The following is a 106,258-nucleotide window of genomic DNA, read 5'->3' on the forward strand; positions in this document are numbered from 1 at the left end:
TCTTGAATGTAAAACATCGTAAAACATATACAATTCAATTTTAACTTCAACAGTAATGGTTAAAGTTAGTTTTCTTCCATTCAAACTTTAAAATGTGAGAAAAGTTGTTTTGAAACTGCACTTTACTCCAAAAATGGTATTTTCCTTTGGACAATAAATTAGGACACCCTCACTTTTATTTTTAACCCAAAATTTCTAAAATCAAACGCAGGCAGAGCAAATCAGGCGCACATGATTAGACTACTGTTACTCAGCATTTCAAAGAAGGTTTGCCAAAACAATGTTTCCCAATTCCAGTCCTCGGGGCCCCTGCCTGCATGTTTTAGGTGTTTCCCTTCTGCCACACACCTGTATTGAATCTTTGGGTGATTAACAGGCTCCTGCAGCACTTGGTGGCTGCAGAAGATGTCATGCAATCATTTGAATCAGCTGTTCTGATGTAGAGGCACATCTAAAACATGCAGAGCAGGGGGCCTGAGGACTGGAATTGGGAAACACTGGCCTAAGACAAGCTCAGGCATTTATTTTGGTGAAATGCTGACAGTTGAAAAGTGATAGATTGAGAAAGCTGCCTGAAGGTTTCAGACGAAAGATAGTAGCAGATTACAGTTCTGATAAGAAGTCTTGCAATTTGAAATCAGTTATTCTACTGTCTGGAAAATAGTTTACAATGTACAACCTCCAACAAAACTACATAAACAAGCTCTCTGACAAGAGCAGACTGCAAGATGCCAAAAGAAGTCTTAAAAACATCTAAACCCAGGACCTGAATAAGATCGTTGCTATGAAAGTGCATGAATGTGAAATCAAACAGGCTACAGATGTTTGCCAGAGAAATTTATTACTGAATCCACCAGGAATCCCAATGTGTGTCACCAAGTGCTTGACAAAAATGTGAAACAATCTGTAAAAACAATATTCACAATCTCCGTTTCCAGATGAGATTACATTTGACATCAACTTGACCTGCCATGTTAGGATAAAGAAAAATGCTGAGTATAACTCAAAAAACTCTATCGTTAAAGTCAATGATGCTTTGAAGCTGCTTTTCCGTTAAAGACAACCAGACCTCAGTCTGTGGAGGGAACTGAAGCTTAATTTTCTGCTCAGAAGCCAATCTAAAGAAAAGCTTCTGCAAAGAAACAGAAAATTGATGTTCACAAATACTCTCCATTTGTTCTGAAGCCGTGAAATATATTGCAAAGAAAAATCAGTAAAATGTCCATTTCTAGATGTACAAATAGCAGTGACAAGGCCTCGAAATACTCTGATCTGTAACTGCAATGAAAGGTAGTTCTACAAAGCCTTGACGTTACAAGAAAGTCATTCAAGAGAAATTGACACAGGCTCTGTTATCTCAGACAAGTGGTTTCAGCTACGCTTTTACCTCAGAGGTCACAGATGTGATTTTCTTGCTCACCTTGGTGTCACTGTGGGGTGTCAGCGTTTCACTTTTGTGGAAGTGCCTGTGAGAGATGAACAGGGCGGGGAGAGGTGTCAAGGTGGAGGCTCTGTTGCACAGAAAACTTTACAGCTCACGCCTTCACAGCTTCACAACTGCCTTACTGGCCACATCCAACGTAGCAACAACATCTATATTCAACTCCATTGTCACATTTCATCGTTAAACTCTGACGTATTTTCACAAGTGTCCACTCCTTTGTTACATCACCGACTAAGACGAATAAACTGAACTGAACTTCCTCTGCCGACAGCTGCAGAGGCCTGAAAATGTAGTTTGTTTCAATTTTCTTTAAAATCATCTTTTTTTCACAAGCTATTAAAATATTCGCCTTATAATAAAAAGTCTGGGAGTGAAAATTATCCCTAATAGGCAGCTGCATGCTGTAGCTCAAACATCTAAATTATTTCCAGATTTCTCTGCAACATACAAGGGAGAGGGGAGTCAAAGGATGAGGGCATTAATTACAAATACATCATGGAATCAGGAAAAGGTGAAAAATTTGGGAAAATGATCTGAACTCATGAATGGTGCAGGGATCAGACTGGGAACAGCATGAGGTGAACGTGAGAAAACCTCACAGAGGGTGAGTTATGAAGGACGGGCTGCTTTACAACCGACCGCTCCTAAAAGCTGAACTGGTTGCTTATTTTTTAGGTAGGCGAGCTGCTAGGGAAGAGTTTGAATTGGGCTGTGGTAGTGTCAAACTGCACCGGGGGAAATCAGGCCTCAGAGATTTCCCCCTTACTCTGCTTCAGCTAAATGAAACACAAACAGGAGGTGGAGTAAAGAGCCACAGCTCAGACAACTGGATACTGAACTGAAAACCAGTTTTATTCTGTTGTTTGACGTATACACTGTCAGTGACAAGAGCTGCTGTCATGGATGTCAAAAATAGATGCAGTATTTTTTTATCGACAAGTCAAGTTTATATTGATACTAACTCCAGGAAATAGTCTTTTACTGAAACCTTACTGAGCAAAAGTGCTGATCTTGCACTTTCTGCTACTTTCTCTATTACTGATTTAGTCAGAAAGGAAAGTCTGTTTTAACCAATACAACTCTAATACCAGAACTCTAATAACTCATAAAGATTCTTGCCACTGATCCTGTTATTACATCTCGGAGGAGTGTTACACTCAGAGGGATCCACTGAGCGGCAGAAGGAACCTTGGCAATAATCACAGACTTCTCCAGCAGCTGACAGGCAGAGAAAGATGAACTGAAATTGCAGAGCTGCGGTACAGCGGATGGTACAAAGTGTGTGGCGATAAACTTTGAAAACGCAAAGGAATTAAATAACAGGTTAAAACATAGGAAGACAGAATTTTGTTATTTTAAAAGTTGCCGGTTTTCAATGTTTTGTTGAGGTTTGGACTAAAACTTTCTCACCACTAAAGAAACTACAATGTTTTTTTACAAGCCTATTTTGTCTGATTTATGGATGAAATAGTCTCTTACACATCTAAATTAAAAAACATAATTACATTGTGACTGCTGATAAAGCCAATATGCCTTGGTGGCCAGGGTGGCAAAGCTTGGGATGTGCCATAAGTAAATCCTCTCTAAATTGCAAATACAGATTTGTTTGTGTGTATTAATACATCCAGTTATGAAATTATTGCTACACACTGCAGCCGGCAAGTACGTATCTTATTTTCAGCTTTCAACATGGCAATAAATTAAAGGGCTAGTTTGCCATTTTTTATGTGAACCGGATACAATTTGATCATTTCAAGCTTAAAGTAAAAAAAAAAAGAAAAAAAAAGTGAAACTGAAAATGAATCTACATCAAACAGATATTCTATAAAAACAAAATTTAAGATTAATAAAATACCGTTTTATTCCAGAAAAACAAAAAGCAGCATCTCTATGTGTTTCTTGGCATTTAATTCTTTTGAATAACAATCTGTAGTGAAATTATTTCCACAGTAGAAAATTATGATCTTTTAAAGTAATTTGCTGTTTTCTTGAAATACATGTGACAATAAAGCATGGAGATATGAACAATTTGTCATTTTTTAAAAAAAGTAAAGGAACAAATAAAATTAAAAAACTCCCCATTTTTTATATGTCACAAGTGTAAAATGCCTAAAAATAATTTAGAATTTATACAAATAAACATAAGTTTTGTCTATCAGTGAAAATGCTGAAAGTACGGTAGTCCACATGATTCATTAATTGTGATGGCTCGATGAGGGTAAAAACAATGTGAGTTTGCGAGAATAAATAAAAATAAAACATGTGAAGATGAAGAATCTTAAAGTAAGGTCCTTGTACGACTGACATCAGAGGGCGGGAGGACTGCGATGCTTAAAGATGCAAGCGAATCCTCTTAGAGCATGCACACCCTTCTCCTGTTTTCTCTCTGCTGGCATGATGCAATGCAAGTTTGGCAGCAAATATTATTCTGCATTTTCAAAAAACTGCCAACTTGAAATGGAATCAGGCTGAAGCGTTAAGCTCACTGACTCTCTCATGGGAGCGGTGGAGGAAGAGCAGAGAGCCGTGTCTCACATCACTGTTTGTTTTCGGCTCCCAGTGATTTCAGGAAACCCTAAACACATCCTGCATCTGACAATGTCTTGTTTCATTTTATAAAAACTCCAGTCAAGGTGGTTAGACTTCAAACAGCATCCCCTTCTCCTCCTTCATTCCCTTTTCTACAGACAGACCCAACAGATCTGCCAAACTGAATTTGCCCGGTAAAGTGAATTACAGGGTGATAAACGATACTTTCTCATCCAGGCAGTAAACTGCTGAGAGAAGCTAAATACTAATGTGATTTGTCAAGGAGTTTATAAGCTGTAAGTGCTACGATGAAATGACTGGCCCCACTGGAGGAGATAAAGAAGAGAGTGAAAGCTTTTTGTTTGTAGCCAGCAGAGGTGAACTGGTTAACATTTTCAGAGCTTATACGAGAACAGCGACTCCAAGCAGCAAAAAAAAAAGAAAAGAAAAAAAAAAGCAGTATACTGTGCTGTTATGTGCTGTTCAGCACAGCTAGGACATCCTAAGATAGACGCTGCTGATGCCTGGGTTTCTCATGAATAAACATTTTCTGGTTCAACCTCACCATTTCCATGTGGGAGAGTTCTTTAAAATCATAGGAAACCAAGTCCTAAAAATATCTTCTTCAGCTTTCCTCAGCTCTCCCAGACCTACACGGACGGACACGCATAAATTCCCTATCACTGTGGCTCTGCTGTGTTATGCCGTGGGAGGCTGAAGTGGCCTTTTTGGGCTGAGCTGAATATCTCCGTCCACTCTGGCAGCGGCTCAGAGCGCCTCAGCCCCGGGCACAGGCTGCCTTCTGGCCCGCCGACCAGCTTCCCTGAACCCCTGCCAAGCTGCTGACGCCACCTTGGGTGGTCCTGCTTCACGCAGTTTTGGCAGAGTTCTGCTCAAATTGCCCCCACCTCCTCTTCTCTCTGCACCCCTCCCTGCACAAACAGCTTTTCTGTGTTGCTAATATGGAGCTTCATCAAAAGTCAGTGAATGCTACAGGATATATTTCCATCATGATTTTGAAACTTGTAAAAAGTCCAACTATCTCACTGGTTTTAACAACATCGTCTTTAATATCGAGTTTACTCCCCTTTCCAGCTACAGCACCTTCCGTTCTCCCAAATCTTGGTGTCTGTTTGGGCATTTCAACAAATTCATTCTGCATAATATTCAAATATATGCATACACTGTGTGGTAATATTATTCAGACAACCAGATTTTTGTTTTCCTCATCTTACATCCACAACGTTCAATATATTTAATTGGCATTTGGTGTGATCGACCAACAGTAAGTATTGCATAAGGCTGAAAAGAAAACAAAAATGCTTTGTTTTCAATTTATTTTACAAATACAGTTTGAAAAATGTGGCGGAGTGTTCAGGCCCCCTTTATACAGACACCCCAAAATAAAAATTAAATGCAGTCAGCTGTCTTCCAAAGTTACCCATTAATTAATTGCATTTAAATTCCCAGAGTCAATACACTCTAGAGCCAATTTTTGGTCACTTACAGCTGTAAGTCCTTTGGATTATGTCCATAGGCTGGAATTTCTTCCACTATTCTTCTTTTGCTTAATAATTCATGCTCAGTCAGATTGTATGTGGGGTAATTTTCAAGTCTGTATTCTGGCAGAATGCAAATATGGCATGAAGTCAGAATACCACCTTTGAAGTCCCTAAACTCTGCCTAAAACACAAATGTTTGCAAATGTAAATTTCATTATGTGGTGCTTGATTTTACACAACCCCATGGCAACATATCTGACAGAAATAATTGAATTAAACAGTTGTGGTTTCTTTATATTTTGCTGACAAACAGCCAAACTTTTCTCTATTGCCTCAAGGAAGGAGTTAATAAAGACAGTGGGTGGAGGGGGAACAGTAGTGGATTTTCCTCTCTGCTACCTCATTTTTGAAGTTCATTTTGTTTATTTTTCTACTCCCTTGACTGTATTTTGCACTTTTCCTGTCCTGCTTGGCAGCTGCCTCGTTTAAGACTGTGGTGAAGGAGCATATTTGCGATTTAATGACTGCAGCACAGAACTGGATCAGCAGCGGCAGTTGCTTAGGTCTGTTGAGGAGAAAAAAAAAGAGCCAAAAGCAAAGCTAAAGATTAACATTACAACTCTCACTGATAGCCATAAGATATAGATCATGACCAAAACAACAAATCCTGAACATATCTCTGCAGCCTTAGGTGGAAATCGGGCTTATGTTGAAAAGCTCAGTAATTGACATCCACAGCATTATAAAAGGGTGGTTTGGACATCTGGTCCGGATGTCACCTTTGAAGGTTTTCCTGGCACATCTTTCTCGGAGCAAACCCAAGAAAAGACCATTAATCCAGTGGAGCAACATTTTCTTTTTCTGGTCTGGGGTAACCTCTTGGGTTCCCCCTAAATGTGCTGGAAAATATCTCAACTTCCTGGTTCCTGGTTTCCTTCATGAACCTGTGACCTCTTTGATCTGAACTCATGAGTACAAAACAGTGAATGGACTGAAGGAGACAATTAAAGACTATTAGGACTCCATCACATTTATCTTTTGATGAAGGAAGGATGGAAAATCTTTTTAAACAGACTTGACTAAAACATGTGCCAAACAACTATGCATTATGTATGTAGCAACAGAAGGTTTTAGAGGTATGGAAAAAGTCAATCATTGCTCCAGTTGCAAATTCTATAAACCCTACATCATTTTAGTCTTTTCTTCAACATCTTCACTTATAAAATCCTTTAAAGGTAATCAGAAATGAGATTCTGCAGAAGATGCTGGTCACTTTTTAAATGTTCAGATGCATTTCTTAGCTGACAAGCTTCTTAATCAGTTCAAACTTCATTTTAATTTCATGGGATGGATTGTAAACTTTTTAACCTAAAGATCTCAATGTGTGAGAGTCAACAGCTTCTTTTCCAATCAGTTAAACTCTTCTAGTTTTCATTAAATGTGCAAATGAGTTGTTGATGGTAGATGAGTTTATTTCTTGGTGTGATTTGTCATTTTTGAAGGCAGTGCTGAAAACTAAGGAAATGATAATTCATTTACAGAAGCAATCCCTCTGTCCTCCAGCCTCAGAAGTAAATGGTGATGTCATCAAACTAGTGGATCATTACAAGTATTTGGGGATTGCTCTTGATAATGCTTTCTTCTTTGAGCCCCAGGGAAAAGGGCCCAACAATGACTGCACTTCTCAAGAAACTGAATTTTCACTGAAAAGTTTTACTGGAGTTCCTGCGGTGAAGACTGAGAGACAGATACAGATCTTCCTTTATGCTTAATAATATAAAATCACTAGTGTTGTTATTAAGTTTGTTGCTCATTGAACTTTGTCAATGCTGAATGATAAAACTAGTGCTGTTCATTTGCTCTGGTTTCTGTGTGATACAATGTATATGTTGTTTGATACATGAACATGCAGCAGGTTATTTTCCTATTGGGGACAATAAAATTTCAATTTACCACTAATGGATGAGTAAAGAAAGTGTCTAAGGATCTAATTTTAAAAAAAGTCCCTAAAAGCATCAAAGATATATTAATTAAGAGCACTGTAAAGTATTACCACAAACTATGGCTCCTTGATAGACAATATAAAGACGAAGGATAATTCAAGGCTGTTACACAGTAGATAGTGTTTGTAATGTTTGAGTTTGGGATGCAAAAATATCTGCTTTTGCATCTCCCCTTCTGCTCCAACTACGTTTTTCAATGAACCATTACCCAAAGTTAAATTCATCAAGAGCACAGACTAAAGTCATCCCGGACCAGTTACAGCACGCTGCCACTGTGATGAGTTGGAAACTGACTGTCAAATTACATGATGAGGACTTGAGGTTCTCCTGTTACACACACCAAACAGGCAGCCGACAGATCAGACCCGCTTAAGCCCGAACGCCGCTCTCGTTTCTCGTCTTCTGCTCCGGAGTTTGGAATCATGTTCCCCCAAAGCTCTGGAGGTAATTGTGCCGGGCTCCTTCTCTGCTCCGTGACCACCTTTCCGCCGCCAGCCGGCATCACCGCTGAAAGCCCACTCCCCTCATTTCTCTCTGTCTTGTCTTTCTGTCTCTGGTCCAGAGATTCAGACTCCTGGGCCTGATTGCAGATGATTAAAATCATTAGAGGTTGGGCCACTTACTGCTGCCGTGAAGGCTGCTAGGAAAATGTGGGGTAACAGGCGGTTTTTGTGGGAGCTTTTGGGGGTGGGTAAGGAGACAAGCATCACTCCACTTCTGACATAAATGAAAGCATTATGAGCTGCCAGGCCCTAAATATGGGCACAAATATCCATCTACCCCCACCTCCGACAGTCACAGCTACGCACCGAAACCACCCAAGTGGCCTCTGATACCATCAGTGAAAAGTCTCAGAAGAAAAGCGCCAATGTGTGTATTAGCAATGTGTGTAATCACGAGGCCTTTGGGGACACTAATGGATTAGTACACTAAGACACGGTCAAATCTGGGCCAAGCTGGGCCCACACTTACACACACGACAGCTAACATCGTCAAATGACACAATCACTGTGCTGAAAAAGTCTTAATTGCCCCTGTTAGGCATCAACAAAGGACTTCATAATACTCAAATGACTCATTTTTGAGCCCAATGTTTTGAGCATGTTGATTAGAAAAAGGCAACAGTACAAACAGTGTATTTACAGCGAGTGATCATCATCAACTTAACAGAAACGCGGCTGCTGTCAAGTGTGTGCGGCCGTCGACTTTTCAGCACAGATGCAACCCAGATGTGTTTATCACAGCGATAACTACAGTTGGTGGAGGCGGCCGTACATTAAATCAAACGTGGACGTTGCCGCTGGACAAATCCAATCTGTCTGTCAGCAAACAAAGTGGCTGGACAACTGGTGTAGCCGGTGCGTGATGTGAGTGGATTACAGGGCTGAAGACATGAATAATAGATGCTGTTTATGAGTGTATGTTTTCCAGCTGACCCCTGGGTCTGCAGTGAAAACTGCCTCTTAAGAGGCTGGAGGAGAAGCTGCAGAGTGAGAGTGAGACAGATGAAGCCCGCCCTACAAGGCGATGGGTCATTTACTACCTAGGGACCCACCATCAGCCATCAGTGACATGTTCAATCAGAGCTTATGTTGTTATACATACATCCTGCTAGTGACACACAACACTGGGTTCAGCTTTTACGCTCTGTTTAAATACGATATTCATACGGCTTAGATCAGAGTTTATCTTGATATTACTGTGCAAAATGTTTAAGTAATCCCTATTTGTTTATTGTTCAAGAGCCCAGTTTTCTTAAAAGCATCTTGATCAAAAATTCTTCAGGATTTCTGAAGGTTTTTAAAAAATAGATTATGATAGTAGTTACAGCAGCAAAGTGAAAAGGGTGTATGAGAATGTCAAATAGAGGACTGGGAGTATCAGACTGGAGTGGTATGGAGTGATCGTCCCAATTTGTAATAGTCTTCCAACTATTGATTTCACATGACAAACTCCAAAATAACCGTTTTTTGTTGGGCGTTGTACCAGAATCAAAGGAGGAATTCTGGAAACTTTGGATCATGTACACCAGATCTTTACCCTCAACAAACTTCTGAGGTGGTTGTGAGAGTTTTAGTGTCTGGCCCAGGTGTTTTACAGATCTGGAGATGGTTTACTACCTGCCACTTGGCACTTTCCCAAACAGATGCCCATGAGCAGATTATAATAAAAACTTGAAATTTGTAAAAGCTGATATGATGCATGTCCAGAGTACGAACTGACGCAAAGTTAGTATTAAGCATCCAAAGCCACATAACTCTTTTAAGCCCACAAAAATATTTTAACAAGTTATCAAAGCTAGGAAAATACAGTGTGCAACAAGGCAAATTACTTTTTTATTTTATCTTTTATTTAAGCCACTTAATTTTGAACCGTGAATCATTGAGGGCAAAAAAGGAAATTAAAAATAAGAAGCACCGAAACTATTTTCAGTTGGATCTTTAGGTACTTTTCTTACCAGCAGCCTGTGAAAAAAAAGCCACTTGTTATCACTTTCTGTGCAAATCAACAAAAATGCCTAAGCATTACTACAGACCATTCACACCTTTAACTGGAGCGTAACAGACCTCACCACAAAGGAACATGGCTTAGGAATAGTTTCAGGGCAACTTTAATAAGTTTAAGGTGTTGCCTTGGTCTCCAAAATCCCAAGATGTTAATCCAATTAAATATGGGATGTGCGAGACGAATATGAATGTCCTGCCTTTGCACCTGACAGGACCTGCTCCTAATATGCTAACGTTGCTCCAGATTCTTCAGGACAATGGAGTCCATGTCTCAATGGTTCACGGCAAGTCAGGCAGAAAAAAGGAGGACTAACACAGCATCAGACAGGAGGTCATAATCCTGTGACTGCTTAGTGTATTAAAACAGACAAATAAACCGGTTTAAAGCTTTTATAGAGGACTGCATGTTTTTGATAAATGTAAACAAACCAAATTATTAGTGGTTTTATTTAGCTGTTCTTGACTGGGTTGCCTTAAGTAAGTGCATTAGAAAAAAGCCCTCAGAGGCTGCTGTGGCCTCCTTATTAGAGGTCTGGACTCCGGTGCAGGTTATAATGGTCAGACGGCGTGTAATCACTGCATGCAATTAGCTCAAGCAGCGTAAAGGCTGCAAATGTCTCTGTAAAGACTGGCATGGAAGCCAAATATCTGCTTGTAAAAGTACACAGTACAGGGAATGAGAACTTATTGCATTTTCACACCCTTTGGCTGGGAGTATACGGGAGAAAATAAAGATATTACTGCAGCATTCACCACACAGGCAGAAAACGTCAGTCTGGATTTTATCTTCATCTATCCTGTGGCAGATCTGTCTTAGCTGTGCAATTCAGTAAGGAAGTTTGTGTAAGCAAGGCGCTTAGAAAGACCTGAGGCTGAGTTACCACTAGGTGGCATGGTCACTTTGGAGACACTCACACAAAGAAAACCTATGAAAAAAAAACAAAAAAACACCCACAGACAGAAGGCATAGCACTGTGACAAACTTTTAAAGCTTGAGGAGCAAGATGTTTGTAACGCACTGCGTCTGATTTGTAAGGAGATAACAGGCAATAAGTACGAGACGTTCAAAAACATCAGCACAGAAACTGAAGTTCTGGAGCAAGATCTGAGCAGCTGATCTGGGAGATACTTGCCAAATGGCACACAGATAAGCACCTTGGTATCTTCAGCTTTTGTACGAGTAACATGATGTTGTCATCAAAGGATGTTATGTCTCCAAACATGCTCACCGTGTGTTTGTAACCTGCAAAATCAGCAAACTCAACTTGTCAACAGTTCTTGGAAAACAGTGCAGGTGTTATAGAAGAAAAGCGTGGCAAATAATTAAAATAATAAAGCCTTCAAGTTGGAGATATATGTGTGTGCACCCAATTCAAGGGAGCTTGTTGGGGGTGGGCGTGTGTGTGTGTGTGTGTGTGTGTAAGGAATACACATCTGTGAGCATGTCTGTGTGTGTGATCACAGTTTTAGCTTGCTGAATAATTCAGTGTTCCCCCAGTGTGAACACCAACACTAACGGAGGGGAGCCATTAAACATCCATGAGGAGATCATTACAGGCTGCCTCCCGCCCTTTCCCCCTTCTTCATCTGCCCCCTTTTCCACTCCCCCAACCCGCCGGGGCAACTCCCTGCCCCAACAGCAGGGCCTAACCCTCCAACATGAGCACACTCTCCGGTCTGAAGCTGCTGCATGGGCTCAGGGGGTCAGAGGTTACCCAAGCAAAGGCGTGACCCTCTGCTCTAATGCACTTGTAACACTTTTAAAACACTTTAGTGAGAGTTAAACAGAACAAGCTCTCAAGGAGGACCACACAGAGGGTCCTACTTTTCCTCAGTTTTTTCCCCCTGTTTTTTCCACCCTCTCACACACACAGCTTGAGCTGCTCTTGCTTCTTTCTTTGGCTGCCATTCAGGCCAAAATTAGAGGGAAGTTAGATATGTAGTCACTCTCTTTCTTCCTTTTCCCTTTCCTGTCACATTTTGCAAAAATCTCTACTTTTTTTTTTTTTTTTTTTGATGCTTGGATGATTTTCTTCAGTCTGAGTATTTCACACGCCGATCCAAAAACAGATGAAAGCAGAACAAATATTAACTAATCTGTTTAGATCAATATAATCTTCATATGATTTCAACATGGCTTTCATGTTCTTGTGACAAACCTAAAAAGACAGTTGTTTCGCTGCAGGAAGCCCACTGAGCACCTCATAGATTGATCTGCCTGGTTTACATTATTTAATTTTCAGAGATGTCAAAGGATTTCTGGGTCCCCTTCAGAAAGTGAATATTAATTGCTGTTATCTTTCTGACCAAGGCCTTTTGTTCCTCAGCTTAGCTGGGTTTGAGGCTGTGGTTGTGGCTTTGTTGTCAAGCTAACACATGAAGCTGTCAGCCTCATATGTTAGAGCTCAGATAGAAGGAGACTTTTCAATTGCAGCGTGCCCAATAAATTAAATGAGGCACAACTTGACTCAAGTTGAGAGATCTAAATGAATATTTACTCAGCTGAGCAATCCTGGGAGAAAAAGAAGTCATATCAGACGTTTGTGTCCACCACAGGTGAATGTAAACCTCGATGGATGCTTAGCTCAGAGCTAACCTGAATGATTAGCATCACACTGGTTACACCCCGGCCTTACCCAGGAGACCCTCGGCTGTTATTATGTCATGTAACACCAAGATAGATGTGGCTGAAACACAGTTAACAATTAACTCACATGGGAAGTTCCCTGGGTGACAAGTCCAATTGGACAGAAATTATGACACAAAGTACTGGCCAGCACTTTTGCTGAATCTTGTTTACAAAACAAAATCTCTTATGGAAGACATGTTGGACTTATTTGCACCCCACTCTAAATCAATTGGCGCTGTCAATTTTTTTAGCACGTCTGAACCAGTTCTACACATACTGAAATGCACTCCCATTTATTTAACATAGCTCAACCTTAACTGAGCTGGATATGGGTGTCTAAGGTTATAAATTTCATCACAAATTCTGATTGGATATCATGTCAGGACTTTTGACAAGCAATATATCATGATGGTGTGCAAAGACCTGCCAACAGATTCTCCAACCTAATCTCTGCAGGAACATCAGGGTCATATAAGAAGAAAATTAGAAATAGACAGAGAAATTTTTTACATCAGCAAAAACAGTTGTATTTGTGTTTGTGCTGCAGGGTACAGTCAAGAGCCTAAGATCTGATAATTAGGTGTTCCAACATGAATGTCGTTAAAAATAAAACATACTGACAAGGTGAAAAATGATGTCTTTATTAGGGTAGTAATTAGATTTCACAATATAAATATTGCACAATGTTTTTTGTCAAATTAAAGACTGCACTATTCAGCTTCTGTCAGCAGATACAGTGGAATACAAGCAATCTATGCGATTCTTTATAGCATCTTTTGATATTTAGGTAAGCTTTTACTTTTTTAATGGAACATAAAATTACCATGTAGTGTTTGTTTTTCCCCATTGGGAGAAAAATGGACTGGCATAAAATCCTATAGAAACTAGGTCAGCCTGGACTAGTTCATTTTATACCGACAGATTCTGTACAGCACAGTTTTTAATTTGTAAAACTTAGCCTGACTCCACCAAGAGGATTTCTCACATATTTTTAATACCAGGATTGAACTTACAGTAACATACTGACTATAAAGGCGCTCGATTCAAAAGCATTTGAAACAAACAAAACTAACCATTCTATCCAGAGACCCCTTTAGAAGTTAGTAAAATGAAAAAGCACAATTTGCATTTGCATTTAGCAGATTAAGGTAACCCCATAAAAACATCCCCAGTCAGCCTTCATCTTCCTGAGTGCAGTTGTGGTTTCTGCTGCAAAATGCATCTTAAGCAGGTCAGGGTGGTGTCATTCTGTGCTGATGGTTCAGGGTCAGAGGGTCAGCCAGTGGCAGGTGTCATTTCACTGAGTCCTTTTCTACTAGTGTGTGTATTGAAGGCTGTGGAGTGTGTGGTTAGCTGGCAGGTCAGTGGTGGATGTAGAGTGGTCTGGATCCATCCACCATGGAGCTCTCAGGCAACAGTGGCAGCCCAGAGCACTGACAGATAGCGGGCATTATCATTTGTTAAGTGCCCCCTTAGCCTCTGGTCAGAATCACTTAACATTGCCTGTGGTCACTAAATGCTGCCGGACTGCCGGTTGCAAGGTAAAATATTCATTGTTGTGAAGTGGTGGTTTTCCTTTGTACCAACCCTAAAAGCCTAGCTTGGTTTTGTGTTTTTAACCAGAGCCCTAAAACCAGTAGCCTTTTACTGGACAGTGTAATGGACCTCAATAGGATCTACTGACTTTACCACAAAATCACAGGCAGTGAAGACATTCGGCCACAATGTGAATGCAGGATCTCTGCAACACGGGACCAAACAGAAAATCAGAAGGATCAGGGAGTATTGTTGAAATAAAACAGCACATTTTGTGGATTTGACATAAAAAAAAAAACCCCATTGAGTTTGAATGGTCTCTGGAGATCAAAAAACATGCGATGCTGTTTCTGTTTGGATGGAAAAAAAAGTACTTTCTAAGGGGAATTTTTTTAAAAACACCAGTAGTCCAATAAAAATATATATCTTTTCTAGGTCAGCACCATTTGGTTTTCCCGTTTACAATGAACAAGTGAATCACCACCTCTGCAGTGCTTGTGTTTGGAAGACTTTGCTGCTAGTAACTTCTATGAGAACAGTCACATCTCTGACAGAGGGGAACTTCCAAAAAGACCCTAGCAGCCTGTCCCCCCTCTAACCAAACCACATGGCATTTACAAGTGTGTCAAACAAGCTGAAGAACAAAAAGTAACCTTACTGCTGCTGCTATCTGCTGAGCTGTTGTTCTTTCATGAGCTCTGGTTGCTGCAAGCAGCATTGTTAGATGGGAAGTCACAGAGCAGTTGAACAGACCCTCTATTTTTTTTTTTTTTTTGCTTGCATTTAATGGGGTCAACAGTGGAGCTTCCACCTGTGGTGAGTCTGGCATTTAGCAGCTCATAAACTTCACCCCCTCTCCTCACTTTCATTTCACCTCCCCTCTCTGTTTCACTCTCTCTTAGCTCTGAGTGCACAAAAAGCCTCCTTCTAATCTCAGGTACTTGTTTCCATGTGATCCGTTTCTAGTTTTAACCCGCTGTAACCCTTGAAGGATCACCACAGAACCCTCAGCCACCTCAGGCCGGCTCCCTATTTTGGGTTTTGAGTTATGGGGTCCAGGCCCGTCGAGTGGGGTGGGGATCCCTTCCCTGACGGTGCTTGGTGGCATCCTTGGTCAACCTAAGAGCAGCTCACAAGAGGCCTGAGGCAAAGAAGAAGCCGGGCTGTGGCAGGTGTGGCTATGGGAGACAGCCACATGCGTCACCACACATCTCTTCTGAAATGCCTCGTGTGTATTGTAATTCAATCTGGTTGTGCATTAAAATAATTAATTTACAAAACAAATGGGATACGTTGGAGAAAAGGCCATTTATTGCCACACAGAATCACACATACATCAATCAGTTGAAACCAAAACTCTATTGCATTCTCAGATTTCAATGCGCTGCAGAAAATATTCTAGCTTTCACATCAACATTTTAACTAATAATGTTTTAAAAAACAAGTAAAGCTTGGCCTACCTCTTTTTTTTTTTTTTTACTTTAAATCATTAAGAACAATACACAAAACAAATTGCAAAATATAGTGTTTTCAGTTATGCAAAGGAAAGCAGAGAAATGAACATTTAAACATAAAATTTGTAGATTTTTACACATTTTGACACATTACAACCAAAAAGATCAGATTTTATGTAATAGGCCAAGAAAGTTCAGCATAATTGTTCAGTTTAAGAGAAATAATCCCAGATAATGAACTGAACACTTTTTTGTGAGATGTTCACCACTTTAGATCTTTTTATATCCTGATGCTGCTTTAAAGTTCACCACAACTTCTTCCAACCTGCCCGCTATGTTCGAAGAATTTCTTGACGATGTTTGCTTTCTAACAAACAAACTGATGTCTTCATAGAACAGCTGTATGTCTACTGTGATTAAATTATACACAAGTGAGCTTTATTTACTGACTAGATAACATATGTTTAACATAATAGTAATAAGTTAATTCCTGCTGAACTGCAAGAAAAGGCGGTTCAGACGATGGATGGATGGATGGATGAATAGTACATTTTGTAAAGTGCCTGTGGTACAGAGCATGTAAAGGCCTTGAATGCTTCAAGCCTATCACACTCGGCTTATGTATATTACAGCGTTCGTACAGTTCTCCTGACTTCCTGAAGTGATTTGAAAGTTTTGTTGGGAACTTAGTTCGGTTTTTGCTAGTTTTCTGTGCTAATATCTTACCTATTATAAGCACAAATTGTGCGTGGACGTAACATGCATAATCATGACAAAACATTGTGCAGTGTGTGCAGAAGATAAAAAAAAAAAAACTTTAAGAATGAATCACTGTCCTAATGTCATGACCTTTAGAAATATAGGGAACATAATGGAAAACATTTGACACAGGACTTCGAAAATGCCTGGTTTTTCAGCATTTCATTAACTTTATTCCACACTTTTAGCTAAGAATAGTTTGAGAATCATCTTGAGGTGATTTTTTTGTAAAACATTTCATGTGTTTTACATGGATTCCAAAAAAGGAATGAGAAAAACATCTTCCCTTGTGAGAAACTCCCTACAACATTGGTAGATCTGTTTTAAAATGGGTCAACACAGATTCTTCGGATGAGATTAGGGACCTTCCCAGAACAGATTGCATCAAAGATTAGAGTTGTCACTTTAACTAAAACATTTCTCTGAAAATGTAAAGTGCTGGATTGAAAATTGGCAAAAAGCAGCCAAAGGTCAAAGCTTCAAGACACTAACAGATAGCCTTGGGATATATTCATTAAGTTTTCTATCAGTCCATAACTGTGACTGTTTATTATGCTAAAATTCTTGTTCCAAGTATGCACTTAGAATTAAGCAGATTCAGAGTGCATACATGGATTCAAATCAGATACTTGGTGCATCAAATCACATTAGTTGGGAAAGTCTTTAAAAAAAAGGGAAAAAAAGCTAACTTCAAACAATATTTTTGTTCCACAAAAGCCTTTGTGCACATTATTATTGTTTGTATCTACACCACAATCTTGACCAGGAATCCCTTGACAAAGATGTTGCATCTCAATGTGGCTGTCTTGGTTAAAAAAAAAAAAAAAAGAGGCTATAAACTGTAGCAGACGACTTCTGTTGTGTCATGTATTTGGATGCAGAACCGTTCTTAAATTCACACGTTTGATGAATTGCCTAAGCGACGCACCATTTGATCAGAGATGTCTTCGCCGTCATCAGTCTGAAGTCTACGTTCCCACGCCGGCTGACCATTGGTCGAGCACCAGGGCAGAGTCACGGTTTTCTCATGAAACCACGCCAATGGCCATCAAAAAACCAATAACTTCCTCTGCATGTTGGCTCACTTCCGTCTTCCTCATGTGGGGACCTGCCGTTGTCATGGTTCCCGAGCTGGCTTTTGCGTGCGAGCAACTGAGACAGCCGTCTGTGGTTACACGCACACATAACAGGAAGACACTGGTCGTACTTCTCAACCGTTTCTCACTTCTGCCTTCTTGATTTAGGGAAGGACGGGGAGACGCTCAGACAAAACACGCAGCGACTTGAGCTGCCGATCTTCCCACAGTGACACTCTTCGTTTGAAAAAAAAAAAAAAAAAGTCTACGAAAATATGCTATTAAAGCTGATGCAGCAAGTAGCACACATAATCATGATGATTCATCCTCCTCTGCATTTCTGACAAAACTGAAAGTAACTGCAAAAATGTGCAGGAATTTCAAGTTTTGAAAGATTTCATTATTGTGAAATGTTCTGCTTTATATATATTTTCAGTATGTAGGCCATGTTTTTACTCTACTTTTTGTGCAAAGTACACAGCGTTGCAGGATCTCAGTTTTCAGCTTCACTTTGGTCATTTGCATATGAAAACCCTCCAACTAATAACTAAAACATTTAAATCAGACCACCACATTTGCCAGATATGATGCAACTGTAAACTTAGACCAAATATAATAAATTACTTAATGTACTTAATGTTTTACAACATTAAAAACATAACATCTCAATTGTTGTTTTCAACTATATGTTTGTGTTTGCTTGAATTTAAAATATAAGAAGGAATCTGCAGAACGGTTAGAAATATTTCTGTGTCAAAAGAAAATCAGAAATAAGTCTTAATTAAAAAAAAAAAGACTAAAAGGTTTTGCACTTATTTGAAGAGGAAGACAAAAATTTAGCCATTCCAAGTTCCTAATGTTAAGTAACCAAAAGAGTGACCTTAGCAGCTTAGCAGCTGTGGGAAACTGCATAGCATGTCTGTCGCATGGTTAAGTTGTTCTCTGAGCACTGAGTTGTCAAGCCACAGAGTGGCAAACTGTAGAGTAAACTCATACCAGAACCCGTCTGCAGAGTGATCTGCGCCAAGGCAGTTCTGCTCCATCCCAACCTGCCTCTGATGCCACTCAACGACAGCCGGCGCTCAGCACATAGCCATGTGGACACACAGAATCTTTTCAAAAATAATAAATTATAAATTTATATAAACCTTTCCTGTTTTTAGGTTATGGTTTGTAAAATTGTTTCTCTTTACTAGATGCCAGAATAAGGAGAGTGGTAACGTCTTCAGTTTCATAAGATTTTATAGAAGTGCTGAACTGCCTATTTAGCAGTACAATCTTCTAATCTTTGCCCACATATTTTCCAGGGGCTAAAAGCAAGGGGTTGGTTTGGTTTGCACCATAACCACCATAACCTTCTGTTGCTCACACAAAATCATAAAAATTAAAGGAGAATTGTTTGATGTTGTAAATGTGAACATAATTCCAAATCTTTCGCTGGTGAACGATGTAAATGAATGCAGTTATCTCAACCTGCTGAATCTAGGTGAGGCTTTACAAGGTGGATGCTCATTTGAGCTTCACTTACTTAGTTTGTCATGTAAAAAAACAACAACAACATTCTGTACAAAGTTCTCAAAAAGGTGTGTTCTAAGCATGAGCAAGACTGATTTTATGCAACAATGTATACCAATGCCTGGGAACGGCCATGTTCAAAACGAAAACAGATTATGTCTTTGTTTCTCAGATTAATCACAGAGATTAACCCGTTTTGGTGTGAACCCAAAACAAAAGAGGGTGATAATCCTGTACAGACATGGTCTGAAAAGCCTCTCACACAGGAAGATGTCAAAAAAAGCCACATTATAGTTTAAAAAAGGAACTTAGAGAAAAAGGCCTTAGTCTTTAGAAAGATTACCTGTGATCTGACTGAAAGAGTGTTAGCCCTTTGGAGGACAAAAAAGAGGTTTGCAAGTCTTAAGCTAGATTTATAGCTAGCACATTGAACTGGGCAGTTACCAAATGTGCCATCTCACCCCCTGCTTATTGGCCCCACTCACTGTCATGATGCCTCAACAAGCTACTCTAATGCTTTGTAACTTGACATGTATCGCATACACCACCTTTCCCTCAAACTGGACGATTTGGAAGGTATTTTTGTAGAGCAGGTCCACCTCCACTTCCATTTATATCAACCCTCTAAAATGTTTTGGGGGTTTTTTTCCCAGAGAATATCGCTCCAATGTAAGCATCAAATATGAACGCCAGACCGCTTGATCAGCTTGTGCACACTCAACAAAAATTTTCAAAAGCACAACTTTGCTCTGCGTTGTTCGGTGCTCAGTAAAACTGGGTTGTGGTGTTTTATGCCAATGAATATAAAGCGACGTAAATGAATTTGAAAACTGATGTGCAAGTTTTACTAATAAAATAATAAAAGCTACTATTATATTGGTTTATGTCATTTTGGGGTAAGAAATAAATGTTTCTGGTTTTTTAAGATCCTATGGTGGAATGTCACCTCAAGCCCAGAATCAGTAATATTTCATTTCAAGAGATTCTTTCTGCAAAAGCAGATTTAATCTCAGTTGAAACTGCACCTTGTGTTGAACAATGATGCAAGACAGCAAGTCATTCCTATACTCGAATACATGAGCAGAAAAAATTAACAGTGACTTTTGGCTGAAATATTTGTTATACAGAATTGGTTGACGTTACAATGGAAAAGTGTGTATGTATGTGTGTGGGTTTGCAAAAACCACTTTGTAGCATTCTTAGTAGATTCCAGGAGCAAATGTCAGTTGTGCTACACACTCACAGCATGTTTTTTTTTTCTCAAATGTGATGGTTGTGACCTAATTTAAAGTTACAAATCCACCAATCACTTTCTGACAGCAATAAGATAAACATGGATGCCAGTCTAGAGTAAGGATGGCTAAATCTGTGTGTTTAATATGTAAAATGTAAGAATTTAAGAGCTGCACTTCTGTGACTCAGATAGTAAGCAGCGGTTTGTGTGTGGGTGAAGCCTTTAACTGTGTTGAGATGACTCAACTTAGCAGAACCTAGCCAAGACTTCTGGGTAAGGAGGTTTGGCTAACCAACACCGTGAGAATGTGGCAACATATGTCCTGTTCTGTGGCAACATTAGCCTTGTTTCTGCTCTTGCTCTGAGAAGGTACCAAAAGTTTTCACAGCTTCAGAAACCGATCAAAAACAAAAGGAAAAAAATAAGCAATCATGGTTTTGCTGCAAGAGAAATATTACTTGCAAAAAAAGATTCAAGTACACAGATGTTGCAGTGCAGAACTTGTCACGACAAAGTGTAAAGGTACAACATAAACAGAGCTACTCATCCATCAGTCCTCATTAGTTGCTCATGCATTGTTTTTAATGAGGAAAAATAGTAAAAATGGCTCCAATCCATGTAAACAACATGGTGTTACAGCACCACCCTCGTGCATGGTTTACTAGGCTTGCTGCCATTCTGTACCCAGCATATGAGCCCACAGACTTGTGCTGCTGTTTTGCGCCTGTTTAGCCTCAGTCATATTCAGCCGAGTATCATGTGCCACCACAGGTCCCGAGCCAGGGCTGCGGGAATGGTATGGTGCATCTACTCCCACTCCAACCATTGTTTCTATTTGTAGTGAGCCCACAATAAGCTCTGCATGTGGGTTGCAATAGGGCCTTTGATACAGCCAATGCTACCATATCCTCTGATCTGTCACCTGCTGGTGTATTTCTGCAGCGCTAATGTATTTAGGAGACGGTAGACAATAATAGAGGACGGATGTTGCCAATTTCTGTCTGCAGCTCGCTCTGCTGCACAGCTAGAAAGAAAACTATGACATGGGTGTAAGTGCATGCACAACCAAGCAGACTGCATTGCGCACAATCGCATGCACTGATGTGACGCTATAGCGGAAACCATATCCACATAGACTTGTCACGAAACAGTCTGAACGATACAGAATAGAATCTATATTCATGTTATACTCTCTTAAACTCACACACACACACACCCACGCACGCACACACTGACAGACAGACACACACAGACACAAGAAGATAGATAAAGTAGACAGTTCCTTCTCGGTTGTCTGCACAGCAAGCAAGCCACCAACCACAACCACAAAGCCCCAGCATGTCAGCAAGCACCTGTCTATACACCCGCTCCCAGACAGCAGACAGACACACACACACAACCATATGCACTTATATGTATATACATATATACGTGCACCATTCCGTATACAAGTGCCTAAAGATGAAATTGTTGGGTTTTCTAAAAACGACGATGCATAAAGCACCTGTTTCTTTCAGAGCCCTTCTATATCTTGTAAATATAGGCAAAGCTTTGCAGGGATCACGCATGGAGTCACAAGTTTTGTGTGTAGGTGTGAGTTTGTTTACAGATGAACCCTGCAGGCCTCTTGAACTATTTCAAGTGACGAGCGTGGGAAATAACATCAGAAAGAGCATCTTCAGAGGTGACAGATTGCACTACAGATACTTTGTGTTGCAAATGCAGGGTGTGACTTTAATATGTTTTTATTGATCTGAGTGAAAATCTAATTTGACCTTCCTTTGTACGTTTGTAAGTCATTTCTGCATGTATTCAACCAGCGTTGCATCTAGTATATTTCCGCAAATAGGTCACTAATTTTCAAAGATGGCGGACACTGGCAGGCAACCACTGACAAGCTCAGTCAAATAGGTAAGATAGGAGGAGGAGGATGAGGTCTTCAATTGTCAAGACGGGGAGAACCGCACAGAGTACATTTGAAGTTATCTTGGAGAGGAAATGTATTTGTATAATGTACTTCCCAGCCCCTTTCACAAATCTTAACCAAGAGCTAACTGCCTAACCTCAGCCATTACCTAATCCAAACCTAAACCTCATTCTAACCTTAGATCTGCAACCAAGTCTTAGCCCACAAACATGCCTTTACACATTTGTGGGAAAATTGGGATAAAGCAAGACGTCTTCACTTTAAATATCATAAATCCGTCCAGTATTGTGGTTGGTTCGATAGCTTTAATACACTATTTTTGATTAAATTGGGCTAATTGAGCACAACTTCAACTGAGCACATAGTTGCAACATTATATGGGCAAATGGCTACTCCAGTCTTTTAGGTCAAGTTTTAGGTTATTCAAATGTTCTTACAAATGGAGAGCTGTTATACATCTGCACTGTCTTTTTGATTCTTCCTGTTTTTTTTTTTCTGGACACCATATTTAAAGTGCTGCAATAAAAAGATTGACATTGTTCTCACATTTGTGTCAAAGATTTTTAAACTAACGCTCTTAACCGATCCAAACCTCAAACCTTTAAGCTCTGAAATGTGTTATATTCAGGAAGTACATTCAACAAAATATGCAAATATCCTTAAATAAAATCCAATACAAACAACTAGATTTAGGGTTAATCAGTTTAACAGTATATAATTTAAAATTAGTATTATGTATTTCCAATTATGCACTGCTTTCGGCTTATCACATAAAATTCTACTAAAATAAATTTTATGTAGTGTAGTGTTTATTTATACTGTGTTTTAGTAGTGTTTACTGGTATTGTATTTCGTTTTCCTTTAAATGTCAATAATTGCACTGCTTTTTTAATATTAGTGTTTAATTTTAATTGGCTGCTGACCTCTTGGGCAGGTGACCCTTGTAAAAGACCTTGGTCATTTTTTTTTTATTTTTTAAACTTGTTAGATAAGGATTGATAAATAACTCAATAAAATACAAGAGTGTGGCTGTAATATGAAAATAAGTGAAAATTTTTCACTGAGATCTAATCTTTCATAAAAAACTGAACTTTACTTAAAACACGAAACCCTGAAAATAATTTAAAAACTCAACATAAATCATTTGAATTACTTCATGACAATCGATAACATTACATCAATGCAAATAAAACCCAAAGAGCAATTTTTGCTGCAAACTAAAATCTTCCAATAAATTACTTTTTAAGCCAACTTATTTTTCTTAGTTCTTGTAGTGATCTGCCAGTTTCCAAAAAGGGAGCGGTGGAGTAGATCCATTACAGAGACGCAAGTCAAACAATCATTCAAATGCATGTCTTTGGACTGTATGAAGGGAAAAAATTTTTAAAAAATCCATGGGGTTTCAGTGCAACCCAGTATTATTTCAGATATTTATAGCAAGTGATATCTTCAGTCTGTATTATTTTTTTTGGTCAACATTTCAAGCTAAATTGTCGTTCCAATAAAATCTGTGATGAAATATCCGTCTCATTCCCAAATGTCAACAGATGTTTAAAAAAACTCTCTTGGTTCAGAGGAAAAAGAGCAGCGACGCTTCCCGCTTTTACAGAGGGAAGTATGTGACATTCAAAGAGCATGGTAAGATTCTTGTTCACATAAACCCTAACCGCACCACAGTACTGGTTTCAGATGCAATAGGCACTCGGTGACTTGTTAGTGAGTGGTTCTATCTGCATTTCCTCCTGTGTAAGACATCAAAACAGCTCAGGGTGGTCTTAACATTTAAAAAAAAACATAGAGTTGGTGTTTGAAATTGAAAATCATTATTACTAATGGCATATTTTCATCAAAGTAGTTACACAGCATAAAAACTGCTTTTGAGAAATCCAGAAAAAATATTAATACTCTTTTAGCTTAACAATCTGCTCAATTGGGCTCGTATGTAAAACATTAGCATAATTTTGCACAATGTAATGCAGTGAAAGGACACTGGTACACAGTTTTTACAAATACAAGACTATGACGTGTCAAGTTTTTTGTATTCATTCCTGTTTACTCTGGTAGCCCTAAACATAATACAATTCAACTAACTGCCTTCAGAAGTCATATAATTACTATATAGAGTTCATCTGTGTAAATTTTAATTTAAACACAGCTGTCCTGTGAAGATCTGAGAGGTTTTTGGAGAACACTGATGAACAAAAAGATTTTACAAAACACACCAGACATGACAGGAATGAAGCGGTGGAGTCGTTTGAAGTGGACTTAGGTTACAAAACAATATAATACAGTGAGAAACTCACTAAGAACTGTTTGAACAATCATTTTAAAATGAAAATTGAACATTACAACTTCAAATCTTCAAAGAAAAACTAAATTGTCAGGAAAAGAAACACAGGTAATTGTTAGAGAAGCAATCAGTGGGCTGAAGATCCACAGTTCAAGTGGTGGAAAAGGTCAATGTGACAAAACGTGAAGAAGCATTGCCAGTTTTTATACTTTTGCAGGGCAACGAGCAATGTTTGTGTGCTAGCATCAGCCACAGTTTGAGGTCACAGGCCTTTATATTGTGAATAACTGCATCAGAGACGGTCATGAAGCCACAATATACTGGTAATGCACTGAACCAGGTTTGGCCATTGAACCTTTGTTGTACAGAGTTTACCTGCCATCCAGCCTGTCACTCGGTCCGGGGGGCCTGGAAAAAATTAGAGGCCAGGAGAGAGGACAAACTCCCCAGCCACAAGGGAAACCATGCGCTCCCCTCAGAATGAAAGCCAGCCCTGGATCATACATCAGACATGTGTTGGGGTGTAGGAAGGGGATTCAGCCAAACACACATACATAAAGAGACAGAGCAGGGATGGCTTGCAGCGAATGACAAAGAGCAATGAGCTCTGATATTAAAGAGCTCGAAGAATGGATGAGGAGGCAGAGGAAGGAAGGGAGACTTAAATGTGTGTGCATTTGGAGAGTTGAGACAGTGTTATGGGGCCATCAAGAGTGCCCTGTGTCACCGCCACCTCATATAGCATCCTAATGGACGTTGGTCCTATTTGTCAAAGAAGAAGACGAATGAAAGCGAGGCGGCTTGAGGGAAGAGGAGAAAGAGAAAGTGAGAATGACATTTTTCAGAAAAATGGTGTGCGCTATTATGTTACCGGCTTTCAAATTCCTATTAAAGGCTTATGCACATATGCGTATATTTACAGTTACAAAGACGTGTGCATATGCAAGAACACAGCCCTGGATTTCCTGAGCCCCCTTCCCTTGTTCTAGGTCAGTAAAAGCCACCGTGTTCACAAAATGAGTGGGCTGCAATGTGAAATGAGGTCACAGCAGCAAAGACCCACATACACAAATTCAGTGAGAGGTAAACAGTATGGTTTCAGTACTGTCCACTCCACTGAGTCACTCAGTTCTTGGTAAGCTAAACGTGATATTTTTGAAATCATAACATCTTCCACTTCACTGGAGAAAAATAATCAGAAATGTCATTTTTTGTTTCCTTTGATTCACAACTACATAAATATTACTGAATTAGCTTTACAGTCACTTAGGAGATCTGGGTCAGTTATGAGTTCATTTCTTTTTATGAGGACTTTAAATCTTGAGTCTTATTTTTAGCAAGTACATAGTAGTTTTGTTCAAAAATAAAAGTGCTAATCAACTCCTTGACAAAACATTTTCTTCCACATTCAAGTTGCAGACAGGTGGTGCAACTAACATATGAAAGTATTATTATTTTTTTTTTTGCCTGTGCATAAAAATTAGAAATAAGTTTTTGTACTTGGAGTTCAAATGTAATCAAAACTGTAAGATGGGTACTCAGTAATACAAGACATTGATTCAGAAGAAACCAGAAAAACCTAGCCTATAGGAAGTTCCTAAAGCCCCCCAAAAGATAAAAAAAAAACCCAGCTTACACGTGTATGTCAATATATATAGAAGTGTTTCTATGCTTCATTGGAGGAAATGAAACTCAGACACAAATGACAATACATCTACACTTCAAAAATATTATGTGATAAACGTGTTTCAGGATACAAAATCAGGGGGAAGACTGCTGACAGTTGTCCAGCAGACAGTCACTGACACCTACCACAAGGACGGTAAGCCACAGGTCATGCTAAATGAGCAACTGTTCACAGAGTGCTGTAAGCAAGCAAGCAACATGGATATGTGGATTGGAACTGGGTTTCAAGAGCCACCTCATCAGCTTATCTAGGACATGGGCTATGACTGCTTTCCTTGGGTTTGGCTACTCGTAAACCAAAGGCAAAGAAAGAAGTGTCTTAGCAGAGCGACTGAGAAAATCTACTGGACTGTGCCCTAGAGGTCCAAGTTCCTGTTTCAGATGAAGGTAAACTTTGCCTTTCATTTGGAAATCAAAGTCCCATCATCTGCAGGAAGAGGACAGATGCACAGAATTCCAGCTACTTGAGGTTGAAAATGAAGTTCCTACAATCAGTCAAGATCTGGGGTGTCTTGTTTTCTGCTGGTAATGGTCCACCATGTTTTATGAACTTGGCGCCTGCCCTCACTGCAGAAGCTACTTACTTACTTAGTGACCATGCTATCACTGTGTTTGACCCATCTTACCTAGACCTCATTGTGAATCTATAGGGTATTTGAAGATCATAAGTATTATACCCAACACAGCAGATAAGCTGATGGCAACAACCTATTGCTTCCTGATCACACAGAAGGGGTCGTCACAAGAACCACAAGCTGGTTGCTCCTCCAAGCCACACTATACCGGTAGAAACAGAATAGAAATGTCATGTAACTTTACAACTGCAGCATGTAAAGTGACAGCATACATGTTCATACAAAGATAACATTTAATAGCCAAGAAATAAGAAATAAAAGACTGTGCAGAAAGGGCAAAGTTAAATAAAGAGGAAATAACCCACAGAGGCTCTGATAAATGTGAAAATGAAGTTGAACAAAAATGTTCCAGCTGTGCTTCTATCTTTGTGCTATAAGTATCAAAGTTAATTAACAAAATTACCATAATTTATTTTCAAACATTCCACACATGAAGAATTTTTTAAAATTTATGAATTGTGACCCAGATAGAAACAAATAATTAAAAAAAAATATTGACTGACAAAATAAATGACCTTTTCAATGGCTTTCTAATCTTCTGAGATACACCAGGGCACTCAGACTTAAGAAAACAAATAACTTTGAATGGAGATGCATTTCTTTTTTTATTTTTCTACAACAGAAATATATAATCAATTTAAAAATTGCATCTCTAACTTATGTTGAAAATCTGAAAGGGTACATCGCCCACCTATAAATAATTGGCAGACTTTTGGCTAACACTTTATTTGGTTTATAACACTCAAAACCAAATTTTAAACAGATGTTTTATCCACCTTACTATTTGTGCATTATGTATGCATGAAATGTCAACAAATTAATAATTAAAGTCAAACTTTTTCGAGGTATATTAAAATTTCAGACGAATTTTCTATGCTTTTATTTTTATTATTGTTCATAATTTCCTAGTTTTAGAATTTGATCACTATATCTTTGAAGTTTTTGCATCAAGTAAAATGAGCACTGGCGCACTGGTTTTCGACTTTAGTTCAGAGTTAACCTATTTTCAGACAACTTTTGTTAAACAAGTTGCATGATTAACGTGAGTTTTTAGTGCAGCAGTGCAGACACATGCTCACACGCACACAGTCTCTGTGTAAACCACTGTGCATCTGCTCTAGAGGAACATCCTGCCTAACGCAGACTTGCATGTTTGCAAGCTCGTCTGTCACATCCAAACCCCATGTCTGAACCACAGGAAATACATATGCGCACAAACATAGACACAAACACATGCAAACTGAGCGCACACGCACAGGTAATAAAACACAAATGAGGAGCAATCTAGATGACTAGAACCAGCTATGTTCAGATAAAACCCGAAGCAATATGGAGAAGGTGCAAATTTAGAGTTACATCTCAATAAGAGCAACAGATTGGCCACATGAAAGCAAAAACTCTTATGAAACATCACAACTTTAAAGATCTTGATAATGCGTCGCACTTGTGGAGAAGCTGTCTCATTTATCCTGGACTGACATGTCTGAGCTGGTTGAGCGTTGGGGCGTTTGGGGTGCTTGGGGTAACTGAGGTCTTGGGTTTACGGGTGCTTTTATGTGAGGTTGCTGCACTTAACCTTCCAGCTGCTCTGTTGCAATGATGTGGTGCCTCTGTGCACCTCAAAGCAGAATGTAAATTTACCACTCTGGTGAAGTCAAGTGGTTCACAAAACACACAAGCACAACGTGATAAGCACTGAAAACCAAAACATAATAAAACTGGAATGTGATTAGCTCAATGTTTTGATTGCTTTGGGGATCCTCTTCCTTGTTTGATTTTCAAAGTAATGGCACTTGATGCACCTTGAAGATGTGTGACTGGAAACAAAACTGTTTCTAAAAACAAAAAGCCATCCTTTTGTTGCATTCTAGATTGTAAATGTATCCAAACAACTAGGTGAAATTTTACAATAATTCCCCTATCAAAACAAGCAATAAGCCATAAAATGTGAATCATATTAATATTGTCTTTCTTTTTGTTTATATTGTAAACACATACATCATTTGTTATTGTGGTGTAGTTTCTACTACATATATCTACATAGTTTCTAAACTACTTACTTGAGATATACAATGAAAAATTCAAAATTTGCTTTGTCACTGACAAAACCTTGAGTAAAACAAAATCTAGGAATAATTAAAATTTTACATTAGAAAGTTTCACAACAATTTTTTTTTCTTATTTTGGTATATAAAGTATATTCGTTATCTCAGAAACTTTTGACGGATACTAATATGCTTCCAAAATAAAATTTTGAATTAAAATAGAAACAACACAGAATACTGCCAGCACTTTTCTGGATTTTGTTGATACATTTCTGTAAGTGACTAATCTGTATGTACTGGGAAAGCACCCATACACTGGATAATTTGAAATAAAGTTACCATAAAGTTATCAGAAAATATCTTGTAAGTTCTGAAAAAAAATGTTATGTCATGAGAAAGATTTAAAAAAATAAATTGCAATGAACGTAACCTGTAAACTTAATGGAAGTAATGTGTTGGCTTCTGGGAAATATAGGATGAAAATGATCTGTAATTCTGGTACATATTTTAGAAAAAAAAAAGGATGAATGTATTTCATAAATTAACTCGTATGTTTGGGAAATTACTCAAGTATTTTGTAACTTCCTGGTACATTCTGCAGACTAACCTTTAACTTCTGGGTACCTTTTAAAAATATGTTGCAATTTCTGCACAGGGATTATATCAAAGCAATCTGTATGTGATATGAAGGTAGTATTTTGTCACTTTCCTAAAATAATGGTCCAAGTCATTTTCCCCTAAAACTTGGAAAGAAAGAGATGTTGATTTTTTATTTTTTTATTTTTTTTTTTTTTTGCCAAATTTACATTTGGAAACAAATTAATTAGACCATCAGGTGACGGGTTAGGGTTTTAAAAAATAACCTATTTAGAATACAAAAAACATCAAAATCTTTCTAATTAGTATGGATTCTGTACAGTAATTTGTAGGTTCCTGAAAGTTATCTTTATGTCCTGGGAAATAACTTGAAAATTCCTTCAAATTAATCTCTATGACTGTGTTAAATTTTGAAAGGTAGAATATATATTCCTGACACTAACTTGTAAATTCTGAAAAGTAACCTGAAAGCTCAAGGTTACCTCTCTATTTTGGATACAAGTCAGAAAAATAACTTCTAACATGCAAGTCCTGGGTGAGGATAGACTATAATATGTAATGTTTCCCACACTTAATTATTTTTAAAGACCTCAGCAATTAAACCTTAACCACACAGAGCTAACACAATGTGACAAAATATATTTATTTTGAACTGTGTTTTATTAAATAAACAGGAGGGAGAGTTTGACAGGCAGTAATGGCCCAATTAGTCTGCTCAGCTGATGCCAGAAGCTGTTTGAGGAGTTTATAATTAACCTGCTGTAAAAAAAAAGCTGGATGCTGCGTCTTTGTGTTGGCAAGGTTTCTGAATAACAGGAAGCGCTGGGGTGAAGGGGGTCGGATGGAGACTTTACTACCTGTAAACATTTCTCTCTGATGGAGACGAAGCAGGTGCCAAAACTACAAAACCACCTGAAATGAGCCAGTCATCCTTCAACCGCTGCTGTCATGGTGGTATGCACTCAGTCACAAGCTTCAATTTTGTCTGTCTGAGTGAATATTGCTGTGGACATTTACAAATTTCTGAAATTCCCACAATATCCACACATAACAGTGACAAAACTTCTCCTTTTTGTCCCGTTTCCATGTCACACCACTCAAGATCTCTGGGATTCTGCCTGCGTGTGTGTGGGTGTGTGTGTGTTTGTGTGTGGTAACGAGGGGCCCGCGCTCCCCTCCTTTCAGTGTGGTTACCACAGTCTCCATGTCTGCTGGAGCCAATAAATAAATAATGGGCCCGGTGATCACTTCCAACGGTGATACTGCATGCTAAAAACCACTGCATCTGGGAGTGTCTCACTGACAATAAAAACACAAACCAAAGCGCACATGTAGACACACAGATTGTTGCCGAGTTGGTAACAGTGAACACAGCTGCTGTTTACTTGCGATCTCTTTAGACTGTTTTAAAATAATTTTATTCACAGCCTGAAGGAGGATGTTTCCAAATTCTCCCGTGCAAAACTTCCCCTTAGCCATGAAGTCCTCAGGAATTTCCAGTAGAAAACTCTTATGACATCATATCACAGCAAATGATGAGTGTTTGAGAATCCGGTAATGGAAATGAACACAGTGAATTTACTCTGACTGAATTAGATGAATCCTCCCAGTATGAGGTGTGAATGAGGAGTCAGGACTGCACACAGTCTAAGGAAAAAGGCTCCCATGGCCGTATGCTGGAGGCAGGCAGGACCCTGGTGTTTGATGCAATGACGGCCACTTCATTATAAAAACCTCCTCAAGTCCCACGCTGCATTCCACGTTTATGGGGAACATATGGGGAAGCCTGCAATTTTTAGACCACAAAATAAGCCCCTTTGCAGCTGGACGCACGACCGCACTGGGTCCTTTTTGCTTCTCGAGCCACGCCCGAAAGGCGTAGGACCACTGACAGTGATTAAACCACCACAGTTTTCTCAGCAAAACAGGAGTTATATTAAGCTTAAATACAGGGGCTTGATAAACAAGGCCTGGGCAGGGGAAGAAAAAAAAAAGGATTTAGTGAAAAGACGGCCACAATGATCTTCAGACTATTTTTCCCTCACGGTCATGGGCAGTGCAAAGCAATGAGATACATTTCAAAACATGAAGCAGATGTTTACCTAGACAAAAGAGGGAAAACACACTGAGTAAAAGGCCTTGACTCCAGCTCTTTCTTCAAATATCAAGTTTGGACTAAACAGCAACATAGCCGATTCTTGCACAATATTGTGGGACAGTGCTATATTTATTTAGCTTTTCCACTATCCTTTGTTGAGAATCCAGATACGCCTTTGTTTCCACAGGGGAATAAATATATGAAAACTGACAATAAAACTAAAGATTCATGCCTTAGGAAACAGCTAAAAGAGAAAGATATTTACCACGTCTAGTGGCTCCACACTGCTCCAGGTTTTTTTCCGACTTAAAATTTTGACCACAACAAAATCATTTCCAAACTTTTCCTGTCTTTAATGTGACACAATTCCCTCATAAGTCAACTAAAAAAACAAATTTCAGTAACCAGATAGCTTTAATTTTCCAAATGGTTATTAAGCATCACTTTGAAAATGTATTATTTGCTAGAGGGGGACAAAAAAAATAACCAAAGTTTTATAAATGAACAATAATATGAGCATTAAATACATCATCAGTAGTTGAAGGGAAACTAAATGGAGCAAAAAAACAACAAAAACAAATCATCACTCCCACTGTGAAACACAGTGGTGGCACCATTAGGCTCAGTGGCCACTACAGTTTTTATCAAGATGGTTGAAAGCATGACCACCAAATTTCAGTCAGTTTTGACCCAAATCTTTCAGCACACGGATAGGAAGCTGAATGTGAAGAAGGATTTGCTTTTCAGCATTCAGAAATACTAGTAGGACAATTAAATAATGACTTCAGCTGAAGATGAGCAAAGTTTTGGGACGGCTTAAGAAAGAGACCGGACAGAAAATCTATGCAGATAATCCATCAAGGGGATGGTCAAAGACAAAAGATGTCATAGAAAACCAAAAGTTGACATTAAATCAAGATGTGCTTTAATCCTCCTGCAGTCTTAAGAGAAGAGATCATTTAGTGTGCAGTCTGCGTGCTTTTATGAGTTTTTTTGTGTGTGTTTTCGGAAATTGACGGTCTGACAACCCTCTGCATCTCCACTGTCCGACCATGACATTTTCTGCTCTCCTCCTGAGCTTCAAGCTAAGACCGCAGGAGAGCTAATGAAGTTTAATTTTAAGGATGTGGCTTTGTACATTTTTTAGATTCTTCTTTACATATTTTTAGGCCTGTTTTTCACCCTAATAATACAGGATGTGTCACAATGAAGGAAGAAACCTGGAATCTTCCCAGGACATTTTTGAGAGAACCTTTAGATGAAAACTAATACTAAATAGCCTGTCTTAGTTGTACAAATTCATAAAAACAAAAACATGCTGGCTTCTCCTGAGCATTTTCTCCATGTTTAGTATTTTTGGCCGTAAAACAAACTTGCAGATGGATTTAAAGACTGCCTGAGGTTAAAATCCCTGACTCTGGCCTCGCGAGGAGCTCCGTCTGCCCTCTGTTTCTTTGGGCTGTAATCTGTCCCCAGGCTGGCAGGCCATGGGACGAGGCCATGTCAAGAGGCAACGGAGGTGTTAGAAAAGGAAGCCTCGCTATGTGTGAGGTTAAGTCAGAGGCCCGTAGCGGCCTCGTGGACGGACTGATAAAAGCCCTGGGGCCGCGGCTGTGGCCTCAGCATTCGGCCACACTCGCTGACGCGCCGTGTCATTTAGCCCGCGTTGCCGCCTAACTCAACGGCAACTGCTCATTTACAGGGCAGTGCGGGCTACCAGGAAGAAGAGCGAGCTCTCGCCTCTTTCTCTCTCGTTCTCCAACACACACATGGATTTACACATGGCATACATATACACACAAACAAAGCTTCTGTCCAACAATTAGCAGAGTGCAACGCGGACCCACTTCCATACACAATGGCTGGGGAAACAGAACCGAAAAACCTATGTATCTGCACACATACAGGTTTCTAGGGAAAGCACTGGGTCACATGAGTGACCAGACGGTGGTTTGGGTCTGTTGTCCCACAGCCAGACGTGGTCACTGTGTCACTAAGAGACAGGAGAAAGGAGAAGGGAAGTGTGGAGACCACAGGTCTGCAAATGCCAGTGATTTGAGAGCTCTCACACAAACAGGCATGAACCCAGACACGCACACACGTACATATGTGTAGTTGAGGAGGACAGTCGGCTTCACACAGCAAAATGAAAGTAACTCTGGCAGCATGTTTGTCGCCCCGCACACCCATAATTTCTGTGTAAATGTTGAGCAATCGGAGTGTTACCAAATAATTCGTGAGGAAATCCTGAAGTAAATGTTTTTTTTTTCTTTAATGGCTTAATATTGGAATACTGCAAGTCAAATCTTTAGAAGAGTTTTCATTTTACTACTGATATTTTTAAGGAAATATAGTGTTTGCAAGTTAACGTTGATTTTTTTTTGTACCTTGCAAAACAAAGCAAAGTGAAGAAGCTGTAAAAGGATTTAAAATGCTTATAGTACATTGCAAAATTAATCACTCCCCGTCGAGCCTCTTTTTATTTCACTAACTTCAATGTTTTTGATTAAGAGTTTATGTGATGCAACTACCCCTCTTCCACACAGTAAGGCCTACACACTAAGCTACCTTTAGTCTGATACCCCTAAATAAAATCCACACAAACTGCATTCAGACATCAAGCACCAAAGATCCACAGCTCAGGAGGAAAAGTCTGTCAGTAGGACAATAATTAGCCTCACTCTCCACAAATCTAGACTTTATTGTAAATCGCAAGCAAAACAAAATTGTTGTAAGAAAAAAATGCAATAAATAACATAATTTAAAGTTTTATAGAGCGTTTAGGAATGGCAAACCTCTGGTAATAGACGCTCTGGTCAGATAAGACTTCAAGCATTTTGCTCTACATGGAATTTGCTATGAGAGTCAAAACCCTAAACTGAGATGCTTTTTTTCAGCGGGTGCAAATAATGAATCCAGTCAGGGTGAATGCAAAGAGATATTTGAGGCAAATATAAGACATTTTCCTTAGACTGTAAGCAAAAGTCGGTTCTACTTAATATAAACACATAACATATCTCAAATTCTTTGTAGTAAAACGTGGCAAAAAACAAAAGAGTACACTATGTTCTTTCTGTCATAGTTATGTACTTATTTCTGTTTATTTATCACAGAAATGTCCAATAAAATATATATAGTTGAAGGAAAAAAGCCTAATTTTTCAGAAGGTATCATTCTCATAGTGGTGCCTGTTTGGTTGGATTGTTCCATCTCTTTCCATTAGATTAGGAGTTTATTTTTCTAATTTACACTTAAGTTACCTTCTTGCTAAATTAGTGAAGCTGCAACTGAATGGGGGAACCAATGATAATTGCCACATGAACTCAGACAAAATGTGTTCAGGGAGAAATTCTGCATGAAGCTGCAAAACGAAACTTCCCCAATCTCTGTCTAGGGTGAGCCCCCTGCTCACCACAATATTTTAATTGCGCTTTTAAACTATTAACAGAGGAGCCGTCTGCTCCCAACCATCCCCAGTCTCTACACCCTGAAATGCATCTCACTTAATTTGGTTGACTTAAGCTGACTTTTCTCAGTGCATCTTGGGAAACTTTGGTTGTCACTGGCATGAGAATAATAATAATTGTAAAAGAAGTAATGATGTTTGTATCTCAGCTGCAGACAGGCTGGCAGTCCAAGTCCTCAGTGAAGCACTTTTCCATTCTTAAATTCTATTTGGAAAATGAAAAAGTGTGAAAACCACAATCAGGTTAGCTCATGTTACAGTGAGCTAACCTGTAAAGTGAGACACTACAGTGGGCTGCAAATGCTTCAGTACTTGCAAAAGGAAGTCTAGAAAAAAGGCATTGAGGAAAGGCAAACCTTTGTTTTTCTTAAACAAAAATCCAAGTGAGTCTTGCATTAGCTGGGTTCATGCTGTCATATAAGAGTCAATCAAGGCAAAATAGCTGAAAACAAATGAAAAGGAGAAAATTGGAAAGTAACTGTTCAGAGAAAGGGGGAAAGACCCAGGCACAGGCAGAGCTGCTTCTGATGAGACTAAGATTATGATACTATCAAGTGGTAAGTGAGGGTGGAGGTTTTGCGGGCCCAAAACCACCAGTTCTTACTAACACAGATGTGCAGTGAGTCAGACAAACAGACAATAAAACTAGCACAGGACATGCATACACTGTCAACAGCAACAAGTTCAGGGTGTTCAGATTAGTCTCAGAAAGCTGCTTCTTTCAATCTCATGCCTCACATCTCTGCTGTGTTGACTTTATAACATTTTACTGCTTTACTGGTTCATCTACAATTACTTTAGAGCCTTGGACATTCAACAGAGGCGAAGGCCCCTGTGTGGCTTAAGCTCAAAGGAAAATAAAATGTTTCCAAAACTTCGGACAACCAACGAAAAGTGAGAGTAAGTACTGGAAGTCTGCGAAGCGTGGAAAGTACAGGACGAAACAGAAAGAAACCCTGAAAATAAAGCCAAAAGACAGCAGAAGAAGAAGAAGAAGAAGACGGGAGGGAGAGGGTGGGAGGGAGAGGCCCGGTGACCTCATGTGACATGTGACGTGGGCTCCACCACTCACGGAGGGGAGTGTGTCTGTCTCTCTGTGTGGAGGATGGCGAGGAGGATGCAGAGAGACTGTGGCTTGTAGCCTTTTACTAGCACTGAAGCTCCAGTCAGGCCACCGCCGCCGAGGAAGAGAAAGAAAAGTGGCAGACCACGCTGTCAGACAAGCGGGTTAACCTCGGAGTGTCGGCCTGCTGAGTGACAGACCGCCAAGCCGGGCTCTGTTACGTGGGCCCCCGCCTTCTCTCATCTCCAGCCCTGGTGAGTCCACCTCCCACACCTGGACACCTGAACACTCCGGCAGCGGCAGTGCCATTCAGGTTCGGTGCTGCTTCTTTCGCCTGCATTTCTTGCTCAAGCACGCTCTGGTGCTGCTGCTAGCACATGCTGCTGCTCTCTCTGCAAGCTTGTGGCTTGGGATTCCTGTGGTAGTCAGAAAACCCAAAGATTCTTGGTTGCAAACAGAGCTCCAGGAGTTCTTGCCCTCTCAGGCTTGCCTTCCTTCCCGTGCTCGTCTGTTTCACTCTGTGTTTTAATTCTGCTTTTGTCCTCTCTTTCCAAAGGTTGGTGGAGACTGGAGACACTGTCCTGTCCTGTCATGGCATCCAACAGCATCTTTGACTCCTTCTCCAACTACAGCAGCAGCCTACTTAGAGGTGAGCCCCTGGCCCACCCTCACATCTAACCCACTCTCTACTTGTTTAGACAGTTGATCCATGTTCTTGTTCTTTTTTTCTCTCGTACTGCTCTAATGTGCTAAGACAGATTATACCAAAAAAAAAAAAAAAAAGACAATCTGGTTTGCACTTGACTGATATGGTTCCATAAAGGCCTCTCAGCTTCTGTGTTTTCTGTAGGCTTGATCGAGTAGCTCCATAATGGGATTCTCACCACAGACATTCATTATCAAGTGAAACTCTCTGTGAGAATACGAGCTCAGAGGCTCCATGTGACTGGCTGCTTTACTGGAACACGGCAATGCAATGAAAGAGCGAGTAGGGAAAGGAAAGAAAAAGAAAAACATATTAGTGCCTTACTTCCAGGAGGTACTTTTGGTCTTTGCGGTGAGGTGAGTGCACTTGGCTGTCCTTAATGAAGAAACCATTTGTTACCATGGCATTTGCAATCAGACAGCTTTTACTCGCAAACAACATTGAGAAGAAGAGAGGAGAAAGATGGCAAGGCTGCCCCAAATGTCAAGAAAAATAAATGCTGGGCATTGTTGACACTTCAGTTGTTAATCTGTGCTGGAGGCTTCAGTCATTTCCAGCCACAGAAAGACAGCGGAGGATAAAAAAAAAAGCTCCTTTCCCAATTAAGGCCTTGTAGAAGTGTTAATTAGAGACAGCCAGAGGAGAAGAGCTACCACTTCATAATTGTTTGCAGAGTTTATCTTAAAAATCTCCGGAGCCTCACACATACACACAGTCAGACTCCCCATCTGTGCCTCACGTGAGAACAATCCTCTGATATCCTCTCAGTGACAGAAGATGATATTCCAGTGTTCTCGCAGCTTCTGCAGGCATTTATAGTTTCCTCATGACACGGCTCCAAGTCACCCCCTTCTACCACCCATCATCTACTCCTTTATAACTGCTGGATCTGTGCCCTTCTTCATCAGATCAGCGCACCACCAATGTCAGGTTTCATGTGTGCTGTCTATCACGCTTTTGTTCGCGGGGATCTGATTTTGATTTCGAGATGTAAGGCAGGATTGGAGACAGCGGGTCAAAAAGGGAAACAAGAGCCCGGGCGCTCAAAACAGCGACCAAAATCAATAGCGAATGTGCAATTTTATTTTAAAATCCATGCAGCCAGGGGACTGAGACTGAACTCAAACGGGCCAAAAGATGTTAAATCATCCACTTCAGTCTGAGAGCATTTAAATTGGGGCTACCACATGCAAGCAACACAATTCAGAATGGTGCGTCACACATGCAAAGCAATTAGACCTTTTTGATTTAAACTGAAGCGGATAGAAGCAGTTTTAGAAAAATCAAGCTCATGGAAACACTGTTTTCAGCTCCTCAGAAGTCCGGAAGCACAAACCAAGAACATCAAATTTATGTGTGCAAATACAGACCCTGAAAATCATCTTGATCTTTTCTGTTTTTATGTAGCGGTATCTTTCGAATTTCAAAAAAGCCCCAAAAAAGAACCAAAAGAAAAAAAAAATCTAAAAAAGAAAATTAAGCATCAGTTTTATCTGCACAAAAACAACGATCACTGTTCCAGTGTTATTTTGGTAATTCTTTTATATATCACAACCTGTTTCAGAGTGCACACATCTAAGCGTGTGATGTGCAACATCAGATGCACTTCGCGTGAGAAGCTAGAGGACGCCTCACCTCAGAAACCTCAGTCCTCCGCTGAAAGCTCAGGGAGACACACACAACTACACATAAATAAAAATGCACAACACACACAAGCATACACACAAGGGAACAGACAGTGCTTTTCTTGTGCCGTTTAACTCTGTTGAGCACAAGACAAAGCTAAAAGTCTGACAGTTAGCGCGTTGCGAGAAACAGAAGGAGACATACAGACTTGCGCCTCGCAGAAGTGTTAATCTGATGCAGACTCATGGAGCTGCTGCACTTCACTGATAACAACCACAATGAGGCTACACCTGCTAACCCTCACACAATTCAAGCAGAGCAGCGTTTCTGGAAAGAAAATAAAATAAATAAAGACGCAGTCTCCATAGAAAGAAAAATGAGTCGTAACATTTATAGTTGTGGTTAGTTTGGGAGTATTTACATCAGGTGGAAAACCTGGTTTGTTAGCAGCAGAGATTGGGCCTCTGTGGAGGGTCATATCCTTGGCTCAGTTTCTGTCACCTCATTTCCATCTGCTTGGAAGGGCCGCTGTGTTCCCCCTGCAGGCTGTTTTTATTCATGGTACGCGCTCTGAAGCCAGCTTCCTTTTGTGGCAGACTAAAAAAAGGTCTCGAGTTTATTAGAGTTGAAGGATTTTTATGTGCTTGGCTTATTGTGCCGAATGAATGGAAGTGAGAATTTCAGTGAGAGAAATCCTCAGCACAGTAGCAGCGAGAGTATTTTCGAAGATTTTGCTCCACAAAGCAGAGAAGGCAGCATATCCTCTTGCCCAGAAAGAATCTCTCAAATGGTGTTTTCAGCGACTTACTTAAATAAAAAAAGCCCTTGTACAGTAGCTCCATCAAAAGAGATGCTTTAAAACTTGCGGGGTCACATTTCTTGCTTCTGCTGAATTTTGTACCAAGTCGTATGGAGAAGATTTTGTTCTGTTCTGTTGAATTAACATGCCTGATTACAGTCCAATCGAAGCCCCGCTGAGTGAGAGGCCCGAGTATGAAAAGACTGGCGTAGCAGGCTGAAAGCTGTAACCAGATATAAAGAGTTTCAATATTTTAAAGCGAAAGCAAATAATAGAAAACTCATGACAACCACAGAGCAGCGAAACCCTGTCTCCAATTTAGTAGAATATAATATGTATTTATAAAACTCTGAAGCCATATGGGATAGAAAGAAGGTTCTGGACTTGATTAGGGCTGTAAACGTATTTCTGGGTACTTATTTACTTTCCAGTCCGTCTCGCTGCTTCCACCTCCTGTCAACACAACTTTATAGGAAACACTTTTAGGGGTTTGCAAGTGTGATGGCTTCGAGGTAAAGGGGTGTACTGATTATGTGGTCGACTGATCCCAAAGCCTGGCCTGATCCGCCCAATTTTGGCTCAAAGCGTCAAGCTCCATCCTGCGCTGGTCAAGGTTAGAGTGTTGTTGTAAATATAATTTTCTGGTGGTCGGCGAGCGACCACACTGCCCAAATTCTTCTGCTGCCGATCTGATAGGATGAATTGGCTTCAAAAAGTTTCTTTTGATTAAAAAACTTGCTCTGAAAGGTTGAGCTGTTTATTTCAACAAGCGCACACCTTAGTGGAGATGTGCTGCAGAAATTCAGAGAAGAACCAGTATGGAGCTAACGTCGGGACCTGACCTGGTGTGGTCACATTGGACTTTACATCCACATTAATCAACAAAAATAACTTAATTTTCTGCGAAAATGTATAGAATGATGAAAATAATGATCTAGAACTGCTTCTTTAAGTTTCAGAAAATTTTGTTTTGGAGGAAAATACAAATGCAAAAGTATTCACACCCCTTGAACTATCTCCACAAACATTCATAAATTTTATTCACTTTTTAAGTCAAAGAATTAAATATATATAAGTACAAAATCTTGCACTCTGCCCATATTGTTTCCATTGGGAAAAACAGTGGTGGTAGTATTATGCTGCGGGGAGCTTTTCTTCAGCAAGACAGAAAGCTGGTCAGAGTTAATGTGAGAACTGATAGATCTATGGGTGCATTCACACCAGTCCTCTTTAGTCTGCTTTGATCAAACTGTAGTAAGTTTGCATATAAAGTTTGTTTGGGGAGGTGTGAATGTGCAATAAGACTCTGACAGACCACTTCAAAAGCAGGAAGTGAACAATAGCGCAGGGCATTCTGGGTAAATACAACCAAAATCAATGTGCGATGCAAGTCTAACACTAGAGGGGAAAGTAGCTTGTGGTCTTTCACCAGTGACAAAAGTAAAATACTACAACCTCTAAAATCAGACGCCACTCCATTTTTATATACATTTGTGAAGAAGGAAGTTGCGTTTATGTCTTCTTCAAATGTCTTCAAAAATGTATTTTCCTTCAGTAGATCTTGGCATAGCGCCCCTACGATTGAGATGGTGGGGGAACATGTTTTTCAAAGTGCTTGGTTATTTGACATAGGGCAGTGTGAAAGCAAAACAGCTGAAAATCTAACAAATGTTGTAATTTTGGTCCCTAATCAAACCAAGTCTAATGGACAATCAGTTGTAAAATCGACCAAAGTGTAAGGAAATCCTAGCATAAAACCTGAGACTGATGTCTTCCTGAAAAAATATTTAAATTAAAACTTAATGAAGTATGTATAATTTTACAAAACACTGTATATTTAACTGAGATTAAAAAAATATTGCAAAGCATATTTATGCTTGTGCTTCACACATCATCCAGTTGGGTTTTATACCAAAAACTAATTTAAATACATTTGGTTTCCATCAAAGATGACTAATTTCAAGTAAAGACACTATCTTGACTTCTTAATTATTTATTTTTTTTCATTTTGTTTCAAACCTACGCCCTAAACCACAGAATGGTCTCAGGGCCTATAAAGCGGTAAAGCCAGGGCCGTAGCAAAAACACAAACATCATTGTGAGCTAATTTATGCATCGACCTAAAATTATGGAGCAACCAAATTCAATACGCTGGCAATTTCCAGTCGAGATGAAAATAAGTCAAACAATTTAAAGGTTCATCACAGGTTTGCTTTGTTTTTTTCGGGGGGTGACTCAGAAGAAGAAAGAAAAGTTTTGTTTAGACTCCTCCCTGCATTGTTAACATGAATTCTGCTGCTGCAAGAAAGTGGAAAATCAAAACATGACCAAGAGCGACCTCGACTGCTTTGCACTTTAGTTTTTAACATTACAGCTGCATCCTAACCCACAAATTACTTTAATGGGCAGGCATGGGTCTGGTCCTTAGCACAGAAATTGACTTCAACTTATGGAGATCCCACATGTTCTGAAACATAGCAGACAGCAACATCATTTATGTCTTTGACTGTAGACAAGGGTAGTGGGAATTTATTATGTGTGAAAATTTATCTCAGATCTAAAGGCACCATCAAAGAATTTAAAAAATTATGTTTTTCACATCCTTTCGCAGTGAATCTTCACTTCATTATGACTAACTTTAATCACGCTCCAAACATCCTTATAGTCGATCCTTCTTCCCATAAGCAATAAAGAAAGAACCTAATTACGGAGGAGGAAAAATGCAGATAATGATAGGATGCGAGGCTCTGCAGGATACAAGATGTTCTTCGATTCTGCATTTTCCCAGAATTTTTTTCTCAACTTGTTTACATACATTGTTGACGCTCCAATAAAACATGTTTTTATTTTGATTTTTTTGGGTAGGGGTGGCGTTCTCCTGTCTCTTCAAACATAATTTTTATTGCATAGAATTAATTGTTTTAATGATTTTTTTTCTTGTTGTTTTGTGGAGCTAGCATTTCAAAAATGGGATTTCAGTTCTCTGTTCGACTACTCATCAGGGGGAACAAACAACCGTCAGCGCTGTCAGTAATGGGCCACCTAATTGCTCCTTCCTTTTTGGCAAATTTGATTATTCTCATTTATGTTACGACTGAAAGAAAATCGCAAAGTTAGTCTGAAGTGGTGGAAAGTGTTGAAGTTACAGCTGAAAGACAGCCTTGTATTGGTTTTAGCTTGCTGAGTTTGCTGATCCAAACAGGTGGAAAATCAGCCCCGTTTGATGCATGTGATAAAAATTTTCCAGCACACGCAGAAACTGAAGAGCGAAAATGACGGTTAGCCTTAACATATAAGGCTACGTGTCAAAGTATGTTTTGTGGCCAGATACAGCATCTTAAATGCACCAGTACAGGAAGTCCCATACAACCCTCTGAATAATAAACAGTTTTAATTTAGCCATTTTAATTCAAATCTACTTCCTCTTTAAATGCTAATTCAATGTCTCTCATTTATTTTGTGTCGTACAACAGCAGTTTTCTGTGGAGCTTGCAGACCGATCGCAGATTTTTTTTTTTGCCCTGAAGTAAACTTCAGAGGACTCGGATTTTCTGCGCAGTGCCTCACTTCTGTATCGACTCAGTAGGAAACACCATGCCAGGGATTCCCCCTAAGCAGAAGTGGCCCCTGCGCTCCTTCTGTATCGTCTGTCTACAGCGAGGTCACTCCGTCTGCTTTTCTCACGGACGCCGCAGTCACAAGCACAGATGTACAGTTGTGTTAAAAAAAAATAACAGCCGACTGACATCACTTACCAGATCACACGCCAGTTTTGGTAGAAATTAGATGTCTGGATATTATTCATGCCCTGGTAGATTTAGAAAACTGAAGTTATTTTTCATTCAACTGCGTTAAGTTGAATAAGCCCACATTTATACATTAAAATGTATTTTTGTTGGTCTGATGTCACGTTCTAACCTTAAATGTTCTAATTTTATTAGTAGTAAAGAACAAATCCCCATAATTCATAGGAGTCTGGCTGGACTGTTCCATTAGTATGTTTTTCTAGTCAGAAGAAACATTTTGGTTAACTTAGAAGATGTTATAAACTTAGAAATTGGTGCCCCCATGACTCCAACTTGGATTAACTGAAACATAATAAATGATTTAAGTTTAAATTTGAAAATATATGAATACTTGGGATTAAATGTGGGGCTATTTCTCATAATCTGCTGTGCCAATTTACGACAAACCGGGGATGTTGGAACAGTTTAAATACATCAGAATTACTTTAGGAGGTCATGAGGTTATGCTGAAGAGGAAATCCTGTTGTCATATTTTGGGTATTTCAATAACACGACAACCCCAACCGCCCCAGTAATCTAGTAGCACCTTGGTTAACTTTATGGACTGGCCAGCTCAATCCAAGGACCTTAATCCAATAATCAAACTTGGTTGTACACACCCCAAACAGATGTTACACACAAAACAATATGTGGTTTTTTTTTTAAATCTTTTCAAGAAATAATATTTGAGTTTATATATATGTATAAAGAAAAACAATTGGTTTTTTGAGGTGCCTGTTTGATAGAGTGCTAACAAACTGAACCAATTTTTTTGGGGGGAATAGGACATGCAGTGTTCCTTGGAAATTTGTGTGCATGGAAATAAAAGCTACTATAAAATTATTGAGTTTTACTCACCTCTTAACGCATACTACTATCATTTTGAATGCAAGAGGTTTTATGGCATATGAACATGATTGCACACAGACAGGAGTTGGAGTCTTGCTAATGCTGAGTCAAAGAGGAGAAGTGCATGTCATCATGACGAGTATGACGATTCTTTCAGCTCTAAATGCCATCTGAGTTCATCCTAATAGCTGGTCCAGGTTAACATATGGCCTCCCAATGGCTTACTCCAGTAGAATTACTCACTGGGTGACTGAACAGCAGCGCCTCTAATAATCAGCTGAAATCTGTGCACTGAAATGAGGATTTCAAAGCTTTTGCTGTCTTCTAAAATCTTGTTGGACTCCTTCTCTTCAGAGCTGAAGCACATAAATCCTTTTATTAGCCAAGGAACATCCAGTTCTCTTATTTTCTGGAATTTGATAAAAAAAACATTAGAAAGACAACTAGTTCTGCTAACACAGCCAACCTGGCAGAAAGTCTGTCACATTGACTCGAACGCAGCTTTTCCCCTTTAATCATCGTGATGACGTAAGAGGCAGACAGTGAGCCGCTCATTCATGCCGTACATGAGGTTTGATTAACCTAATCACCAGGCAGCCATACCCAGAGCTACTGATTGGGTTTACAAACGTCGCTTGTCATCGTTGTGTCATTAGCTCGTCGTTAGCTGTGGCCGCCTTGACGTGGAGCGGCGACATGCCGGGCCTAAACACAGCAATCAGGGGATTAGAGTCTGAGCCTCAATGGACGCCTCGGGCTCTGAGTCAAAAGAGGAAAATCCTGCATTGATATTTGTTCTCCACGTGGCTGCTTTGCTCCTCGCACAGAGGCAACGCCACTGCTCATTAGCCGTAAAGATGATGAGAGGAAGCATTCAGTGACTCTGGACCCGCAGGTGGTTTTCAGGATTAAAACAAATCCAAGGGGACGCAAAGGCTTCCAACTGGTTTAGCTTACCCTTAAAGTGGGAATCAACCCCAGCTGTGACTCTCTTCTGCCACAGCTACACCGATGTCTTTTAATTCTTTTAATGAGTTTTATAATCATCAAATGATCAAACGGTACTTGAATAAGGTATGGCAATATTATGTGTCTGAGGGATTTCCAGAGCTCCTTGACTTGCAGCCACTTGAGCCACCACACCCCTGCTTCCTCGCGATGAGAAGCCCAGAGGGCCTGTCGAATACTTTCCAAGAGTTGTCTCACGTCTGCAGAGGAAAGTGGCATGGACAGTTGTCAGGAAACCGGCACCGGGTTCCTGCTCCAATCTGGTTGAAGTCTGCAGTGAGTCAGAAGGAGCTCTGAAAGAGTGGCCTTCTGAGTGAGGTTTTTGAAGTCTGTTGGCTCAGGAATGACTGTGACAGAACCTGACAGAACCGACCCCACTGAAAGAACGCCTGAGCAGCAATGGAACAAGTTGAAAGAACATAAATATAGTAGAAAAGTCAAAAACCAATACATGCTGTGCGTTTCAGTGTGTTTTTAGACGGCTATGCTTGACTTTATGGGAGCAGAGGTATCATACAGGAACAAAAAATTAAATAAGAAAAGAAAGCAGTGTTGATGAAAGCAGTTTGCCCATCTCCCATCATACGCACTGGTTATTTTGACACTAATCTGTACAAAATATTCAGCTTCATAAATGCAAATACAACGCAAAAAATACAAATATTGACTTTGAAGGTAAATTATTGAAAATCACTGCATGCATTTACATAAATGTAAACAAATTTAGTAAATTAAAATGAATCTCAGATTAAATATTTATCTCATGAATTTCTTTGAGGAAAAAAATAAATGGTGCATCTCAGTCTGAACATCTTTGAAAAGTCAGTCTGTTTCAAGAATCAGTTTCAGTTCAAAGACTAAAAAGTTTTTTATTACATAGATTTGTTACACAGTTATATATTTTAAGCTTTTATTCCATTATTATTGATGAAACCCTAAAATTCTATTTCATGAAGAATTCTATTAAGTTACCATCAGACAAATACTGCTGGCATGGCCGACGCAATCACAAGAAAGACGTCTGAACTGACAGCTTTCCAGCAGAAAGTCACTGACACCTCTGCAATTAGGGTAAGCCACAAAAAGTCTTATGCTGTATGCGTACGTCAATAGAAAGTTTAGGGGAAGGAAAAAGTATGGTTGAAAATAGAGCCTGGAGGTGAAACAAACACCCACCGAAAAAGTACTTCAAAAGCTACTAAGCATAGAAGTGCTTAGGACATACCCAAAAACGGTGGTGTTCCTTATGTTATTGCTGACCTAAACAAAACAATTTTTGAAACATCTTACCTAGATTAAGGAGAAAAAGCAGTACATGGATGTAACACTAGTGTACTGCCAGGGTGAGCAAGCAGATATGGATGCTATAAGCAGAACAGATTGATTATAATGACTTGTATTCCTAATAAAACGTACAGCTAAGACAAAACCAGATGATAAAACAAGCTCAAGTCTACTGTTTGTTGATGAAAAACACTTTTAAAGCCATTTGAACATACAATGCAGTCGTCGCTCTTCACATCATGCGTTGCAGACCTGACCATGGTTCCTTCACAGTTCAAAGTAACAGCGACTAGTCTGAAAAAGTAAAAACATGTGGCTTTTGTTGCAGAGAGGAATGAACAACAGCATTCCACGAGCAGCCACATCAAAGTTCTCCCCTGCAGTGGTGCTAAATAAGGGCAGACCATCCTGTTCACCCCTACTGACATCGGCCCTGATAATTAAACAATTTAAAACGGACTCTTCTTCCTCATCGGTTTCAATCAAACTTTTCAAATGTGTAGGGCTTCAATCAAGGGGGGCAGCCACACAACGTGCACAAAGAGCCATTGTCTGCTGGTGAAAATGTGGTTTACAGGCTTGGCTATAAGGGCCCGGTGGTTGCTGGAAGCCATGCGCACTTCCTAATATTCGGCTCACATGCGATTTCATTTTGAGAGAGGTCTGTGCTGTGGGGCTTTGCCTTTGTGTGAGAGGGAAGCCTCACAATTTATTTTCCGAGTTGACAGACTGCTATACCCCCCTCCTCCTCCTGCTGTTGCTCCCCTGCTCTCCTCACCCCCTCTTCCCTCTCTCCGGTGGCGCTACTATATTTGTGTGGGATCTCGAGCGAGGGAAGAGTAGACACAGGCTGTGTTGCCATTCAAACGTGTTCGAGCTGTCAGACTGAATGGCTTCCAGCTCCGCGATCTGTCTCCTCTCCACGTCAGAGGGAGCTGTTTGATCTGACACAGAGACTCCATTGCAGACACAGGGAAGTTCAACTACAGGGAGGTTGGATGGCTTCAGCAGCCAGGGTAGCAGCTCAGAGAGGAAAAGGTTTGCACACACAGTCTGGTTGCAATCTTGGTGTCTGTGCTGTGTATCTATAAATGTCTCCGAGCATTACTTGTCCTTTTAGTAGGTGTGTGCGGTTACAAACTGGGCTGACATATTTTTGGGGCACTGCTGTGCAAAAGGCCGATGACGCACTAGGTAATGATTTCACTGCTTCGATGCAACGACAGAGAGGTTACTTGCTGAGGTGGAGAGATGTGAAGCACGCCGTCGTCTTTATCACACACAACATAGCTCACGCTCAGACTCTCAGCGCGTCGGTCACCTCATAGCGCAGCGCCACAGTCCAACAGAACTGAGCAGTTGCTGGTGTGAGAGTGATGAAATAGCAGACGATGGTTTGATAAATATGCACCAATGGTTGAGCCACAGACCGTCACTACATCCCCTACATTTAATGTGGCCAAGACTTCAAGTAAGCAAGAAGAACTCTGAAATTAGACCCGATTTTCCAGGATAACTTCATTATGAGAGGATTTGGGAACATCACCTGCTTGCAGTTTGCGCTAGCAGTTAAGGAGCAGAAGAGGAGTGAATTGATGTGGCTTCTGTGAAAGATTTAAAATACTGATCTGTGTGTGGCAGCTGGGCTCTGGCACCAGTGCGTGGCAGTTAAACTGTCACTAACAGGAACTGTAAATCTTTGGCAGAAGGTGAATGCATTCAGACAGTCCCACAGGTGCTGCATATACAACGCGTGCAAAAGTCTTCATACCCATTGAACTTTTTCACATTTGCTCCCTCTTACAAACAGAAAACCTCAAAGTGTTTCATGCAGATTTCAGAGGATGGACCAACACAAACTAGTGCATAAATTGTAAAGCAGATTGAAAATGGTAAATGGTTTTCAAAAATGTATATAAACATTAATCTGAAAAGTGTGGCATGCATATGTTTAGCTCGATGGAGTCAGCAATATGTAGAATGATCTTGGGCTGTAATGACAGTTGGACGTTATGTATATACAAGCTTTGCACATCTAGAAACTGAAATCTATGACCATCCTTTTTACAAAATAGCTCCATCTCATCCAGACTGAATGGTCAAAGTCTGAATACCAGTTTTCAGTTATTGACAGATTAAGAACTTTGATGTTTGCTGAACCATTAAGACACCCTTATTTTTCTAGGTTTTGTTCTGGTACAGCCATGTATTTAGTTCCATTTCATGTTCTCATGAACTCTGGCAAGTTTTCCTGCTCCTGGGAAGACAAAAACATCCACCCACTGTGATGCAGCCATCCACTGTGATGCAGCCATCACTATGTGTCACAGGAAAATGGGCAAAGATTGTTTTCCTCCACCCAAATTGTTATATATGTAGGAACAAAAAGTTTAATTTTTTTACCTCATCTGACTAGAACACCTTCATCCAGCAGTTACTGTGTCCCCTGCAGAGCTTGTGGCAAACAGCAAATCATACTTTCAATTTTTTTTCTTTAAATCGCTACATTCTTGATACTTGTTCATAAAGCCCAGATTGGTGGCTGACAATAGATTTTTTTTTTTTTTTTTTACACTTGAGTTGAGAATCTCACAGATCCCCCAGAGGCACTTCTCTGGCTAATGGTTTCCTTGCACCTTCTGTCATTGTAGGCTGACAGCCATGTTGTGATGGATTTGAAATGGTGCCATAGCTGTGATGATATATTGAACAGAGCTATGTGAGGGGTTCAACTTTTTGGTGTAATGTTGCTTTATATCCTGGAAACTGCAAATGTCCACGCAGGAAGCTATTTGCAGGAAAGTGTGGCTCTCTCTTTGTGACAGTTTCGTTTACTGAAGCGTCACGCTGACGCATACTGAAGCGGGAGGTGTGTTCCCAGATTGTCTGTGCTGTGTGTGAAAGATGTGTGTGAATCTGAGCGTCCTGCAACCATGTAACTGCAGGTCGATGCTTCTGTTTTGGATGAAGCATGAGAGAGCCTTTAAGCTTCTCCAAACCTTCAGTCCTGACTTATCTGTAGTGCTTAATGGTCTTCATGATGCTGTTTGTTCGCTAATGTTATCAACAAATCTCTGCGGATTACACAAAGCAGTTAAATTTCTAGTCAGATTTTTTTTTTTTTTTATCTTCAGCTTCAGAATTATTCACTACTTAGTGTTTCTCTGTTATATAGAAATCTCATTAAACAACTTTGAAGTTTGTGGCTATAACACAGCAAAATATTATGAGGCTTCAGGGGTGCTGATGCTTTTTCCTTCCACTGTAAGTGTTTGTGTTTCCCAATCCTTCAGTTTTTGTTTGTCCCTGAGCCATCTTTAGGTGCACTCAGCAAACTTTTAGTAGGATTCTTTTGGCAAAGTCACGACGGCTTATGTGTTTGTCTGTAGGGGGTGGTGGTGCTGTCACTTTGGCAAGGCAACTGCACATATTGCAGCGATTACCACAGCGGAAAAATGTTTTTCTGCAACATACAATTACTACAGATTACAGATTGCCGTCCTTGCATCAGAAGCCCTCGCCAGAAAAGGAGAAACACTGCATTTGTGTGTGGATGTGAGTCGATACACACAAACAGACAGAGACCCAGAGACAAAGAAAGATGAGAAATGATTATAGCTCACACCAAAAACCACAACTGAAAAAAATGGGGGAGTTGACGTATTTATGGGTCTCATTTAGATTTAAAACTTATACTGACTTTCAGGGGTAAATAAAGGAAGAAGAAATGCAATCTGTCCTTCAGTACCATGACGAAAAGCAGCGTAGGGTACATTTATGAATCCTTTGTCCATCATCATCAGCATTATGAATACCGTACTCTGATGTCCTCATGGCGTACACAATGCTAAATGCCACACGTTACATTAATTTGGTTCCAGGTTACAAATCATGATGAGCATCAGAAACTTTCCTTCAGGTCACACTAAACAATATAGCCAAAAAGTGGTGCCCCGCAGCAAGGCAGGGCCCTATTTACAAACCCACCAGATCAAAACTCAACCCAAAGTGCTCCTATAATAGGCACTGGGGCCTTTTGGTGAGCTTACCATCTAGTTCTACTTTTAGTGGGTTTCCAAAAGAATAAACAGGCCTGCAAACCACATCACAGGCAGCTCACTGTCATCGTTGGGTGAGTGTACCCGACGGATGATGTGAGGGAGGGGCGAGCGTGACACTGAGGTCTACGGGGAGTTACCCCCACCACCCAACCCCCGGCTGCTCGGGGTGTGGAGTGTCTTATTGAACTGCAGCTGAAAGGACAGGGAAAGGGTCTGACCCCATTCAAATCCTGAGTGAACCGATCAGGCTGCCTCATAAGCTGTACCACGAATGAACAGCTCCTGAAACTTTGGTGTTGAAAAGAGATTGGTCACACAAGAACATCTTGATACCCAAACTGGATTTGAATTCAGGAAACAGTGGAGGAAAAAAATCTATTGAAGGAGTGCAAATATTAAAAAAGTAAAACTCCTTCAAAGTACCATGTGAAGTAGAAATAATCTGTAGAGGGATTCAAATGCACTTTTGAATTCTATATTCAATATCACCAGGTGCAAGTTGCGCTAAGATAAAATATGTTGAATATGAAAACGCACTATGTCAAAGATCTGTCTGCACAAAATGTATAAATATAAAATAAAATATTTAAGTAGAAGCTACAAATCAAGCACATTTCTTTAAAACAGCATCAAAAGTGTTGAAAAATCTCAATTAAATTATTTAGTTTAACAATAAACTTTACTTTCTTTCTTTACTTTCTTAATGCATATTTAAACAACATGCATTAAGGTACCGTAATATCTAAATGAATGCTGACTTTGAATGCTGGTTATTAAAAATCCCTGCCTATTTTGGCCCATTAGATAATGTGAACCACATAAAAAAAATAAAAATACAGACTGTTCCTATGAAATGGAAAAAAAGCATCTCGGTTTCAAAGTTTTGTGTTTGAATGGATCTTTCATGAACATCCAATTGCTGATGGAGAAATCAGAATATCCTAAAATAGTAAACTTCTTTCAGCAAGTTAGATCAAAATGTGAACCATGTGCGATATAGATTCATTCCAAACAGAAATGTATCTGAGACATTTGCTTCTGCCCAAAATTTTATTTTTCAGAAAATGTAAATATTAAAAAACAGCATGTTCCTTGTTACCTTTTAGTGCAGTACGTTTTCCTTCAGCTCAACTTTCCATTATTAACATGCTTGGAAACAGAGAATTATTTCAGTAAAGTTCTTCTGTGACTTACCCTCCATTTTTTACCCTCCTCTGTCAACGACTGTCTGCTGAGATAATGTTAAGTCTGCAGTCTTCCCAGTATCATCTGAACCATTACATACATAGAATTTCTGAAACTAAAATCATCATGTAATGCAAACAGTGCTTCTCCAAACAGCGCTTTCCTGGATGGCTTGAAGTTTGCTTTCAGAATTCATTATTTTTACTAGAAGTGTCATGTCAAAAGCTGCAACTTTTACCATGTCGCAGCTCTTTACATGAGGATTATTTCATCCTCATGTAATAATTTCAGCACATTTTGATTGTCAAGACTTAATGTGTATTTGCTCACTGAAACTAAAGGTCAATTCTACTGGTTTACAAATTGCTTCAAGCTTGTTTAAATTTTCTCCAGCAAACGTCTGGTGCTGAATACAGTTGTGACAATGTGTTCCAATGTCTGGTAGTACAATAAAACATCAGTATAACATCTGATACTTTTTTGCTTCACAAAGTTTTGTTCTGCTTTCCAACAGTCCCTTTTTACTACAAACGTATTCCATTTTTTTGTTAATTGTCTAAAGAAAATTAAGGGAACATTTGCATCCTATGTTGTCTAAATAACAGGTGATTTTAAGGGCAGAAATGAATATCTACCAGTGGAGTTGTTTTAACCTTTAAAGATGCAAAACCTGACCTTTATTAAAGTTGTTGCAATGTTGCAGAGGATACAGTCATAATGACAGCTTAGTAAAAGTTCCCAGGATGTTCGAATCACAGTGGGGGGTTTAAAACAAAAGTAGTACAATGACATTGCCCAAAATATTGAAAAGTCTTATCTTTCAATATTTCTACTCATTTGACAATTAACACCAACTATAGTTTTGAATTAACTTTTTTTTTTTTTTGCAGCGCAGAAACTTTTAGGATAAAGTTGTGGTCAAAACAGTAAATGTGGGGTCTTGAATTTACCTCCAGAAATAAAATTAGCCTAAAGAATTATTGGAAACAGCATCTTTATGTAAAATGTATGGCCTACATGAAAAATGTTTGATAAATCAGAGTGTAGTTAATATTTCTTTGTTTGTTTGGCAAGTTCGTCTAGTATTTTACAAAATAAATCATATTCATATTATTTAAGTGAAGCTATAAGATAATTTTAAAGTGCAGCCGTTACTTTGATATGGCATCACAGATCCTCTTGATTTAAAAATCACAACTTGGAAAATACTTTATCTAATGAAATTAAATGTTTAACATAAAAAATATGTATATTTTACTTCACAGTATGAAAATAAATAGAATTGCTAATTAAATGTGGTACTTGAGTAAATATATTTAGATTGCTCTGGAGGATTAAGGATGTCAGACGGCTACATGTCTGAGAATCTCTTTAAGAAGCTCGTTTATATTCAGCAGGCAGAAACAAAAACCTTTTTTGGAGTTTTCCCTTAGCAGCCATTATGACGCTCAGTTGTTTCAGACAAATTTAATAAGCCCTCTGCTCTGCACCTTTTTTCTAAAATGCAAGCAGAATATTAAAGATGTATGAGATGAATGTGCTCATTGTCTCCTCCGGTGACCGCTGCATCTCTGCTCATCACGCTTACATAGTAATTAGGTGCTGGGTTTGGAAATGTCACTGCTCCGTTCATTTTCGCCTGGATAAAATACGCTCTCGGTGCCTTCAAGGATCTGAAATTAGGGGCCTGACACTCTTATTTATGAGTTATTGGATGTACAAAGCAAAGCTCCATGAGAAAAACTGCAGACGTTTGAGTACACAGATGCATTCCTGCCATCATTAAAACTAACACAGACGACCTCGGTGGACAAAAAAGAAACATACAAATTTGTATGATCAAAATTGCTCAATATGTTTCCTATTTTCTTGTCTGAACATCAAAATGGACAAAAATGACCGCCAATTGTGATGTGCTGACACGTTGTGTAATCAAAATTTGAGGAAGAATCAGCCATCAGAGCAGCGAAAGACCCAAAACCCAAACAGTCTGTACCCACTCAGTGTTGTTTAAAAGTTTCTCCATATACTTGTGTATATAAACACTCTGACGCTAGAATATGATTTGGCTTTGAGGAGACTGGCACAAATGACTTTTGGTGACTTACATCATGCTTGGGGAGTCTAATCACAGACACTCTTGTCATATCAAGCAGAAAAAAGTCCACTTCACAGCGAACTGCGTTTCAACAAAAAAGAGAAGAAATAGGAGGGAAGGGTAAACAAGCCCGACGTTCCACAGCCACCACAGAATTCATCATTCATGGAGAAAAAAAAAATACCTCAAGCCCCAAAAGAAGAGCTAATTTAATCCGAGAGGAATAAAACTCTATTTCATAGGAGTCGTTCATTCAGAACACTCATATTTCCACTGAAGAGAAACCCCCGGCTGAAACTCGAGCAGACACTTTTCGGAAGGAATGCATTCGGTGGGTTGAGGGCCAAAGCTCGCCCTGTAATTTGTGAATGTACAGAAATGTGTGAGCGCCACAGCTTCTCTAAAGATAGAAATCTTTGTCTTATGTCATCGCCGAACCTCAAACTATTTCTAATTGCCCCCCTCTCCCTACCTCTAGCCCCCTTTTTTTCCAAATGAATAACTACCCCTCCAAAAGGCTTATGTGTGCCACGTCTGAACTGAAAATAGCCTGGGAGTTTACACAAGCTAATAGATCAAATTCAGTAAAAAACAAGAAACTTTGAAAGCAGCTTCATGTATCTCAGATTGTCCCCGGCTTCAAAGTGACTTTTAAGTGGCGCTGAAAGCTGTGTGGGTGGCATTTAGAGGCAGGTATATATTGCAGACCCCAAAGGCTTTCACTGGTTTCTCTGCTAAGGGTGATCACAGTCATATTAGTCTTCACATTTTGACTCATTACACAAGAAAACTTCAAGTATGTGGGATTTTCCTCAGCTTTAAAGCAGAATAATGATGGGAAGCGTCAATGCAAGAACTCCAAAATCAGATCTTTAGTTCAAATTAAAAAGAAGACATTTTTAGATGATCTTTCAGATTTTTCATCAAATTTCTGATACAGCAAGCTCTGTTTTTGTTTTTTTTGTTTGTTTTTTCAAATGTAGAGAACACCTTAATCACAAGTTTTCACATTGTAACCACTTGTTAACGATGATGTGATGCTCTTGTCATTTGCAACTGCAGGCTCCGTTTTCCTCTTTATTCTTTTAATGGCAAGTAACCTATATGCCCCGGCCTATTTTTGAGGTGGGTCCGGGGGTTTCACATGTCCTCCAGGAGTTCTTGTCTTGATTTCAGGCTCAGCCCACTCGGATCATTAAAAATCGTTCAGGGGCACGACGGGCTCCGTCCTCAATGCCTGTGCGGCTGAAACCGTAGAAACTGCGTGCTGAAATGCGGAGGTCTAAATGTGACAGGCGCCCAGAGCGCACATTACAGCTGAGTGGGGTGAAGCTGGAGCATGCGGTCACGTATTAATAATGAACAACGGCAGGAGGACGGCTAAAATATCAGCAGCATTGTCACTGTCCCATTTGAGCTGTACTTGAAATAGATGCTGCATGATAGGTGATCTGAATGGACATGATGCTTTTTTTCTTCTTCTTCTTTTTTTTATGATTAAGGGTTGCAGATTTGATCCCTGAATGCAGGGAACGCTTCAGAACATTTTTGCAAGAGGTGGCAAGTCAGCAATCTTTGTGTGGCACTACACTGAATATATCACAGCAGCCATTCTCTCCTCAAAACTCCCCCTTTGGGTACCACTGATATGAACTGACAAAGTGAGCTGGAACTGAGCGACATTTCTCATTTTTGATCTTTTATAACATCTTTTTTTCCTTAATCTGAATCAGAATCATTTCAAGTATTTTGCCATGTAATTCAAAATCATATTTTCATAATCATTTAGCAGCAGGGTCATCAAGGAAGGGTCAGCAGCACAAGGGCCACCATTCAATGACTTGAAATAATTTAAGATAATGACCTTCTGTACCTGTATACTTTCATGCACAACATTTATAGGTGACGTATTATTTTATAGCAGTCAACAGGCTCAAATGAGGCTCAAAAGAGAAAAGAGCAAAGCTTTAATTTAATAATATGACCACAACATGGTAAAACTAGGCAATTAAAAACATTTGTTATTGTTTTCAAAGCAGTTTTATACCAGCAAATAATTTTGTTTGCATATTAAATTTTCTACCGACAGAAGGATCAGATAAGTCAGAAATTAGAGGGAAAGTACTTTGGATAATAATTGAATCACACGCTCTCATATATTGACACATTTTTAGCAATAGAAAATGTGTACTAAGAGTACAAGGTTGTTTAAAAGAAAAAAAAATGTAACAAAGCTAGGTTTTCTCGTTTTTGGATTTTTTCCTTTTGAAATGAGACCTAAATTTCTTATTTCTGTCACATAAAACTGAAATTCTTTTCTGACTTTGGTCACCTCTGGGCCACCATCTGGTCACTCATTAAAAGAAATTCCGGAGGGAATTCCTGTCAGGCAGACAGCTTTTAGGTAATTTTTCCACATAAGCAAATTAGTAGGTTTTAAGAGATTTTTTTTTGTTAGTTATCTTGTTTTTTTATTGCATTATTATACTGCGGCAAAAACCAACATAAAAACAAAAGGTGTTAAGTTTGTAGCTCTAGCTCAATACTAATTTAATTTAATTTAATTTAATCAACTAAAATATCCTCTGTTTTGTACTTCATTTTCTTTCTATTTTGACAGAAAACCATCCCTTTAATCAATCAGTTAAACTTGAATGATTGATTTCTTCATAGTAAAACTTAATCTTAAAATTACCTAATTTTGTATTTTAATTCATTTCCCCCACATCCAATCACATTTTATCTCTGATGAGACTAACGGGTGATTAAAGACATTTTAAAGCCACTTTTGGCGTCTCTTCTCGCCACTTAATTTATTCTCCTGCAAGTAAACAACTTAAAAGCCACCACGCACGCGCAAAACGCGAGCGAGCACGACGACAACTCGGCCTCATAATTATACACTCTCTGATGCAAAGTATAGATGCGCTTAAAACATGTTCGGATGATTTATTTATTTTTTTAAATCTGGGATCAAGATAAGCAAGACGGATGCATCTAATCATGAATGGGAAAAATTAAATGAGAATTACAAATAACTAAATAAATAATTTCTCCGTCCAATATTTACCAAACTAATACTGACCATATAAATCCACAATACACTCAAATAGTAAAGATGTACTGGTTATTTTAGTAGAATTTGCCAACTTCGGCTCCGTTTCGGACAAAAACTCATCATATCAAATATTAAGTCGGAAATGTGATCCCATTCATTTTAACACACAGTAGGTATTATTTTAAAAGCTGTAATGATATTTAAAACTCTCAGCAAAAAACAAACAGAAGAATATAAATCAAATATAACCTTATAAAGTGGTGAAAAATGCTTCTTCAGCATGAAAAAACACCTTAAAGTGTTGTATTTCACTGTCATGGTTTAGTCTAAAATATTTCAGATTTCCGACTCTCGCAGGCAGATAAAGGTTGCCCTCCTCTCTGTGCCTCAGTAAGTGTGAAATATGTGCCTCAGACTGGTCGAGCTGACAGCGATTGAAAAGGCAAACGCGCCAACTAGTGTCAGAAGGACGTATGGCCTCTGAGTTTTGCAGGGTGTGCCGTCATTTCATGCAACTTTTTGAGTTCCTAATAATTTAAGCCTCTGGCGCACACAGACACATGCAATTATAAAGGGGTTGCGTGTTTGATGTGGAGGCAATTAAGAGACTATTGCGCGCTTGTTTTAATTTTCCATATTTAATTCAGAGCAGGTAATTAACGCGATAAGAATCTGCCCGAAACCCTAATTTTGCTTTATGAAAGTTTTAATTAACTTGTAGAAGCAACGGAGCCGCCAGACATTGGCTGATGGCTTTTCAAGATGAATTAGTGAAATTAAAACCACAGCTCTGTGAGAGTTTTTCTAGATAAATGACAAAAGATCAAATAATAATAATAATAATAATAATAATAATAATAATAATAATAATAATAATAATAATAATAATAATAATAATAAACAAGTCAGTGACTTGGGATGAAATAAATCAACGTGGAGAAAACAAAGTTTAAGATATTTAATTAAATGTTTCGTTTTCCTGTAGCAGTGGTTGCGTTGTATGGACTCGATTTTTAATACATGAGATAAAAGTTTTTTACCTAAATCTGAGATCATTTTAACACCATTAAGTCCATCAAATTTTATGTGCCTCACATTTATCTTATCAGCTGTGCGTAAAAATTTGAACTCTAAATAATTCATAACTTATATTTAAACTATTTACCCATGTAGTGTGCAGCTCACGGAGAAGAGCAGATATGTATCAATAATTGAGCCGGTGTGTTATGTGACAACTGGGCAGATCCGGAGAAGAAGCGACGCAAGAAGCGACGCACTTTGATTGGTGCGCCAAAGCCCAACCCAGCGCCCTCATTGGCTGAACCCAGTCACCAAAAGCTGAAATGAGTTGTGTAAAAGTAATATCGCGGCACTCTGCAGTCTGCTCAGCCACAAGTCTCCTTCTTTGCGCCCCATAAAGGATAACTTTGAAAGGAAATCCAGCTGGAGCGACGGGGAACCGTTCCTTTTTATTTCAGGATCTCGCAGATCCAATCGGGAAAATTACTTTCACGCACGAACAAAGGACTGCTGCAGTTTGATTACTTTTATTCGAGTTCAGGACGTTTAAGTAGACATATTTTTTTTCTCTTTTTTGCTCAGCGGTGATGGTAGTTTTATGGTGATATTTTTAAAGCATTTAGAAGGTGCGACAACCGCTGAGCTGGACTCTAACTTTTACATTTATCGTGACTGGATTATCGTTTTGTTACAAAAATATTTAGGGGGATTTTTTCCCTTAGTTTGGTGTTTTAACTGAGTTAGAGTGCTCTGTGGTGTTGATGTATTGTTTACACGCGGCTGAAAGTATTCAAGTGTGCGGTAGATCCGAGCGCAGATAGAAAAGTCCAACCCTGCGCAGAGCTTGGACAGCGTCAGCTTGTTAGAGACATATATACAACTCGGATGTTCTTCATGATGACACATTGTGGGTTGCTGATCTAACGCCACAATCAGCAGTTTAGTATTTTTCTGATTATTATTTTTATTCAATCAGTGGAACTTTTTTTTTTTCGCCCCCCTTCGTGTTCGCTATCCATCCTTTGAGACCAGCGGCGTCTGGAGCAGAAAGAGAGACACGAACCCCCCCAATAACCTGAGTTTGCCTGTCCTCCAGAGACTTTGACACAACCCCAGTCAGGTGGCGCTGACCCAAGCTGTTGTGATGCATATTCCCGTAGAGCCGCCCACCACAAGACGGTTCACACCGCCCTCCACGTCCTTCCCCTGCAGTAAGATCGGAGACGGCAACGGGCCCATGGCCACCCCGGGGCCCCTGAGGACGCGGCCAGACAACAGGAACGTGGTGGACGTCCTGGCGGACCACGCCGGAGAGCTAGTGCGGACCGACAGCCCCAACTTCCTCTGCTCCGTGCTGCCGTCGCACTGGCGGTGCAACAAAACGCTTCCCGTGGCTTTCAAGGCAAGATTGGTGGTTTCAAAATAACTAACTATTTCTCATTTTAATAATGCACAGAGTTAGTTTCCTACTGTAATGACAGAGATGGTCTGATCTGTGCATAGGAATTTAATTGCTAGTGTTTATAAATTTACACTGAACTTTATTCGAGCTAAAAATTAAATTAAGACGCAATAAGAGATACACTTCCAACATTCAGAGGCATTACAATTTGGAGCTAGAATTTGAGGTCGGAAATGTGAAACCAAGATGCAGTAAAGCTTCGTTTTTATCCATTTTGCATAATTTTATTAATAGTTTTCTAAAAATATATTAACCAAATGAGGAGACATCTGGGAATAAATAGCCGGATAGAGATAGAATGGTCACCATGCAAATCAAGATGTTGACATAAACATTTAACTAGATGTCAGCGGTAGATTCATACTGCTCTGTGTTATTAGGAATTCTCTCTCCTGCATGCTACACGTTAGAATTACCCTTTGCAATGCTAACATTGTGGGGGGAAAATGTAAAAGAAAATTGGAGTTAATTATCGGACGACCGGATGTGGTTTTTACGCTAAGTCCCATGGAGATTTTCTTTTATTATTATTATTTTGGTGACTGGCAGTGACCACCTGCTTTTCCTCCCGTGCGCAGGTCGTTGCGCTCGGCGACGTTCCCGACGGGACACTGGTCACTGTCATGGCCGGGAATGACGAGAATTACTCGGCCGAGCTGCGGAACGCCTCCGCGGTGATGAAGAACCAAGTGGCCCGCTTCAACGACCTCCGCTTCGTGGGCAGGAGCGGACGAGGTGAGTCAAAACTATGAAAGTTGGTTTCCTTCTTTCTTTCTCTCTCTCTCTATCTCCCTCTCTCTCTCTCTCTCACTCACACACACGCGCGCGCGCTCTCCCACAAATGCATTCAGGGCCTTCTTGCAAACAATTAGACGGTGACAATGTTTCTACTCAGGAAATTAATAGATCACAATCTTATTTCCGTGTTTGTGTACACTCATTCCTTCAGCATTAAAGAAAAATCTTTATCAGCATTTTAATTAAAAAAAAAATAAATTAAAAATTTGCGTTAGTTTTATGAATAATTTTGGCCTAGATAATTTCACTCTGATGTCCATTCTTATTATCAAATATCTCGGCCTGATGCGCGGATGCAACTTGTCTGTAATATTCCAAATCTGAGAGAGTACAAATAATCATCCATCCTTTCTAGGCGGAAAGAGGAGCACACAATTTTTTACCAGCTGATTCCACCCTTTAAATCCGCTTTTATCATCCGTCTTGGGTTTAATTTTTGTGCAGAAAGTCTCACATCAAGGCCGGAGTGCAGGATGTTGTGGTTAAAGGGCAGGCCTGCTGATTGTAATTTTTGTACCCTATCAAGCAAATCAAAAGCTCTCAATGTTAAGGCATAAATAACCAATTGTCTCCACATAAAACATTATTCAAAAGTTTGAATGTCACTGAGTGGAAGAAGCATTTCTTTAATTATCAACGCACGTTTTTTTATTTTTATTTGCCCCACCCATTAAATATAAGAAATTGTGATTCGTGTATAATGGATAGGCTGCAAACAAACCTAAATAATACAAATTAAACCAGTTATAGGGAACATATTTAATTTCTTAAAAAAAAGGTTTCTGCAGTCCTCTCACACTCTCTTGTTTTTAAGATAAGGAGTGCCCCCCTCCCTCTCACACACACACTGCAGGCGTCACACACTGCTTTCTTCTTCTTGCACAGACTCTAGTGCAGGTGTGCATCCAGAAATATGTGAATGTGAGAAAGAGGGCCACTTTTGGATGGATGGCACAAATACCTCGGAAGTCATAATATAATATTATTATACTGTGGTATTCAAAACAGATTACTACACAGAAAACACTGTTAAGTAAATTAAAAAAAAGTCTTGCAAGTAACTCAAGTTCTCCTTCTCTCGTACATTTCTGACAAAATTTAGCCAATAATATTCTATTGCTGTTTGCTCTTGGGAGAAATCTGGAAGGCATTCTGACAGTAATCAAAATTATGTTTATAGCAAAACAATATGGTTCTTTTTTTATTTCTGTAGGGAGAACTGATTTGAAGGTCTCAAAAAATATATATTTAATCAGGTTTCTAAAATATAATCAGCTAAATTCCCCCCACTCCCTCCACCCCCCAAAAAAATCATAAAAACAGATTCACATTCAATTGTTTGATTTGATTTTCAAAATGAGGGATAGTCGAGTTTAGTGTCTAGTTCTAAACGAAGATCAGTGATCCATCATCATGAATGTAATGTGGTTTTGCTGCAGGAAAGAGCTTCACTCTGACCATCACAGTTTTCACCGGACCGCCACAAGTGGCCACCTATCACCGTGCCATTAAAGTCACCGTGGACGGACCCCGGGAACCACGCAGTACGTTCAAACACGCAGACATCATCACACACAAACCACAAATCTGGCATGCATTGCGGTGAGATGCGGCTGCTCAGAGCATGTGTGGGTGTCAGTATCTGTTCACCGTAAGAGAAATGCATGACTCATGTGCAGTTAGAAAGAGAAAAAAAACAACACAGAACAAGGCTGATACGTGTCCATGCGTAGGTGTGTAACTACTCATAAATGCAGAAATCCAGTTTTTCACCAGAGTTGGTTTTGGGGTTAAGATAAAATTAAGGTTTGGGTTAAAAGGTGTGGTTAGGAATGGAGTCTCTGGAGGATGAAGGAAGAGCAGCTTATTGTTCTCAGTAGAATAGCAGTGCAGGTGTGTGAGTGCGTGAGTGTGTGTGTGTGTGAGGATCACTGGAAAGGTCCTGTCAGAGGAAACTGCAGCACATTAAAGCGGAAACCAAAGACCACTAAGAGGAGATGAGCGTGACTCCAAGCCACAGGTGGCTCCGCTCCTCCTCGCTTTTCTTTCAGCGCTGGTCAGTGGGGTCCTACCTGCCTGACCACATAAGTGGCTAGTTGATTTAACGCAGGGCAGGCCGAGGGCACTTCCCACGACGTTCTGAAGCTGTTAGCGCCCTTGCTTACCCACATGCAACTGCTTTTCACATGTGGGGTAAAAGCAGCCATTGCGAAGGGGATGGAGGAGCTTAATGTTAATCAGATGCATCCATCGCTTCAGGGGAGAACAGTTCGAGCATAAATGTGTTGTACGGCTCAAAGTTAGACAAGAAGGGCGTTTTTTTATAATGGCATCTATGAAGGGAGCGTGTTTAATGTGGCGCTAAAGGTTTCTCCGAACAAATGGATTGCTGTGGTTTGTGTGGAGGTGGATACTGGGACAGGGTGGATTTAACCCAGTCAAAACAGAGCGCAGCAGTGTCACATGAGAGGGGATATGAGCGGCATCACCCTTCAACCCCCCTTGCCATGCTGGATGCTATTTGCAGAGGTATAATACAGAACACTGACTGCATAATAGACACTATGTGTGTGCATGGTTTCAATTTCTGCTGTAGAACAGAAAGAAAGAAGTTCTCTAAAGACGCGTGTGTCTGTGCATAAATGTGTTCTGATGTGCAGTCCTGGGTTTGAAATAACTGCGCGCATTAAAGTTGTCTCCCGTCTGTCTGTCGACACGTTTCGGCTCCAGCTCCGAGCTACTTTTACTCTGGCGCTCGGTGCTATAAAGTGACACTGTTTAATATAGGCCAGGAGGAATTTAAGGCTCCATTAAAAACCGCTTTTACACCGAGTTGAATTCACAGAAGGAGCAAAAATAAACTTCTGTTGAAGCTGATTTAAATGAATATCATTTTTATATTTACAACACAGAACCTCATGAGCTAAATCACCTGATAACGGAGGAAACATTAAAACCTCAATGGAAACAACACATCTAATCATCCCTGAATCATCATCATCACGGCAATTTAAACAGCTGACAAAACAAGCAAATATAGCTTGTTAATATTGTCCATTATGTTGGACTGAATGAGCTTTCAGATCCGAGGCCGAGATGACATTTCGGCCCACTTTACTGCATTTAAGACTTGTATTGCACGAGATGATATAAAGGAGCTCTCATATTTTAAACAAGGAACACATTCTCAGAGTCATGTTGCAGCAGAGTTGAAGAACAGGAACACTCACTGGCTTTCAGACGTTATTAGGACCATAAAAATAATCAGATTCATCTTTAACCACAAGGGACCATCTTACATTGCTACTATTGAACAAACCAGACAGGAACCATAAAACTACCAGGATTTTTTTTTTAAATTATTATTATTTGATTCCTTTTGGGGACAGCTTTGTACTCCCAAACAGCTTTGATCTGCTTTTGGTTTATTATGCCACACAAAGTGCCGTGCAGAAAGGTTGAGGCTTCTGCTCAGGCAGCAGGGCCGTCATGCTCAGGGCTTCAGAAGGCTGTTTGTGCAGACAGAGCCCCTCTGCATTTGCATGGTAACCAGCCGAGCCGCGGCAGCGGAGAGAGCACCGAGGGGGAGGACATTTTAATTAGTGTTTGCTGATCCAGTTGGGAGAACCTGATGGACAAGACTGCAACGGTGGCTTGCCTGGGGCCATGAAACAAAGAATGACATGCCTTCTGAAAACACCTGAGCAGTAGGTTAGACACACATACCGTCTAGGCACAGTTGTGTACACTAAAGTAGCTCCACATGCCCAGACACACACAGATACAAACACTCAGAGACAAGTTCTGCCCTTGGACAGAAAGTATGCTCCGCTAAGTATTTTTGTCGTCTTTGCTGCTAGTTTCCTCATCATGCATCCGGCATTCGTCATTATAACAGCACCCCCAGCCACACGCACACGCACGCGCACGCCCATACATGCACACACACGCGCGGCCACGGGCACGCACGTCTTTAGCTTTGTCACACACTATTATCATCCTTTGGCTGTGCTTAAACTGGAAACTGTGCTCATAACTGGCAATGACAACAGCAAGGAATGTCATGCAGCAAATGAACATGGGAGGAAAAAATATATATCAGAAAGAATTTCTGTGCAAAGCAGATTCCGGGAGCTATATTGACTTCTGAAGTTTTTCTCACATTGCTTCAACATGACATCATCATTCACCTATTTACAGACAGGGGAAGAGTTGTTTACAGCTCTGCATCTACTGAGCTTAAGATATTTTAAACATGTGAAATGATACATAGAAATTGTATTCACAGTTTCTCTAGAGGGGTTGAGGATCTAATTTCAGAGTTAAAAAATAAATAAATGTGAGGATTTATAAAGTTCTGTGCTCTTGTTTTCTGTCAGTGGCTGTTAATGTTTGCTCTTCAGACTTTGGCAAAACAGCTGTTAAATACAGATGTCCATTTTCATGTAAGAAATATATTTTAAAAAAACCCAAAACATTCACTACAGTAAGTGATTTTAAGAGTATCTTGAAACATGTAGCAAAGGGGGATTGTCATTGTGCCTGAAAAGTTGTCACTCCATTTTCACTGTTTACTATGTATTCTACTACCCTCAATTTTATTTTGATCAGTAGAATTATTTTTGCTTCCCTGGGAAAAGTTGCCGTTTGAAAAAGATTTCAGATCTCAATGGGACAGGAGATAAAATAAAAACATGAATAATTTAATATGACAAAATAGATTGAGTAGTTGATTTAGATTATAACATCAATTTTCTTGAGTAAAACTAGTGTTTCCTTTACCTACTTCTTATAATTGGCAATAAAAAATTATTACAGATTGTATCTTGTTTTTATAAATAGCTTCCAACCCTTTTTATTTCCAGCTACAGGTGAAAGAAACCAAAAAATAAACAGAGTATTTTACAGTCATATCTGAAAACTGACATTTTCTTATCAGCAGTGGCCTTTTCAATTCAGTGAGGTTGAAGTGGCAGCTTGTTTCATAGAAATGACATCTCTGTACAGTGAGCTCAATACCTGCTTGCATCAAGATGAAGGCGAAACATGTCATAACCCCAAAGGGACGCCCGCCACCTAAAAGCACACGACTACCACCGTGTTTTCTGCTTCTATTTGCCCGCTTGGGTGTGTTCGCTCAGCTCCTACAGGAGAATGATGGGCGTGGGGGAAGGACTCAGCGTGGCGGTGGGGGGAGAGCATGTTCGAGTTGGCGGGTTGAGTCTATTTGCATTTGGCACACAGACTGTACAAAGTATGCAAATAGCCAAACAATGACATTTGCTGTGTTATTTTTCCTGTGATATTGCAGTCTCTCTGCAAAGTAAACAAAAAGACAGCATGCATGTTGATGCATTTGCGTGTGCGGGTGCTCAGGCTCATGCACCTGCCAGGTGCATCTCTTTAAAAAAAAAAAAAAAAAAGAAGAAGAAAAAAGGTAATCACCATCCCCTCTTACTATACAGCGCCACGCCCATGCTCCACAAATCACATGAAAGGGCTCACCCTCGGTCCCAATTGCTCTCAAAGGCAACTTTGATGTTTGAAAATGGAGATGAGAGTCTTTGAAAGAAAGGCCTACAGGTGTATCAGTGCCAGGGGAGGGGTGGGGGAAAACAGCAGCGTGTGAGACTCTGGGTGCTTTCCTCAACATCTGTAATCTACAGGCACCAAAGCCAGAAGTCCTAATAATCAAATCCATAACCATCTAATTTCACATTCAGTCATTAAGACAGTCTGAATAAGTGCCATTTCAAACAGATAACAATAGAAGAGCAGCAGTTTTATTCTACTCTTAAAGTTAAAAGGTAAAAATTAACCTCTGCTGCGTCTACAGTGACCAGAGGCTGTGGCATGTTTCCTCCGCTTGGGTCACTGCCGACAAATCATGCACAGTCTTAGTGATTAGATGTAGAGCAAATATTGACCATATGATAAATCCGCTGGAATGCAGAGGTGCGTTTTTTTGTACTTCAGGTTAAAACATTCACCACATTCTGAGGTTTTGAGGCCAGTGATGGGGTGCAGATGAACATCTCCCTCCAGCAGTAATGCAGGATGTCAAGCCGCTGTTTATTTTTCTCCTATGCTACAGATATAAAGGCAGATATAAGAGCCTGTGTTCTATGATTAGAACACATGCTAATCATAGCATAAATTGATTAGCAATTTATGCTATGATCTCTGAGCAATAAATTGCCCAGAGATCGGAATCTGACCATTTTTTTTTTTAATTGAATCAGACTGTAGATCAGCAGTGCAAATTCTGAACTAAAAAAATTATGATTTTTTTAATTTAATTGAAGTCTTCCAAAGATTGGGGAATGATTTTGTAAATTCCTTTAATTTTTGTTGCGCATGAGCCTATAATCGCTACAAATAATAATAATAAAAAAAATCCGGCACATTTTTTGATTTGACATAACCCTCAGAATAAGTCTATTTGTTTTTAAGAAACAGTTGGCCAAAGCTGGTCCAGAAATCAACATCAGTAATTCTGATGAATCTATTCATAGATGATTAAATTAGATAAAAATATGGAAACTTGTTAACTTCTGTTGCCACCTTAACCACATCTAGAAGCTTTGAGGCCAACTCTCCATATGACAGATTGTTACAAATACCTATGTGAATCCTCCCGTGGTTCTTACTACAAAAAATGGTGCAAAAACAGGAGAAAAAAGAAGAACATTGTTTGATGTTTTAAAAAGAAAACAGCTAAATGCCACCTCCTCGGGCCAGCTGATGACTTTCAAAGACGCATGCAAAACAGCTTCAGGCTGCTTAAAATTTCCACATTATTTTTGCTGACGCCACACAGAGGATTAGCACTTGTAAGAAATTACCAAATAATTTACAGAGGACTCAGACAGTACTTTTTTTATTCTTTTTTTGCTCTGATGATGCAATCAGGCGTTTTCTGAGAATCAGATGAGAAGCCTGGCTCTCCTCTAAACTCACCAGCCAAGCGTCTTTCCTGTTTACTCACCTTCCAGGGGAACTAAAATGCCCGCTCTGTGTGCGCTCATTCTTCCTTATTTACACTGACCCTTGCAGGAGGGGGCCATTACGACCTTTCAGCTGTAATTCAGTAAAAGTTCTGATCTGTATTTAGAAAAATAAACAGAAAATTTTTCTAGGCTGCTGCATTATGACAAATGGTTTTCTGCACTGGGGCGATGCTGCGGGGGCAGCTTGGGGGAATGAAGCACCTGTTGGTTGCTGGGAAAAGACGAAGTGTACCACCGCCCTGGGGTTTGGATATTTATTTCTTTAGACCTCAATAGTTAGGAACAGCTGTGGCCCTCAAACAGCCCGGTGAATTCAGGGAAAGCGATGAAGGTGAAGCGAGCGCAATGGAAAATTAATACATTTACATCTCTTACATGTCCTCTGACTCACCTGGAATATCAGTTGTCAGTTCAGTGGAATTTTCAGTGAGCTATGTTTTTGTTTAGAGCCAATGCATTGGTCGCTGCACTTTATTGTGCGCGATTTGGTGTGCATGGAGGTGTGAACACAAAGCTGTTTGACACATCTGCTGGCGTTGCATTGATGTATGTGACAGCAAGCAGCTTGCTTCCCTTTCTCACAGCTCTGCAAGAGCCCCCACCTTTGCCTCAGCACCTTGCTGCTTAGAGCAACCTGAACACATCCAAACACCAACACACACACATATACACGCACGCATTCACAACAACCTTATTCACCATTAGAGCTAAAAAAACAAACTAGCAGCAGTTTATTGCTTTAATTTGAGCTGTCAGTGAAGCCAAATAGGCCTTCTGTGTTAGACAAGGCCAAAACAGCAGCAGCAGTGGGAAATCAGCAGCGTCTGCAGGCAAGGAGCCAAGAGGGCTGAAAAACAGCCCCATTTCTATCACCCCCCCAACATGCCTGTGTTCCAGTAGGAGACAGTTAAACACAAACGCACACAAAGAACAAAGAAGGAATGATTGCGCTCAACTTGCTACGGGCTTTGCTGTATTGTTAAAGAATCCGGGTGCATTGGCTCCTATTCTGGCTTCCCTGCACCCCGTCCAGCATGCCCGAACGTGTCTTTTTTTTTTTTTTTTTTATAGGCCCGTCACTGCTTCTGTCCCACACACACCGACATAAAAAGCACTTTATCCCCCTTATCAGAAAAGGAAGGCTGTGCTCTTTGCTCAAACAGTCTCATGTAGCAACTTCCGCTGTGAGCGACTTGTTTTCAGACCTGCGAGGGGGATTTTTCACACTGCTTATGTCCCCAGAGATTGTGATGCATCTGCCTGAGGGAGCAGATCCGAGCTGTGGTCATACAGGATGAGCTACAGATAACTTCAGAAAGCCCAAACCGCGTTTCCATTAAACCCCTATTTGCAACCGAGTCCAGAGATTCTCTACTGCTGTTTGGGAGGAAAAGAAAAAATTGCTTCCCACATTTCATTTGTGATAACACACCGCTGCTGTCTCATGCGTTCATATTGAAAGCGTTAGAGGAGTTATGTAAATTATTTTAAAGCAGAGAGATGTCTGTATGTGGCCAGCATTGACTCAATTTGGCCCAGACGAGACAGCCACAATCACCAACCAAGGGTAAAACCCACATCCCTCAGGGTCTGCCTCAAAACAAGAACTTTGATTTGCCCCACTGTAAATACTCGGTGGTGTGATTGGTGGCCTTGGCAAGCGGAGTGCCAAACATGCCGCCGCCGCAGAGATGCTTTGTTAGCAAGGTGCCTGGAATAGAGGTAAAAAGGGAAGTAGAAGAAAAAAGGGTGGCAGAAAGCAGCGGGGTGGGAGCAAGAGCTCGAGGGGGTCGTTCAGGTCCGCTAGAGAGGAGGAAGAGGAAGACAGGTGTGCACTGCTTTGCTCAACAGATGTTGAAACGTCCTCAGCGTCTGTTGAGGGCAAACGGAAGTTTGCAGACAGGCAAGTAGGCCCCAGCGCTGCATGTGTTCAACTGTCGCTCCACATCGAGCTGACAGCTTTCAGAAGCAAGATAAGGATGCAGCTCGCGTTTTTTTTCTCAAGCTTTCAGTGCAAACAACACATCCAAGCTTATATGACCTGCAAGTGAAGATAAATGCTATTTTTTTGTATTTTTTCTCAACTATAAGTGCATTTTTTACCATTTCTAACCTTTTTACATGTAACCTTATGGCAACCATGCGAGACAATGCAGTCCAGGCATAGTTTTCACTATGTTTGATGCATGCATCAAGTCCATTTATACAGTCGATGCAAATATTTTTACTACAAATAAATTCTGTGAAGGTTTTGTTTCGAGCCAAAGCACTTCTTGCCCTTTGCTGCACAGATAGTGTGGGGAGGTCATGTTGTAGGGTATGTCTTCAAGAAGTGAGTTTTCATTGTTTATTTTAATGGAGACATAGGAGGAGAAGTTGGAAAAAGGGATGAATGAAGAGAGGAAACGCATCAGACTGGGCAATCATTTAGATGTGGCATCACGTTCAAGCCCTGGCAGTCACCTCACTGAGCAAACGGTCTCTGTGTTGAGCTGATATGGGCTTTGTGGAGGAAGGCCAGGGTGGATTTTACCGTTCATGTGGTCTGGCCTGCTCCCTCGCTTAAAAGTACGGTAAAAGAAAAAAACTTTACCATGCTTTCACTTTACCTTCCTCCACGTGCTTCAAAGGCCTGGAGTAAAAGTGCAAAACAACTTGTCACGCTAGTCTGCAGCAATTATGAGAAACTATCAGGAAATAAAAAAAGAAAACAAAACAATTCACACACAAAACAAAGCTGGGCAGGGACCGCCGCACCCAGTTCTTCAACGCACAGCCACCGCCTCTCAGTGCATCCTTAATACCAGACATTTTATATCAAGCATTTTATTTATTCTTCATAGACTTCCATAATGCTTTCAGTTGATGCGACCACTACCCTGAGAGGAGGCTAGTAAATCTACAACCTCCAGCATCCATTTTCGACACTGGATGCATATTGAGCTGCTGTTTAGGCCTCATATGTGCATTGGCTCCCATCTCCCAGCTCTATCTTGTGGTTATGATATCATAGATAGAAAAAAAAACTAAGACATTCTCTACTAAGTGCACCCTGACACATTAAATATTCATCTGACCACGAAAACTCCCCCCTCTCTGAAATGGGGCTGGTGTGGAGCCCCCCTCTGGCCCTCTGCCCCACAGAGTCTAAGTCAAACGCAGGTGGTCAAACCCAACGAGCTGCGCATGAATACAGAACCAACCAGGCGAAAGGGTGAACACCTTAACATGATGCATGTTGTACATTAAGAGGTTTTACTTTCTTTTGTTTTCTTCGCATCAGAATACAGCATTTTTATTTTATCGCATCTCAGTTAACTAGAAAGCTATCATAAAGGAAATGAAGTTTTTGTATGTTATATAAATTATTTTACAAACAGAAATATTTCAGGTATTTTCTTCTAATAATTTTGATAATTGTCTCAATTACAAAACTCACAAAATGTGCTGTTTTTTAAATTTAAATGTAAAAAAAAATAAATGTAATTGCATTGCAGAAATATCTGCTCACTGTAAACTTAGTTGAGGCTTGTTTTTATTAATTATGGCATCAAGCTTGCAACTGCAGTTTGGCATGACGACGTTCAGCCTCTGGACCTGCTAAGGCATCAAGGAAGTCGATTTCAGCTGCAGCCTTTGCTCCAGTTTGCTTCCGCCGCTTCAATTGTCCCTATTGGTTGTTCAACTTTTTTGTGACACTTTTACCTTCCATTAAGCTTACAAATAAAATACTAAGATGCAGCATTCTGAACAGCCAGATTCTTTACAAATGACCTCTGGTGGCTTACCATCCTTATGTTGGTTGTGCTTTACAGCCTGCTGGAAACCTGTTAGTGTTCTCCATGATTGTGTAGATAATAATGTTTCAGCAATGCAGGCTGTAGTTTGTGCATCTTAGTGTGCCATAGTTTTTCCTTCCACTTAATGTTTCCATAATGCATTAAGCTGGTTCTTCATTAAGAACCAGCTTCTTGAAAACAAAGTTTTCTTTAGTTGGAAGTCAAATTGATAATAAAAATCCACTCTGTAAGTAATGATTCTATATGGGTTTCACTTTTACAGCTGATAAACAACAATTGACTTTTAGATTATATTCTAACTGTTTCAGATGCACTTATAGCAGGTGTGCAAGAGACAAAGAGTTTTCACGTTGCTATTTTCTAAGAGCACAGATAAACCCTGAACTGGTCACCAGTTGACCAAAGGGCAATATAGAAGCAACCACATGTACTTGGTCACACCTAAGGGCAATTTAAAGTGGGTGATTACATACAGTACATGTTTTTGAATGGAGGGAGGAAACAGAAGCACCTTAATAGCGACCATACATGCACACAGAGAACATGTAAACTGATCAGAGAAATTCCCCAGCCAAGAATCGAACACTGAATCTTCTTGGACAACTTCCGTTCCACGATTGCTTTCCCCATTATGACTTGGGGAAAGAAAAATAAATACTTTTGTTAAAGAACTATTCAGAAAAATCTGTCAATAAAATGCTAATTTTGTCCAAGCAAAGAAAGAAAAGAGAATAGAAAACAGAGACAGAGGGTTTTTTAGTTGCCTATCAGTTGATTAGTGGTGTTAACAGTAACTGTGGGACCCGGGTTAATGGGCTCCAGGCCTTGTTCTAATGATGCATCTAAAACTCCCACTCCTAAAAGAAAAAAAAAAAAAACACACACACACACACACACACACATCACCCTCTCGCATCACACTAACCCCCCCCCCTGCTGGAAGCTGTGAACACTGTCGCCACATGCAGCATAAGAGTTTGTGTGTGTGTGTCCCTGCCAGCTGGAACCAGGCCACGGGATCTGCAGCTTGCGTGTGTGTGTGTGTGTGTGTGTGTGTGTGTTTGTGGGCGGCTGAATGATTACTTTGATCTCTAAAGAGCCAATTCATCTCAGACCACTACTGGAAACAGAAAAACTGACCAATTATATATTTTTTCCCCCTCTGTGGCATCTGCTTTTTCTTTCCAGCCAGAGAGCATTGGGATGTATCATTTCCCTGACCTCAGCCGTTTGAGGTGGTGTAAATCTCTTAATAACTACGCAAGGACACATATAGGGACTATATTTGGAGGGCTGCTACCCCTAGGCTGGCAGTACTCTGGTCTGGAGTCGACAGTGGTCTCTGTGTCAGAGACAGAAAACGCCAACCTCCATTCCTTCCACTGCAGTTTAAAGAGAAGACAGACCGACTGCAAAGCATCTGAATAAAGAGATATCCCAGAGCGCACAGAGGGGGGTGGTGTTCCTGAGTAACGGCAAAGACCAAAGTGATACAGCGGCTGAGTTGGTGTCATAATGTTCAGGAAATCAAGCTGCTTTACAGCAGCAGAAGAACAGCAGTTTCTGCTCTAGCAGATTAGTCATAACTGAATCTTTCTCAGACTTGTTAAGTTCAAGGTTACTGCTGATCAGAACGTGTGAAAAAAAACAAACGTCCTGGAGTTGTCGCTGCTAGATTCTGTTAAATGAGCATCATTTAAATTTAAATGTGCATCATTTAACATGTATTTTCTCCATGGGGGCAGATAGTCTCGCGCTCTGGACTTGAACACCTTTCTTATTGTCAGTTTTGTTTTTTGTGTGGCAACGATATGCTTGTGGTTAATTTTACTTGTGTTCATTTTTAATTAAGTGTGTAGCTAAGGTACTCACTTCTGACCTATGAATCATTCGGGCATTACAAATTAGCGTTGGTATTGGTTCTGGTGATATTAAAATAACGTGACATTTCCCATCAAAGTGAAGTTTGTCTCATAAAGCAACACCTAATTGCTGTTGGCTGGTGAAATAATGGCACTTTCTGGAAACACAGTGAGGAGGCAGACAGTGTATTTCCAAACCTTATTAGAGTTTAGGAGTGAAAGATAAAAACCAATTACTTGCACATTACAGTTTGTGTCTCATTAAATCAGGTTTGCCTTTAGCACAGAAGAATCTTTCTTTGAGAATATTTTCATTTAGCTTTTAACTACATACATTTAACTAAATATATTGTTATTGTGCTGTTATACTAATAGCACTGTGTCAGTTACCAAAGCCAATTGTTTTCCAACTTGCAGCTTCAACTTCTGAGACAAATATAAAATCCCATAATTGCAAGCAATTAATGAGTCTCAGATATAAAGGTGCATGTTTCAAGCATATCTATATTTGAGACTTTTATTTTGAAATGGGAAAGGAAGCAGCCCTTTTATTATTCTGTGGTGCTAATAAAGGTGGCTAACAAATACTTTTCATTGATTCACAAACAACACAAGCATTGAAGAAGAATCCAGCACTTTAGATTGTAGGTCTGGCTGCATTTAAATTACATCCAGTTCATAATATTACATGCGTAAAATGCCTGTGCTGAATAATTATCCACTGTACATAGATTCTTTTTTTTTAAAAGTTTGAGCTTTATAAAATTATATTTGTTAGAACACAAAGAGCAATCATTGTCTATTGTCTTCAGGACAAAGATTGAATTAGACAAGCATGAAAACTGATAAATATTTAAGCCCGAACAGGGATATTCTTGATAATAAATGTCATAAATACAAATACAATTTGCTAAAAGAAAATATACTGATTTGTGGTCTTTCAAAAAATATAACAAAAATGTTGTTCTCGGAACTGTGTATCATGCATCATCTCATGAGATGGATGTATCGTTATGCCCTTATTAAAATCTCTTAAACTTAAGTAAAATACTGGTATCTTGTTGACAGACTGGAGACAAGCTAACAAAGAGCTCATTTTTAATTTTATCTTCAGGCAATTTGTTTTCAAATTACTTATCACAAAACCCAACTTGTTCCCATTTTTACAAGAACGTCTATTAAAATACTTAAAAAGTGTGACAGTGTGTGTGTATTTTTACACCAGCTTTCATTGACTCCCAAAGAAATCTTTGTAGTCCATTAACATAATCTATGTCTATATAACAAAAATCTATTGCCCACAAACAGACCTTGAGGATATTGTTTGAGGCCGATCAGTGTGCTAAATGCTGATAATTTAGGCACATGGAAGGTAAATAAGAGAAAGCCTAAATCAATTGGAAAAAGATTGGAATTGATCCAAATGGGTTTTTTTTGTCCTATTCATTAGAAGCATACAAAAACTAACTCACGCCATTTTCAGATTAAACATAGCATTCACTCTTTAGTTTATTAAAAATCAATGAAAAGTTAGCAACATTTTCTTTGATACACATATTATGGCATAACCTTTTATATTTGACTCTATATATAGATGTACTGTATATATATATATATGTATATTTGTATACATAAAGCTTGACATTTCTGTATAATTTTTAAGATGAAGATTGAAAGGAGGCAGTGGGTCAAAACAAATGGACAGAGCGGTAAACGAGAAGAAACTTTACCCATGGGTCAGCCTCAGAGGGAAGATATATTGCCCATGGGTCAGTGGAGAGAAAGGACGGGCAAAATCCATATTGGTCCGTCTGCCTTGCCCTCTTTATATTGTGATAAAATATTCAAATCCAGCCATTACTTCACATTAGGCTACTCTGTAGAGATGCCAGGGAGAAAACCACAGAATGTATACATGCTGGTTGACACACAGTTTTGGTGCATTGATAGTTACATTAAAATCTCTTCCCCCCATTAGAGGCATCCGGACTCACGTCTGGCATTTAAGGTGTGTTCACATGTAAAGCATGTGCATGTGCGAATACACATGCGTCTGTCCACGTAAAAGGCACAATCAGAGTTAATTTTTTTCTCTTACCATTTCCCCGAAGGGGACCGCAGAGTGATAAGGGCACTAAGTGTGTTGGTTAGTTTTCTAGAGGCAGCAGAAATGCGTCATTTCTCCTTCCCTGACTTCACCTCTTGAACACACACACACATGTGCACATAAACATCTCTTTCTGTGTTTTTTCTTTGCTACGTTGAAGACTGATGACTGTAAGGTCTCATAACCTTGTTTGGGTGTTTCCTTCTCACTAAGTGCTGTGTCAGTCAGACCTGAATTTGTGTTGGTGCGGGGGTGTGTGTGTGTGTGTGAGAGAGAGAGCAAGATACGGGGATGTTATTAGGGGTAGATTTAGTCACATTGTGGCAACATGGCAAATGAGGTAGTACAGATGAAGATCATTTAATGTCATCCCTTTTCAGAGACTCCTAATGCAATAATTCACACTTTATTAGACATCAGTTTCAGAGAAAACAACATTCCTGGAGCAATTATTTTCAACCACTTACACCATCGTTATCTGTGGGTTACGTGGCAGCAGGTGCAGCTTGAGCAACATTTAGTGTCTAGCCAGTGTATTTCAAGGTCTGCTGACATTCTAATAATATTTTTGTGTTTGGCAGCTAAAAACATGGCAACAGTAGCTTCCTCTGTACATATGTTTACCTTGGATTAATCTAAAATTAGATTGAGGGGTCCTATTTCAATTTCTTAGTTCTCTCAAATTCATAATATAATTGTTACATCAAGATTAATCCCAATGATTCAAATGAAAAAGTAAAACTCATTACCTAGATTGATTTCACACATTTAAAATAGACATGTTTTGAGCACCGGCTATGGCATAAAGCTAATGAAAACAATAATCAGCTTCTCAGAATATTACAATATTACAGAACAATTTAAAACATATTTTTAATACAGGACTCTCCTGGCCTACACAAACATGAGTAAGACCGCTGACTTTGGCAGTTGCCATAAGAAGCTGGCTTTATAAAGTGCTGTATTCAAGGATATTATTGGAAAGTTGCATGGAAGGAAAAAGTGTCGTAGACAAGGTGCACAAGTTACAAAAGTAATCGCAGCCTTGCAAAGATTGTAAACCAAATTCTATTTCAGAAGTTGGGAGGGATTTACAAGGCAACTGCAGCTGAAGTTTGTGCTCCAAGACAAGTCCGGAACCGGAGTTAATAGTATTACAATCCTTATATTTAAGTGCTCCTCAACCAGAAACATCATGTAAACCACCGTACCTTGGCTAGGGAGAAAAGGACCTGCACTGCTGCCCAGAGGTCCAAATTACAATTCAGCAGTTTCATTTAAAAATTCAGATCCTAGTGCCTGGAGGAACAACAGAGAGGTTCCAAGTTACTGAGGTTTATTCAGAAGTTTCAGTCAGTGATGACTTGATCAGCCATGTTATTTACTAGTTTTGGCTCGCTGTGTTTGTTCAAGTTCAAAATTAGCAGAGCTGTCTTCCAGGAAATTACCTAGATTCATTTCACACAATTGCACCATGAGCACAGCAAAAGGTCGACTTTTTCTTCCACTCAACTTCCCACTGAAATTCTTGGACACAGTGATCCAGCTTTTAACCCTCATTGTAAAAGCTCTCAGTGAGAGTCTTCTGGACAACTTGATATATTAATTTTAATTTTACTTTTTGAACCGAATTATTGAAATAAATACATTTCTCAGTGATATTCTAAATTAATAACCAGCTCTTGTACACAAGAAAAAGATCAACGCTGGCTTCAGGATGTTTAAAACTTTCCCTCAGCCATTGTGAAGGAAATAAAACATGCATGATCCTCCATCTTGCAGGACACCGAGTGAAGATGGAAGACACCACGAAGATGCAGTTTTCCGACCGGCTGTCAGAAATCGAGCGCTACCAGCGGTCTATGCGGATAGGCCCGGTGAACAACAATCCACGCCCCATCCACCAGACACACCTCAGTACCACACAAGGTGAGGACTTCAAAAGCGTGCAGGCGGCTTCCTCAAAATAAAAACCGCAACAAAAAGTCACCTCACTTTGAGGGAAATTAGTTTAAAGTAATCTAAACCACAAATCTGTGTACACAGAAAGTTCTGTTGAGGGCTTAAAGTCAAGGGGGGGATGAGGAGGTGGGGGGGCAGAGGGGGATTTTTAAGTTCTGGGTTGGCTGCGTGTGTGTTTGTGGAGGGGCTTGCTGGGTGCTTCATTTCTGTTCTGGGATAACTAGTGTTGAAGAGAACCAACTGCCAGGTGACACAGCCGGTCCTGCCATTGGATTTGGCTGAACTTCCCATTACAGGAATGTAACAGCCGTCCGCTACCTTGGCACTCGCGTCACTCTCAGACTGGCCGTGTGTGTGGGGGTGGGAGGAAGGCTGTGATTTAGGCTGAGGTGGTGCGATCTTTTTATTATAAGTGTGTGTGTGTGTGTGCGCGTTTTGAGAACAGCTGCCTGGATGACGACTGGGCTGAGGATGACTCTTCATTCCTCATCATGTGTCAGAGGCTCTTCAGCGGGATATCAGGGAGAACGAGGGATGAAGGCATTCACTCCCCTCCCGCCCACTCCTCTTTCTCATGCAGGCTAATGATTCTCATTACCTTAGAGTGAGTGTGTTGCTGTGGACAGGAGGGCTTGTTTGGGAGCTGTACATGGGTGCAGCTCTATCTCAGAACATTACAGCCATACAGTGTTTGGCCTTGTGCTTAAGCTTAGGTAGCGCTGAGTCACCAGTTTAGGCCTAATCTAACAGCTGACTGCTGGGAACACTGGGTCTTTCACTCATGCTCCCCCATGTCCTTACTTTCTGTTGATGCTAATGTTGTTCCCTCCACATCCTGTACCGGGATGAAAAACACATCAGCTATTTTAGAAACAGCAGCTACCAGTAAACTTCGAAAATAGTTTGCTCTTTTTATTTATTTTTTTATTTTTTTAAGTACAGTGCACAATGACGCCACTATGATGTTAATTTTCTGTTTTGGCAGAAGCTCTGTGGGTTGTCTGCCAGCAGAAAGCCCCCTGCGGCTAAGTTTAAACTGGGAGCTTTAAGCTTCTGAGGCCCGTCTTGAATATGCGGGGCACAGAGGTGTGCAGACACAGTCCAGACGGCAGACTCCTCGCGCAGGATTAGGGCGGGAGTTAGAGCATCACAGGCTTTTGGGGCTTCAAAGGGCTGCAGTGTTGCAACACACACTTCTGCGGCGCATAAACGGAGAGCCGACAAAACATGTTAACATCAGCTGGAAGTGTCGGAGACGTTGAAGGCCTTGAGCTTCATGTTACAGCTGCAGAGGAGGGGAAGGGCCATAAAAACCACACACCTTAATCTGTGGTATTAGCGTCATGTACGCCGCACCGCAGGGCAAGAGTGGTAAAATAATTAAATAAAAGAGTAAGATGGCTGGGCCCTCCCTCCCACTTCACTGTCTCTTCTGAGCAGCATCCAGTACATGGAGATGACAAGGGCTGCAGAATTAGAAGCAAAGCTCAAACAAAAATAGACTCGCTGTAATAAATCCCATCTAGAGACGCGGGGAGGTGTTTACATATCAACAACACGCACTCCTCTGCTTTTTTCAGCCTTGCCAGACGCTGTTGTGCTCCGCTGATACTTTACATCGCGGGGCCTGTTTGTTTGAGTATCGCCCATCAGCAAGTTATAATTAAATGGATTCCCGTCTCGCTGTTACAAAAGATGTTTTCCATTATCCTACATTTTCCTCCCCGAGAACGACAAAAAAAGAAGAGGAAAATATGGTGTCACCTCTCCTCAAAGCCCTCTTGCTTCATTTTGTCGACTGAGCTGTGAAATACTGTCTGTACTGTTGTCAGCAGGACGAGTCTTCAGACATCTGTGCAAAATCTTAAATCACACAATTGCACCACGGGCACGTAGAAAATAAAAAACACACTGTTTCTCACACACAGAATAGTGTTGTAAGTTTTCTGCTAGCACCCGAGACAGACGGGGTAATTAAGAGCTCATTACAGTGCATGCAGTGACAAGATTCCTGCACGCTGGCAGACGCTTCATTCGCTGCTTGTTTTTGTTCTTCGGTGGCCACAGGTAAGCCTGCTAGACATGTGGAATGATTCTCAGCCAGGGCGGAGGGGATGTGTGTGCGCGCGTGCGTGCGTGTGTGTGCGTGTGTTTGAAAATGTGTGGTTCGCCAAGTTCAGCCAAGCAAATCTGACACTCAGACAATCAAGCACTAAATTGTTATTCTGGTTTTCAAAACCTCAAGCGAGATACATGTGTAGCCGACTGTGTCTGTGGGTGGCATCGTTTGCTTTTTTCCTCGTCCAGGTTCATGTGAGTTTGACAGCATTTTGTAGTGTGTACACAGGTATTTCCAGTCTGTAAGAAAAGCAAAAAGTATGATTGAAGACGTGATTTAGCTTAAAGGGTGGAAAAAAGAGAAAAACAGATTTCAGTTTTTACCTTAATCCAGACTCGACCACCTCCTGGCACGAGCTCTAACAGATGGCCGAGAAGAAAGAAAGTTTTTTTAACTTAAACTCGCTTTAGCAGTTGAGAAAGAGGGAAGAAAGGAAACGCAGCACCAATTTAATCATCCAAACAGAAAGTGCTGGCACTTTTGAGGTGGTATCATTTGACATGTTATTTGTTCCAACACCTGTGTGTTCCCCCTCTGAAGATGAATATCAGACCCAAAGCATAACGTTCCACCATCCAGCGATCTGAGCTTTGATGAGGGCTCCAAAGCGCCTTTCTGGGTGTCTCACAATGTGCGCTGATGGTTTTAATATCAGCTGCTAAAATCTTACAGAACTGATACATTCTCCCCCCAGTTCCTTTTTTCCAAACCATACTCACTTTTTGTCCTTACAATGCCTTGCAAAGAGGACATTTAGTCAGGTTTCAACCATAAACTTTAACATACTTTATTTTGACACAAAATAGTGCACAGATATGAAGTGGTAGGAAAACAAAATGGGTTTCAATGTCGTTTTTTTTTTTTTTTTTTTTTTTTTTTTACATAAATCTGTAAATGTGGTGTGCATTTGTATTCAACCCCTTTTACTCGGATACTTCTAAGTAAAACCAACTGGAACCAAATTACTAAACAGACATAATAGATCCCAACTGTACAAAACTACATTAACTGGGAAAGTAAAGAATTGTTCACAGATTCACTCAATTCTGACCTTTTGGTGAGAATAGTAGAAAAAAAACAAAAAAAACCTCCACATCACACATGACCACAAACACATCATTACCACTGTGAAACATGGTGGTGGCAGTGTCATGCTGTGGGAATTAGATCAAAACAAATTTATTTATTAGCCTGGTCAAAGCTCAATGGCAAAACCAAGAGAGAGTCCTTAGAAAACTTGAAAAGCTGGAGGTATTTTCTATGGAAAATTTGGCAGCAATTTCCATGTGTGGATGAGCAAAATTAGCAGAAGTAGAGGAGGCAACAATTTAGGGCGCTTTAATATTAATGTGTGCCTTTACAGATTTTTATTTGAAACCCATAAATAATTTTTCTACCACTTCATAATTTTCTGCTACTTTGTGTTGGTCTATCACATAAAACACCAATAAATCAGACCAAAGTATGAATATTTTGTAAAGCATTTTACATAAAAAAAAGAGCAAATCCATTCCATGTATGACACTTAATACAAATGTTGTTACTTCTGGCTTCATTTCGCTTAACTGGCACTCATCTGCTGCAGCTGTGCCTTGGCAGTCTCTCTTGGTATCCTAACATCGTGGCCTCTGGCCTGGACTTAACTTGAGAAGGTTTTTAATGCTGCCGTACCCCCTCCCGTCCTGTCCACAGCGACCACACTGTTTACTCCGCATAAACAAGCCAGCTGGACCCCCTGGTTTGAGGAGGCAGCACTGCCGCCTCGGCTGGGAGGCGCACAACTAATTCACACTCTGAGAGTGACATGATAAGCCAATTAGAAGCGGTAGCGGGGCAGGAAATTAGCACTGTCCGGTAGCGGCGGGGATATTTGAGAGGAGGCGTCATGCTCGTTAAGTTTCTGCCAAACCAAAGCAGGAGGCGCTGAGGCTAATACTACAGAAAAGAACAAGGAATCTGGAACAGCCTTTTAGGTGCTCCGCTTTACTTCTGCACTTCAGTATTTACATAATATGCCAGTGGCTGCCAGAGAGTTTGTCATGGTGCCTGAAAGTTTTACTTGTGGTTAGTTGTTTTTTTTTGTGTCACCCAGAAATGAATTTTCAAACTGAAAGTGTTTCTGTCCAAAAAGAAATCTTTTGAAGCCATCAACTATGTGAAAAACAATGAAAAAGAAGAAGTGAGAGTGAGTGGAATTTTTTTTTTCAAACCAGACTCGGCTGTTTGTGTAAGTCATAACTTCACATCAGAGTGAGGCTGAGTCTTACATTTCAGCAATTACAGAAACTACATGTATCCCATGAACAGTCTCTATTGAGTCCGGGGTGAGACGGGAAGGGCGGGCAGACGACCAGCTCTCAAAGAGAACGTAGGATTTTTCAGCCCATGTGTTTGTTTTTGCTCACGTTATAAGTGAGGGCTCAAAAGACATATCAAATGTCCCGCATAGCTGAGCCAAGGCCATGTTCCTCCCCTCTGTAACACGCTCTCTTTCTCTCTCTCGCTCTGCTTTCCTCGGTTGGCGTCTTTCTTTCTGTCTTCCTCTCTCCCTCACACACATTCTCTCCCCTGTGTGACGCCTGAGGCCTGAGCGAAACAGGAAGTCAGCACAAGGACCAGTATTCACTGTGTCTCAATGACACGCTTCATTACGCGAAATTCATTACATGTCTCAGAGGCGTTGCTAGATCTGGAGTCATGAGGATGGGAGGCCATTTTGGCTCAAGTAACATCTCAGCCATCCCTTTCATCTGCACATAAACTTCAAAAGCAGAAGGGTTTATTCTTGTCATCCCCAAAATTGCACTGGAACCATCCCAGAGTGGCCTAATTAGTGACGCAGTCAACACTTCACCATTCCCCGCTCCGCAGCTCCTCCTAGGGGGCTGGTCCTCCTATTAACAGGGGTAATCTGTGCCTCTGGTATTGATGTTGTCTGCTGGCCAATCAAAATATTTGAAGGAAATGTTTATTTTCTTGAGCGAATCGCACCAGCTGCTTGCAAGCTTTTCTGAATAAGGCCATTTATGTGTAAGAATTTGCCATTGTGAGGCGTAGCGCAGGACCTCTCGGTGGCTGAGTGCTGATTTGGACATTTGCAAAGGAAGTGAAGGGGCTCCAGGGGAAGCAAAGATCTTACACAAGCTGTGGCTGAAAAACCTAGTGCCACCCCCCACACACTCCCATCTCTGCCCTTTGGCATCATTCGGAGAAGTACTTGTCACAATGAGAGATTGGGAGTTTACTGAATTGTCGTATCAGAATCATGGCTTGTGCCTTAAAAAGAAAAAGCAGAATACCATGTGATACATTTGTAAACAGAGCTTCGTGCAGGTTGTCTGATAGCAAACACGCCATCTCAGACTTTGAATAAATACTAACTGTTTGTCCCAAGTCCACTGCGGTGTAGCCTTCAGGTGTGAAGCCGGGTCCCACGCGTTGGGCCAGCAGGTCCTTGACCTTTCCTTTACTTCCTGACAGCTCTGCTGGACAGGCTACCGAATGTCCTACGCAGAGATCTCACCTCCTCCAGTGTCTCGCCTGAAGGGCCCAAAAATACCTCATATGCACCCACGGAGCGTGTTTTTCCAAGCCTGGTCTCACAGTGGTGAGAAACCCACCCCCTTCTCTTCCTAGTCTTCACTGCTCAGTCAGCAGAGGCCAACCTGTGACAGGAACAAACATCTCAGAACCACCAGGTGTCAGGACAGTTTGGACCAGTCTGTCATAAAGAAGGCTATTTGGATTGTGTTTTAGGTTCCCAAGCCAAATACAATAATTTCATTACTATAAATATCAAGCATTTACAAACATGCGTTTGTGTATTCAAATTTTAAAATCCTCCAGAAATTGCAACAGTTTCTGACAAAGTTAAATACCAGTAATTTGTTTTAGCTTTTGATTTAATTGAACTTTTTTTTAAGGTTGCAAGATTATACAAAAAAAAAAAAAAACTAACAAAAACTTTATTAATTCTATAATTTTATATTGTGAATCTTCTCAAATCTAAACCGACTCAAAATTATACATATAGGCTCAAATAAATGGATACACCAATGCAACTTAGCTTAATGTGTTGTTGCTTGTTGCACTCTGACTGGACACCTTTTAGGTCCCCAACTAGCTTCTGGCATCATTCTGACTGGATATTTGAGTTGTGGGGAATATTTGTGTGCACAAGAATTGGGTGCCAAAGTGTATATTAGTCATATAAGCAGATCCTGGTATTGACCTGCTGGTTCCTTTGTGTTTTGCTGCAGGTCTATGGCCGGAGCAAATGGATACACCCACTCTGAAGACCTGTAAAGTGGAGGAGGATCTGAGATCATGGCCAGGTGAGGGACAGACTTCTCCCTTTTCATGTTTCCATATCAACACAACTCCATGACTCTCCTTTGAGATTCTGGATTTGGAAAAACAAGCATGCATGTAACGTAAGGGGTGAGGTCTGTTTTGATTTTGTTTGAAGAGCCTTACTACATCCCATTACATTCCACTAACACCACCACTGAGTCTCCCTCCTTCATCCCCTCCTACTCAGTCTTTCTTTCCTTTGTCTCTGGGTGATGTGGATCTTTGCTGCTTTCTTAGCAGCCCCCACTGCCATTAATCCATGCCTTACCCAGAAACCACCAACCCCACACCAGACGTGCTGAGTCATCCACTCACACTGTAAAGAAGACCCACTTTCAGACACAAAGAAGACTTTCAGGACAGGGTTTAGTAGTCTGACTTATGAGAACAGATATATGACTTTTTAAGCTGCTGTTTCCAAGATTTGAAACTTGTCATAGACACAAAAGACCGGTAGTGACTCCAATAAATCACAGGGGAGAATCATCTCCGAAGAAAGGATTTACTTAACAAATAAACATTGTAATCGTGCCACTGTGCCTGTTGATACATTAGTAAAATCTCAGGTTTTTCTACAATCACAAATTCCACTTCCCATTGCTTGTATTGCATGTCACAAGCGGGGAACATGCAAAGAGCCTGTGCTCTGGCATGATGAAGCGTTACCATAGATTAAGCTTTTGGTGCTGTTGACCGCAGTTCCACAGCAGAGAGGTGATTGTCATTTGCATTCAACTTGAAGCTCCGACTGCAAAGGCTTGATGCTTAAATAAACACCTGGAAATCATTTGTGTTCATTTGAGTCTCCTATTCTTTGGCATGCATAGCAGCAGCAGTAGCCGCCTTCTCATGCTCATCAACAGTGACTGCTCATCTTAATGGCATCCACTGTTCAAGCCATCCAAACCAGTCATTGAATCAGAATTTTTATGATTAATACTGAGACGCAGTGAAGACCCTTTAGGGATATCACTGTAGCACGTAGCTGCACCATCTGGAACTCTCTTTCCCTTTTTCTTTCCCTCCACCTTATTTGCCTGAGACACCATTCCCTGGGCCCTGCCTGTCACAGTTTGCATCAAGCCTGAGTAAACATTTCACAGGTGAGCGCCTGGATTTGCATCTTCCCATCACCAGCTACCACAGTCGGATAGACACATACACACGTATATGCCCCCATGCACAATTCAACACACATGGAGGCGATCGCATCAATCCTGCCCTTATGTTAACAACCAAAATCAGTTTCTCCCGTAGGCAAATGAGACAAACCTCCAGGCCTATCTGGGTTACACGCTTCAGTGTAGACTAGTGGACTTCTTGAACTATGTAGAAAGGAGGAAGGCTCCACCCTTAAAAGAGTGTGCAGGACTCAGAAGCAGTGGAGAAAAAGAAGGGGTGCTGGAACACAATGTTCTCAATAAAATCCCTGATTCCCACCTACCCACTTCACAGACTGGGAACATCACAGACGGGAGACGGTGCCAGCAAGCCCTCTGGGTTCCATCCCTTCTCCTCCTGTCCCTGCAATTTAGTCAACACGTTTCAGATGAGTCTAATGGAGATCATGTGTGGGGTTTGTGCTGCAGAGGTTACAGGCAACTACTGCAAAGCTTGGTTGGGAAGACCCTCTCGGCCAAAGATGCACTGCCGTTACCACAACCACAACAGCAAAGCCTGTACTTACAGTGGGTGGATGGGGGGGGGGCTGGAGATGCAGAAAGGTAATCAAGAGAGAGAAAATGCAGACCTCCTCTCAGTTAACACAGCAGTTTGTTTAGCTCTTTCTCTCCTCCAGAGGGAGCTACTGGACCATGGAGCCTGGAAGGTGTCTGTAGACACCTTGTGGCTCACAGCCAAGAGCCTGAGCCTGAACAAGCCCATTAAAGTGTTGTGATAAGTGTCCAATCCAGTTTCCCCTGACAGAATGCAGGAGTCAATCCCCGCCACAGTTTAGCCAGCATGTTTCCACCAACTCCAATCAACAGGGAGATCATAAGCAGGGTGGGCACGCAGCAGCCATAGCCTGCATGTCCCCACCCCAGCTCCACCCTGACGCCTAAATTTAGAGCAGGCAGGGAGAGACGAAGAGACACACACACACACATGCAGAGAGGGAGCAAAGGCTTTTTGGGAGTCCGGTAGGAAATAATCTGACTTCACTTCACCCGAATCAACAGCAGCTGATGGTTTGGATTTTCCTTCCATGAAATCAGATATGGAGCCGACTGTTGTTACTGGTAGACTTTTGAAAAAGAAACACCACCCCCACCATGAACAAACTCTCTGCTTTTATACAAGAAAAGTAAAACAAAATATAAAAATGTGTGAGGAAGAAAAAAAAACATCACAGTATAGCCGGGCCCATGGAAATTACAAAGAAGTATTTTCTATTTTCTTGCTGAAAATGGATGCTGTCCTCCACACATAAGGAAAAGAGACTTGAAAAACACTGCAGCACACAAGCTTGGCATCCCCCCCCCCTTAGGGCTGTGGCGTGCAAGTGCTTACTATTTCATAAATACAAGCTCTCTTTTCTCTGCCATCCAAATCGCTATTTTACACTTACTGTCATGTGGGCACATTGAGCCCAAGAAGCCACATTGGGAGAAACAAAAACCCAAGAACGGAGCTCTGTTTGGATAAATGATCGTGTGTGCCGGTGGCAGGTGCAGATGTGGTGCTCACTACACTAACAGCAAATATGAGGAACTTTCTCCAACAACCAAAGACATTAAGAGGGCGTTTTCAGTTTTGTGTTTAAACGTGACTCTTAGTCACCAGACTTTCTTCTGAACTATCCGAATGTCACAGGGACTCAGACAGAGCTTAATATGTACAGATGCAATTAAATAAATTAGAATGTAAACTGTGTGTCAAAAAGTTTGTTTATTTCAGTAAATAAACATTAATTAATACGTGTTTAATGGTAAACATATATTTTTGTTAATTTTAGTATCTTTTTAAGTACAGCCAATAAAAACCCAAAATTCACTTTCTCATCAAATGTGAACACAATATATTGCCAACAAAGGCTTTTTTACAGTTTGAAAAGTTAAATGGAAGAAAAAAGTGTGGTAGGAAACCCAATTACTAATTTTTTTAAAAATGTGTGAACTATAGGTGGAGTCAGTAGTGCCATAACACAAAAAATGTATTTAGGAAATTGGTTGTGACTGGATTAAATCCTCGTTTAAAGTCACTCTGGAATTAGAAATGCCAGAAGAGTCTTATCTGGGTGAAGGAAAAAAGGGACAGCTCTTCCTTTCAGATGAAAGTACATCATCTTTTAAATTAATTTCAATTTTCAGTGCGACGATTCCACGGCCGCCGATCATTTAGGGAGTTATGTTGTCTGAGTGTGCTGGTGCACCTCTGTGTTTTATGTAGTCCCAAATCAGTCTTTGTGTCTACCATGAAATTCAGACTTCCCCTAGCTGATGAGCTTTATGGGCATGTGCATTTCATTTTCCAGCAAGACTTGGCACCTGTACAATGTACCAAAACCTGCCTTAATTACCACACTATCACTGGGATAGAGCCAAGAAGCAGATAAGCCAAAGGCTGCTATTAAAGCAGCTGGCATTCCTTAAGACCTTAGCAGTCGCCTCCAAGATGATTACCTCCCAGCTATGCCACATTGAATGCAAAGCAAAAGGAATCTCAGACAAGCCAGACACCCATGCAGGGGTATATTTTTCAGTTGGCTGACAATTCTGTATTAAAACAAGCTTTTCATCGACTTATTGTGAACTACATAATATATTTTTTTATAAATAAGGAGGGAACTAAGGAATTAAGACATTTCAAGCCTGCTTCGAGGCTTTCAACTTTATTTATATTTCTCTCCTGGCTGTTAAACAAATTATCTAGACCCAGAAGGATTCAGCTTTGTTACCTGTGAGCTCACAGTTAACATTTAACTTTGACAGGATCTGTACTGTGATGGACATTTATACATGAACAAAAAACGACTTTCTTCCTCTCTCTCTCTCTCCGTCTCCAATTGTGAACGTCCGGCTGTTTCACCGAAGTATGATTTATAACATGTTGCACAACAGTGCAACAAGCCGTCAGTGTTTATACAAAGCACCCCTTAGCACCGACAATGCCCCTTTTCATTGCTCAGAGGACAGAGAGCTGTACGTTGATTTCCTTTTGAAGGGCCGGTAGGAGGGCGCTGGTGAGGGGGGCCTTTTCATAACTTCGGTCTTGTGCATGAGGCTGTGGGATGATGTGCTGTCAATGCTTGATGACTGTTACTGAGCCAAAAAATGTCTCAGTTCATTACTTTTGAACAAATATTTCCATAGAGTGGTTTATCGCAAGAAATTTGAGAACAGAATGAAGGTTTGCTCTGGAAATGTGTAATAGTGCAGAGAATCCTGATGTTTGTAAAAGGGAAATGTTTGAGCCCATTGTTTCATCACGGCGACAGCGGTTTTCCATCATGGATGAATGCTTCTAACGGTTTTTTATTTGTCTTTGTGTCTCAAACAGGGACTACAGACCTCTTCCCACAGAGGAGTACCTTCCCCTCGCTGTCCCCGCTGACAGACCCTCGCTTCTCAGACCCCCGCATGCACTACCCGGGGGCCTTCCCTTACTCTGCCAACACCTCCAGCACCGGCATCAGCGGTCTCAGCATGTCAGCCTCTTCTAGATACCACACCTACCTGCCGCCACCTTACTCAAACAACCAGTCTCAAAACTTCCAGTCCAACTCTTATCTGTATTATGGCACGGGCTCCGGATCCTACCAGTTCTCTATGGTGGCGCCAGGAAACACTGGGGGTGAGCGCTCCCCCACCCGCCTCCTTTCATGCTCCGGGGCCACGGGCACTGGAGGGACCAACAGTCTGATGAACCCGGGCCTGAACACCCAGAGCGACGGTGTGGAAGCCGACGGCAGCCACAGCAACTCCCCAACAGCCATGAGCGCTTCAGGTCGTTTGGATGAATCCGTCTGGAGGCCATATTGACTGGAAGAGAGCTAGAAAATTGGGAGATTGGGAAGAGAGAGGGTGGAGAAGTGAAAATATTGATGAACAACAAAGCTGAACACTGAAAAAAAACTAAACAAAAATGTTGCATGTTTGCCTTTGTTTTCTTGCTTTAAAGACTGTTGCTTTTACTATTTGAAGACATTTTGTTGTTTCAGAGTGAACTCTTGCACTGCGCTGAAACCTGTACTCTCAAAGATCTTCCAAAGCCATACGACTCAAGGTGGCACTCAGCGGAGACTGTAAATAATTGTTAGAAAGCCGTCGTGGTGATGTAGACAGGTACTCGAGGTCAAACGAACAACGGCGTGGAGGTGCAAGCAATTAGTACGTCTGCTGAGATGAAAGCCACAGCAGACGTTCAGCAAACAGACTGCTCAGACTGATCCAGCCGACTTGGCAGGTGGAGAAGAGAAGTCAGACTGGTTTTCTGCTCCATCACCAACTCCTCGCTAAGCATGGCTGCACTGCTGTAGCAATCGGTCCCTTTAAGTTTTCCTTTCTGTAAAAAAATTTGCATCAGATGTAAAAATGTTTTCAAGAGCATACAGGGCTGTTTCATGTGCTCAGAGTACTTCTGCAGAACCTTTTGGTCTATTTATTATCCACAGAGAGACATTAGCCTTTGGTTAGAGAAAAAATGTCTCAGAACAATTGCTGCATTATTGAGAGAGAAGCATTTTCCAGTTTAAGAAATGAATTCTCTGCTGTTTCATCATGTTCCAGCAGGACAATGGATGATTATTGAAGGAATAAGACAAAAATGGTTTGGTTTATTTTCTGCAGATAAGTTGAGTTCTGTTGTCTATACTCCTTACTTTTCCAAGTTCTTTATTCAAGCTTTTTCACAAGTTTTAAAGTCCTCGCCAGAATTTATTTTTTTTTTCATTATTTTAACTGGACAACGTGGTTTACTTTTGATATTTATTTGAGCCAAACTTTGGGGAAATGTATCCAGATACCCCAAATCCTTAAGCATTTCTTTCATTTTTTCCTTTTTTTTTTTTTATAAGCATTTATACAGTATATTTACCATGTTTGTTAAGTATGAATTTGGAGTTTTTGTAATATATTGCAACTAAATTATGAAAAAAAAAACCTTTTAATGTAATTTTGTTGCCTTCCAATGTAGCTTTGGTGCACTAAAACCTTTATTCCAAATGGACTATGCCCAAAAAGATCCTAGAGCCAAGATCTTTTATATTATTTACAATTTGCCTTCCTGCGCTTACAAAACAAAAAAAAAGCTAATTTTTGCACTATTTTTTGACTTTCCTTATATTTTGCTTGATTTGAAAGTGTGCAGAGCGAAATATGAAATATTCCTGTGCATGTTGTTCAAACACACTTCAAGTGTCCTTTTGAAAAATATTACACAAAGATAATAATCACAATCCTGCAGCACAGGTGTGTCTGCACATTCCCCCCATCCTGAGTGCCTTTTTAAAGAGACAGAGGGAAGAGGAGGGTACAGAGTGGGATCTTCTTACCAACTGTCTCTTGTTCTGCACAAGTCCCTTTGTACTGAGTCATCAGTAGTGCTTTGAAGCATTTGTGGTCACAACTGTCCCTCTTGTTATAATTTACTAGCGTTTGTTCACACGCCTGTGCAGACCATTTTCTCCTGTGCCGAGAACTGAGGTATTTGCAACAGATATCAGGTGTCTGATAGCTACAAGACTGTAGTCGTGACTCAGAAACGGTTGCTACACAGCTGAGGTTTGATCTCTGAGTGAATAGTGACCCAAACATGCTTGCATTTGGAGCTCAGGTGAAGAAATACTCGTATGCAAGACGTTTTCAGCTTTATTCCACAAATGTTGTCTCATTCCTACTAAGGAAAAGCATGTTGTATTTTTAGCCACTCAAACCTCAACTCTGTTAAAAACATGACAATCATGCAGCTAGAGAAATCACATGATGTTTGTGTGGTTGCTTTCCATAAAAACCAAAGATCTATACAACTGCCTGTAAAACTCTTTAAATGTTGAGATTTGTGGCGACTCATCTGTGTTGAATGAACTTTATTGTCCTTGTTCATGCAAAACTATGAAGCCAAAGTGTACAAGTCACTCCTATTTTGTATGTTTAATTAAAGAGCACAATGTTTCATCAGTTTTCTTTTTAAAAGAATCCCAGTTTCATTTTAGGTCATTCTTCTCTCTTTGTTGCTCTCTATGCTGAAAGCATGTACATCTGAAACTGATATGTTAATTTAAAAAACGTGTATGTGCTGAAACCATTACTGCTTCCATATGAGTGCTTGTAAAGTTTGCGGATAATGTAGTTTTTAATCATTTTAATTAAAAAAAAGATGCCTCACTTCTGTCTTCAGCATTGAATTTTTTTTTTTTATGGTGAAACTACAAATATTGCACCTTATAAAAGTATCAACACCATTTAAACTTTTTCACATTTTGTCATATAATTTTAATGTAATTTTAAGTGATAGACCAACACAAAATAGCACATTCAAAATATTTTAAAAATTAAAATATGTGGAAATGGATTGTGGCCTCAATTGAGGTCAAAATCATTAGCCCTCCTATAAAATGTATATATTTTTCAAAGATTTCTCAAGTGCTGTTAAACAGATTAATACTTTTTCAAGACAGTCTTTCTAAACACCATACTTCTTCATTTTGGATGCTTAGATTAAGTTACTTTGCGCATAGAAATTCTAATACCAAATATTTTGATACCCTTAAATAACCCCCACTAAGGCCAATGTCTAAAAAAAATAAAATAAAAATCACTCAATTAGGAAACAAAGTTTACCTGTGAGTAATTTAATCTCTATATAAATACAGGTGTTCTATGAAGGTCTCGGAAATGTGTTAGAGGTCAGTATTGAACTAAGAAACAGCAGAAAAGTTGCAGAGATGTAAGGATTATAAAACAAGATCCTACACTTGAACTTAAAAAACATGTTCAACTTATCTAAAAAAAAATTAATAAATAAAAAATATTTTTAAAAAAACTAATTTATATTGATGTCTTTAACAACCCTCAACAGACAATTTTTCTCCATAATTTTTTTTTTTTTTTCAATTAGACAGACAGACAGAGCAAATGGGAAGCAGTTTACTTTGTTAAGTGTAAACGGCAATTGGACAATAAAACGTGAAATGTAAACAATAAATTAGTGTACCAAAGTTAAATTAACACGGTCAATTTTAACCCTTGATTGTACAAGTCATCTGCATTTGTGTCCTTCTCTAAAGCCATTTCATTATAATATTTATTTTTATTGCAGTATGTGTTTTATTTTGAAAATTAACATTGCTCCCAGTCCTGGAGGTTATTTTAGTTTGTTAAACTATGGAAGGTGTCAGACTAAAAAAAATGATAAACATGGAGACAATGTATGATTCACCGCCACAAAAACTATCAGATGAGACATGAAGATGGGAGGTAGAAAAAAGAAATGCCAGAATATTCAAGGGACCAATTTCATTCCAGAACATTCTGACCCAACAGATTGTCGCAGATTTATCCTCATACAATAAAAATACCACAAATTTCATGTTTCCCACTCATAACATTAGGATTTTTGTTGGCAGTTTGTCCCCAGTAACCCTCTAATAAAGACCTTCTTCTTTGCCATCAGTGAGCCTCTCGCTGGGATCCCTCGGAGGATTAAAAAAGCTTCTGCTGTCAACACGGTGGTACCCAGAACGTGCATAAAAACGCATCCCAGGAATCCAACACCGCCCTGGCAGAGTCTGTGTTAGCACACGTCGGCAAGTTGTCACTTGTTAAAAACAATATGGAGAAGCTTGGAATGTCAGTTGGCTTTCTCACCAGCTATGTGGTTGTCAATTCATGCCAAGATTATGGCATCTGTTTGGATCATCTGAAGCCGAGCCACAAGATTAAACACTTGAGATGCTACCTTGTGGGGTGGTCTGATTTTAGATGTGGTTAACCTGTAACAAAATACTCACAATTTCTCACTCTTTAAACTAATGCCACCTGTTGGTGTGGCATGAAAAGCCTGTCTAAGCGCTTTGTTCTTCGTCAATTTTCACTGTTATTCTGTGTTTATCCTATCTTCTATCTGTTCTTTTTATCCTTTCTTCTTATTCAGCCTATTTTCTTCCCCTTTATGGTTTCTCCTGTGTGCGTGTCTGCATCAGGACTATGGGGACAGCTTTGGCAAAACAACAAAGACTCAGGAGGAAACCTTGATATACACTGTATTCAATTTATGCACACTCAGAGCCTTTCCACACACACACACACACACACACGCACACACGCACACACACACACACACCCGCACGCACGCACGCACACGCACACACTTAAAAAATCCTGTGCTGACAGATCTCATCCCCCCCTAGCCAGTCCACCCAGACAGTCTGAGCTCCACTTCACACCCTGAGCGTATGACGGTATTCCCTGCAGGTCTCATCCCGGAGTCGTTCTGCATCGCCCCGCCGCTCAGGAAGCACAAAGAAAAGATGATAAGCTTTCAATTAGGCCAGGCTCAAGGGAATTTTCCAGCTGTCTTCACACACTCTTTGAGCCCCAAATCTCGTTGTCCACATGTGGAGAGTACATCAGTTTTTGTTTTGGATGTAAAGAAGTGCTACTTTTTTTTTTTTTTCCCCATCTCCTTTGTTCCCACTATGTTGCTCCTCTTTCAGAAACTGTAACTCTGCAGGAAAGACAAGAAATCTTTGCCCACAGAGTGAGGTTCCTGTCTGGTTGCAGTTGTCATCAAATGTATAACCAGGTTGGCAAACACAATTGTTTAAAGTTGATGAAAAGTACTGGAAGTTACAGCAAAGAAAAAAGTAAACAAGTGGGAAAAGAACAAAGTGTCTTGTTTGTGTTACACAAATCATATTCTGTTCCAAATAAATCTCCGAGATAAAAATTAAACCAGCTTTGGAGACAAAAACAAGAACAGACAAGACAGACAGAAGGAGAGAACAGAGAAATGGGAGTGTTTTGGAACAAGCACACAATTGCTAAAACTCTCTCATTTCTCATGAAAACATGATCCCGTGTTGCTTTTGCGGTACCTGCATGCGAAACCCATTAAGGCCCCTTCTGCAGTCGCTGACCTCTTCTCCAGTGGACCCCGTGAGAAGGAGCAGCCAAGAACCGGCGCGGTTTCAGCAACTGGTACGCGAACGCAAGTCTATTTTCTAACCAGGCCGGCGGTGGGAACAGAGGCTACCGCCAAAAATCAGGGTTCCCACAGAATGACCGAGAAATACAGGGGCTAAGAAACCACGAGAGCTGTGATGCAACAGATTTCACACAAATGACTTGTGCTGCCTCACTGACATGGTGTGGGATTTGGAGAGGGCTCTCCCAGTTCAGAGGGATCCCAGTGAAGGTAATTTCTCATCTGTACTGGGTCTACAGAGACCATTGTTTGTTACGATACTCCAGCCAGTTCTCAGTTCCCACAGTGCAGCACATATCCAGCCTAAGATGCTGCAGTTAGTCCCTATTTTAACAAAAAGTGGCTCCACTAAAGCAAAGGGGTGACCAGAAAAGAAGGGCCCTAAAATTGTTATCCAGACTTCTTAGCCAGCTACAAAATTGTTTCAGACACAGAAAACATTACACAAGTCCTACATCTCAAATTTAAACTTGATGTAAAAATTTGATTGATCTTTTGCTACCTTTTTACACTTGTTCTAAAATCACTTTGATACATATTAGTAGATAGTTACCATCCTGGAACTTTTACATGCATCCCTCCTCCAGCACCCCTGACTCAAATGAAGGCCTCTGCACAGCTGAGATCAAAACGTTTTATTAAGACACATACATTGTCTACTATAAATAAAAACAAACAAAACAACAACAAGGAGATGCAATAAAAAAAATAAAACAATCATCTTTTGCCATATAAACTAAGGCACCAGTAATTCCACAAACTATAGAAGAACCTAAAGATGCTTTGCCGTAGACCGTCTCTAACCGGTACGGTCCCGGTACATCCCAGCCAGATTTATTTTACGTTAGCAAATCCAGTGCGGCTGTAGGTTTTCAGATTTTCGTACCTACTTTAGGGGTAGTACTAGTTGCACCAAGACCGGTACAGCAGTGAAACAATTTGACAGCTGACCGCATTCATTGATTGGCTTATGATTTACATCTGAAAACGTCATACATTATAGTTTAACTGTGGACCGTTGACATGTCGTCTACCATCAGAAAGCTGCTCAGTATGAAGAAGCAATTATGAGTTTAATCAGGAACAGCAGCAGGAATACATACGGGAAGGAATGACCATGACTTAGCAGTGCTAGCAGCAAAGTGTGAATGATGCTGTTTACACTCTGTTATCCTGCACATGCAGACACACACTGCTGGTGGAATCAGATATTTCATTAAGATGTGTTGGAGAGGGGATGCATCTAAAGCTTAGTAGCTCTCATGGCCTGAAAGAACCCCTGATTTAAATTGACAAATACAGGAAATTACCAATAAAAATGACACCATGCTACTTACAGTACATCATTTCAAAGAAATACCTCAAAACTTAACACAGTTCTTTCGTTTTATGATTTATTTCAGTCGTTGCTCAAGTATTTAAACCCTTGAACATGAAACCACAACGATTAAGCATTTTAACACTATTTTTTGAGGGATAAGTCAACATAAAATAGAGTAAAACTGTAAAAAAGAAAAAAAAAAGAAAATGTGGTTGAACATTTTAGATTAATGAAAACCTGTTCAGTCCATTTTAGTGTGCACAATATGGAACCACTTTTCGGTGCAACTGGAGCTTCAAGTCTTTAGGAGTATATTTTTGCCAGTTTTGCATTAGAGACAGATTTTTTCCTCCAATCTTTGCGAAACAGCTAAAGCTCAGTACGGATAATATCTCTGAAAAGTACATTTCAATTAGCATTCTCAGTTAGATTTGAGTCTGGACTTTGACTTGGTCGTTCTAACATGAACATCCTTTGATATGAATTATTCAATTGTTCCTCTGACTGAATGTTAGGGTTGTTTCTCCTCTTTTCACTCCTCAACTTGACCCATCTTGTGTGTTCCTTAGTCTTCATACTGTTGTTTGTGGACAATATTTTCTAATTAGGGGACTTCTGAAGGCAGTTTGACACATGATTTTATTTTATTCTGTGAATGCATACTTATCTTTGAAAGGTTTATTCATAAAACATTTACTAAACTATGCATTCTTTTTACATGTCATAATTTTGCAATCAGTTCGTATCTCATAAATACAACACACAATCTGTGGATGTAAAGAAAAAAATTCAGAAAAAGTCAAGAAACTATGAATATATTTTAATGGCATTGATTAATTATTAATTACATTGTACTTTGAAACAAATTCTTAAAAAAAAAGATAATTACTGGAAGACTCCAGTCTGTTAAGTAAGAATAATCTCTCCAAGTGTTAATGTAAGAGTAGATCAATGTCTGAGTAGGAGAATAACTAATGTTGTTCCATGTCGAAAGAAGACGTGCTGTATGTGTTGCTCCTAAATTATGGTTCTACATTAGCAACCATTGTTTCCACCTATAAGTTTAAGGGCTTGTCAAGTGTTTGTTGATCAGCTCGGTTTAGTAATCTCATTTCTGACAAGGGGGAACTTCCTGCCTTCCCACAGGCACAGCTTCAGCCACATTATGAAGTAAGTCCTAAAACTTGGGTATTAGAAAGCCCAAAAAGTATTAATTTATATCTTCAACAAAGCAATAAAAGGAATCTTTTACATTTGGACAATTGCATATGGTGACCAAACGTCTGTATTTCCCGGGACATGTCCGTATTTCACGTCCTGTCCCGGGCGTCCCGGGTTTTTTTTAGAAAGTGAGGAAATGTCCTGTTTTTTAAATTACCTTCATTGGACCATTAAATTTACAGGCACTAGGGCACTGCGCACGGCGCTGTGTGTGACATAATCCCTGAGTTGCGTCAGTGCGGGCAGCCCTGTGTGGCTGTCAGTACGCCAACAACATGCCAAAGCGCAAATGTATGTTGACCGACGATTTACAAAAGATTTTCCCCACTTTCAGACCCCCCCGCTCCAAGGTGTCCTGGTTTTCCCAAATGAAAATATGGTCACCCTACAGTTGCAGAATAAAGCACATTTTAAAAAAACAATATAAGCAACTGAGTGCCAACCCTCCAAAAATACTAATAAAATTGATTTCTAAGCATTGGAAATTTGCATCTAGCCTGAGGATGTATGGTTGTAATTGCAGCCATTCAGAGAAATGCTGCTTAAAAATTTTTATTGATGAGGTAACGCTTATGCGCAAATGCAAGGGAAGTTGATGCAGATAAGCCTCCATATGACTAAACTCTTCTCACTGTGAATTAGTCAGACACGGACGGTGGCTTTTTGAGAAAGCCAACAGACTGCTGCATGGCGGATCTGTGGCCCCAAACATGGTTAGAGGGTATTCTTGCAAAGACCACAGCGGCTTACTTTCATTTGGATGCAATAATGGGCTCAATTTAGATTCTTCTCATTGTATAAAGACCACAGTTATCTGTGTGTAACCAATCTGACCCTAATTTAATTAATTTGTCAAGGAGAAGAGCAAAACGCTAAAAAAGGGTAATAGCTGAAAGTGTTGAAGGATATTTCTTTGCAATAATAAAATGTCATACTTTTCAGATCCTGATTTGGACACTGTGTTTGCACTTTAGAAATGAACTGAAATATGTTTTTACTAAGTGAATAGGCCAGCTTCCCAGAAAAAATGCTTGCCGTTTCCCATACAGATTCATGAGAATCGACACAAATCTTTTTTTAATCCCTTTTTCTCACAGAGAAAATCCGAATAACGATCTGCACACGCAAACCCAGTTTCCTCTATAAAACAGGAAATTAACACACACACACACACACACGCACACACACACACTACAGCTCTTGCCAGGCACTCCCCCTTCATGGTGGGGTACTAGGTGGGTGGAAGGGGAAGCAAGAAGACTAGAAGGGGAAACGGGGGATCCCTGTGGACCAGGTCCCCTTTAACTTGAGCAGGGGAACTTGCTAAATACAAAGTTCACATACACATGTTCTATCTTTCTATCTCCCTCATTGTTTTTCCATCCATACGCACGAGCGGCGAGTTAAATGAGGATGATTGCTGAAGTCTGGTTTGGATCACGTGGGAATGTGGATGGTCATTAAAATCCACACTGTCCCTTTCTTTTTCCCACTGGCTGCATTGGAAGCAGAAAAGTCAAATATTCTTCCAGTTATTCAAAGTTTCTATGTGCTGGAAAATGTAAATATTATTCTGGGACTGATTAGCAAACTACTTTTATAAAATGTCTATAAAAATCCCACAACTTTGTGGCAGTACCTTATTAAAAACATTTTCAGCACCATCTTCAAAATAAATCTAAATTAATAAAATCTCAAAGTAGGCATTAAACTTTTTTTTTTTTTTTTACAAAAATATGTTTTTTAATATGTCATGCAACAATTCAATCTTAAATGTTGCTTAAGTGTTTTCTACTTGCAAGTGGAAAGTCATAATTGTGCTCTGGTGAGATGAATGGGTTGAGTTTTGTGACATAACTGACCTCAGAAAGCATCGTGTCCAAACATCCCAGATTTCCTGGTGCCCAAAGAAGAAAAAGAGAAAAGAAGAGGAAGATAAAGTTGACAGAGACAAAGAATATCTGTGTGCCAGGCACAGTTACAATAACATCGGAAAAAGAACCTGCATTAGTTGCCATGGAAACAGACCCAGGCAGGAAGATCTATACTAAAAACCTAAACTGGACTTGAATTTTCTTAAGACAGAAATGTTGCTTCATAGAAGAACCCTGGAATCAAGACCACTGTTACAAGGTTAACGGTTAAACTTAAAATAAATAAGTACGTCAGGTTTGTTTTTTGAAAGTCTGATTACAGTATTTGTTGGTTTATTTTGGATATTGATGTAAAACAAAATTAAAGGCATTCCCTGTTAAGACAAATGTTAAAATTGTTGCAAATTAAATTTCTTCTATGAATTTTTTTTTTTTAATCATTTCCTATTTTGGCTACTGATTGTTCTCCTCAAACAGGTGCCCGAATAAAATTAGGCTGCTTCCAACATCCATTAAAGTTTGAGCTCTTGTTACTCCCAGACAAACCGAAATGACTCGCAGCCATTTCTTTGGTGTTTCTGTCTCCAGTAGCAGTGTGTGTGGGGTAGTGTCAGACACCCACATGTCTGTCCGCGGATGCCCTCTGGGTCTTTAGTAACCAGTTCCCATGGTTCCACTATAGCAACATTGGACTTCCTCAGGGGACACCTCCCACATGCTGGTTTGTTTTCTGCTTTAATAGAGGATCATCTTACTTACTCCTCATAATGAATGCATGGGAGGTAAACAGATTGCATGATTTTTTTCCCCTATGCGCACCTGTGCAACAAAGGCTTTCGGTCCATTGAAGGGTGTGTTTTAGTTTGCACAATATTATGCAACAAAATGATGCATTTGCATTGGGCTGTAGAAATCAGATACTTTGATTTTGATGTCTGCCTTTTTATTTTTACCCAGGCAGAGGAGAGGAACATAAAGCTGGGAAAATATCTTTCATGCATCTGGATGACTGTGATGCTCAGACTGAGGAATAATTGCTGAAATTTAAAAGCCAAATGGGCCACAGAACAAAGAGCAACTCCGAGGTGATGGAAAATGAAGAACTTAGATTTGAGAGCTGGTAATGAGGGGGTTTTCCTGAAAGATGACAGTGAGGATGAGGATCACAGACAGACAGTGAAGGAGGGAGAGTTAAAAGGGTGAATACATTAGATCAGGAGACAGCAATTACCCGACTTTTTTTTCTTTTGGCTGTCATGAATCCTTTAAACTGACTGAAGGTGCACACACAGGAGACATGATTCATTCTGGAAGGCAACAGGTGTTTGTGCTTTAAAAAGGAGATTTTATAACACCTCAGCAGGAGCTGCTGCAGCAGAGTATACCAACCAGGATTTGGGCGTCTAGGATGTTTTTGCACATTTCTTTCACACAAGGCCTTCTGACAGGCCACTCTCAGCACACCACATCAGATCTAATCATAAACATAATCTGTCCTTAAAATCCATCCTTCAAACAGCTCCACCAGGAATCAAACACCATCAATCTTTCTGCAAAAATTGACACAGAAACAGATTGTTACAGACAAAGTAATGAACTATAGAAGGTTTTTGACATGTGGTTGGCTGGTAAAAGTACAGTATCTAATAAAAGTAGTCATGCCCCTTGAACTTTTGTGCATTGTCAGATTAAAACCAAAAGATTTCAGTGCATTAAAAAAACTGAAATATCATCAAATAACATGAGGGCCAAGAAACACAGAAGGCAAGTCAGAAGAAAAGTTAGAGAAATTGAAAACGGGGGGAGGTTATAAAAGACTACCCCAAACTTCAAACAACTCAGAGTACTGTTCAACTTATCATCATAAAATGAGAAGTGAATAGCAAACACTAAAGCTGCAAACCTACCAAGACATGGCCATCAACTTTAACAGGCCAGCAAGGTGAGTAAGGCCATGAAGAATATATGGATCCTTTTCTGGACCAGCACACCAGTAAAATGGTTAAATGCCATTCCTGGCAAGCAATAAAGTTCTACAGGTCCTTGGTAATCACATGATTTTTTTTTGTTGTAGGTGTGTGAAGGCAAAAATGTATATGATGGCAGCACACACTTTCCACATCTGAAGAATGGAGTTTGAGACTCAAGCTTTAGATGAAAACACACATGGATAATGGGTAAAAATGTAACTCAGTCAATGTACAAAGCTTTTAGAGGGTTTGAAAAATGCGTACCTCTGTTTGAAGCACAAAATGATTATAGAAAGTAGCAGCTTTGCTGAATACCACACTTTTCAGATTCTGGAAGCTAAACCCACAAATTTTTCCAATTCACAGTTCTGCACTGAAAATCCCCATTAATTACACTGAGACTGTGGTTGTAACATGGAAAAATAAAAGAATCTCAATGGGAACATATGCCTTTTACTTGATTTATATGTATAATTAAGATAAAATCTCAAAATAACCCTTCAAACAATAACTTTCTCCCAGAGTTTTCTGAATTTGCCTCTGCCCCAGTCAAAGGTGTTTTGCAAGAGTGGCCCTGCCGTTTTCTTTTTGTGGTTTTTGGAAATGCCCCCACTTTTCCGGCCCTGCTCCAATTTTCTTTAAATACGACCGTAATTGGTTTGATTTCCTACCTCCGGCCTCGTGGTGAAGAGGAGGGGGTGACGAACGGTGGCGAGAGCTGCAGAGAATCTAAATAAAGGGAACCCAGCTTTCAGTTGGCGAGCTGCTCGCTTGGGTGGCGATGGAGTTTGACCCGCACTCCTATTCCCCCAGTAAAAAGCTGTTTAAGAGTAGAGCTTGGAAAACCATTAGGGGAAACTATCTTAAACCCACATGGCAACACACTTCTACACACAAAGCCACAAAACACTCAGATATTTCTAGTACCTGAATGCGAGTCTCCTCAGTTCATTTTTCCAGAAAACCTTGTTGAATTTTTACAAAGGCATACCAGCCACCAAATCAAAACCAGTCTCAAACAACAAAAGTCTTTTTTTCTATTTCTCTCATTGGCTGGCTGACAGAGGAGTGGGAGTGTGGCACTCATCATGTAGGGGTGAGTAATCAAAGAGGAAATAAGACATAGTGTCTGGAAGAAGCCAAGTGGGCCTCCATTGATCAGCAGCCAGCTCATTGTTACTCACTTCCATTGTTTCCATGCTTGGTTGGCAGAGAGCAGCAATCCAACAACAAGCCAGTCTAGGTACACCCTTGTCAATTTTTTAGATTGCAAGGATAATATAGGGCAATCCCAGGAAATCACAGCCAGAAAACGGGAAGGAAACAAAGTATCGTGCAAATCTGTGAATCTTATTTCTTCATTATGCCTCTAATGAGACTTTTTTCTAATATCTTAAATTTCTCCTGATCTAAATTTGTTCTACATTTCTAACTGTCCGAAATATTTATTTTCTGCTTAACCCTTCTCATATTTGGTTGCTTAACTGTGACCTATTCAATACAAAGTCCTCTGACAAATAAAACTTCTAAATTCAAACTGTGTTAAAGTTGTTTAAAACCAGCAACTTGTCACAAACACAATCAGATCCAATTACTTTACCTGGATTTATTAAATATGCTACAGTTCCAACAGTTCTGACACATATGAAACATGGCCAGCTTTTCTTAGACTTTAGCTTTCACCTACACAACGTCTTGTCCTCCAGGAATGTCCACAAGTCTCACCAAAACAAACCCTTGTTCCCATGAGTGGCAGCATGGGATCTTTAAAATATGAGAAGCTTGTGACCCAAGTTGTTATGCTCAAAAGATAAAGATTTTGCTGAATGCATTTCAAAGATGTTTCTTTGAGCCTCAAATTAGTGAAACCTCTGGCATTAAATATTTATAAATAATTCTTTAATTTGACCTTTTTTTTCCAAGCATTAAATAATTAACATTTTGGAGTGGCCTGATTAAAATCAACTGGAGGAAGCAGATGAGGCCTTCCAATGTCCAAGACTTGAAGATTATTACCAAGTAGGTCATCAAAATATACCAGTGGCAAAAAGTACACCTTTCTGTCACCTTATGACAGAAAGTCATGAGATGGGATAGCTGTGCTAGTGATAGTGATATCACTAGCACAGTGATAGTTAGTGATATCACAGATCCAGTGATCTGCACTTCATGGCTGAAGTGCAGATGTGTGTAAAGTGTCTTTGCAGGAAAGAAGTCAGAGGCAGAGATTTGCATTTTTCAAAATAAAATACTCCACAAACTGCAGGTAAAATGAAAAGTCAAGTCCATATGAGCCACACAGGAGAGAGAAAAGAGTCGCATGTGGTCACTCCTGCCCTCACATGTGTCCCCACAACATTACAAATGCTTCTGATGCTCCTTCTGTCATTCATGCGAATGTTACGTTTTATATGTACCACCAACAAATGCAATGTTGCAAATGATCTACATCTTTATACTAGAGGAGATTCCTTGTTTTTATTGCCTAGTGGCATTGGTCTCTTTCAGTGGAATAATGCAGTCATTCACAAAACAATTGAAAAGATTGCACTGTTGATTTGGTGCCCAAACTCCCCAGATTTCAATTCAATCAAATATCTGTGCTCATTGGTGTGTAAAGAAATAAGACATGTCTGAAAATTTTAGCTCACTAAATAAGTAAAGGAGACTGAACAAATTTTAACAGTAACTTAAGATTAAGTCAAAAACAGAGTATGAGAATCAAAATTTCAAAATGTCTACTTTTTTTTTCAACAAACGGTAAATGTTCTTATCAGTAACAGCTTCTGATGTCTGTGTTGGCCACGTGCACATAGATGAAAGTAGATCCGCCTGTTGAAAAGTCTCCATCTGAAGTAGTTGACGTGTTGATTTATACTGTATCCAGAAGCGGTATAGAGGGAGCCCGTTATGGTTAAGTTCAGGGCCAAACACAGCCTGTTAACATCGGATGGGGAGACAGTGGGCGAGTTTGTCTTCTTTATGATGGCTGGAAAAAACAACAGATGCATTTCCAACCAAAGCAGGATTCTGGGGTATGTGGTGCAGCCCGCAGAAGGAATAGGCCCAGGAGGCTTCCGTAACCCAAGCACTGATGCAGAGAGAACACAGGGACTTGTCCAAAAATGGCATAAGAGCATGCATGCATGCATGCACATACACACGATGGAGCGCTTTCCCGGCAAGCGACAAGTCATCCTGGTGGAAAAGCAGGGTAACGAAAGCATTAAAGCCTTGGACTTTGAGAGATTGCAGGCACGCATTGGCATTAAAGACACACAGACTAAGCAGAACATGTCATGTAAGATCCAAAGAAGAAAGACGTTTTCAGGAATTGGTGCAGCAGGGAGACTGGACACACAGAATATGGAAAAAGTACCAATAATGTTGGTTCTGTTTGCATGTGCATGTATATTATCATCAACCAGAGTGTACCACATCACAGTCAGGCCTAAACGGGTTCAGGCCGCAGAATCCTTTTTCAAAAATTGGTTTAAAAGAAGTAAACATCTAAACACCACAAAAAATATATAAAAAATAAATCTGTTGCTGCCACCCAGCACCAAATTTCATTTAAAATTGAGCTTTCTATTTCAGTATCAGGCTATAATGCTCTCCTCATCAAATGAGTCATACAAACTTTAGAGCTCCTGGCAGCATTTCAGTTGTCAGAGTGAGACTAAGCTTTATTATGCATAAGTTTTATGGGGTGAGCGGCCCATTTCTTTAACAGCTCAACTGAACAAATTCCATGAAGTCTATGCGCTAACACATTTCACGCCTCAAAAAATAAAAAACAAACAAACAAAGGTAGTCCAAACTCAGATCTCTTTAGGCAACATAATCTAAACTTGTGCATTCCTGATGAGCTGGCAGAGTAGAGAAATAACACAGGCCATCCTATTAATGCTTAAAGCGCTCTGACAGAGCCTTTTGTTACTTACTTAAACCACACTGCTACAGCAACCCAGCAACCTAATGGAAGACTAAAAGCCATTAGAGCAGAAGGCTTAGCCAACACAAACTAGGCACACAAACTATGAAAGGAGAAGATTAGAGCAATCAATATCTTCCTTTATTTTATTCTTCCTGCTCTTGCTTTTTTCCTCCAGTGTTAAAGCTGAATGTCAAAGTATCTTTATCTGCTGAGTAAAGGAGGCCCCTGTTTACACAAGAAGCATGGACAGAGGTACATCACCTGCATATATAAGGCATCTCCTTTTAAGCAAGATGCAGTACTCGCCCTCGGCTTCCTATTCAGGTATACTGTACACTAACTTGCAACTTTACTTACTCATACTAGGTACACTCACTAGGTAACACTGCTAGAAATGAGTGGGGCCCGGTTTGTCTGCAAAAGTTCCCTATTGCATTCACTTTTTGATCCATATTAATATGACAGCATCAAACTGTCCATCTGTATAAAATTTCTTGTTCCATCTACAGCTAACAAAAAGAAGATCCACTGGGTCAATTGATTGATTGTTGTCATATGAATGAATGACTAATGTCCACATAAGCAAACAATTCAGCAAGTGTACCCAATAAATTGGCCAGTGTGCATGTCTGTTGAACATCTTGCCTTTCATGTCAGGAAAAACAGAAAAACTCATGCGAGACAGGATGCATGAGTGTAGTCTGCAGCCATGTTTGCATGGCGACAAAGCAGGGAGGAGCATGCTGAGGGAAGGCACAGTGAGTCTTTTTACAGGCCTGCTGAGGCCAGCATGAAAAGAAAGCCAGAGAGTCGAAGACGGATGGTAAAACCAAAACTTCAAAGACCTCTTCTCTTTCTCTCCTTTAGATATGCTGTACAGTAGAACACTGAAAGGGAACCTGCTGGTTCACTTCAACACAAAGACACATAGAGCCATGTTGTCTGATACTCCCACAAACACACCTGGAACTATCAAGATAGACATTTCCTGATTCTACAAGAACTATTGTGCATTTAGAAAACTACAGATACAGTACAGACTTATAATGTTAGGCACATTTCTACCTGTAAAGTCAACAATAATCCAGCACATACAGACAAATGCTGCAGGCTCTGGCTCTGCAAGGTAAAAGATTCGGGTGTGTTTGCTGAGAGGACACAACTTTTTCATGTCTACTAGGTTTTTTTCCTTCTTTTTTGTCATCACAGACAAAATAGAAACAAACCACTTTTGTCATTTACAAAGAGACTAAACAGCTAGAGGCATAGGAGCTGGCGTCACAAGTTGTCCTTCAATAACATCCTTTTCCTCACTATTATATACTTGTTCCTGTTCAAGATTACTTCAGTAGTATTATCTTGAGGGACTTCACAAAGAACATGTTTGTGCCCAATTAAATACATTAAATTGCATTTTAGTTCATTAAAATGAGGAAAATCCGGTCTAAATCAATTCAATTATACCCTATAATGACATCTCATCTCCCATAAAAACAACAACTCTAATGCTTCTTGTAAAGAAAATGAGCTGACTGTGTGCAGGAGGCAAGAAGATGCCTCCATAAAAACAGTCCCAGCTCCCACTTGAGTCTTCCTGTGACTTACTGCCCTCTTGTGGCTCAAGAGAGAAGCAGCATTTGTGTTTGAATCCCAGAACCCTCACAGTGCCTCATCACCAGCCAGCAGCTGCAGCAAACCACAAGTCTGCCACAGGGTGTGACTGCAGGACCCAGATGGAGTGAGTGGCAAGGCAGAGGGAGGAAAAGAGTAAGGCTTATTTTCACCCCCCTTTTTTTCTGTGGGCCGCCCAGGGGGGTCTGCCACAGCCCCCTATCTTCCCACCACAGTAGCCACCAAGCCCTGGAGAGAGAACGTCAAGGCACCACATATTAACAGGGGCTAAAATAAACAATGTGAACACACACACAAAATAAATCCACCCTGACTGGTTGACTGCAGGCACTGGAGCGCAGCAGATAAGCTAGTGCTGTTGCTTGGTGGTCTGTGGGGTTGATGTGGCTGCTGGTGATGCCACAGTAATCTCCCCCTTCCATATGCAAACGTTGGGCCCTCATAACGAGGAGACAGTGTTGCATGTTCAGGCTGAATACACACTCTGCAAACAGTTGAAGTCAAAGGATACATTTGCACAAATACTTCACATACCTGTGGTGGGATACTGCCATGCACATAGTTAGTGGCAAGTTTCAAGACATCTGGATATCTGCCCCAAACACACAAAAAAGGGAGGTGAGTGGAAGGTTAAACCCTGCAACGTTCATATGTATATACTGAGATTACTCAAACCACCAGAACTTTCTCACATTTTTTTAAATGACAACAAAACTGCTCATAATTGTAAAATGAAAAAGCGACACGATTTTTAAACTTTATTTACAAATACAAAATTGAAAACTGTATCATGCCCCCTTCACCTCCATAATAAAAACAGCTTCTTTCAAAAATTTTCCTAATTATTAAATACAGTCCACTTTCTGTTAATTTAATCTCACTACTATCACAGTTTTCCTTCACAGGATATCCTTATCACAGAATGGTTTCTGCCTGTTCACCTTTGTGAACAGGCAGAAACAGGCAGGTTTAATCCACAAATTCTTTATAAACATGGAAAGTATGTAGTAAAAGATGCTCTGCACAAGTGAGAACAATGTTGTATTATATATATATATATATATATATATATATATATATATATATACACACACACATATCTCAACCCGACTAAATCATTGCTTTTTTGAGCAGGAACTGATTCAGACTTTGACAACAAAAATGCAAATTATATTCTACGTTTTGTAAATTGATACTCCATTTTACACCA

At 40.1% G+C, this 106,258-nt stretch overlaps 1 protein-coding gene across 3 annotated transcripts; it reads left to right on the forward strand.

Annotated features, from left to right (window-relative positions):
• Positions 1-36,033: 36,033 nt before the first annotated feature.
• On the forward strand, positions 36,034-90,272 carry runx3 (RUNX family transcription factor 3). 3 transcript variants are annotated; one of them, XM_044142034.1, is made up of 8 exons: positions 36,036-36,249; positions 36,552-36,644; positions 58,635-58,876; positions 59,515-59,671; positions 61,174-61,278; positions 76,296-76,442; positions 82,854-82,928; positions 87,448-90,272. In XM_044142034.1, exons 2-8 carry the CDS (start codon positions 36,587-36,589, stop codon positions 87,927-87,929), a joined length of 1,266 nt encoding a protein of 421 aa, XP_043997969.1. In that variant the 5' UTR covers positions 36,036-36,249; positions 36,552-36,586; the 3' UTR covers positions 87,930-90,272. The 3 variants fall into 3 exon arrangements, with proteins under 3 accessions (XP_043997971.1, XP_043997969.1, XP_043997970.1); XM_044142036.1 differs by lacking the exon at positions 76,296-76,442 and having other exon boundaries at positions 36,034-36,249; XM_044142035.1 differs by lacking the exons at positions 36,036-36,249; positions 36,552-36,644 and adding an exon at positions 46,940-47,090.
• Positions 90,273-106,258: the final 15,986 nt, after the last annotated feature.

The sequence above is a fragment of the Gambusia affinis genome, linkage group LG16 (assembly GCF_019740435.1).
Source record: "Gambusia affinis linkage group LG16, SWU_Gaff_1.0, whole genome shotgun sequence".
Taxonomy (NCBI): Eukaryota; Metazoa; Chordata; class Actinopteri; order Cyprinodontiformes; family Poeciliidae; genus Gambusia; species Gambusia affinis.

Excerpts from the sequence above, each read along its gene's own strand:
- runx3 (XM_044142034.1), top strand. The coding sequence starts at position 36,587 with ATGGCATCCAACAGCATCTTTGACTCCTTCTCCAACTACAGCAGCAGC. Across the intron at positions 58,877-59,514 it reads CGCTTCCCGTGGCTTTCAAG|GTCGTTGCGCTCGGCGACGT; the intron begins GCAAGATTGGTG and ends TCCCGTGCGCAG. Across the intron at positions 61,279-76,295 it reads CGGACCCCGGGAACCACGCA|GACACCGAGTGAAGATGGAA; the intron begins GTACGTTCAAAC and ends TCCATCTTGCAG.